The following is a 122,955-nucleotide window of genomic DNA, read 5'->3' on the forward strand; positions in this document are numbered from 1 at the left end:
CAAGAGTCGTGTAACCACTCTTCTGCCAAATTCATTTTGTAGGTTCTTCTGGCCCATCTGTCTCACAACTTTGGGTATCTGATAGCTATCATGTCTTGATTCTCTATGGGAAGTTTCAGACTAACACTGTTACAATTCATTTATGTATTTGATGAGCAATTATTGAAGGTCTACCCTTGTGTGGCTCTTTCTTGTTCCCTACTTCCTTTCTGTTCCTCATTTATTATTCCACTCTTCACCTTCCTGCTATGAAATATTACGATGAAGAATGAATCATTCCCTCTCTTTCTCCCTTCCTCCCTCTCCACAAATCCCCAGCTGTTATTGTGGATGTATGTGAGAAAACATTTTCACTTTCTGTACCAGAATGAATAACAAACAAACTGAGAAAATTAAAATTTTAAAATTACAATAAATAATGAAAATAGTGGATGTCGAATTATCTTATAAGCATAGTAATTTCTTTTAACCCAAAGCATGTTTTCTATTTGGACTTGGGTTCTTCAAAGTTCAAATCTGCAAAGTTCTTGTGAAGCTATTTGCAAACAGAGGCTCTTTAGAATGTTATAGTACAGAAGGTGCATTTTCATGTGTTCCTAGTACACAGGGTCTGGTGTAGTATGAAACAGGAGCCAGTAAGGGACTGAACTATTACTAAAGAGGCAATGTAACTGGGCCACACTTTCTGTAGCCTATAAATACAGACATATGAATGGAACAAAATTTAAAAAAAAAAAGAGTTTTAAAGGAATACCAAGTGCTCTAAAACTGCTCCCCCAGATGACTGGAACATCTAACAGGATTTCTGAATCTCATATAACAGCTATCTACTTTGTTGAGCTCTCAAATCCTTTCCCCAAATTAAAACAAATAATAATCATGGTGATTGATAGCTAACATTTACTTAGGACTTTATGCTGGACTCTGGACACAGTTTTTTATGGCACGAGTTATTCAATTCTCACAACAGTCTTATGAAGAAGACAGTGTTTATTCCCATTTTCTGGATGAGGAAAATGAGCCTCTGACTAAGGCACTTGTCTTAAGTGGTGTGCCTTGTAAGTGGCCAAACAGCTCCTCACACCTGGCTCCCCGGAAGGCTCCCTCCACTCCACTGCGGATGAAAGTGAGTAGTCCGCTCCTAATTTTGTCTACTTGTGTAGAAGGAAGGGTAAAGAACTTTCAGTCTCATCTGGAAGCCTTTGATTTCTTTTTTTTAAGCTACCTTAACTTTAAGTGGTCATTCAACTGGTCTTTGTGTTAGTGAAATCTCCAGCAATCACAATGACACTCTATCACGGACTAGTGCATTGCCAAGCACCTCCTCCTTATCTTCTGTTCAGGAATGTATCACTGCACCAATTCCCGAATGTGGGGGAAAGAGGAAGACAAAGGGATCTAGGAATACAGGGTGGTTGTTTTTCTTATTTACTCAGTGTTAACACCTACAAAAAACAGTGCAGACCGAGTGAGCACCTTCGTCATATCAAGCTAATCCACCAAGAAAGACAATATGGCAGGGTCCTCACCTGTGACACTGCCTCTTTGGATGCAGGTTCTCTGTAGCCATCACTATTTCTCATCTCTATATGAATAAGCCTTCCTTCCCTTCCCCACCCTTTTTTTTTTCTCCTCCCATAAAAATTTGTTAAGCACTCACTATGTGCCAAGTAGGTACAAGATTATAATAGGGATTAAGGCTTGGTCCCTGCCCTCCAGGATCTTCTAGTCTAGTAGATAAATCAGACATACAAGTATATAACTACAGTACTGGGTTGTGAATACCACCATGGGGGCGAGGGGGTTGGAACAGGAGGAACACATGCTGCCAAGGAGAAGAAATCAGGGAATGTTTACATGAAAAAAAAAGAGAAACCTTTCCAAGCCCTTCCTGTATTGAATATATTCAGCCCCAGTCCAAGCTGAATTCTATTCCACTGGCATTTTAGTTTGTATTAGTCATTTTGGGCGAGGTTTATCTCCTCCACTCCATTCAATATAATCACTCTGCGTGAAGACTATACTAACTATGCTGTGGGAGAGGGAAATAACAAACCAATCCCAGGACCGTTCCCCAGGGGAACTCGCAGGAGGAAAACTGTGACACAAGAGAAGATGAACCAAGTGCAATGGAGGAGAACATGGGGATCAATAATATTCCATTAAAGGAGGCCGACATCGTGGAATGCTTCAGGGAAGAAGTGGCATTGGACATGAGCCTTGAAAGCTGATCAAGATCTCTGTAATCAGAGGTGGATAGTGAAAGCATGCTATGCCTTCTCACAGATCTGGAGAAGCAGGAAGATAGGGAGAGAATGGAGGAAGCGTTGTGTGACGGAACTGCAGTACACCAATGAGGCTGGCAGGTAGGGAACACGGTAGAGAAGAGGAGAGTAACTAAAGAAAAACCTGGAAAGGCCTGACCAGGAGGTGGTGCTGTGGATAGAGCATTGGACTGGGATGTGGAGGACCCAAGTTCGAGACCCCGAGGTTGCCAGCTTGAGCGCGGGCTTATCTGGCTTAAGCAGAAAGCTCACCAGCTTGGACCCAAGGTCGCTGGCTTGAGCAAGGGGTTACTCCGTCTGTTGAAGGTCCATGGTCAAGGCACATATGAGAAAGAAATCAATGAACAACTAAGGTGTTGCAAGGAAAAACTGATGATTGATGCTTCTCATCTCTCTCCATTCCTGTCTATCTGTCCCTATCTATCCCTCTCTCTGACTCTCTCTCTCTCTGTCCCTGTAAAAAATAAAAAAGAAAAGAAAAAGAAAAACCTGGAAAGGTTCATTTGAACCAAGCCATGGGATCTTTAAATATTGGTAAGATATTTGCACTCAATACATAGGCAATGAAAAGCCATTCTGAATGAAGAATTCTGTGACCAAAGTTGTTTTGTATAGCTTGGGGCAGAGGAAAGATAAGAGAAAGGGAGAGCAGTTAGGAAGTGATTGCAACAGTCAGGTGAGAGGAACATAGGTGTTGGTGAAAAGTGGCAGCGGAGATGAAAAACACGCTTGATTCAGGGACTGGGTGTCACTCAATTGTGTCCCCATAATGTCTAGTACTTTTCCCTGCTCTGATTCCTTGAACTATATTAAATAGTTTCATAACTATTCCTTGAACTATATTAAAGATTCAATTTGAAAGATGAATTTGTCTTGCAGGTGTTTTGTCCTTTTTGTTTTAATCCTGTCACCTAAGTCATCTAATTTTAAATCTTAGAAAGTTCCTTTCCCACGGTGGTATTTATCTGGAATTTTATGTGACATCTTAGAGCAGCGGTTCTCAAACTTTTTGAAGTCGGGCGCATTTAAAATCCTACAAATAGCCTGACCAGGCGGTGGCACAGTGGATAGAACGTCGGACTGGGATGCAGAGGACCCAGGTTCGAGACCCCGAGGTTGCCAGCTTGAGCGTGGGCTCATCTGGTTTGAGCAAAGCTCACCAGCTTGGACCCAAGGTCGCTGGCTCGAGCAAGGGGTTACTCAGTCTGCTGAAGGCCCACTGTCAGGCACATATGAGAAAGCAATCAATGAACAACTAAGGTGTCTCAAGGAAAAACTGATGATTGATGCTTCTCATCTCTCTCTGTTCCTGTCTGTCTATCCCTCTCTCTGACTCTCTCCTGTAAAAAAAAAAAGTTTCTAAAATCCTACAAAAAATTGTAGGTACACTATATACAAATTTCTGAGAAATATGTTATAATAATTAAGTCAAATATTAAAGAAAAAATATAAAGTCCAAGCGTGCTTTTATGGTAATTAAATGAAATAAATATGACAAAATTAAATTTATTCTGATATTAAAAAACATTTTATGTTACATTTTTTGAGTTATGCTTTTTAAAATTTGTATAAAAGAGGGGTTAAAAAATTTTAAAAAATTTATCTTTATATATTAGATAGATAGATATATAGATAGATACATTCTTAGTAAGATTTAGTAAATTTGGCAGGTCCCAGTGCAAATTTGTTAAGTTTTTTTATTCTTGTGTTTATGAGAAACATGAGCCTGATGTGTCCTAGCCATTTCTTCAGTGTTTGGGCATATATTTGAAAGGCAAAATCTCATTTCCACGTCAATACATTGAAGAATTCCTCTCTTTTTACTCTTAATTGTGTTGAGTGCAGAAAATCCCTACCATACATATCATCTTATCTTTACACCAAACAAAGGATAGAAGAAACTTACCTCCAGTCTTTCTGGGGAACATGGGGTGTAGTGTAAACAATCCAGCACCACAGTTTAACAGCCTTTTGCAACCTAATCAGGCAAGTGAGTTGGGGAGTTGGGGAGTTGGGCAGACTGTCAGCTTACAGCCAATTCCCCACACCTCTGTCCCCCAAAAATCTAAACTCCAAAAACCCTGTTGGTTTTTTGGTCCCCAACAGGCACGTATTTCTCTGGAATACCTTAGGGCACACACTTTGAGAACCACTGCCTTAGAGCAATGGCACTTCATTCACAGCTCCTAACTAGCTCGTGCACCATTTTAAATGCTGAGCAGTTGTCCATATGAACAGACTTGGTTTCCTTTCTGAAATCAACTGAAGCTGGCCCACCCTTTTCTGCCAGTTCAGGCATCAGGGAGCCTGTTGAGCTCTGAAGCATGTAAAGAATGGGCTCTCTGAGAAGTCCTAAAGACCAGAGGGCTGCTGGGACTCACAATAAGGCAACACTCTAGTAAATCTGTAGTCACTTTAGGCTGGTGTTTCTAGGGGGAGGGGGAGGAGGGAACGGTAGCAAGAAAGTATAAGGCCCACCCATGGTATGACTCTAAAATTCTAGATGAGGTCTAATATTGGCATCAGTAGGGATCTGTTAAAATGGTTAAGATGATTCATTAAAATAGTTAATATGACCAATCAAGAAAGCAACCCACCTCAAGAGATGGCTTAGAATTATGGAATTAATGAGGGTACAGTGTCTCTCAAATCCAATGAAGGGATCAAACTTGACTAAGGTCAATGCCTCGATTTAATCAAAGGATAATAATGGGTAAGCTTATTGAGCATTTACTATGTGCCAGATACTTTTCTAATAAATATAATTATGTTAACATATTTAATACTCACAACAATCTTATCAGGATCCTCATTTTAAAAGAGAAAAAAGAGGCACAGAGAGGGTAAGACTTGCTCTATGTCACACAGCTGACAGGTGGTAGAGCCTGAATTTGAACCCAAGCAGTTTGGTTCTAGCATGTACTGAATATAACAGTCCTGCCTTTCTCTCATCTCTTGTTCTCATTATTCTGACCAGCAAGATGGGAAGACCAAAGAGGCTGAATTGTAGCATCTCCTTCTGAGACACAAATGTGTCAAGGGTCAGCATGGCACAATGGGAAAAGCTTGAGACCCATATGCAAACAGATGCACTTTAAAACCTCATTTCTATCATATTATTATCCAGTGGCCTTGGGCAAGTTATTTTATTTGAAGGGTTACAGTTTCTTGGGTATAGGATGGAGGCAATATAATCTTTAAGCTTATTATAAGCAAAATAATATACCTAAACCCAAGCTAGCATGGTGTGGGTGCTCAGTAATGGTCATTCTCCTAAGGGCTGCAGTCTATGTGAAGTCTGAGCAAGGAAGATGGGGTAAGAATGTGTCTTCATGCATCCAGCAGTGCTTAGAGGAAAGTGTTTTGATTCTTGAGGTAGCAATGGGATTTGGCATATCTATTGCTAACCAAACTCTGGTTCTGATAGTAGAATTCTCAATTCTGGATTTCCCTCTAAGCCTCAGCACCTGACTTCCGCGCTTGACCTTCAAGTGGATAAATTAAACAATAGTGTTGATTTTTCTTTTCAGTGTAGGTGGAATTTAAAAGAAAACTCTTCTCTTTTATGGTGTACAGCAGGATGTACTAGAAAGTGGCCTAGGGTCTGAGTGTTGTCTCTGCTTCTTTGTAACTGTGACCATGAGCAACTTCAACCCCCGCCCTCTTTACTTCACGATTTCTAAGAAAGATGGGATAAAATAGCAGAAGTAAATGTGTGCTTTAACTGCAAAGAAGCACACAAATGGAATGGAAAGCCTTCTCAGAGTGAGGTTTTATCTGGTTTGTGAAATTCTGACAACGTTGAATAAGATTGTTCTAAGCCACGTGGGACTTGGAGTGCACTAGAACCTGAGGCTGGAAAGTGCTGTTAGTGAGCGATCCTGAAAGAAATAGAAACAAAGTTGTTCTTTGAGAGTTAAACTAGGATGGCAACACATCATTGATTACAGCAGAGATTTGCTGTCACCTTAAAGAAAAAGAATGGTTCTCAGACTAGGAGAATTTGATGAAATCTGATTGAAAGAATTCATACAGCAAAAGAAGGAAAGCATCAGACAGAACAAGATTGACTAGCCAGGAAAATGCAAGGAAATCAGGTCAGACAAGCAAAACCTTGGCATTGCCCATCTAATACCAGCCAGGGCAGAGGGGCTCTGGTTAAAAAGGTGACCTAGGTAATTCTGGTGACAAGTATCTTCCTATTATAGAGGTCAGATGTTGCTAAACATCTTTTTAATGTTTTCCCCTTGTCCTAACTCTAAGCTTATCAAGCAATCTGATTTTAGTTTGGTTTTCCATGTAGATCTACCCACAGAAAATCAATACACAAGGCATTGGACTTGGGCATCCTTAGGCAATTGCGTAACTTATTGTAATTTACTAAACTGACTAAGCCTAATTAAAATATGGCTTCTTATGCAATCTGTTTACAGAATTAGAATGCTGTAGTCATAGGACTTGAGCATTCCATACCTTTAGCAATTCTAGTTTTCCTTGTAAATTACTAAATTAGCATCCTGGTTATATATAGTAAGTAGCCTTGTGAGCTTAGATGTACTTGTGAGTGCTGACAAGTCAGATTTCTGAGCCTGTTAGGCAACGGCCAGAACCTGAACCCCCTCTGAGATCACTGTTGTAATACCTCATTGTGAAGGCCTTTAGAGAGATAGCCGACTGGCCTTTTCCTGGAGACATTCAGTCTTTGTCACTGTCCACACCATTTCTCTTGGAACACTACAGAAGTAACTGACCCCCACGCCCTCCTGATTCAGTGGATGGATCCTCTCTATGGCAAAGCCTGCCTACAGAGAAATCAGTCCAAATTCTTTATGCTGCCTGTCTCATTTGGTATCCCGTATGGCCTTCCTTGTGTTGTCACATTACTACCCTACACACACTCTGAATTTCCAAATTTGATATCTTTGCTCATACCGTTTATTTCTAGCTAGAATAATCTTTCTTCCTCCACCTCTCAGCTGAACATGTCAAATCCAAATTCCATCTTTGATCTTTGATTCAAGACTCAGGTCAGGTGCCCTCTCTTCTATAACTATTTTCATAATTGTTATTCCATCTCTGAAGTTCCATAGCTCATTTCTTATTCATTCACATCTTCTGTCTTAAGTTAGGATTCTGCCATAAGAGTGAGGCCTCCAAGAATTCCAGAAATGACAGTCTTCTCTCTACTCAGAGAATTCTTCCTTCATAGGAAAAATTTCCTGGAACATCACATTCATTCAGCTTTTCACCTATTTATTCAGTCATTTTAAAAATTGATTTTGATAGAGAGAGGAGAAAGAGTGAGAAGCATCAAGTCATAGTTGCTTCACTTTAGTTGTTCATTGATTGCTTCTCATATGTGCCTTGACTGGGACACTCAAACTGACCCAGTGACCCGTTGCTCAAGCCAGCAACCTTGAGCTCAAGCCATGAAGAAGTACCTAGTAATGTGAGAATACAGATAAGGCTTTTTCAGGAAAGTTACATTTAAGTTAAAACCCAGAGGTAAGTAAGAGTTAGCCAGGAGAAGACACAATGCCCTGCACAGGGTAGGTAATAAATCAATAAATTATTTGAAAATAAAAGTCATCTAGCTTTGCTTGATTGAACTTGTCCACAACTCGAGAGAACTCCCTGCTTTTTCAGGCAGTTGGTTCTATAGCTGAACTGCTCTAGCTGCTAACATTCTTCCCACTTTTGGCTAACATTAGCCTCCCACTGGCGCTAGTTCTGCCCTTTGGGCCCATGACAAACAAGACTGCATCCTCTGTCCCATGACAGTCCTTCTGATCTTATGGACAGTGACCAGGTTCCCTGAGTCACTTACAAACAGGACACCTCTCCAGTGTAGACGCAGGTACTTTAAAATACTTTGAAGTGCTCCTAACATACTTCAAAGGAGAACACATCCCTCATAGGTTTGTGGTGTGTCTGAACTCCCAGAGAGCCACTGTGTGAGCAGATTCTCTCCCAGGTCAGGAACTCGAACTGGAGCTTGACAGTGATAACAATAATTAATGTTGAGTTTGCAATCAATTATGATTCACTAGTTAATTCACATAATAGCCTTGGGATATAGGTCAGGGTTTCTAGGCCTATTAATGGTCCAGGGGTAGAAGACAAGGACCAAGGCATAGTTTACACACATGCTGGGAATGTAGGAGAGAATGTAGTGCTGGGGTCTCATTGACTTGAAAACCCACCTCTGGGCTAATCCACCTGCAGGCACTCCTGTTCTCTCTCCTTGGACTCCAGAATCACTTTGGGCCCAATATCATTAAAACTGTGCCTGCGGGCCCTGGCTGGTTGGCTCAGTGGTAGAGCATCAGCCTAGAGTGCAGGAGTCCCGGGTTCGATTCCCGGCCAGGGCACACAGGAAAAGCGCCCATCTACTTCTCCACCCCTCCCCCTCTCCTTCCTCTCTGTCTCTCTCTTCCCCTCCCGCAGCAGAGGCTCCATTGGAGCAAAGTTTGCCTGGGCACTGAGGATGGCTCTGTGGCCTCTGCCTCAGGCGCTAGAATGGCTCTGATTGTGGCAGAGCGACAACCAAAATGGGCAGAGCATCGCCCCCTGGTGGGTATGCCGGGTGGTTCCCGGTCTGGCGCATGCAGGAGTCCTGTCTGACTGCCTCCCCGTTTCCAACTTAAGAAAAATACAAAAAAAAAAAAAAAAAACCCAAGGAAAAAAAACTGTGCCTGTGAAATGCTGTAAATTCTAGAATGAAGAGAAAAGGGCAAAGCATACAAAGACAGGCATTGAGGGCTTTATTTAGTGTGTCCCAAGCTCTGCATTAGGCTATGTGTCAAAAATGTCTCCAAATACAGCACCTCTCACACAACAAGCCCAAAGCTATAAACAAAAGTTTGTTATTATTTGAAATAAGAGAACCTTTAGTTATAGGCTCAAACATCTTTTTGTTACACATAGATTTTATTGTAATAGGATTTACTCTGAATCCCCTGAGAACTGATACACTTTGGTCACAAAGATCCAGTAAAAGAAGGGCATGCATTTAATGTCACTCATTTCACTATATTGGAAAGGCAGAAGACATTTTAAGTGATTCCTTTTGTCAAATAAAGAATCCTCTCCAAATTATGTTATAATTTGAATAAGTCCCTTTTTAAAACCGGATTTTCAAGTGTGACTCTTCCTCTGAGCAGTAGTTCTTAAGGTTTTCGGAGAATCTGAGTCCTTCGAGAATCTGGTGACAGCTGCTTTGGCTCTCCCCGGAAGAGGGGACAGATTCACATATGCACGGAGACCGCATAAAATTCACGGTCTACGAACTAAAGGTAAAGATCAGGAAAGAAACTGGCCCTTGATAAGGCTTGGTAGCCATTTAAGGGCTTTGATTTCCACTCTGAGTCAGCTGTAAAGCCACAGAAGGTTTTGAACTTGCATTTTAATGGGAGCACTCTGGCTACGGTGATGACAATAGACATAAAGGTGGCAAGGGCTGAAGGAGGTCACTGCAATCATCCAGGTGAAGGAGGATCTGGTGGTTTGAACCAGGGTAAGAGCAGCGGAGTGAAGAATGGTCAGATTCTGAGAAGTGGTCAGATTCTGACACAGTTTGAAGGTGCAGCAACAGAATTTGCTGTCCAGACCAAAGGTGGTATGGGAGGGAAAGAAGTGAGTCAAGCTGACGCCAGGGGTTTGGCCTGACCACTTGAAGGCTGGAGTTGTCACTACTCAAGATGAAGAACAATAAAGGGGTACAAATTCGCTAGATGCAGGGGAATGAGAAGGGAAATATTAAGAGACAGGTTTGGGACATTTTAAACTTGAGATGCCTATTAAATATCCGAATAGAGATGATGAGTAGACAGTTGACTGTCTGGTTAGGAATTCTGGAGAGAGTTTGGGCTTTAATAATATTTATCTGTAAAACTGAAGTAATAAGATAATAATGTCTACATAATAATACTTATTATTGGGGGGATTAAGCAAGACAATGCATGTAAAGTTCTCAGTGTAGGATTTGGCACACAAAATGCCCTCAATACCTTTTAGCTATTATTTTTTATTAACATTCAAATGTTCTCAGTCAGTATTTCTATCATTACTATAAAGTTATAAGTGTGGTTGCTTTTAAGATTGATACATTGTTTCTGGTGTCAGTTTCTAGGCATGATTAGTAGAAAAGAACAAAGTCTTGAGCAATGGCAGTGCCTTAGGAATTGGTTCCTTGAAAATGTCTAAAGCTTTTGCATGCATTTAATAGTCTTTATAAGTAGGTTATGTCACATTTCTTTTTTTCCTTTTTTTTTTTTTTTTGACAGAGACGGAGAGTCAGAGAGAGGAACAGATAGGAAAAGGCAGACAGGAAGGGAGAGAGATGAGAAGCATCAATTCTTAGTTGCAGAACCTTAGTTGTTCAGTGATTGCTTTCTCACATGTGCCTTGATGGGGGGGGGGGTACAGCAGAGTGAGTGAACCCTTGCTCAAGCCAGCGACCTTGGGCTCAAGCCAGTGACCATGGGGTCATGTTTATGATCCCACACTCAAGCCAGCGACCCCATGCTTAAGCTGATGAGCCCGTGCTCAAGCTGGCGACCTCGAGGTTTGGAACCTGGGAACTCCACGTCCTAGTCTGACGCTCTATCCACTGCGCCACCGCCTAGTCAAGCTATGTCACATCTCTTAAATAATCAGTATGCTATTTTATCAATCCAGAATTTATTTCAACTTTCAGAGAGGGTTTGACATGGAGACTGGCAGTTTGTCAGAAGAAATCAAATACCAGCAAGGACCCTGCAGGGAGGGTATTCCCAGACTATTCACGTGGCCTGTGTGACACAGGAGGTTTGAATGGAAGGAAGCATGAGAACTAATTGACTACCCAGTCTCAATTTCAATAGCTCCAGATGTTATTGCTGGCCACCAGTTTACCTGGCTCCTTCTAAAACTGATTCACAAAAGCCATCACCCATGTCTTCCTGAAATAGCAAAGTTCTTAGAGGAACCCTCCTTGAAGAAGCACACCCTTGCACTCTGTTATTAATTTATTCAGTGACCTTTAGCTATTTACTGGGGAAATAGAAACAAGAGCTGGCGTGGTTTTATTACACGCTTCTAGATCTTTGAAGCAATGAGTTTCCGACATCAAAACCTAAACAATGTTTGAGGTTTGTCTTTTTTTTTTTTTTACATCTCTTTAAATTTTGACTATAAATCCCTGACCCTGTAATTCTCTTCAATGTCTATGACAGGCCTAATGCTCAATAATTGCCTATTAATAATCCTCCTTATCTCCATCTGTACCCAAAGGGAAGAGGCAATGAATCAGTTTAAACAGTCCAAAATGTATCTGTGACAAACAGATGACTAAGGTCACACACAATCACAGATCCTGTCTGATGGACTTAGCAATGGAAGCACAACAACACAGACACGGATGGAGGAGCCTGTGGGGGTGGGGAGGAAACAAAAGTAGGCTCTATCCTCACATCCTCACTTTCTTTCATCTATGAACAGGCCACACAAGCGAAGCTGATTGCCGCAAATGGTCAAGGCAATGCTCAATTAAACTTCACCAAACACCAGTTTCTTTCCTTCTCCTTGACTCCTTTGCAAATTTCTAATAATTGCTACATTCACTGTGAGTGTGCTTCAAGCAGATCTCCAGGGGTAACTCCCACAGAAGAAAATAACTCATCTCCCTCCCTTCCCCCAGGAGTCAGGAGGGTATACCTCCAGCACAAACACATCACGGTCCCGTAGTCTAGCAGTACATGTGAGGGGTTGAGCCCCCCACCTATGGTTCTTACCTGCACCCCACCCTAGCCTCTCTCTGGATGAAGGAAAGCTAAAACCCTAAGTGAAAAAAGCTAGAAGATCCAAGAACTGCTTATTCTCAATGGAGCCAGTCAAGTTGATCAGTGACAACAACTTAATAAATTTGTACCCTGTGTCTGTTTTTCTACTTCAAAAGAGATCTTTTTTTTGTTTTTGTTTTCTATTAATTTTGCAAGTAAGTTTTAGTTTTCTGTTTTTCAAGCCAAGCTAAGGGGGAAAAGGAGAGACTTCTCTCCATGCTCAGGCTTAGTGGCAACAGGAATCAGCTATCCAGCAAGTGGTGTTTATACCCCAATATCTCTTGACCTTAAAATTCATAACTCAGGCCCACCAGAAAGATACACTTGTTTTTCATCCATGGGTAGCCTGATGGTAATATTATCATCCAAACCAGGATAGCTTTTAGAGTGGAATAAGGCAATATAAATAACATAAACTGAGACTGTGCAGACAAACCAGACATCACCTTCATACCAAACGAGTCCCTAGCCTACCAAGATTTCCTCATCACTCAAGAGACCTGACCCAAAAGAAGGCTCCATGGCCAACACAGAATAAACGCCCTCTTCTCCCCACTGGGATAACTGGGTCCTAGTGTTTTGTGAATGGAAGAACAGGTATCTTTCTTTCACTCCTCCTTTCTCTTTTCCAACAATCCCTCTTGCCATTTTAATTGCAGGGCCTTTTTGCAAATTCTGACTACTCAGCCTTGCCGTCATCTTAGCCCCCACCATCCTTGATCCAGAAAGGTCATCCAGGGGTCTGAAGGTTTACAACCCATCTCCTGAATCCACTTAGTGGGCAGTTAGCTGAATATGAAAAACTCCACCAAGAAAAACAAAAGGGTTTAGAATTAAGCTTGTCTGCCTTTACAAAGCGGGACAGGGGTCCTAAGGCAATTTCTGGAGTCCCATTGGATAGGCATCTCTTCCCAATACTAGATGGGGGCTCCTCTGGGGCAAGGAATATGCACAATCCAACCCTGTATTGGCAGTGGCCAGTGCCAAGCACAGGGTTAAGTTTCCAGGGTGTGCAACGGAATGAGCAGGCTGCTTTCTCACATCCCTCAGCTCTGGGCTCCTAAAAACCCAAGGTCCCCCCACCCCGCCTTTCTGTGCAGTGGGGAGAAACCCTCCCCATGACCCCACGTCAGCTGGCTGGCCTAGCCTTCTGCAGCCCAGGCTCAGGGACTTCCTAGCATTCCATTTCTCAAGTACTGCGCTGAGCAAACAGAGCCTCCCACACACTCCAGGGACCCGCCTTGGGCACAGGCTGAGTCTGCTTGTTTCTATTCAGTTCTTGAATACTGAACAAAGCCCCAGGCTGGATGCTGGAGATAATAGAATAAGCATCGTGTGCAACCTTGAAAAATATTTATGCACTAGGGCATGGGTGGTTAACAGCACATACTCTACAGCCCAACTGTTTGGCTTTGTGTCCTGGCTCTACAACTTGAATATTTAATCTCTGTGTACCTGAGTTTTCCGTTTAGAAAATGGAAAGAGCGTGCCTCAGAGAGCTGGTGTGAGTTATTAATATAATTCTGATTATGATTTAGAATGTTGCTTGGTATAGAGTAAATACTCAATAAATTTAACTATTACTATTTTTGTGCTTTGGCTTTAATATCTAGGGCCTAAAGCTTGTCCCATTTCTCTGAACTCTCTCTGAATTTGGCTGGTTCTCTCGTCTCTCAGGAGGGGCTTTCTTTGCTCCTTGCTCTCTTCAGTGCTAACGGCCAAAAATGACACTTCTGCATATTAACGTTTGGCTAAGTGTGTCCACGAGGATTCATATCCAAAACTTTCAAGAGGTGAAGCAATCGTCTACAGTCTCTGAACCCTAGTGAATTATTGCATAAGTATTCTAAGAAGGTGAGGAAACTCTTGGTCAACACAGAGGAAGGACCAGATATGAAAGGAGTCGCCCTGAGCCAGTTCCTAAGCATACCCTGTGCCCACATACTTCCTGATCTTCAAGGACAAAGTCAGTGGTTTCCACACACCTTTTGGAAATTCTGATAGCAGTGAATGATAAGCAAAAAAACATTACCAGGATTTAAAAAAATCATAATGTATATTCTTCTCTACTCAGTAGCTCTACTCAGAATTAGTAAGTTCTCTAACTAGTAACAGTTGGTTATAATGTATTTATTCAATTAGGCAAATACATACTTTTCTTCCTGCTTCCCAAGTTGTCTTTAATATAATCATCAAAGCCACAGCTGCCCATTTGAGACAGGTAAACTTCAAAATAAACAGAATTTTGTTCCACTTGGCTAAGGCAATTCTGAATTTTCATGACTTGATAGTTCATAGCCTCAAACTCCAAGTAATTTCAATTCACCCACTTAAAAGTTCCATTAAAAAACACTGCATCGCAGCCTGACCCGTGGTGGCACAGTGGACAGAGCATCAACCTAGGATGTTATAGTCCCAGGTTCAAAACCCCAAGGTTGCTGGCTTGAGCATGGGTTCTTCTGGTTTGAGTGCAGGCTCACAAGCTTGAATGAGCGGGCTTGAGCGTGGGATCATTAACATGACCCCATGGTCACTGACTTGGAGCCCAAGGTCCCTGGCTTGAGTCCAAGCTCACTGGCTTGAGCAAGGGGTCACTGGCTCAGCTGAAGCCCCCTCAGGCACATATGAGAAGCAATCAACAAACAACTAAAGTGCTGCAACTACGAAGTTGATGCTTCTCATCTCTCTCCCTTTCTGCCTGTCTGTCTATGTCTCTCTCATTCTCTCTAAAAACAAAAAAACAAAACAAAACAAATTTATTGCATTGCTCTAGCCAAATATGCAGAGGTTGCTGGTTTGATACCCGGTCAGGGCACCTACAAAACAGATTGATGTTTCTCTCTCTCTCTGCCATCCTCTCTCTAAAATCAATAAAAAAAGAAAACCAAACAAACAGAAAAAACACTGCATTGCTATCACTCCTGTCCCAGTTGGTACTCTTTACATCGTTTCTGATACTTAAATGTTGGATAATTTCAGTGCGAAGAAAATAATCACAGCTACTAGCCAATTAACATCAAACTTTTCCCCAAATGTGATCATTTTATTATTAAGTAAAAATTAATAACAAATTGCTCTTCCACCCACCTAACTCTACTCTAATCCTTGAAAATGCTTCTTTTCACAGACCTTAAGATAAAATGGTGAGCTATTGTGCCCCAGAGGTCTCTGCCCCCCCCCCCCCCATGACTTAAACAAATCTGTGTCTTGCTTTCTTTATGCTGAAGACTGCTGCTGACCTGGAACTGATGGTTTAGTTGCCACATGTTCCTAATATACACTTACCTGTTCCTTCTGCTGGTGTTCACTGTCTTCACACTGATCACGGAATCCCAGAGCATCAATCCTGAACGGGACTTTAGAGACCAGCCAATCCAAGCCCTTGTTTTACAAATACAGATACTGGAGCTTACAAAGAGGAAGACACTTGTCCAAGGTCACATAGCTCATTAACGAAAGAGCTGGGACTAGAATTGCTGAACTGGAGATTCATCTCCTTGTGGTGTCATTCTTCTTCCAACAGGTTCTTGTGCTCTCTGCCCTAGTTGGCTTTCGTGCTCTTGACACACAGTCCACACCCTCCCAGGATGTGCCCAGTAACCTGCAAGGCTCACCTGGAGTGAGCCAACCCAGCTGGGCTGGCCCAGGACTCTTTACCTGCAGAGGAAGAAGTGACTCTCTTGGAAACACACACAGAGCGTGTAGGGACACATGTGATATTCGGGTGTATCCATCGTTTCATATCTGTCAAGTCCATCATGCTGTGAAACAAGCTGAGCCTACAAGTCATTTAAGTCTGAGACTTTAAAGTTCCTTTCTTCTAGGCCTGTAATTTCATATTGCTCTACAAGAAAAGCTTTGGTACTATTGCCCCAAATCAACTTATTGAACAACAAACATTTACTTAGGAGATACTTATTCAACAATTCCCATTTGCTAGGCACTATGCTAGTAGCAGGGATACAAAAATGAGTAAGAAATGATTTCTATCCTTTTTCAGTGGAAGAGACAGGCACATGGACAATGGCAAGATACTGCGCTCAGTGCTCTGACAGAAGCGGCACAGGTCTTATAGATACATAGAAGCAGTGGCTAAGCAGACACAGAAGGGTTCATGGAAACTTTATTTTTTTTATTGATCTTTTTATTTTGGAATAGTTTAAGCAAAGTTGGAAAAATAGTGCAGAGCATTTCCCATAAACCCCTCACCCCAGTTCCCCATGGTGTTAACATCTTATATTACTGTGCTATATACTTGTGACAGCAAAGGGAGCAGCACTGGCACATTATTTTAACTAAACTAGTAGATACGTTTTTATTTTTTTATTTTTATTTTTTAAATTATTTTTATTTATTCATTTTAGAGAGGAGAGACAGAGAGACAGAGAGGAGAGAGAGACAGGGGGGAGGAGCTGGAAGCATCAAATCCCATATGTGCCTTGACCAGGCAAGCCCAGGGTTTCAAACCAGCGACCTCAGCATTTCCAGGTCGACGCTTTATCCACTGTGCCACCACAGGTCAGGTGTAGGTACGTTTTTAGAAAGGGAAGCATGTGCAAAGACACTGAGCTAACAGTTTGGTGAGTTCAGGAGATAGCCAGTTAGTTGAGTATGTGGGTATGGAGGTGGGAGACTTGGACGGAAAAGAGAAAAATAGAGAAAGAACGAAGAAGAGGCACTAGATAGGGGCCGAGGAGTGGAAAGGGATGAGCTTAGTGAGAAAAGCAGGAGCCAGATTAATAAAAAGGTCCTCTAAACAGGGTCAAGTCATTTGTAGTTTTTCCTGAGGACACCAGAAAATAAAGTATTTTATATAGGAGGCTAAGATTATAAAAATTATAGTTGGAAAGAGAATTTAGACCACAGGGTAGAAAATTCAGTAGCAGTGATAAGACCAAAGAAAAAAGACCAGTTGTTGATGTCCTGAGCAAAAATGGTGGCAGAGGGGATAGACAGAATATGATGAATTTTAGAGAGATTAAAGACCAACAATTGATAGAACTTGGTGGTTAATTAGATTAGAGAGTCTAAGGGAGAGAGAAGAATGAAGGTTGACTTTCAGATTTCTGGCTTTCGCAAATGGAGGGACTGGATGGTGGTGTTGGTCATTCAGCTACAGAGCACAGGAGTTCAGACTGATTAGAAGAAGAAGATAATCGGTTCCACTTTGAACAAGTGGAGTGTGACGTACCCAAGGGACATTCCAGAAAACACCAAATCAAGAATGAGCTGGATATATAGGTCTGTGTTTCTGGAGAGAAATATAAGCTGGAGACACACAGGTTGGGGCAAAAAGTAGGTTTACAATTGTGAGTATGCAAAACAGTTTATTCTTGTATTATTATTTATTCATTATTGTATTACTTTCCATACGAACAACTGTACACCTATTTTTTGCCTAAGGCTGGTAGTTGAAGTCAGATTAGATTGCCCATGAGTATAGGAGGAGAAGGGTGCCCAAGAAGAAATCTAAAAGAACATTACCATTTAAGAGTCGACCCTAGGAAGAGGTATGGGAGGAAGCTTTGGGGCATCCAGAGAGGAAAACCAGAAGAATGTGATATCTCTTAAGAGGGGAGAACTTTCCTGAAAGGGTCTTGTGGCCAATAATGTTGCTTGGATTTGGCAATGGAGACTTCCCTTAGAAGAGGCATTTCAGAGACTATGGGAGGTCAGAAGCCCCATCTGTCCTTGGGCTACAGAATAAATAGAAGATAAGAACAAGAGAACTGTGGATATGGGTCATTCTTTAAAAAGATCTACTGTGAATTGGAAGCCAGAGAGCACTTAAGCAGGACTAACAAATGACAAGGGATGCTGTGGTAGTAAAAAAGTACCCATTCCATTCAGAGTATGACTGAGCTATAAGTTTTCTAGTGAAAAATTATTTCTTCTGATTAGTAATAGTTACCATTTATAGCAGGTCCATCATAAGCCAGGGCTTTAAGTATACTATTCTATTTAGCTCTTGAAGCAACACTTTAACATAGATATATCTTTCTGTTATAGAGGAAGAAATAAAAACCCAGAAAAGTTAATCATCTTGCACAGAGGCTCAGAACAATTTCAAAGAGGAGCTGGAATTTAAAACAACAGCTTCCCTCCAAAGCCCATGCTTTTTTCCACAGTAACCACACTCCTTTTCCTGAATGCTTCCTACAGCTGGCCTTTATTTCCTGGTGCAAAAGCCAGGAACTAAAATAGTCATAGCATTCTATCTACCATTGTGAGAGACTTGAGGAAAGAAATAGATAACTCAGGCACATACTTCTTGTTCAGGGACAATTTCTGAGAAAGGAATCAGGAGTCGCTGGCTTTGATTCCTGGAGGAATTATTACTAACTAATCGGTCCACCATTACTAACCAGAAGTTTTGGGTAAGGGAAACTGGAAAATTTTAAGAGAATTTTGCAAAATTATTTGTAGCCTGGAGAAAACAAGAATTAAGGAAACCCAAGCTGCATTTACACATTCATGAGGAATAATGATCAGACTTGGTTTCGACATTCTGACTGGGACCTGTGGGGATATGATATAGAGGCAGATTTTGGCCCTAACAACAAGGATTGCCTATTCAAAGATAGATGGAAAAATGGTAAGCTTCCCGTCACTGAAGATACTCAAACAGAAGCAGGAATGTTGGTGGTGGAGGCCAAGCATCAGAGAAAAGCTTGAATGGGCTTTCAGGCCATTTCAGACCTGAGATATTGAGAGACCCACTGGAGAAAATGGTTAGAATAAGGTTTCACACATTAATGCCTAAGTGAATTCTATTTTTTCTTCTTCTTTTTTTTGTATTTTTCTGAAGCTGGAAACGGAGAGAGACAGCCAGACAGACTCCCGCATGCGCCCGACTGGGATCCACCCGGCACGCCCACCAGGGGCAACACTCTGCCCACCAGGGGGCGATGCTCTGCCCCTCCGAGGCGTTGCTCTGCTGCGACCAGAGCCACTCTAGTGCCTGGGGTAGAGGCCAAGGAGCCATCCCCAGCGCCCGGGCCATCTTTGCTCCAATGGAGCCTTGGCTGTGGGAGGGGAAGAGAGAGACAGAGAGGAAGGAGGGGGTGGGGGTGGAGAAGCAAATGGGCGCTTCTCCTATGTGCCCTGGCCGGGAATCGAACCCGGGTCCCCCACGCGCCAGGCCGAGGCTCTACCGCTGAGCCAACCGGCCAGGGCCAGAATTCTAAATTTTATGTAGTGCGAAGATCGGCATGTTCCTTCTTCATCCACAATTTGTACAAACAATGTATAGCAATTCAACTTTGATATGCAAGAACAAAATGTGTTCCTACCTTTAGGAAGCTTTGGTTTGTTTTAAGATGAGAAAATATGCTTGTGACTATCTACTTGTTGGCTTTGATCAGGCAGGTCTGTCATCCTGAAAATGTCGGGGACAGGGTGTGGGCAATGGATCCTGGTAGCCTCACCTTTGTTTCCTGTGGAGGTTGGAAATAAGATACTCACTTTCTGCTTTCTCAAAGAACTCCTGACCTTGGGTGAGAGAGTGTGTTGATCAATATAGAGGTAGACTTGTGATAATTGAATCAATAAAAAATTTTTCTTTCTTTCACTTGATAAATATTAATTGAGCACCTATTATACTCTGACACTGCAGTTTGATTAAAAAGCAAGAAACTTCACCCAGCTATATAAACACATTTCCATAACACATGCATGTGTTTCTGTGTAATAGGGGTGGGAGGGAAGTGGTGGCTAAACCAACTCTCTAACCTCTGCAGGCAGATGGCTGGTAAATGTTTTGTGCTCTGAATAATGTCAATGCAAATTAAGCCTTTGAGCACATTTTAATTTTCTTGCTTTTTATTTCTTTTTTCAAAATAATAAGAACTTATAGCACAAGGAAGCAAATCTCTTCTAAAAACAAAGTTTCCCATCCTTTGTTTGTAGTTCCCAAAGGTCTGGAGATCTGACACCTCCACTCTTGGCCAGACAGTACCTTTTTCCTCAGAAAAGAAGAGGGTCATTGGGGAAAATTGAAAACCCTGCGTTTAAGTTAATAATTAGTATAATTGGAAACATTTTACATGTGCATAAAGATAGTATTACAAGGATGTTGCCTGGAGTATTATTTATAGGGAAAATATGGAAACAAACTAAATGCCAGAAGGTAAAGAGGCTTATTTAAGTAAATTATGGTATATCCATATAATGGAATACCATACAGTTATCATTAATGATGTTTATTTTTTAAAAGATTTTATTTATTGATTTTAGAGAGAAGAGAGAGAGAGTAAGGTGGGGGAGCAGGAAGCATCAACTCATAGTAGTTGCTTCTTGTATGTGCCTTGACTAGGCAAGCCCGGGGTTTTGAACTCAGCATTACAGGTTGACGCTCTATTCGCTGTACCACCACAGGTCAGACTCATTAATGATGTTTAGAAAAAAAATTTTTTTAAGGTTTTATTTATTGATTTTAGAGAGAGAAGAGAGAGAAAGGAGGAGGGAGAAATAAGAAGCACCAACTTTGTAGTAGTTGCTTCTCATATGTGCCTTGACCAGGCAAGCCTGGGGTTTCAAACCAGTGACCTCTGCATTTCAGGTCAACACTGTGCCACCACAGGTCAGGCTGAAAAATATTTTTAAGATATAGGAAGATAGTCAATATAACATAAATGAAAAATGCAAGGTAGAGTGGCATATATATATACTATGTGATTCATTTTTGTAAAAAAAATGCATATATACATAGGTATGTAGATATATACATACATATGCATACATCTGTGTGTGTATAAATAGACAGAAAAATAGAACTATATATATATTGTAGAAGAATAAAGGCTGAAAGAAATATCACTAATATGTCAGTAGTGGTTATAAGATTGTGGATTTTCTTTTTTTAATGTTTATTTTATTGATTTGAGAGAGAGAGAGAGAGAGAGAGAGAGAGAGAAGCATCAATCTGTTCCTGTATGTGGCCTGACCCGAGATGAAACTGGCAACCTCTGTGCCTCGGCACTGTGTTCTTACCTACTGAGCCATCTGGCCTGGGCGAGGAATTTTCTTTTTTTCCTTAATTCTCTATTTTCTAAATTTTATAAAAATAAACATGTATTTCAATAAAAAAAAGAAGTTATTAAAAGTGTAATATGGGTTCATATAATTATATTGCTATAAATAAAGCAAGTAAATTTTAAAGTTCATTCTTAAACTTTACCTAAGATACGTTAAAATTACTTAAATGATTTTTATTTAGGCAAACGAAAATAAGCTGTACAAAAACAGTGAAAAAATAAGTACCTGTATAAAAATATGTAGAATTTGAATAAATTTATTTGAGGAACAATTTACATTCAACCTGATATACAAAGCTACCAACTTTTTAATTCTAAAGTTTAGCAGACATGAAGTTCATTCATTCATTCATTCATTCACCCATACAGGGAGTACTTTCTGAGGTTTTACAATGTATGAATACTCATACTCAGTTGTTTGGAGTGTTAAAATATATGTTCCTTGCCTGACCAGGTGGTGGTGCAGTGGATAGAGCGTTGGACTGGGATGCGGAAGGACCCAGGTTCAAGACCCCGAGGTCGCCAGCTTGAGCGTGGACTCATCTGGCTTGAGCAAAAAGCTCACCAGCTTGGACCCAAGGTCTCTGGCTTGAGCAAGGGGTTACTCGGTCTGCTGAAGGCCAGCGGTCAAGGCACATATGAGAAAGCAATCAATGAACAACTAAGAAGTCGCAACGCGCAACGAAAAAGTAATGATTGATGCTTCTCATCTCTCTCCGTTCCTGTCTGTCTGTCCCTGTCTATCTCTGCCTCTGTTAAAAAAAAAAAAAAAAATATATATATATATATATATATATATATATATATATATATATATATCCTTGAACTTGAGGTGTTTACAACATTCATGAATCATTCAAAAAACAAAACCCTAAAAATTAGAACAGACAACAGGGTAATATAGACAGCAAATGCCAGTGAGGTGAAGGTTATTAAAATTCTACTCATCCTTTAAGGTTCAAAAGGTTCCTCTTTCTGAAGACGCCTCTTATTAGGCAATAGTTTCTAGAAGTAAGTTATCCCATCTGCTAGGTAAGGATTACAATTAACATCTAACACAAAGCAATTATATTGAGGGCCCAAGTGTCCTTTCCTTGCCTGACATTTGTTTCATTCATCTTGGGTCCTGAGTGGGCTTCAACTCCTGAAGGAATGAGGAAGGGGAGGGTGGAGCTGGAAAATAACAAAGCCTAGATTAACAACTAGGGATAGGTGTGGAAATATGGAATGAAGGGCTGCCCTCAGCCTATTGACAAATAGCAGCCACCTTCTATCCTGTCCCTCCCCAAATGGGGGTTGAACAACACCTCATCCTTCCAATCCTCACCTCTGAGGGGAGGGTTATCAATGAGAATATTCATAAGTATTGAAAGCCGCAAGGTATGATTGGAAAAAAATGCTGAACTAGGAGCCCTAGTGCCAGTTAGCTCTATCTCTAATTAGGTTCCCTCTGGGCCTCAGTTTCCTCATCTGTCAAACAAAGGGGTTGAAGTGTTCAATACCCAAAGTCTATAGCTCCCTATGAATTAGAAACCACAGGTTCCTGTGATTATATGTTGGAATTATGCCCCAGTCATGAGTCATCTGTCAATCTCTGACCTTGCAAATACAAATTCCTCCCCAGTGATGGAAATTAAAATACTTAATTCTCTTATGGGAAGTTTGTACACATTGAATGTTTATGTGTAGTACTGTCTGGGAAGTTGAGGCAAAGAAAATGGCTCCTAAATCTCCCCTGGGATTAAAATGGAAAACAAGACAGGCTATGACTCTTCTGCGATCAGACTAAATAATACAAATATCAATATTAAATTATGCATGCATACTTTTTATTTTTGCCTTTCATGGGAAATCACAGGGAATTCTTTGTTTTTAGCTTTTACTACAGAGTTATAGAGAACTGGAAAGATGAACATATAATTTCAGCATTTTAGAGCTGTAAGTGATTTTAAAGATTAGACCCAACCCCTCTTTATTCCAATGAAGGAAAAAGGAGTGTTCAAGCCAAGAAACAGCTCACGCCAGTGTCAACTTCCTGAAGTATGCTCTATTCACCTCACTTAAATGAACTGTAATTAGATAATACCACCATCTGCATCCCTCCACCCCCCAAAAAAAGACAAAGAAAGGAGCCTAACCTCCTTAATGAGTTTCTTCTATTACAATTGCTGGAGTTATGCAAGAGTTCATTGGGATGAACATTTCTGAGACAGGAACAGTTCACCCTCCTAGACTGTAGATCCAATTCCTCACCTCAAGACACAGCTGTTTTATATTTCCGTCCACTATCTTCCTGTCTCTCTACAGGCAATCAGGCAAGCACCAGAACTTTATCTGAGAATAATATTGCCTTTTAACAGGCCAGCTATTTATCACTATATCACCAATCAACTGAACAGGTGCTGCTTAGCATTGGATGAGTAAAATTCAAATGCCAAAAACCTGTTCTTTTCATCAAGAAATATGATTTTTTGCTAATTTCTCTCCTCTTTGGACCCCAGTGAATCCAAGGAAGGTACTTAAAAGCATCTTAGTAAAGAAGAAAATTGATAGTTCTACATGGCAACTATGTATCTAAACTTGGTCAATATTAGGGACCTAAGTTACTAAAATCACATGAACTCATTCCTTGCCAATCTATTTTGCCTCATTATTTGGATAGGTGAGCTATGCCTTATTGTTACATTCTTTCTACCATGGAAAACACACATACTGGCTGTTTTGATCTCTGACAATATTTGATAAAATTTAAATTGTCTGTACAGCCCAGACCAGAACAGCCTAGAATTCAAAATACATGCATGGTTACAACTGAAAGGGACTCTTAGAACATTTAATTATGTCTCCCTCCTTTACAACTAAAGTAACAAAGTTGCAGTCAGACTAGTCCCTCATCACGTGGCTAGATAGTAGCAATGCCAGATCTAGAGCCCATGCTTCCAGTTTTCCTGTCTCAGTTCTTCCCACCGCCCTTGCTGCTTGCTGCTTTCCAGCATTAGTGCAGGCTTTCTGAAATGAACACTCATGAAGAGCTGGATAGAGGCTATTCCTTGGGAGTCAGCCCCTCCCATTCCAGAGCTGCCTCTGCTATTCTACTGCATGAATTATAGATGCAAGGTTACTAAAGCCTGAATACGCAGATGTGTTTCCTTTCTTTTCCCCAATGTCTTACATTCTGTCAAGGAGGAAGGTAGGTGACAATTCTAATAGTTATCAGTTGCTTCCATAGTTAATTACCATCCTAATTTTTCCAAAATCCATTGTTGCTATGCAATATGCAATCAAGAAGGAACATTCTATTCTGGTTTTGAATTATGTGAGCGACTCAGTCATCTGGTTCATGTCTAAAAATTATGTATGGCTAGTTGGCATGCATAATTTGGGGCAGCACTGTTCTGGTGATTCTGTGACAGGAAGTCTCATTGCATTAAACACCTACCTTTTGACTCTAGTGATGTCCATCCAGGTAGGCACTAACTGTGAAAGACTAACAGAGGAGCAGTAGGGTACAGGGTAAAGGGATTTCAGCTTGACATTATAATTATGAACACTGCTTCTGCCCATCACTAGCAGAATGACTTTAAGCAGTGTACTTGGTTTCTAAGCCTCCATCTTTTCATCTGTAAAATGATGAACGGATGTGAACTTGCTTTATATATACTATATAACTCCAGAAATGAGGTTACAGCAACAATATGGAAAATGTTAAAAAAAATCTCTTGTCTTTGGGGTTCCACAGGCCTAACTAGGTATAAAACCCTGCCTACATATACTAGTTGTATAATCTTGGGCAAATTTCATCATCTTTGCTTTTTTCTTTTTTTTTTTTGAAGTTAGAAGCAGGAGGCAGTCAGACGACTCCCGCATGCACCTGGCCAGGATCCACTGGGCATGCCCACTAGGGGACGATGCTCTGCCCCTCTGGGGCATTGCTCTATTGCAGGGGAGGTGGGCATTCTAGCGCCTTAGGCGACGCCATGGAGCCATCCCCAGCGCCCGGGCCAACTTTGCTCCAATGGTGCCTTGGCTGTGGGAGGGGAAGAGAGAGATAAAGAGAAAGGAGAGGTGGAAGGGTGGAGATGCAGATGGGCGCTTCTCCTGTGTGCCCTGACTGGGAATCGAGCTGGGAACTTCCACACGAGGGGCTGACGCTCTACTTCTAAGCCAACCAGCCAGGACCTCTAATCTTTGCTTTTGAAAACATTTTATTCCCATTGATAGGGGAGAAAGGGGGAGAGGGGAGAGAGACAAAGAGAGAAAGAGGCATTAACCTGTTGATCCACTTAGTTGTTCCATTTAGTTGTGTATTCATTTTTAACATGAAAATTTTCAAACACTCAAAATAGAAAAAAATAATTAAAATGGTGTACACTAATCACCAGCATAAGCAATTTTCAATATTTTGCTAATATCATTTCATCTCTCCTCCTCAACCATTTTTCCCCCTGAGATATTTTAAAACACATTTGGGCAAATTGTTATTTTAAAGATTTCTGTGCTTCAATTTTCTTCACTTAGGAAATGAAGATTATAACATTTAATTCATACGGTAGAACTGTACTAAATATTCAATTGATGGTGGTACCTATGTACACACACACCCAGGCGGAAAGGCACTTCACAACCTAGTGCGCCTACTCCTGGAGGGGGTGGCTACAGAAGTACCACCATCTATAGTGATAATAGTGAAATCTAATGAACACAATAAACTAAGGGACAAAATAGAAACAGGCATGGACACAGGGAACAGGTGGGCAACTCTCAGAGGGAAGGGGGAAGAGCAGACCAGTTGAAAGAAGGTGAAGGGATTAGCCAAAAACATAAACACATAACACATAGATAAAGACAGCCGGGTGGCAATAGCCATTGGGAAAGAGGGGTAGAGATAGGGGGAGGAGGGCAAAGGAAGGAAGAATGGGGCAAAAGAGACCTTGTTGGGAGGTGGGGGACATTGATGCGGGTTGTAGATGGTGTTAAACTGAGTTGTATACTTGTAAATGAATAGCTTGGCGAACCACATCGATCTAATACATTTTTAAAAATAAAAAAAGACAAGTTATTAAATAAATAGCTTGGAAGAAGAGTCCGGCTTTGCTAAGATTGCGGTCGCCCCCTTCCGGCAACTCTCTTGAGCGCCTCTAAGTCAAGACCAGGATTGTCCTTCGCAGGCTTCGGTTGCCGCGCACACAACTGCCAGACGGGAACCGGAAATAGGGTTAATCCTACTTCCGGGCGCGAGGCTGCCGCTGAGAAGAGGGCAGTGCGGCAGGTGGAACACAGTGGGACAGTGCTGCGATGTTCCGTATTGAGGGCCTCGCGCCAAAACTGGACCCGGAGGAAATGAAACGGAAGATGCGCGAGGATGTGATCTCCTCCATACGGAACTTCCTCATCTATGTGGCCCTGCTGCGAGTCAGTGAGTGTCTTTTCTGGCTGGAGCCGTGAGACCAGCAGGGAGCTCGCGACACCGCCCACCCAGCGCTGGTCCTAAGGGCCTTCGGGGCCCTTAACTGAGCTGAGCGGTCACAGAGAGTAGGGACAGACACGTTGAGGACAGCGGGCGCATGCGCGGCGTAGAGGCTGCGGATCAGAGTCGGGGCTACTGAATCGCACGCGGTGACCGGGACTGCGTGGTTAAAGCGTCCAGCCTCATCCTGCCTTAAGAAATTGGAATCAGAGCCTCAAGGGCTATAACCCAGAGCAACTCCCTGGTCTTGCAGACAGAAATTGAGACCGACAGTAGAGCAATGGCAGGTTCAAGGTCATTCAGCAATTAAGATCGTGACCTGGAATCCAGACCGCTTAACTCAATGCCGGGATTCCTTATTTTAGTTCTGACCTTGGTAATGCAAAAAGTTGTTTATTTGTACAGTGGATAAAGTAAAAATTGCTTTTTGGGGGAAAGAGTGAGAAGAACAGGACCTGAGCCTATATGATTTAATGATATTACCTGAGAGTTTATTTGATTTTACATTTGGTGGAGCATTATTTGCATTACCTGGTCTTGTCTGGAGCCCTTTGAGGGAGGAGGGGCCTAAGATTCTGTGTATCTCCTTTGTTAATGTGAACTCGACTTTCAGAGGGGACTTATGCAAGATAAAAGAGTTGCAAGCACACCGAATATTAGAGCTGGAGATGATGTCGCTGGCTTTAAATATGAATTTCAGAAGTGACTTGCCCTGGTCTCATTCTCAGTTCAGTATTCTTTTCATTGCTCCTTGTTGTATATTGCTGGCAGGTCTGAATGGAGAGGCAAAGACGATTCAAGTAAATGACCATACCAAGGTCATGCGTGGAAGCTCCTGTTGGGGCTAGACCAGAGCTCAGAGCCCTTTCACTGGTATTACTCGGCTTCTCCAGGAGAGGGAGCCCAGGGTGAACAGAAACTCCCAAATCATCCTGCTTCTTCAGCTTTTTCAAACTTCAAGCTTATCTCCTCCACTTGACCATTTCTTGTTGACTTAGCTGCCAGTAAAATACACTGCTCACAAAAATTAGGGGATATTTTACCGCCTCATATTCACTTTGGAATATCCCTTAATTTTTGTAAGCAGCATAGTTGCTTCTCAGTGACCTTTGTATTTTATATGAGTCAGTTTCTTAAAAAATGGAGAATACTTTTCTGTATTATCCCTTTTACCCCAGTGTTCCATACAATTTTATTTTCTCCCTTCAACCATAATAATATGATATCCAAATTTTGTCTTAATTGGAGGGTCTGTAAACACAGGCTTGTCCAGCCCACTTATAGGCAGAGCAAATGTTGCCCTTTTTTTTTTTTCTTTAAAAAAAAACATCAATTCTAGAGAGAGGGGAAAGAAAGAAAGGAGGGAGGAGCAGGAATCATCAACTCGTGGTAGTTGCCTCCCATGTGTGCCTTGATGGGACAAGCCTGGGGCTTCAAACCAGTGACCTCGGCGTTCCAGGTTGGCGCTCTATCCACTGCAGGTTAGGCCGCTGCTTCTTGAAATGGTCCCACCATAGACCCTCTGGTCCTTCAACCCTTGTTGCCCCCTTGCCTGGCTTTATCTTCACTATTCTGTGTGGCCACTTCATTGAATCTCATTCAAGACTTTAACTGTATCAGGGGTTCTGTGATTTGTCCGTGTTTTTTGCACAGAATGTCTGACCTCTCCTGCATTGCCAGAGATTCCACCTTTGGGACTCTGAGACTTTTGGTCACAGCTGTCACTCCCAGATGCAGCTCCCCCCACCCTGTTCTCCGTGGTTGCCCTGGCGCTCTACCTTTCCCCCCTTTTCCAGACCACTTTTTCCTTTGGGCAGCATCTATGGAACTTGATTTTGAACTCTTTGTGTTAACACTTTTTAAGTCGAGATATAATTCACGTATAGTATTTATTACACAATAACCCATTTTAAAGTGTACAGTTCAGTGGTTTCTTAGTGAAGTCAGAGTTGTGAAACCATCACCACAATCTAAACATTTCCTTCTTTTTAAAAGAAATTCCATGCTCCTTAGCTGTCATTCCCTATATGCCCCCTTCCCCAGCCTTTGGCAACCACTACTCTACAGTGTGTGACCCTTAGTGTCTGCTATTTCACACTGCATAGTGTTTTCAAGGTTTATCCATATTGTAGGATGTATTGTTATTTCCTTCCATGTATTGTTATTTACTTCCTATTTGTTGCCAAATAATATTCCACTGTATGGACATAACACATTTGTTAATCCATTCTTTTGATGGATTTTTTTTCTTTTGATATTGGTAGAAAAGGCGGGACAGGCTGCTGACTTTGTCCATTTCTGACAGATCTCAGTATCTTCAGTTTAATATTAACAAAATGTTTTATTAATTTAGTATAAGTATTGAGAAGAGATTCTGGTAACATTTTTCATCCCAGCTCTTTTTTCCCTCAATTTTTAAAGTTATGATAAAATGAACATAAAATAAATTTTATTATCTTTTTTCTTTTTCTGAAGTGAGAAGCAGGTAGTCAGACAGACTCCTGCATGCACCTGACCAGGATCCACCCAGCATGCCCACCAGGGGGCAATGCTCTGCCCATCTGGGGTGTTGCTCCGCTGCCATTCTAGTGCCTGAGGCAGAGGCCATGGAGCGGTCCTCAGCACCAGGGCCAACTTTGCTCTAGTAGAGGCTTGGCTGCGGGAAGGGAAGAGAAGAGAGGAGAGAGATAGAAAGTATAAGAGGAAGGGTGGAGAAGCAAATGGGCGCCTCTCCTGTGTGCCCTGGCCGGGAATCGAACCAGGACTTCCACATGCTGGGCCACTGGTCTACCGCTGAGCTAGCCGGCTAGGGCTAATTAACTATTTTTTAATATACAGTGTATTGGTGTTAAATACATTTCATAATGTTCACCCAGCAGCAGTATCCATCTCCAGAACTCTTTAAGTACCTCTCTTACAAGTGGAATCATACAGTATTTGTCTTTTCGTAACTGGCTTATTTCACAGAGCACAATTTCCTAAGGTTTATCCATGTTGTAGCATATGTCAGAATTTCCTTTGTTTAAGGTTGAATGACATTCCATTGTATAGCATATTTTACTTAGCCATTCATCCATCTTTGGACACTTAGATTGCTTCTACATTTTTAGCTACAGTGAGTAATGCTGCTGTGTTCATCGACATACAAATATCTTTGTAATTTTTTGAGTGACCACAGACGTTCCAATTTCTCCACATCCTTGCCACCAGTTTTTTTGTTTGTTTGGTTTTTGGTAGTAAGCCATCTTATAGGTATGAGGTGATATCTCGTTGTAGTTTTAATTTGCATTGCCCTGATGATTAGTGATGTTGAGCATCTTTCCATGTGCTTGTTTTGGCCATAGCACTTTTACACAAAACAATAATATCACTTCTTTAGATCCTTATGACACTTACTAGTTTCCTAGACATTTCTACCTGCATCATCCCAATAGGCTTTATATAATTGAGGTAGAGCTATACCATATGTGACCTGGAGAGCATAGGTGATATATAGCTAATCAGTGGGGGAATCAAAATGTGTGACTGGCTGTTCTGGTTCCCTAGATAATTATTTTGTCCCCACCCTCTGCCTTTTTTCAAATGCATTTTTAACGTTAAAAATGCCAATTTGTTTCTTCTAGAATTTTGTGCCTTTGACAATTAACTCATAAGGATAAAGGATTATCATTTGAAAGATGTTTGGATTTAATCTTTTTTTTTTTTAATTTATTTATTTTTTCTGAAGTTGGAAATGAGGAGGCAGTCAGACAGACTCCCGCATGCGCCCAACCGGGATCCACCTGGCACGCCCACCAGGGGCGATGCTCTGTTGCAACCAGAGCCATTCTAGCACCGGAGGCAGAGGCCACAGAGCCATCCTCAGCGCCCAGGGCCAACTTTGCTCCAATGGAGCCTTGGCTGCGGGAGGGGAAGAGAGAGATAGAGAGGAAGGAGAGGGGAAGGGGTGGAGAAGCAGATGGGCGTTTCTCCTGTGTGCCCTGGCTGGGAATCGAACCCGGAACTCCTGCACACCAGGCTGACGCTCTACCACTGAGCCAACTGGCCAGGGCCTGGATTTAATCTTCATAACCCAAAGAGGTAGAACTACTTGGAGAAAAGATTTCATACAGTGTGTGAATGAATTTTTTAATAATCATAGCTGCATGACAATGGGCTGCCTTTGAAAGACAGTGATGCCTGACCTGTGGTGGCGCAGTGGCTCAAGAGTCGACCTGGAACACTGAGATCGCCGGTTCAAAATCCTGGGCTTGCCTGGTCAAGGCACATATGGGAGTTGATGTTTCCTGCTCTCTCTGTCTCTCTTCTCTAAAATGAATAATAATAAAAAAAAAGATAGTGAATCACTTTTGCTGGGTTATGCAGGCAGAGGCTTGGCCATCACTTACTGAGTTGTTTTCAAAAATGTATAAGGTTTATCCCCAGCCTTACAATTTCATAATGTCACTTGTGGGCTAATGAAAATGAATTCTCGGTTTGTTTATTTTTCTTTCAGCTCCTTTTATCCTAAAGAAATTGGACAGCATATAAAGATTGGACATCACATGGGAACACATGATATGAAGAACTTGGTTCCAGTTTCTCCTCTGCAAATGAACAGGCCCAGAAGGATGTAGGATACTCTTTGATGAATGGACATAAAACTTCTACTTGTTCAGAACAAGTTTGGTTGTGGTAACTGACCTTCATAGCTAAAACAGAAAACTACTTGGGAAGTATGAAAGACATTTTGGGGTCATAGTACACCCTTATGCCTGTGATTTCAGCCTCCATGAATGTTGATATAATTGTAAATAATGTCAAATTCAATTTTCTAGCAAGTATTAATTCTATAAGGGACTATGTCTGCACTGGCCCTGTCTTGTCAGTCATTTCTGTTGACCTTTTTACTTCTGTCTGGAGTATATTTGTCGAAGAGCTCCTTATGATTAGTAGTTATGTTTTATGGAAGCCAGCACACAACCACAAGAACATTCAAGCACAGGACCATTAGTCTGTATTTTTAATAAATGTACCAATTAAGAAAAATTGGGATTTTCTTTCTTAACATGCTTTTTGCTGCACATCAATCACTGGTAAAATTATATAATATGATTATTACAACTCATGAAATGGAGCTCCTCTTGTTTTGAACTGGAGAATTTGCTAATCTTGATGAAGTGACATTGTTTTATTGTTAAGCAACCTTTGTGAAAGGCATTGTTACTGCTTGATGCTGAAAATATGTAATACCACCAAAGGAAAAAATAGTACCTTTTTATTCAGCTAGTTCTCCACGTTTGTTGGGGGAGTGGAGAGTCTTAATCTTCTTCCCAGAGGCAGTACAACTGCATTCACCTCTTTGTAGCTAATTATATTGGTATCTACCTCATAGCTCTAAATAACATAATTGTATTATTACTCAAATGGTTTTTCTGTTTTAGACATTGCCTGCTGACTTCTCCCTGTCTGCAAGAATTTAGGAATCTTTCCTCCATTACTCGCACATTTCTCACATTTCTTCTTCCTTCCAATGTACTTATTAGTGTGATTTTCATTAGATTAATTTCATTAGAATTCCGGGTGCTGTTCCATTGTTTTTGTTTCCTGTACATCTTTTTATTTTTCCTAGGCTTAGTTTTTTATGACTTTACCACTAAATCAACTAAACTTCTTTTTTTTTTTTTTTTTTTGTATTTTTCTGAAGTTGGAAACGGGGAGGCAGACTCCCACATGCGCCCAACGGGGATCCACCTGGCATGCCCACCAGGGGGCAATGCTCTACTGCAGTCAGAGCCATTCTAGCACCTGAAGCAGAGGCCACAGAGCCATCTTCAGCGCCCGGGCAAACTTTGCTCCAATGGAGCTTTGGCTGCGGGAGGGGAAGAGAGAGACAGAGAGGAAGGAGAGGGGGAGAGGTGGAGAAGCAGATGGGCGCTTCTCCTGTGTGCCCTGGCCGGGAATCGAACCCGGGACTCCCGCACGCCAGGCCAACGCTCTACCACTGAGCTAACCGGCCAGGGCCTCAACTAAACTTCTTGTCATTTGACTATAAATTGTTCACAGTCTTGCTTCATTAGATACACAGTTTCATCTTGCTGAATAACTTTTTCTTGGAGCTTTCTGACCTACCCCAGTCTAGACTCTCAGCCTTCTGTGCCCAATTATGACTTCTGCAATCTCTCTTCACCCTCACCCTGGGAATTCCTTTTCCTCTTCTGTGTTGGATCTCTTGTTTTCTATATCTTATGTTCAGGGGGCATTTGTTCACTGAATCTTTGTACTGAGTACAGTACCCCTGCCCATAGTTTGGCAAGGAGAGCCTGCTTAGTGATGTAGAGTTACATGGTCACTGGCTTGAGCCCAAAGGTCAGTGGCTTGAACCCAGGGTCACTGCTTGAACAAGGGGTCACTGGGTCAGTTGGACTCCCTCCCTACCCCCGTCAAGGCACATATGAGAAGCAATCGGTGAACAACTAAGGTGCCGCAACTACGAGCTGATGCTTCTCATCTTTCTAAAAAAGTGAAAAATCTTTGCTGTCATTCAGTAGAATTTCAGGAGACAATAGACGCATGTGCTCAATCCATCATTTTTACCAGACTGTATATTTTTTAACCCTGTGATGCTGTTGCTTGTTGGTAATTTATATCCATTCCTGCCTTAAAGAGGTGCAGTAAGTATATGGTCATAAACTCTGGCTCTAAAGGCAGACTGGATTTTGAGTCCTGGCTTCAACATGTATGAGTTGGATGACTTGTAGCAACTGAACCTTTAAATCTCATTTTCTTCACATGTAAAATGAGCATAAATAAAAATATCTCTATTTCAAGGTGTTAGAAGGAGATAATGCAAGTAGAGCAGTGAGCACCGTACCTGACATTTGGTAAATGCTAGTTATTCCTGGTTAGTCTTTGGTACACGGTGCTTAGAAGTGATTTTTGCTGCATTCACTGCACTCGCTCATGTTCCCACATGCTGTGAGATAGCATGCTTATCTTATTGTATGCAGACTTCAAACTACTGAACACTTAAATTCCTAAAATAGCCTTAACCCATCGATGTTAATGTCATTTTACAGATGGGGAGTTGAGACTTTAGTTTTAGTGGCTAATAAATAGTAGTTGGCAAGGCTTTTGAGGGCTTTTAATATTTTATTGTACCCCATCCTAAGTGCCTTTCTCCAGTACTAATAATTTAGCACCCCCAGGTGCCATAATCTATTCACCCAACCACGTAGTCTCTGCTCACCTCCCTCAGGTCTCAGCTTCGGTTCCAGTAACTATCATCGTAATCATTCTTGCACGTACACCATCAACTCTCTTCCTCTCTCTAGCTTCATTGTATTTCCCTAGCAAAACCCAGCCTCGGTTAAATCCAGCTCTGCCTGCCCTGTGCAGTTGAAAGTGGCTAAAAACAAACATGTTGACAGAATCCACTTGGAAAATGGTGACTCTTAAACTTCAGCTGGGTCCTATTGGACCCCACTACATTTCCAGACATTATTCACCTTCTCTTGCCATATTTCATACCTTCTCTTGCCTCAGAATTCCAATCTCTCATCTTTAAGTTTAGCTGGTGATGTTGCTTCATATTTCCCTAAGAACATAGAACTATCCAGAAGAAAATTTCCGTAAACTTATCCCAAGATAACTATCCACACACCAGCATATGTACCCTTCCTCCTGTTAGAAATGTCTTATTTATCCCAGGTGCACTCAATCAATCCCTCCGCCCCATTCACTCCCTACTCAAGGGTCCTGCTCCTGAAATTCTCAGATTTTCTTCATTGGGTCATTTTCAATAGCATACAACAGGTTGTGATTTCTTCTGTCTTAAGAAAGAACTTTGTTTAAAAGCCCTGGGGGAGTTGCTGAGATTTTGTGCAGGGGGTGTTGGCAGGATTATTTGGGTGGAAAACACTTAAGAGAGTAAGTGAAAGGTTTTCGGCTGGAGAGGTTGAAATGTGATACAGCTGCAACTAAAGTGACCAACCAACCACTCCAAGGCTGTCCCAGGTTTGGCCCTGCAACTCCTGCGTTCTAGGAAACCTCCATCCTGGGCAAACCAGGATGGCTGGTCACCCTAGTTGCAACAGCAGCTTTAGGCAGACCCACAGGTATCTTTGATGGTGGGGTGGCCTTTCAGAGAAATCCTGCATCAAGGCATTGACTGGTCACTGGGTGTGGGCTGCTGGGGGTTGGTGTAGAACTTCACCAGAGGCAGCTTCCTTAAGCTAAGGGCAGTCCCTAGGAGGGATGCAACAGTGTCAGGGAATCGTGCTACTAGGACATCATTTTTAAATATTAAAGGTGCTTAGCCTTGAGAAGACCTCTAGTAAGAGTCTGAGAGCTGTTTTTAATAACTAAAAGGGTTATTGTGTCAAAGAAAGAATAATTGTCCCAGAAGGCAGATAAGTGTTTGGAAAGGTAAGGAAGGTTGCTAGAGCTCACAACTACTGTGACCAAGGCGGACTGGGTTGGGGAAGGGGGTTTTCACCGGAGAAAGTTTCACAGCAGAATCTGAAGGTGGCTACTCCTAGTAAGAGGTTGCCACTATGAAGGCTACTTGAATGTAAGTTCTATCTCACATTTTTCTGTCCCACATAATATCTACAAAGAAGGCCGAATGAACCTGAGTTGAAAGTGAAGAAATACTGACTTTCCAGATACTGTCATTTAGGCTTTGGGAAAGGATTCCTAATTTACTTGGTAGAGGTATTGACTTTCTTAAACATCTTTAAGAGGCTTACTTACAATCTAGCAGGGGAGTCAGACATACAATTTCATCACTAATTCATTATATTATGTAAACCGCCAGGAGAGTGGAGTACAGTTAACAGAACATGCCATAGGGTAGCTCTATCCTATCGGGCTGGGAGGAAGTAAGAAGGGCTCCCTGTGAAAGTCATAAAGCAAGATTTGGGTGATTTAAGAATTTGCCTGATAAAAGAGTGAGGAGCCTTTGAAAAAGTGTTAAAGCAGATGTGTTTAAGGAATAAAGGGCAGTGTGACTGGAGTATGTTGAGCATAGTAGAGAAAACCTTCAGTCCTTCCAGAAACTCCTGTTGTCTTCTGAAACGAGTCTTAAGAGATCCTGTGACATCTGCTGGCTAGTGTATATACTGCAATTCCAAATTTCATTACACAAAAACAACCTGCACTAACGTTTTTTTTTAAAGGCTAAGATGATAAACTGGAAATAAAGCACCAGGTCTTTTCCATACTCTTTATGTGTCCACACAGGGGACTGTGAACAGTTGTTACTTACATGCTATTTGTATGCACTCAATGTCACAGATACAGACCTGTGGTGTCCTTTGCCTACTTTTATACAAGTTCACAAAAGATTAGATAGAAATCACATCTATAAAAGTTGATCAGATTTGTTACTGAGATATAGAAACATTACAAAATCAGTTTATGTTTTAAATAAAACCTGTTTAATATCTGATGAAATATTTTCAGTTATGAAATGCTCTTCAATTGTTCCTTCATAAATAAAACAAAGCTGGCTTTAGTCCAATAAGCATTCTTCTAATGTTAAAGATATGTTTTAAACATGTCTGATGATTTTTCTTCCTCTGTCACATTAGTACTTTTATTTTCCACTTATGTAAATTTAATAATACATAAACAGCAATCCAGACAATGATACTGCTGCATTTGAAACAGTGTTCCATTGGCAACTGTCTCAGTTGCTTAAAATATTCATTAGCCCGCTGACATTAAAAGGCCACTTTGGGACTGACCTGTGGTGGCACAGTTGACCTGAAATGATGAGGTTGCAGGTTCAAATCGCCAGGTTTGCCCCATCAAGGCACATAGAGAAGCAACTACTATGAGTTGAAGCTTCCTGCTCCTCCCACCTCTAAAATCAATCAATACCTGTGGTGGCACAGTGGAACACTGAGGTCGCCAGTTTGAAACCCTGGGCTTGCCTGATTAAGGCACAAATGGGAGTTGATGCTTCCTGCTCCTTTCCTCTCTCTCTCCTCTCTAAAAATGAATAAATAAAACCTAAAAACAAATAGATTTTTAAAAAAGTATAAATTTGGTGAACAAAGGGTGATTAAGAAATACATGTAATGTGAAAATGTGGGTTGTTGGAGAGTAGAGATCTATATGTTAGGAAGAAGCACCAGAATTAGTGGTTCCAACTCCAGTTACACCTTCAGCTCTGCTATTATGTGAGTGTGTGTCAGATTTTTCTACTTGTAAACTCCAAAATCCAGCTTTGGTAGACTTAAGGAGAAAAGTGATTTATTAAAAGAATTATAGGTAGTTTAGCATCACCAGGAGGCCTAGAGAGACTAGGCAACTGGAACATCAACCTTTATCACATGTTCACTCCACACAACCTGGTGCAGTGAGGATGGCATCTCTGCTGAGGATTAGATGTCACCATTTCTTACCAAAGCCACAGGCACAGAACCCTGGACTATCATGGCAGCCAGTGTTGCTCTAAGGACTTCATCTTGCTGTATTTGCCATGGACATCAAAATACTATTCCATGATTCTACTTTGCTGTGTCTCTGGCTTCCAGTTCAAAGTCCAGGGAATGTTTAATCTGTAGTGTCACATGAAGCAGACAAAATGTCTGGATTTCAGCTTCTGTAGTGAAAGTCATGCTTTGATTCCCAACAAGTTTATAAGATGGGGAATTTCCATGTAGGGAGGGAGAAGTCTATTTGGGGGAGTAAGTATCAGCTCATTTTATTTTGTAGTAAAATCAGACATAGGAAGAATATGCTAACATGATATCTTTTTTTTTTTTTTTCATTTTTCTGAAGCTGGAAACAGGGAGAGACAGTCAGACAGACTCCCGCATGCACCCGACCGGGATCCACCCGGCATGCCCACCAGGGGCGATGCTCTGCCCACCAGGGGGTGATGCTCTGCCCCTCCAGGGCGTCGCTCTGCCACGACCAGAGCCACTCTAGCGCCTGAGGCAGAGGCCACAGAGCCATGCCCAGCGCCCGGGCCATCTTTGCTCCAATGGAGCCTTGGCTGCGGGAGGGGAAGAGAGAGACAGAGAGGAAAGCACAGTGGAGGGGTGGAGAAGCAAATGGGCGCTTCTCCTGTGTGCCCTGGCCAGGAATCGAACCCGGGTCCTCCGCACACTAGGCCGACGCTCTACCGCTGAGCCAACCGGCCAGGGCGATATCTTTCTTTTTTTTTTTTTTTTTTTTTAAGCATTGTTTCCCTTTTCATTTTTTTTTTTATTTTTTATTCTTTTTTTTATTTATTCATTTTAGAGAGGAGAGAGAGACAGAGAGAGAGAGGAGAGAGAGACAGGGGGGAGGAGCTGGAAGCATCAACTCCCATATGTGCCTTGACCAGGCAAGCCCAGGGTTTCGAACCAGTGACCTCAGCATTTCCAGGTCGACGCTTTATTCACTGCGCCACCACAGGTCAGGCCACATTGTTTCCCTTTTTAAAAATTTATTGGGATAACATTGTTCGCCAAATCATACAGGTTTCAAGAAGTCTATTATGTTGACCCTGGACAAATCACTTTGAGTCTCACTTTTCTATAAAGCAAAGTAAATAAAGTTCACATAGCTGTAGAGAATTATGTATGTTTGCTCATTTGTTTCTCAATAAATATCAACTGCGTGCCAGGATGCAAAGACGAGCGAGTTGGCTCTTGTTTAATGGAGGGGAAAAATCCACAGCAGGCCCTGGCCGGTTGGCTCAGCGGTAGAGCGTCGGCCTAGCTTGCGGAGGACCCGGGTTCGATTCCCGGCCAGGGCACACAGGAGAAGCGTCCATTTGCTTCTCCACCCCTCCGCCACGCTTTCCTCTCTGTCTCTCTCTTCCCTTCCTGCAGCCAAGGCTCCATTGGAGCAAAGATGGCCCGGGCGCTGGGGATGGCTCTGTGGCCTCTGCCTCAGGCGCTAGAGTGGCTCTGGTCGCAACATGGCGATGCCCAAGATGGGCAGAGCATCGCCCCCTGGTGGGCAGAGCGTCGCCCCATGGTGGGCATGCCGGGTGGATCCCGGTCGGGCGCATGTGGGAGTCTGTCTGACTGTCTCTCCCTGTTTCCAGCTTCAGAAAAATACAAAAAAAAAAAAAAATCCACAGCAAGTGGGAGGGTAGAAGCATGAACAGCAGAGGTGAGGGCAGAAAGAGAAGGCTCAACTGCAGTTTGCAAATGATATTTTTATATCCAACTACTTACATATAAAATCCCATTTTCCATTTGGCAAGTGATGGTTGTACCACTAATAAGAAAGACAGCATGGCCCTGGCCAGATAGCTCAGTTGGTTAGCATCATCCTGACATGTAAAGGTTGCTGGTTAGATCCCGTCAGAACATCTACAGGAACAGGTCGATGTTCTGTCTCTTTCTCTAAAATCAATAAATTTTAAAAAGCATGCTCTTATAGAAACGTGCTGTTGCACTCCTTTAAAAGGCTTAGCTATTTTATAGACATACCAAAATGATAAATTGGCTGGCAGAAATCCAGAAATTCAGGCTTTTGATTGATTATTGACAGATAGTCAATAATCTAGACTGCCAGTTTCACACAGTGGGTATTTTTTAAAGGATTAAATATCATTGCTTTGCCAGTCATCAGTAAAAAGGTAAATCATCAAACTCATTGTAGTATAAACCATAACCTGTTTTGATCTGACCAACCTGTCAGATCTTCCTACTATATCTGGCTACTGTGTGTACAGCCTTGTGTCTTTGTTTAAAATAAACTGTTGGTTTTGGGCTTAGGATGGTCCTTCCCCCAATTTACAAAAGAGAACAGCTGCATGGTAACCAGCAGCACTCAAGATAGTAATATATGGACTACATTTTCATAGAATACACTTCTGTAGAACCAGAGACTGACAGGTCAATGGGACCACAGGTGTCAGCTATTACAAACCTCGGTCTGGTGCAATAATTTCTTGTTCACAGCAATCTCAAGTTAGATTTCTGAGGCTGACATTCTCTCCTAAAATCTAGAAGTCTATATCCAATTGCCTTCTTCAACGCTTCATTTGAATGACACACGGGCATCTTAAATTTAGCAAGGGCAAAAGTGAGTTCTTAATCTCCCTCTACCTCCTAATACGTTCGTTCGTTCCCCTACAATAGTTAACCATTTCAGTGAACAGCACACCCTTGGGCCCAGTGAGTAGATTAAGCTAGAAGTCTGTGAATCCCCCAAATATCCCGTATCAAGCCAAATTTGACTACCTCAAAAAATTTTCTCTAATCCATTTATTTCCATCTTCACCACTGTAACTCCAGTCCGAGTCTTAACCAATCTCTCTGCCTCCTCTTAGCTTTGTCTGTTCTACTCAATAGCTGGCATACTTAAAAAAATAAAAAAAATAAATTAAAAAAAGGTATCAAATCACCAACATTCTCCACCTATTCAATGGCTTCCTTTCATATAAAAATTTAAAATCCTTATCATGGCCTGCTAAGTGCTGCATGATCTAGCTCCTAACTACCTCGCTAACTTCACTTATACTGTTCTCTCCTTAACCCAATACGTTTCTGACAAACTAGATATTTTCCATTTAACCAAAAACAGTCTTCTTTCTTCTGCCCTGCCCTACCCCACCGGAGTCTTCGAGTCTTCGCACTGGCTTTCCTCTCCTCTCTTCCATCTGGTTAAATCCTTACCTTTCTGTGAGAGGTTCCTGACCACCTTGCCCCCTAATTTTAAATCAGGGTTCCTTCAGTGCACTTACCATAATTTAAAGTACATATTTAAATGGTATCTGATTAATGACTACCTTCTCCACTTGAGAATTAACTTCAAGAGGACAAGAATTAGTTCAGCTTTGTTCACGGTTGTGCCCATAATAACAACAGCAGCAACAACTACCATTTACTACGTGGCAGGCACTGTGCTAATCGCTGTACCTATAATACTTTTATCTATACTCCCAGTGTATTGTGTGCTTCATAGCCAGTGGTCAGTCTGTCGAATGAATGAACCCAGCCCCTAAGAGCACGCCTACAAGTTGCTTACCACCAGCTGAAACAATCTAGCTATAAACAACTCCGGTGATTGGAAGAATGTTCTTTATCCTGGCCCCAGAAGCCTCCCTGCAATTTCCGCCCACCGCTTCTATTTCTGCCCCGTCTGGGGCCGCACACTACCAGCCTTGATCGTCCTCCTACAAGCTCGATTTCGGAGGATCTGAAGCCCCAAGCGTGCCCCTCCAGTCTCCGTCGTCCCTCCCAGATCCTCTGGGTTGCTTTTCCGCCGCGGTGGTCTAGGAACTGGACCCCGCCGCTGGTTCGCTGCTCCCGGCATCCCCCGCCTCGCGCGTCACGTGGCGGCGCCCGCCCCGCACCGGCATCTGTCCGCCCCCGGGCGGGGCTCGCGGCGAGTCCGCCAGCCCCGCTCCTCCGCGCTCCACTGCGGCTGCGGTGCCCGCAGCCGGGACTGCGTGGGCGAGCGCCCTCGGGAGCTCCCGACCAGGTAAGAGACGGTCGGCCCGCGGAGGCTGCGGGAGAACTTACTCCATCCGCATCCTCGGGATGCCCCCGGCCCGGAACAGGGGGTGGCCCGGGGGGAGGGGCTCGGGAGCCTGGGGCTGCTCCGGGAAACCTGAGCGCTTCCCAAGGCTCCCGGCCCGGGGCGGCCTCCGGGTCCCGACGGAGGGAGAGCATCTGGCCCTGAAGTGGGCGGCGGGGGTGCCCGCAGGCCGCACGCGGCGCGGCGCTCTTGCACTCTGCGGACACCTGGATGCTCAGCCGTGCGGAAGAAGAGTTGTGCCTTGATTTCCCCCCGTGTAAAACGACCGCGCGGGGAAGGTAAATCTCCGCGGTTGCCTTCAGCCCTGAGGTTTTGCGAGTGTGTAAATGCAGTCGAAGGGGAAGAAACAGTCTTGGGATGGGAAGAGCCATCACCTAGGAAAGCAGGAGCGAGTGTCTGGCCCAGCCACCTTATTAATTGTCTTCTGTCTTTTGTGCAAATCGCAAGCCTCTTTGAGACTCGGTTTCTCCATTTTTAAAGTAAAGGTGATGACACCTGCTCGGCCTCCCTCATAGGACTACAGTGAAGAACAAAAAGCCATTGAAGAGCCAGAATTCTCTGGAGGCAGACCTGGGTTCAAGTTCTATTCTGCCGCTTCCTAGCTGTGGCCTTGAACCATGTAGAACTCTCATTTGTTAAAAGCAGATAATAATAGTACTTAGCTCATGAAGTTGCTGTGAGAATTAAGTTTAAAAGGTTTAGCACAGTATCAGGCACAGAAGTGCTCAAAGAGAGTGCTATGAATATAAGTATTATTAAATTAGTAATTTCACGTGAGGGGTGTTTAGAACAATCACAGTTTCTGTATATTTAGTCCTTAAGGGAGTACTGTTTTGGTTTCCTAAGAAAGGGTCCAAGTGAAACCCTTTCCCCCTTTCTCTTTCTGGGTCCCTTTGGTTCTCTTTACAGTTGGCATGTGAACCTGTTGTTCCTATCAAAGGAGTCAGGCAGGATGGGAACATTAATGTACTCAAGCAGATGGGTATCAGATTCCCTCTGAGGGGGAAAAAAGTGCCAGGCCTGTGCTACCACCAAAAAAAGCACCGTACAGAGATTGCCTGTCAGAGCTGGAAGATGCCTGGGAAACCGTCTAGTCAAACTGTCAACTTTTGCAAATGAAGAGGCTGAACTCAGAAAGAAAATGGGACTTGGATTTTCTCAGGACCTGAAAGAATATAGACACAGCATGGTGGAAAGAACGTACACTGTTTACCAGACACTGTGCTTTCCCTGAATTCGAACCTAATTTTTCATTTAATCAACAAGTATTTTTGGAGCACCTACTATGTGTGCTTGTATACCTAGTAGGAGCCGGAGAATAATATAGATGTATTATATATACGAAATATATATGTGTGTGTGTATGATATGTATATGTGTGTGTGTGTATGGTGTGTGTGTGTGTATGTATATATATATATATATATATATATATCCATTCCTCTGCTGGTTCTCAGTACATTTTATAACAACATGTTTCAGCTCCCTGTGAGCTTGCCTCATAGCAGCTGGCCTCAAGGGACAGAAGCACACAGAGAGGCATGAATTGTTTCAGAATCAGTCCCAGCAGTCCCAGAGCCTTTGCTGAAGCCAGGTGAGCTTTTAAATTTAGACACTGAAGAAAATGCTGCTTTATCAGGGCTTTTAGGAAAGGATTTTCTTCTGACTTGGAGCAGTTGGATTTCTTAGTCTTTCTGGTTTCAGGTCTTCAATTGTTTTTACATTTCTGAAAAGAGCCACCCTCACCATAATGCCTTCATTCTGGTTTCCATGGTTATCTGATGAATTATATACTTTTATGATAGCACAAGTAGCTGTTAAGTAATAACTCGGTCAAGCAGTCCTCAGTCCACTGTGGGTTTCAGTTTTCTGGTGGTGGGTTGTTTTTTTTCAGTGGTAGTCAAACTTCTCCTTCCCGGCCTTCTTCCTTCTTTCCTTTAACAAACATGCATGGGTGTCAGGGCCAAGAAGAGTGGGACTAAGTAGAAATAAAGATGAAAACATATGTTGACGCTGGCTTATGGATCTTGGAGTCTATGAGGGAAATGTAAGGGGCAGACCGGTGGAGCTCTGAGAGGTGTAGACAGGGAACCAGCCAGGGCTCTCAGAGGTCGGAAGGATTTCACATCCTGAGATACTTTTCAAGGAAGATGAAAAAGAAACAAGTTCCTTTTACATGTCTCAGCTGCCTAGTAATAGATGGTAGTACAAGGAGCATTTGTTCTTTCACTTTGTCTTAATGAATGAATCTTCTCTTAAGTCATCTTTCACAGGCTTTGTTTGAAATTCCTGCTTATTTCTCTCATTACCCTCTTCCTGTTGTTAGCAGTGTATTTGTTTCCTACTTAAACATATGATATTCTTTCCATAAAGGTAGATAGACATATGATTCAGATTTTGTGTATTTCATTTTAAATGTTTAACCTGTGTGTCTCATTTCACCAATTGTGTTCTAATGCAGTCACTTATTTCTTTATTTTTACAAGTAATCTCCCAAATACTTTAATGCCCTTATTAGTAATTCCAAGCACCCTGGGGGCTTAAACAGTACAAAGAAATCAGTCTTACTTTCTTTTTTTTTTTTCTTTTTTTGCATTTTTCTGAAGCTGGAAACAGGGAGAGACAGTCAGATAGACTCCCGCATACGCCCGACCGGGATCCACCCGGCACGCCCACCATGGGGCGATGCTCTGCCCCTCCGGGGCGTCGCCATGTTGCGACCAGAGCCACTCTAGCGCCTGGGGCAGAAGCCACAGAGCCATCCCCAGCGTCTGGGCCATCTTTGCTCCAATGGAGCCTCTGCTGCGGGAGGGGAAGAGAGAGACAGAGAGGAAAGCGCGGCGGAGGGGTGGAGAAGCAAATGTGCGCTTCTCCTGTGTGCCCTGGCCGGGAATCGAACCCGGGTCCTCCGCACGCTAGGCCGACAATCTTACTTTCATTCTCCAGAGGAGTGAGAACTGTAGAGTTTGAACAATCCAACCACACTTATTTCTGACACAGGTATATGGTATCAGTCTTGAAGAGCTGTCCTTAGTGGTCCAAGGATGTGTGGTCACGGCTGCTCAATGCCCTTGCTGGACCAGGTTCCTACAAGCTTGATCCCATGCTCAGGTTCCAAGGTTAGAGCTTTTTCAGTCTAGCTCATGTGCTTAGCCATTCTCCCCAGAGCACTGCACTCTGGGCTGTGTGATGAGCCTGTTACCAAGCTGGGTTCTCCCAGGCTCCTGGTGAGTTCTCTTTGGAGGCATACATGGACTTTTCCTGCTAGCAGTCTTGGTCAGGTTCATCCCATTTTGAAACCTTTTTTGGTTGGATGCTCAATCCCTTTTCTTCTTAACCATAATCCAAGATATTTATTGGCAAGTTGATTCTACTTCCCCCAGATTCTGCCTACAAAAGATTCTCAGGAATGACAGCCTTCAACAAGATAACTTCCCTAGGACTTGGGATGCCTACTCACCTTACTTTTCAAATGTAAGAGGGGTCCTCTGATGACTCTTGGCAAAGCATGGATCTGTTTCCAGGAGGCTGTTTCTCCACCTAGACTCCTAAGAGAAGTAGGCATTATTGAAAATTTACTTGGCATGTACCCTGTTAGATATTTGGGGGACAAGGTTTTAACTTAAAAATAAAGGATTTTCACTCTTCCTTCCTGTCTGTCTGTCCCTCTCTCTGACTCTCTCTCTGTCTGTCAAAAAAAAAAAAAAAAAAAAAGGATTTTCAGTTCCCTCAACTTTTCTAAGAGTCAAACAATAATCAGTATGTTTATTTCATTGTCTTTGTTTTTACACTTTTAAAATGTGAGATATAACAAGAATGCCTGCAAGGAAAAAACCCACAAATGTACAGTTTAACAATTCTAAGGGAAATAAGCATGTAATCACTGCCCATGTCAAGAAATAGAACATTGCCAATATTCAGTAACCTCCCATTCCAAGAAGAAACAACTATCCTGACCTTTGTGATAATTATTTTTTGCTTTTCTTTGTAGTTTTGTCACCTATATTTACATCCCTAAACAATATAGTTTATTTTCACTAGTTTTTAAACTTCATACATACAGAATCATTGTGTGTGCATTTTGTGTTTGCTGCTTTTGCTCAGCTTGTTTGTGAGGTCCATCAGTGTGATGACTGCACTTAGTTTTATTGCCCACAGTGTTGCATGATACGAATATGTCACGATGTATTTATTCATCCTGTAGTTGATGTGCACCCGTGTTGCTGATAGTTTCTGACTGCCAAGAACAGTGCAGCCAACAACATCCTTAGACATTTTCTCTTGTGAATGTGAACAAGTTTCTCCAGGTTATTATGTCAAAGTGGAATTGCTTTGCCAGATAATGCCAGTTTCCTGACTGTACCAGTTTACTTTCTGGCCAGTGGAATATAAGAATTCCAGTTGCTTCACTTCCTTGCAACTAGTTGGTATTGCCAACTAGTTTAAATTTTTTAACCATTCTCATTGTATCAATATAATGGTATCTCTTGTGGTTTGAATTTTGGAGTTTTGATATATTTTGGTTAGTGGTCCCTAGTCAGTTGCATGTTTTAGAAGTATCCTTTCCTACCTGTGACTCTCTTCTCACCCTGTTAAATGGTGGTATGTTAGATCTTATTCTGTAGAAGCAGCACCTGAAATGGGTGTTCTTCTGTAAGTGGTTCACTGGGAGAAGTGCTCAGGAAAATGAGAATGCAGGAAGCAGGGTGGATGGAGAAGGGAGAGGGGTATAACCAGGCTAGGTGTTAGCAGCTGAAACTTCTTTCTGGGGCATGGATGTGCTCGCCAGGAAAGAGGAGCCAGGTGAGGTACCAATAGTGTCCTCTGCAGTCCATTTGAATTCATTCCCTTTTTATCTCAAGTTTGCTCATCCAGATACAACTTCTCTAGGATTCTGGCTGGTCACAATTTCTGGGAAAACTTATAAGAGGAGGGTTAGTGGGACAAACTACAGATTTTGCTGCTGCTTCAGATCTAACTAATACCCACTGGCTTCGTCTTCCGCCACCCATTTTAAATCCCCTTTTGTCCCTTGAATGTTTGCAAGGACTCAGTGATGAAGCCACCTGGGTCTGGAAGTTTTTTTTACATTTTTGTTTCATTACAGATTCAATGCTCTTAATGGTTCTAGGGTAGTTAAAATTTGTCTTCTTAGTTTTAGTAAATAATATCTTTCTAGGAATTTGTCCCTTTTAGGGCTTCAAATTTATTTATATAAGTTTGTTTATATTTTCTTATTATTCACTTAATGTCCAAAACATCTGTAAAGATAACCCCCATTTCACTGTAATTCATTTTTTATTCTTTCTCCCTTTTTCCTTCATCAGTTGCAGTAGAGCTTCTAGTCAAAGAATCAGCTTTTGTTCTTGTTGATGCTCTCCATCATATTAATTTTGTTTCATTCAGTTCTGTCTTTCCTTTATTTTTTTCATTCTACTTTTCTTGGGTATAGTTTATTTTTGTTTTTTCTGATTTTTTAAAAAATGTTACTACTGTTTAATTTAATTTTTTTATTTATTCATTTTTAGAGAGATGAGGGAGAGAGAGTGAGAGAAGTGGAGGGAGGAACAGGAAGCATCAACTCCCATATGTGCCTTGACCGGGCAAGCCCAGAGTTTCAAACCGGCGACCTCAGCATTCCAGGTCGATGCTTTATCCACTGTGCCACCACAGGTCAGGCTTTTTTTTTTTTTTCCTAAATTTTTTAAATAGCTCCCTAGTTCATTAATTTTGATGCTTTTTATTTTTATTTTTTTCATTTAAGGCCACACACTTTTCTCCAAATACTGGTTAGTGGGAGCTCACAAGTTTTGATATGTGGTCTTTTAGTCATTTATTTCTAAATATTTTCTAATTTCCATTGTGATTTCTCCTTTGACTCATAGGTTTCTTAGAAATGTGTTTTTTGTTGTTTTTTTTAATATTTATTTATTTATTACAGAGACAGAAAGTGAGTCAGAGAGAGGGATAGACAGGGACAGACAGACAGGAACGGAGAGAGATGAGAAGCATCAATTATTAGTTTTTCATTGCGTGTTGCAACACCTTAGTTGTTCATTGATTGCTTTCTCATATGTGCCTTGACCGCGGGCCTTCAGCAGACTGAGTAACCCCTTGCTGGAGCCAGCGACCTTGGGTCCAAGCTGGTGGGCTTTTGCTTAAACCAGATGAGCTCGTGCTCAAGCTAGCGACCTCGGGGTCTTGAACCTAGGTCCTCTGCATCCCAATCTGATGCTCTATCCACTGCGCCACCGCCTGGTCAGGCAGAAATGTGTTTTTTAAAGAGTATTTTCTTGTTATATTTTATTAATTTATTGTGTTCAATGAGCTTGCTTTGTGTAATTTTAATCCTCTAAAATTTACTGAAATTTCTGTTTGGGCTCTGTTTATGGCCAGTTTCTATAAATGACTACATATGCTTGAAAGTGTTATATATTCTATAACTAGAATTCAGTGTTCTGTGTAATGATTAAGTTTATTAAAGATATTCAAATCTTCTTTATCCTTAGTGATTTTTCTTACCTCTTCTAGGTATTATAGAGAGAAATGTGTTAAAATATCCAAGTATGACTATGAATTTGTCTATTTCATCTTTTAATTTTTTGCTTTGTATCTTTGAACCCTATTATCAAGTGCATAGTAATATAAAGCTGTTACTCTTTCCTGGTGAATTAACCTATTTATCATTCTGAAGCTGCCCTTTATCCCTAGTAAAATAACTTTTTTGCCTTAAACTCTTTTTATCTAATACAGTTACACCATCTTTTTGTTTTGTTAATCTATGCAAGGTATGTCTTTTCCTACCCCTTCAGTTTCATCTTTTCTGTATCTATATTTTAGATACAGAAACAGCATCTAGCCTGACCTGTGGTGATGCAGTGGATCAAGCATCGACCTGGAACGCTGAGGTTGCCAGTTCAAAACCCTGGGCTTGCCCGGTCAAGGCATATATCGGAGTTAATGCTTTCTGCTCTTCCCTCCATTCATTCATTCTCTCTCTCTCTCTCTCTCTCTCTCTCTCTCTGTCTCCTCTACAAAAATGAATAAATAAAAATAATTTTTAAATAAAAGAAAGAGCATCTAATTGGATTTTTTTTCTTTTTTGTATTTTTCTGAATTGAGAAGCAGGGAGGCAGAGAGATAGACTCCCGCATGCACCCAACTGAACTGGGATCCACCCGGCATGCCCTCTAAGGGGCATTGCTCTGTTGCAACGGAAACCATTCTAGTGCCTGAGGCAGAGGCCATGGAGTCATCCTCAACACCCAGGCCAGCTTTGCTCCAATGGAGCCTTGCTGCAGGAGGGGAAGAGAGAGAGAGGAAGAAGGGGGGAAGGGTGGAGAAGCAGATTGGTGCCTCTCCTGTGTGGCCTGGCCAGGAATCAAACCTGAGACATCCACACACCAGCCGACACTCTACCACTGAGCCAATTGGCCAGGGCCAGATTTTGTATTTTTATAGCCTGTTTTTGTTACCTGAAATATTTAGTCCCTGTTTAGTTAATATGGCCACTGACATATTTAAGTATAAGTGTCTTTATATTTTATGCTCCCCATGTATTTATCTTCCCAGTTCTTCATTTCATTTTAGCTCTTTCTTCCCTTCTTTTGGGTTACTTTTTTTTAAGGGTAATATAACTTTGTTTTAGATTTTATTTATTCATTTTGAGAGAGAGAGAGAGAGAGAGAGAAGGGAGGAGGAGCAGGAAGCATCAACTCCCATATGTGCCTTGACCAGGCAAGCCCAGGGTTTCTAACTGGCAACCTCAGCGTTCCAGGTCAATGTTTTATCCACCGTGCCACCACAGGTTATGCCTTTTGGATTATTTTATTTATTTATTTTTTTGTATTTTTCTGAAGTTGGAAACGGGGAGGCAGTCAGACAGACTCCCGCATGCGCCCAACCGGGATCCACCCGGCATGCCCACCAGGGGGCGATGCTCTGCCCATCTGGGGCGTCGCTTTGTTGCATCCAGAGCCATTCTAGTGCCTGAGGCAGAGGCCACAGAGCCATCCTCAGCACCCAGGCCAACTTTGCTCCAGTGGAACCTTGGCTGCGGGAGGGGAAGAGAGAGACAGAGAGGAAGGAGAGGGGGAGGGGTGGAGAAGCAGATGGGTATTTCTCCTGTGTGCCTGGCCGGGAATCAAACCTGGGACTCCTGCACGCCAGGCTGACGCTCTACCACTGAGCCAACCGGCCAGGGCCTTTTGGGTTATTTTTAATCATTCAGGTTTTTTTCCCCCTTCTACTAGTTTAGGTGTTATGCACTTTCTCTTCTTTAATGGTTACCCCTGAAATTTTAATTTAACTAAAGTTGACAAAGTTAGAGGTGATAAGTATCCCTACTCTTCTTTTGGACAGCACAGGGACCTTAGACTGTTGGAACCCGCTTATTCCTTTGTGGCAGACTGGTTGCAGTGCGCTGTAGCAGCTTTGATTAGGGTCATTTAAGGGCCTGCAGATGGAACAAATGTGATGAGGGAGTAAAAAGTCAGAGAGCAAAGAATTCACTTGAGAAAACTATGTCCATTTTTCAGGACTCTTTTGGTTGCAAGTGATGAGCTTAGACTCTTAACTTTGGAAAGAAAATCTGTTGGCTTGTAAAACTACATAACTGATCTAGGGGCTCAAAAATATTTTTGAGGGTGTGTGTGTGTCTGTCTGTCTCCATCTCTCCCAAGGATCAACCTTGCTTGTCTAAATTTACTTCATTCCTCAGATGAACTCTTCTGAGTTGTCCCCATCCTGGCATGGGGGCTGGGATGCTCTGTCGGCTACTTTGTGTCAAGTGTCCATCTCGTGTGCTGGGCCCCTGAGGCACTATGAATGACAGCCCCACCAGGACTGAATGGAATGGGAGCGGAGTTCCTCTAAAGAACCAGAAGAGGGAAGGTGTGCCAGGCAGATGAAGGTTATAGCTACCACAGTCCGTTACACTGAGTAGTGACTGGACGAGTGATGCAAAGAAGAGGGTTAGAGAGGTTGTAGTTGGAATTACTGTAACTCAGTTAATTTGTATAAGAAAAAAAAAAAAAGGAGACATCACGTATTTATGAGCCCACTGAAAGAGAAGGAAGAATCTGGTCAAACAGTTCTATTGCCCACCAACCACTGGGCACTTCGGCTTTGCTGACTGAGGACATGTTGGTGGTTCACAGTAGCAGAGGTGAGAGAGCTAGTGTACGGGTTCTCTGGCATGTGGAAGTGTATTCAACATGTCAGCTGTTGTGCTTGCTAGTCTCATAGCCCTTTTTAAGAGAAACTTCTATATCCACAACTCCTGTTCATGCAGATAAAGCCCCACACAGTTTTGATTTCTACCAGGAAATCTTGCTCTATCCTTACCCCCTAATAGCCAGAACTGACTGGACCAGAGATGCACATCAGACCCAAGAACAGCCAGTTACTAGGCTCATGAGGATCCTGTACAGGGGCTGTGAATTCAGTCCAGGTTAAGAACCTCAGCTGTGCTGCTTACTAACTAAATGAAAGATGGGAGTAACTGTTTATTCCTGGAATTGGGGCTAAGACTACTACTTCCTGGGTTGTTGTAAATGCTCATTGAGATGATATATAAAAAGTACCTGTGCCTTGGCCAGTTGGCTCAGTGGTAGAGCATCAGCCCAGTGTGTGGATGTCTCAGGTTCAATTCCTGGTCAGGGCACACAGGAGAAGCGCCCATCTGCTTTTCCACCCTTCCCCCTCTCCTTTCTCTGTCTCTCTCTTCCCCTCCCGCAGCCAAGGCTCCATTGGAGCAAAGTTGGCCCAGGCACTGAGGACAGCTTCATGGCCTCCACCTCAGGCACTAGAATGGCTCCCGTTGCAATAGAGCAATACCCCAGATGGGCAGAGCATCGTCCCCTAGTGGGCTTGCCGGGTGGATCCCAGTGGGGCGCATGCAGGAGTCTGTCTCTCTGCCTCCCCACTTATCACTTCAGAAAAATTAAAAAAAAAAGTACCTGGTATTTAGCAAGCCCGCATCACACCTTTCCCTGCCCCCTCAAGGTCACCTGCTAATTAATTAGTATTATATCAGGACTGAAATCCAGGTCTCGGGATTCCCAACCCAGTGCGCTCTCATCCTTGGTGACGCACAGTGAACGAACGGGCAGTGCACTGAAGGAGGGAGAGACCGAGGGGGCCCTGACGGCTCCCAGCCACACTCAGAAAGCACCATATGTGCATCAGAACACAGTGTTCTGGTATATATCATCAAATTTCAAAGCTGAAAATAAAAAACAGCTGGTGAGTCGTCTGGCTGAAGAGAGCTGAGGTATGAAGAAATGATGAAAAGCCCAGCTGAGATATTTGTCATCTTCAAAGTTTTAAGTTTTGTCTCATTTCTAATACTGTGTGTAGGTGTGTATGTATACAGGGCTCTTTCATGGTTCACGATATTTTACTCTGTATTTTTAAATGAAAATCCACAAAACTTTAGGGAGATTTACTTTGATTTGAGGAAAGATTGAAAATCATTATTCCATTACAGTTGCTTAATTACCAGTAATACAGGGTATAGTTATCTACACTGGAGTTTGGTATGCTTTGTAATGTGGGGAGAAAATAATCACTTATCCCTTTTTTTTTTCATTTATCCCTTTCTCAGTACTAAATAGAGTTCTTTTTTTCCCAAATATTTTATGTATTTATTGTAGAAAGGAGAGAGAGAGAAAGGGGGGAGGAGCAGGAAGCATCAACTCCATATGTGCCTTGACCAGGGTTTTGAACCAGCGTCCTCAGCATTCCAGGTCAATGTAAACAGAGTTCTGAGCTATCCTAGATACTTTTTACCCCTTACCTAATTTTTTATTAAGAACAAAGTTCCTGCCACTTTGTCATTGATATGGCCTCTCCTAGGTAGAAAGTAAGTGCATTTTCTTTCTTTCTTTATTTTTTTTGTGACAGAGACAGTGAGAGAGACAGAGAGAGGGACAGATAGGGACAGAGATGAGAAGCATCAATTCTTCATTGCTGCTCCTTAGTTGTTCATTGATTACTTTCTCATATGTGCTCTTGCTACAGCAGAGTGAGTGACCCCTTGCTCAAGCCAGTGACCTTGGGCTCAAGCCAGTGACCTTTGGGCTCAAACCAGTGACCATGGGGTCATGTCTATGATCCCATGCTCAAGCCAGCAATCTCGGGGTTTTGAACCTGGGTCCTCTGAGTCCCAGTCCGATGTTCTATCCACTGCGCCACCGCCTGGTCAGGCTGCATTTTCTTCATTATATGAACATGGGACATGAAAGCAGAATTATTAAGTCCCCTGCCCTCAAGATTGCCCAGTGAGGGAGAAGCAGAGCCCCAACAAGAAACCCGTTGGGTCTCTTTTGCCTGGGACATTTCAGCCTGGGGTAGGGCCTTTGAGCTGCTCCCCACTGCCCCCACGTTAATGAAAACTCTGTGAACTCATCCAGCTGGCCTGGCTCCCTGAGCCGTTCAGACTCCAGGAGCCAGGCTGAGCCTTCTCCTGTGTCCTAAACCTGGCTGGATGTTTCCTTCCCCGGGGCTTTGCTGCCACTCTTCCTCTGCCTGCATTCCCCTTTCCTCCATTCTCAGGCCCCATTCTTACCCATAGCTCAGAGTCCAACTCTGATGCCAACTCTTCCATGAAGAGTTGCGTAAACCTAAGTGGCTGAAAACCCAGTCTTTAGGATCGGGCCTGACTTCAGGAGGGGGCCGCTGCTCTTTAGCAGAATGAGTTGGGATAAGTCATTTGTCACATAAGTTCCCTCAGGCTGTTTCTTCATCTGTAACATGAAGACAATAATACTTTAAATAAGTGCTTCTCAACATACAGGACAATGAGTTCCCTGGTTATCTTATTGAAATGCCAATTCAGGATGGTGCCCAAGAGTTGGCATTTCTAACCAACTCTCAGGTCCTGGGAACAGCATTCTGAGTCATAAGCCTTTGCAGAGATATTGAGAGAACAAAGTGAAATAAGACAGGAGGAGTATGTAATATTTTGTGCCCTTCCAATATTGTCTTATTATCTGCTGCTGTTTTTGTTGCCTCCTATTTTTATTGGCTCATTTCCCTAGCTGGAGGTCACATTTTTATTCTTTAAACAAGGTCTTTCCCTCTTTTAAGGCACTAAGCACTTTTTCCTTTATACTGTGGTTTTGGATTTTTTTGTTTTTGTTTTGTTGGGGCGGGAACTTTTTTGATAAAGATGTCTTTGTCCCCTACCAGACTTGAGGGTGGAGTCTTTATCTGATGCCTGATTCCCTAACAGTGTTCAGCACGGCCTTGTACATAGCAAGTGTTGACTACATACTAGCATTTTATTTACTTCTTTTTTTTTTTTTATTCCATGGGGATCTGTGAGACAGTAGGGATTCTGTAGCGAATAGTTTGAATAGTCTCAGTTCTACTGATACTCCAGATAATGATGGTGATTCATTCACTCAATAAATATATATGGAGCATCTCCTGTATACCTAGAGCCAGGCATAGCTCTAGGCATAATGCAAAGCAGTGATACAGTGTTGCTCCCGTTCAGGAGCTTACCTTATACTCAGGGGAGACAGATAATAAAGTATATTATATACATATATAAAATAATAAGCTCTTTGAGGGCAGAGAATGTGTCTACTTGGTCATAGTGGGTTTCCTCATAGTAGGTATTCAGGCAGTGTCCCCTGCCCACTCTGCATCTGAATATGCTCTTTCACTTGTCACATGTAATGTGGCACTTCCTCATGTCCAGTGGTGGGATTCAAATAATTTAACAACCGGTTCTCTGCCCTAATGACCATGTTAAGTATTAAAAAAATGTATACTGAAAGGTAGTTAAGGCCCTGGTCGGTTGGCTCAGCGGTAGAGCGTCGGCCTGGCGTGCGGGGGATCCGGGTTCGATTCCCGGCCAGGGCACATAGGAGAAGCGCCCATTTGCTTCTCCACCCCTCCGCCGCACCTTCCTCTCTGTCTCTCTCTTCCCCTCCCGCAGCCAAGGCTCCATTGGAGCAAAGATGGCCCTGGCGCTGGGGATGGCTCCTTGGCCTCTGCCCCAGGCCCTAGAGTGGCTCTGGTCGTGGCAGAGCATCGCCCCCTGGTAGGCAGAGCATCGCCCCTGGTGGGCGTGCCAGGTGGATCCCGGTCGGGCGCATGTGGGAGTCTGTCTGACTGTCTCTCCCTGTTTCTAGCTTCAGAAAAATACAAAAAAAAAAAAAAAAAAGAGAGAGAGAGAAAGGTAGTTTATTATTTCATGCATTTAATACTTAAATAAAAACAATAAAGAGCCCTGGCCGGTTGGCTCAGCGGTAGAGCGTCGGCCTAGAGTGCGGAGGACCCGGGTTCGATTCCCGGCCAGGACACACAGGAGAAGCGCCCATTTGCTTCTCCACCCCTCCGCCGCGCCTTCCTCTCTGTCTCTCCCTTCCCCTCCTGCAGCCAAGGCTCCATTGGAGCAAAGATGGCCCGGGCGCTGGGGATGGCTCTGTGGCCTCTGCCCCAGGCGCTAGAGTGGCTCTGGTCGCAACATGGCGACGCCCAGGATGGGCAGGGCATGCCCCCTGGTGGGCAGAGCATCGCCCCTGGTGGGCGTGCCGGGTGGATCCCAGTCGGGCGCATGCGGGAGTCTGTCTGACTGTCTCTCCCTGTTTCCAGCTTCAGAAAAATGCAAAAAAAAAGAAACCAATAGAGGTACACAAAACTATGTTATAATAAAGAGTTTTAAAATATTAATAAAGAAATATTAAATAATACCAGACAGAAAACAATAAAACTGTTATTTAAGATATTTCCATATTGCTTCTTTTTATTTATTTTTATTTTTATTTTTTTTGTATTTTTCTGAAGTTAGAAGTGGGGAGGCAGTCAGACAGACTCCCACATGTGCCTGACTGGTATCCACCCTGCATGCCCACCAGGGGGTGATGCTTGGCCCATCTGGGGCACTGCTCCGTTGTGGCTGGAGCCATTCTAGTGCCTGAGGCAGATGCCGTGAAGCCATCCTCAGCACCCAGGCCAACTTTGCTCCAATAGAGCCTTGGCTGCAGGAGGGTAAGAGAGAGATAGAGAGGAAGGAGGAGGGGAGGGGTGGAGAAGCAGATGGGCACTTCTCCTATGTGCCCTGACCATAAATCGAACCCAGGACTTCCACACGCTGAGCCAACTGACCAGGGACCATATTGCTTCTTGATTTGCATCCTCACTTGCAATTTTTTCACCTATGGACTGAATGAACATTACTGTGGGTGCTTAGAATACGCTGTTGTGCAGATTAACTTTAAAAAAGAATAAGGAATGTAAATTTGTGATTTCTACATTGGACGACTGCCCAGGTGCCCACCTTAGAGAGAACCCTGATTACAAGTGCCATTTTAATAACCGGTTTGCCAAACTTAACAAAAATTAGGTATCTGGTGTGAACCAGCTGAATCCTGCCACTGCTCATGTCCCCTTTACTCACCTTGCACATCCACTCAAAAGCATTAGTAAGCTAGATAGTTGTCACTAGAGGTTTTATTTTTGACTTACCTACCCACCATGATGCTCGTCATGCTAAATAGCTCAGAGAACTTACCTTCTCAGAAGCAGTGGGAATCTAGACAGCAAAACAAAACAGAGCTTTACTTCCAGTGCCTTATGTTGACTAGACTGCTGCACAGTGTTCTAGGGGTATCTCTCAGTTTCTCCTTAGCGAGTCCTTTTCAGTTCATGTCCTTTAGATGTGAGGCTGGCAAGGACTTGGTCAGCACTTATCTCTCCACACTCTCCAGTGATCTCATCTTATCCTGTGGCTTTAAATGTCATTCAGGTCGGCCCTGGCCGGTTGGCTCAGCGGTAGAGCATTGGCCTGGCATGCGGGGGACCCGGGTTCGATTCCCGGCCAGGGCACATAGAAGAAGCGCCCATTTGCTTCTCCACCCCCACCCCCTCCTTCCTCTCTGTCTCTCTCTTCCCCTCCCGCAGCCAAGGCTCCATTGGAGCAAAGATGGCCCTGGCGCTGGGGATGGCTCCTTGGCCTCTGCCCCAGGCGCTAGAGTGGCTCTGGTCGCGGCAGAGCGACCCCCCCAGAGGGGCAGAGCATCGCCCCCTGGTGGGCAGAGCGTCGCCCCTGGTGGGCGTGCCGGGTGGATCCCGGTCGGGCGCATGCGGGGGTCTGTCTGACTGTCTCTCCCAGTTTCCAGCTTCAGAAAAAAAAGAAAAGAAAAAAAATAAATAAATAAAAAATAAATAAATAAATGTCATTCAGGTCTCTGTTTAAATGTCACTTCCTTAGAGACCTTCCATTAACAACCGTATCTAAGATAGCACACGTGCATGTGCACACAGGGACACAGGCACACACCCCTCCACCTGCCTTATTTCTCTTTATAGCGTTTATGTTATTTAAAAAATGTATTGTCTGTCTCTGAAGGCAGGGGCTTTCTCTTGTTTACTTCTTGTCAATACTTGGAACAATGCCTAGCATAATAGTTGACAGTCAACAAATGTTTTTTGAATAAATGACTTCTATTTCCTTTGGAAATTCTCAAAATCCTTATAAGGTGTAGTAAGACAGCCATCATTAGCCTGTTTACAGGTGAGGAAATCAGCTCGGAGAGGTTACAGGGTTTGCCTCAAGTCGCTGGGCTGGGATGCAACAGAGCCTGCTGTTGACAGTCGTGTTCTGTGGGACTCACCTCCCCAGAGGGTGGCCTCTGCCTCACCCACTAAGGCTGGGGACACCAGGCGGCCCAGAGGCATGTGGGTACCTCCAGTGGGCTGTTAGGAGGTGCTACACAGAAACCTCAAGTTCTCACACTCTTAGGAGCATGTAAATATGGGAACAGCTGCAGGCGTACCTCAGGACTGCTTTCTCCCATCCCAGATGCGTTCCCATGTTGTCTGTCCTGCCCTTCACAGGCGTCACACTCCAGGGGTGCAGGCCCTGGGGGACATTCGTTAGTTTTAACTCCATAACTCAGATGCCCCAGTGGCAAAAAGGAAGGACAAAACTTGAATACATTTTTTTTAAAGTGTTACTTAGTTATAGAAATCCCTATTGCCACGTGGATCCCCATGGACTAGTGTAAAGATAGAGTAAATAAAACCAAATGGACCAACAGGGAATGTGACATTTGAATAATAAGAAATCTTCAGCTGAGCTTAGAGGGGTCTGGACTCTATTTTTCTCATGTCAACACCGCACTATCTTGTGGCTGACGTGTTGAAGGAGTCTAGATTATTTGTCTTTTTTTTTTTAAAGAATATTAAGTTTTATTCTAGCAGGCAGTTAAGATACTGGTGGAGGCCCTGGCCAGTTGGCCCAGTGGATAGAGTGTCGGCCTGGTGTACAGACATCCTGGGTTCAATTCCCGGTCAGGGCACACAGGAGAAGTGACTGACCATCTGCTTCTCTTCCCCTCCCTCTTCGCCTTCTCTCCCTCTTCGCCTCTTGCAGCCCATGGCTTGGTTGGTTTGAGCATTGGCCCCAGGCACTGAGGATATCTTGTTGGTCTGAGTGCATCAGCCCCAGGTGCTAAAAATAGCTCAATAGATTCAAGCATCAGCCCCAGACAGGGATTGCCAGGTGGATCCCTGTGGAGATGCATGCGGGAGTCTGTGTTACTTACTATCTCCCCTTCTCTCACTTAAAAAAAATAAAAAAAGATACTGGTGGAACCCTTTGACCCCATCGACTTGCTTTTATCCTTCCAGTTTGAATTTTTCTCATGGCATATCCTTTCAGGGCCTCAGCGCAAACCATCCATATTCTGGGCTGGAACTCCATAGCCTCCCAGCTCTGCGTGATCTGTAGTATCACTGTTTGCCCCATAGCAGGCGATCTCTATCAGGCCTGGTGAAGTCCTGTCTTGTGCATGTGTTGCTTCCAGCCAGGAAGTGGCCCACCCGCTCTGTGCTGCTTGCTGCATCATGGCACTCTGCCTCAGTGGTTCCAGCTGCTTCAGCAGCACAGAGCTCAGGCCTGCCAGCTCAGTGAGACTGCCTCTGCTGGGGCTCCGTCTCCTTTCCCACAATAAGGAGGTGCCTCAGGGTGCAAGCTGGGGCAATCATGTACTCATCCCTTGTGTTTTCCATCTCTCAAAGATCACAGTTCTGTGCAGCTGGCTGGTCAGTGCCTGAATGCATATATTCAGTTGCCTTCTAGTTTGTCCAGCCTTGTAATTGTTTATGGCAGAAGAATGAAGCCAGTTCCAGTTGTTCTGTCATGGCCAGAAGTGGCAGTTGAGGTTCAGTTTTGGATATGTGGCTGAGTTTTTAGTATCTGTGGACATCTGAGTAGAATAGCCCAACAAGCAGTTCTGTGTGTTCATGTTTGGAGCCTGAAAGAGACAGTCGGGGCTGGAGGCCCAGATATTGTAGTCACAAATTTAGTAGTAGTTGAAGCCAGATAAATGTGATCATTTATCTACAGAATGGTTAGAGAAGGGGTAGAAGAACATTTTTCTCTCAAAAAGCCTGAGCATACATAGCTAAAGAAGTAGGTGAGTCACAGGAGACCTCATTGTCACAGAAACCACCATAAATAGCGTTCATCTGGGGGAGTGACAGCTGTCAGGAGCCTATTCTCACTGTATTTGTAATTCTTACCAGTCCAGAGACCAGCTCTTCTCCAGTGCCCCTGAGGACTTTGTAAAGTCTCACTGGATCATTGGAGAAAAACCCACATACGCAGGCTCCAATACTTATCTAAGCCACACCTGTCTTGAGAAAGTCCAGAATTTCTTGCAGACATGATCATACATTAGTGCTTCTAGCCTTCTTAGGGCTTAGGTAGCTGACAAGTACGATCAGCATTTTCATAATGTTGAAAGTAAAACCAAGGCCCTGGAGAGGTTAATAATGTGATTAAGGTCAGTTGTGGAGTCTTCCCTGTTAGTTTCTAGTTGTCTAGAGATTGTGTAGGGTTTCAAACTTGAAAGTTGCTCTAACACAACCCCCTTATTTTCAGGTGGAGAAACTGACACTCATGAATGAGAGGGCTTTAAATAGGTATGAACAACTGAAATTCAGTGAAGCCAGCTTAAGCAAAAAGAATTTATTGTAAGAGTACAGAGATAGCTGATGGAATTCAAACAGCAAGGATAAAGCTGGGCTTTGAGAATCGCCTGGAGCCCTAGGCTGGAGTGCTGCAGAAACTCGACACCCCTTGTCTCTCCCTTTCTCTGCTTTTTTCTATGTTTCTGATTTATTCCTCTCTCATTTTATACCAGCTTATTGTGCACCCCCATCGAGAAAATGTTTACCAGTAACTGAGTTTATAGCCTAGAAAAGAAGCAATTCATTCCACTCGAATCAAGAAAGAAGCAACCTGGTTCTAGAATGACAGCTCCTGTTTCCCTGGAGAATGTCTTAGTGGCCCGGTTGGAACTATCCAGAGTCCAGTCAGTTGCAGCCAAGGGGCTGGCGTGGCGTTGTTGTACAACACCTGGCTGTGTGGGTGGAAGTTGCTGGAGGAAGGGAGGATATTTTTCCAGAAAAAGGCAAAGGGACATGTGACTGGGCAGGCAGACCCAGACCCACAGCCTCGGACCCAGCAGGAGGCTTTCCTGAGACTGCTTTATGTGAGGAAACAGTGGTAATTATTTGATCTGGTTATGAGGAGAGCCTGGCAAATGGACAGTCACTGCCTCTGTTCTTATTCCTGTTCGTGTGAAGAAATAGCGATCCCTTCCCTGGGAGTCCAGGGCATCCAGAGCTCTGGGGCCTAACAGCCAAAGGCCGGCTCCCTCAGGGTTAGTCCAGACTGTAGTTACCAGTCCCAGAAACCCAGCTCAAACCCGCTTAAGCGCAAAGGGCAGTTGGTAGAAGGCCATTGAGGTGCCTCGCAGAATTGAGGGAAGAACGGAAGGTTTCAGGGTATCTGCAGGAATCTGGACTCCGTACCACCAGGACACATAACACATGTGCTCACTCTTTCCCTCCTCTTTTTCAGTTTGTATCTTTCATGTCTCCTTATTTCTGCTTATCTCGGGTACCGCAAAGTTTTCTCTGTAAGGTGGAGAATGTGGCTTCCAGCAGTTCCTGGGGCAGACCCATACAGTATCTGACCCAAGGGAAAAGAGAGTCTTCTCTGCTGACTCCAGGGAGAAAAGTCCTGGAGAAATACTCTGATTGCCGGGACAGAGTGCTGATTGGCTAGGCTCTGCTCACTTGCTCACGCCTAGGGTCAAGAGAAGGCGGGGGGGGGGGGGGGATAGTTTATAAGAGGGGACTGGAAGCAGGGTTAACAGAAACCTGTTTTGTTCTGTTTGTCTCCCAGGTGAGCATGGAGATGGGCGGGCTCCCCCTGGAGCTCTGGCGCATGATCTTAGCCTACCTGCATCTTCCTGACCTGGGCCGCTGCTGCCTGGTGTGCAGGGCCTGGCGCGAACTGATCCTCAGTCTCGATAGCACCCGCTGGCGGCAGCTGTGCCTGGGCTGCTCCGAGTGCCGCCACCCCAACTGGCCCAACCAGCCTGACGTGGAGCCTGAGTCTTGGAGGGAGGCCCTCAAGCAGCATTACCTTGCCTCCAAGACATGGACCAAGAATGCCCTGGACTTGGAGTCTTCTGTGTGCTTTTCTCTGTTTCGCCGGAGGAGGGAACGCCGTACCCTGAGTGTCGGGCCGGGCCTTGAGTTTGACAGCCTGGGCAGTGCCTTGGCCATGGCCAGCCTGTACGACCGAATTGTGCTGTTCCCAGGGGTGTACGAAGAGCAAGGGGAAATCATCCTGAAGGTGCCCGTGGAGATTGTAGGCCACGGGACGTTGGGCGAAGTGGCCCTGCTGGCCAGCATTGACCAGCACTGCTCAACCACACGCCTGTGCAACCTCGTCTGCATGCCAGCCTGGTTCTCGCCCTTCATGTTCAAGGTGGGTCCCCACGCCGGACGGATGGCCTCTCCAGCCCTGGGCCCAGGCCTTGTCCTCTTCTCACTGAGTTTGTAACCCCTTTTTTTGTTGGAATTGAGAGTTTGATCATTATTTCTCTAACACACCCCTGAGTTCTGTAGCAGTTGAGACATACACATAGGGATCAACAGAGATTATCATTCTGCTTTATTCCTGGCAAAGCTGTATTAAGAAATGAGCCTTGGACCTGAGGCCAAAATTGCTTTGTCCTTCTTCCCGTCCAAACTGAGTCAACTGGAGCCACAGGTGGAGCCACTGGGTAGGAAACCCAGGTTCCTGGGGCATGCCGCGTGGTGACAGAGAGCAGAGAACACTGTATGGCAGCGTGCCCAGAGAGGGAGCCAAAGAGAGGGGAGGCCAAGGATCGCAGTGCTTCCGCCTCACCCCGTGGAGGGTCGGGGAAGATCAGGGCTTACCAAGGGGGACTGGAGCTCTCTCCAGTCAGAGGGTCAGGAAATACCAGTCCAAACACATTCCTTCTAGGAACACAGCACAAGTTGTGTTCCAAGCAAGGCGTGTACTGAGGTGTTGGCGGCTCCTGGCAGAGCAGTCCACCGCTTTTACATCACCTAGAAACTGATTGCAATGCCTGGATTATGTACCTAGTCAATAAAAATCATATTGCCACCTTACTACCAATAACAACTAAATTGTCTCTCAGTATTGTAATGATATCACACCAGCAGTCATTTACGATGCAGTTACTGTGTGCCAGGCATATATTTTACAGCCACTATTAAGATGTCATCTGGTTTATAGATGAGCAAACAGATGCTCAACAACATTCAGTGACATACCCAGGTCTCAGACTTAGTAAGGGACAGACTTAGGATCCAGGGTCTCTGTTCATAATCAAGGTGACCCTCCATCTGTGGCCTCATTTGGTCCCCACAACAGACAACTGTGGTAGGAAGAGTAGATGTATCCCTGTTTGCAGGTGAGGGGAACCAAAGCTCAGAGATGCTCAGCCACTCCCTCGAGTGGATCATTAGTGAGGGGACCTCAAATGCAGGCCTTCTGATTCTGGGCACTTTGGGAATTATATTATGCTGAATTCCCTCCTTTTTAGTCCTAGAGTGTTTCCGAAGGACTGATGAACTCTTCTTGTGCTGCTCTGCAGACCACGAAGGGTTGGTTTCCACACTGTTCACATCTCATACATTTATCCTTAGAGTACTATGTTCATTTTAACCTCCACTTCCCCCTGAGAAGTGTAGCCGTGGATCAACCAGGGATGGAACCTGGCCTTAGACTTTTTTGTAGCCCGGCCCACCGTCTGGCCTGGTGCTTAGCATCTGTTAGTGCTTAGTCCCTGATTGTCTTTCCACTAAAACCGGAGCTAGGGGCCAGGATGACCTTGCCTGAAAAATGCACGGGCCAGGGTGATTTCACCGTTCTCAGTGACTTCTAAGGAGAACCCAGCAATGACTCTGCATCTCTAGAGAGCTGGTGTTTACAGAGAAGCCCAGTAAGAGGAAATGGACTTAATCACACACAGCAAGAGGAAATTATACTGCTCACAAAAATTAGGGGGTATTTCAAAATGAATATGAAGCTATAAAATATCCCCTAATTTTTTTTTTTGTGTGTGTGTGTGTGTATTTTTCTGAAGCTAGAAACGGGGAGAGTCAGACAGACTCCCGCATGCGCCCGACCGGGATCCACCCGGCACGCCCACCAGGGGGCGACACTCTGCCCCTCCAGGGCGTCACTCTGCTGCGACCAGAGCCACTCTAGCGCCTGGGGCAGAGGCCAAGGAGCCATCCCCAGCGCCCGGGCCATCTTTGCTCCAATGGAGCCTTGGCTGCGGGAGGGGAAGAGAGAGACAGAGAGGAAGGAGAGGGGGAGGGGTGGAGAGGCAGATGGGCGCCTCTCCTGTGTGCCCTGGCCGGGAATCGAACCCGGGACCTCTGCACGCCAGGCCGACGCTCTACCACTGAGCCAACCAGCCAGGGCCTCCCCTAATTTTTGTGAGCAGTATAGGTCAGGCATAGGGAAGAACTGAGAGGTTAAGGTGAATTAAATTCTGGAACAAGCTCTCAAGGGAGGTCACTGCTAGATAAGAATTGTTCAAGGGGTGGATCTCTCTGGATCACTCTATGAGATCACAAAACACTCCCTCATTTATGGTTCATGTCCGTCTGATGGAATTTGGTGCAAAATCCAGAAACGGTTCTTTTTCAGGAATTAGAGCAGCCATGCCTCTCAGTCAGGCCCAGAGCTGAGGCGCTTAGGTGGGTTGTGCTGTGGGGTCTATTTTGCACTTCCCTGTCCTACCCCAAGGGACCCTCTGCTCTTTGCAGACCTGACCCCAGATAATAATAGCTAACTTTGTGCCTGGCTCTGTGCCTTGTGCTTTGTTAACTAGTAAGCCCCGTGTTGCACACAAACTGCAGCTTAGAGAGGTGACGTCATTTGTCCAAGGTAACACACTTGAAAGAAGCAAAGCTGTCCCGTGCAGCACTTGAGTCTGTGCTCTTGCCCACAGCTCACCGTTGTCCAGCGATGGCAGCAGACCCCTCCCCCTCTGCAGGACCTGCTGTCTCTTGCTGTGTCTGACATGTTCCAGTTGCCATACAGACTGGACTCTTTCCCGGCACCTGTGGCTGACCCTCCCCACGGCTGCCTCCACCCGGGCAGGGCTCAGGCCCTCTTGGCCTGCCCTTTCCCGGTCATCCCTCAGGCTGGCTCTGACCTGAGTCTGGACACCAAGCTGGGTGCTCTGTGGTTGGTGCTGGGCAGCAGGCTCGGGGGTGGGCACACACCTGCAGGGCCGAGAGCAGGTGCGAACAAAGGGGAAGAATTTGAAAAGGTGAGACCGAGAGAAATGCCATGATTTGACATATTCTTTATAGAACCCAGACTTGGAGTTGGGATTCCCTCAGCCTTCGAGGTCTTGGTAAAGTTGGGCTCACCTCCCAGCCACTTCCTGTGTTGGTACAGATTCAGACATCTCTCATCATCCGAGCGACTCTCTCCTGGCTCACCTCCAGAGTTAACATGTGTCCATTCCGTTTCATCCGGTATCCCCCGCCCCCCGCTCCTTCAGCTTCTCCTTCCCCACTTTCTTCTCCCAGTTTTATCCTCACTAGCCATTTCTTTTTTTTTTTTTTTTTTTTTACAGAGGGAGAGATAGAGACAGACAGACAGGAACGGAGAGAAATGAGAAGCATCAATCATTAGTTTTTTGTTGCACGTTGTGACTTCTTAGTTGTTCATTGATTGCTTTCTCATATGTTCCTTGACTGCGGGCCTTCAGCAGACCGAGTAACCCCTTGCTGGAGCCAGTGACCTTGGGTCTAAGCTGGTGAGCTTTTTGCTCAAGCCAGATGAGCCCGCACTCAAGCTGGCGACCTCGGGGTCTAGAACTCGGGGTCTAGAACCTGGGTCCTTCCACATCCCAGTCTGACGCTCTATCCACTGTGCCACCACCTGGTCAGGTCTCACTAGCCATTTCTTGAGTGTTAGGAGACTTTACTTGAGATCTGTGGTTTGTAGGAAGGGCACTGCTACAGAATGGACACTTCTACCATTGTCCTTTTCCACTCTTGTTCCCATCTCTTTAGGATTGGAAGGAGGGAAGGGCAGGCAACTCTCTTGTTCCTCCAATGTGGAGCAGCTCCCAGGTTCCTCTTGCGACAGCTGACACATGCCCTAGTGGGGAAGGGGACATGATCAGGAGGACAAATGGCTCTCTGTGCTCTGCCTTCCTTAAAATCTAGGAGAGTACTGACTAGCTAAACAGCTCTATTCCTGTTGTCTTCACTTTCTCTTTTTCATTCCTCAGACCACATCAGGTCATGTCCAGTTTGACAACTGCAACTTTGAAAATGGGCACATCCAGGTCCATGGCCCAGGCACCTGCCAAGTGAAGTTTTGCACCTTCAAAAACACTCATGTCTTCTTGCACAATGTGCCCCTGTGTGTCCTGGAAAACTGTGAATTCGTGGGCAGCGAAAACAACTCTGTGACTGTTGAGGGCCACCCATCTGCAGACAAGAACTGGGCCTACAAGTACCTCCTAGGGCTTATTAAGTCCTCTCCCAGTGTGCTCCCCACAGAGGACTCTGACTCTTTAATATCCCTGGACCTGGAGAGCAGGGACCAGGCCTGGAGCCCAAGGACCTGTGACATTGTCATTGAGGGCAGCCAGAGCCCTACCAGCCCAGCCTCTAGCTCCCCAAAGCCAGGCTCCAAGGCTAGCTCACAGGAGGCAGAGGTGGGCAGTGATGGAGAAAGGGTCACCCAGACCCCAGAGAGCAGTGATGGAGGTCTGAGTCCCAGCGGTGAAGATGAGGATGAGGACCAGCTCACATATAGACTGTCATACCGGGTGCAGGGCCCGCGCCCTGTCCTGGGGGGCTCCTTTCTGGGCCCGCCTCTGCCAGGAGCATCCATTCAGCTACCTAGCTGCCTAGTGCTGAACTCACTGCAGCAGGAGCTGCAGAAGGACAAGGAGGCCATGGCATTGGCCAGCTCCGTGCAGGGCTGCCTCATCCGCAAGTGCCTCTTCCGGGACGGGAAGGGAGGTGTCTTCGTTTGCTCCTACGGCCGAGCCAAGATGGAGGGAAACGTCTTCCGGAACCTGACTTACGCAGTGCGGTGTATACATAATAGCAAGGTGCTGTCATAAGGCTTACATTCAGAGCCACGAGGCCTCACTGAGCCACCAGGAACATGACTTTTTTGTTGTTGATTTTAGAAAGAGAGGGAGGGACGGAGGAAGGGAGAAAGAGAAACATCAATCTTTTTCTGTATGTACACTGACCGGGGATTGAACCCACAACCTTTGTGTATCGGGACGATGCTCTAACCAATGAAGCTGTCTCACCAGGGCGGAAACATGATTTTTGATAGACGAGAAGCCCCGTTTGTCGTGGCTATGAAAATCCTCAGTGTACTTCAGGCTTCTTGTTCCTAGCATTCCCTTGTGCTGGCTTGCCAGTGGGCTTCTCTCCTCCAGTGGTCTTCCCGCTGCTCCTGCTCCTCAGAGTGGTCTGTCTCTCTCTCCATGCTGCCGGCCCTCCAGCAGCAGACTGCTGTCATCCGGGCTCTGTGCTGGCCAGCCTGGTGGCACGGTGGTAGGGTCTCTCCTGTGTCCTGATTCATCATTGGTCTTAGGTAGCTGTTGTGTCCGGGGGACAGGAACCTCAGGAACAGGTCCTTCTCAGTGGTCCTGCCTCACCCCAACACCAGCGGGGGTTCTAATGATCTGGGCTCAAGACCATTTCCACCCACCTCCCATAGCGGTAAAGGTTTTTTGTTTTCTCCCTGTTCCCTTCCTGGAGAATGGCAGGCTTGTTCTATGGGAAAGTTAGGAGAGAAAAACCTAGAAGGAGCTTACTGCTTTTCCCACGGTGGCTGCTGTCCTTAAACCGCAAACCACCATGAGAGCAACTGTCCCCATCTCTTGCCCTGCCTCCGGTCTTTCTCCCGGAGCTCCTAGTGAGGTCCATGGAGAGGTGAATGGTGTAGCTACACTCGGTGTCTCTACTCACACTAGTTCACACGTGGCCTTTAACAAAACATTACAGCTTCTAACTGAACTCTTCCCAGCTTATATAGCATCTGTTCAGACGAGCAGGTACACACACCTCCTCTCCTTGGAAGCTCCCGTTTCCTTAGGTTTCAGGCCAGTTGGTTGTCCTGCAACCTCAGCTCTCTGATGGGTTCAAGAAAGGTTATGGTTTTGTATATTCTCTGTTTCTTGTAAGTGTGGGAGCAATGCTTTTTCCAACTTTCTCCATCCTAAGTAGAAGCCGAAAACTTCTTGAAATTTTATACTACCATTCTACTTCACTGCTCTTGGATTTTTATCCTAATGTATACTTTTATGGTTAATACACAGTTGTTTAAAACTGTAAATATGTTCTAGATTTTTAGTTATGAAATATAAAAACAAAAGTGTAAGTGATAATACATCCCTTAATAAGCTGTGTGGCAAGTTATGTCACCTTGCTTAAAGGAGGCTTCCTGCCCTGGCCGGATAGCTCAGGTGGTTAGAGCATCATCACGATACGTTGGTTATGGGTTTGATCCCCAGTCAGATCACATACAGGAATAGATGGATGTTTCTGTCTGTCTCTCTCCCTTTCTCTCTATAATCAATCAGTAATTTTTTAAAAAAATAGAGGAGGCTTCCTTCTGCCAGTATTTCCAGTTGTCCCTTGGTTGGGAGTGTCAGTGGTTTTTCCAGCCCAGGATAATACACAAGTAAGGATTCAGAATGGGCAGGGAGAGGCCTTTGTCATACGAAGTGAAAGGGAAGGCAGGAGAGAGCCGGCCTCGAAGTACTTTCTTGGGCAGGGAGTGTCTGCGAAGGTGGGCGTGGAAGTGGTACGTCTGGAACTTGATTCCATCCAGAGTAGCTGTGCCCTTGGACCTCAGGGAGAATTTTCCTGTCACCCCAGTGCATATCGAGTTTGAAGACCACTGAACCCCATCTTCTCTAAAGGTCCTTTTCATCCGATCATCCAGTTATTCTGCTCAGAAGTTGTGAATATGGAGCAGAGGACCAAGCTTCGACCCAGGTTGTATTGAAGAACTGGTGTGAGGATGGTGAAGGAGGCAGAGCTAGGAAGGGCCCACGGCTGGCTCAGCCCCTGTGAGTGCAAGTTGGAGGGTGGCCAGCGTGCGACACCGAAGCACACCTGTGGGTCGAACTGCACAGACCAGACACTAAGGACAAGACTCAGGTGTTACTCAAGTGATTTTTTGAAAAATCTTTGTGACGGGAAAACAAATGGCTCTCTCTCCTCTGCTTAGATCATCATGCTCAGGAATGACATTCACCGCTGCAGGGCAGCCGGCATCTTTCTTCGCTTGGAGGGTGGAGGCTTGATCGCTGGCAACAACATCTACCACAACGCGGAGGCTGGCGTGGACATCCGGAAGAAGTCCAACCCGCTCATTCTGGTACTTGTCTGTGTCACGCCCTTTTCAGGATGGCTCTTTTCTGAGGATGTTTAAGTCAATGTTGCCATCTTAGATTTATATTGCTTTCTGTTTGCAAGGGGTTCCTGCCCTTTCTTCTGCAGTCTCCCTGTCAGTAAGAAAGAGGATCAATCACAGGGAAACTTCACAGGGCCCTGATATGCTTGGTTGGCAGATAGGCAGATAATGATGTCTGCCCTAAAAGACAACATGGATCAGAAACAAAACACCGAGTTAGTTCATTCTTTACTATGAAAAGGATATTTAGTTCTGAAGATCATTTGTGTCATGGATATTGTGAGTTTGATTTTACACCAGTGGGAAAGCCACTTAAAATCCTAGCCTGTGACACCAGTGACATGAGCGACCAGCCCCTTTTCTGCCTTGGCCTTCCCCAAGAGACAGGTTTTCGAGAAATTGGGAAATGTAACGAACTTTTTATGGACTTGGAAAAATAATATCCACCCTTATATGTAGTGCTTATCATATGCCAGATTATTCTAAGAACTTTGTATATATTTACTTAATTATAACTTAATCCTTACACTACCCTATGGGGTAGAATTATTATCCCATTTTATAGATGAGACATTGAGGCACAAAGAAACCAGTGACCTTGCCCCAAATTACATAACCAGCGACAGAGCTAGCATTTAAATCTGGGCAGTCTGACTCAGGGTTGATGTTCTTAACCCATTATATCTAAACTGCCCTCACAAATGCACAGAAAGGAAAGTCCTAACTATATTTAAAAAGATACGCCTACCCAATGTCCTTTTTTAGCCTCTTCCTCTCAGTGTGTTTTTGCCACGCAGCTGGTGTTTGACACATGGTCACAGCTTAGGAAATTATTGGCACTGTTGCTGGAGAGATGAGTTTGCCTTCCCAGGGGTGGAGGGGGCAGGTGGAGGTGGGACGGAGGTGTTGCATCTCAGTCCTGGCTTTGTGCAAAAGGGTGGATGGAAATGTCATTGCATATACCTCTCTCAAAGCCTTTCAGGCCTGTGAGGGACTTCTGTTAGGCCATGGTTGCCCTAGTGAGTTGGCCAAATCTGTCAAGAAAATCTTGGAAGTTAGTAAGAATAGGACAGTCTGCAGCATGGAACACTTTGCAGCAAACTAGAATTATTCTGTGAAATAGTTTTGGAAGAGGCCCTGGCCGGTTGGCTCAGCGGTAGAGCGTCAGCCCAGCATGCAGGAGTCCCGGGTTCGATTCCCGCCAGGGCACACAGGAGAGGCGCCCATTTGCTTCTCCACCCCTCCCCCTCTCCTTCCTCTCTGTCTCTCTCTTCCCCTCCCGCAGCGAGGCTCCATTGGAGCAAAGATGGCCCGGGCACTGGGGATGGCTCTGTGGCCTCTGCCTCAGGCGCTAGAATGGCTCTGGACACAACAGAGCGAACCCCAGAGGGGCAAAGCATCGCCCCCTGGTGGGCATGCTGGGTGGATCCCAGTCGGGCGCATGCGGGAGCCTGTCTGACTGCCTCCCCGTTTCCAGCTTCGGAAAAATGAAAAAAAAAAAAAAGTTTTGGAAGAGAAATAGCTAACTTCCTGGTTTAAGTATGGGATTATATGCAGGGCTATAAATGAACAATTAGAGTGAAACAATTTTATAATTTATTATAATCTAAAAATGTACAAAAGCAACTGACTGACTTGGAAACAGAAAAAATTGGGTGTCAAGTCTGGCTCATCCACAAGGCCCTGGCTGGTTACCTCAGTGGTAGAGCATTGGCCCAGTGTGTGGAAGTCCTGGGTTCGATTCCCAGCCAGGGCACACAGGAAAAGTGCCCATCTACTACTTCTCCACTCTTCTTTCTCTCCTTTCTCTCTCTCTTCCCTTCCCACAGCCAAGGCTCCATTGGAGCAAAGTTGGCCTGGGCGCTGAGGATGGCTCCACGGCCTCCGCCTCAGGCCCTAGAATGGCTCTGGTTGCAATGGAGCAACTCCCCAGAGGGGCCGAGCATCGCCCCCTTGTGGGCTTGCCGGGTGGATCCCAGTCAGGTGCATACGGGAGTCTGTGTCTCTGCCTTCTCGCCTCTCACTTCAGAAAAATACAAAAAAAAAAATTCTCGCTCTGCCACAAATGCATGACCTTGGGCCTGTTTCCCTTTTGTATGGAGGTAGAATGAGTATCTCCAAGGATCCTTATAGCTCATACACCTGTGACCTCATGGCCATGGGAGAGCTAAGCTCTCAGAGCCATACATTTCCACAGCCCTACCCCCGAATAAGAAGTGAGCACTAGAAGCCAAACAGCTCACCCTTCCCTGGATGTGGCCCTTTGGGACTACACTTAGCCAACATTCTTGTGCACTGGGGTGCTGCTTTTCCCTGAAAGGTAGGCTGCCCTGATCCTCGGTGGTGTGCCGTAGCCAGGTGATTGTGTGTTTGGGGTCTCTTTGGAGGCTCAGAAGTTTCCAGTAGCATGCCTTGCTGATGAAGAGCAGGAGCCCTCGGCAGTCAGGGCCCGCCTCACTGCATCCCACGAGGCGGGGCAGCAAGACCTACCTTCAGTTCTCCCGCAGGTCGCTGTGTGCGCACCCGTGCAGGGCAGCAGTGGGGTCCAGCACGGGGTGGTATGCTCTGGGTCTCCCAGGGACGTTGTTTTCTCCACTCTCTTCATCCTGGCACTGCTGGGGGGCAGCGGTTGAGCCCCCTTGCTTCTTACTGGCGAGTCTGATCCGTCTTCTGTGGTGTCTTCTGTTCACTTGCAGTGTAACCAGATCCACCATGGCCTTCGCTCTGGCATCGTTGTCCTTGGCAATGGGAAAGGCATCATCCGGAACAATCAGATCTTTTCAAATAAGGAGGCTGGCATTTATATCTTGTATCATGGAAATCCTATTGTGAGGTATGCACTACTGTCCCCAGATCGTCCTGCTCACTTCTGTCTTTCCTCTCTCATCTCGTTTTTTCTGCTTCCTGTCTTTCCTCCATTTGAAATCATTTTTGTTTGCTAAAACAACTAACTGTACAGACGCCAAGCAAAGAAGAGTCCATACCTGTAACCCCACAGTATCACAACCACTTTTGTGTTTCTGTGTCCTGTTCCAGTTAACTGTGTGGCCTCTCAGTTCGGCAGATATTCCTGAGCACTTCTGATAACGATAACAAAGGTAAACAAGCAACAAGCTCTGCCTCCCTAGGAGCTTGCTCTAGTCTGGAAGACATACGTGCCCAGAAAAGGTCTCAAGTCCAGTCAGTTGATAGTGGCCACCTAGGCTGCTGTGTTAAGATCCAGAGGCTACATCCGGTCTTGGCATGAAAGCACGCTGGGATCGGTCTGTGGCGGGAGCTGTAGGTGGAGGGCCAGCGGCAGCTGGGACCAAGGATCTGCTCTCCCAGCTGTCAGTGGGGCACACGTGATAAATGCTCTCAAAGTGATATCAAGGGAGGGAACCATTCTGCTATTTGTGCCATACCAACCAATGCATGATTGGCGTTATATAATATATACGGCACAGCTCTCAGACCGGGGAGGTGGGGGACGGCCTCATTCAACGCTTCTCATTGGAGCTGGACTTTGTAGTATGAGTAAAACTTGGACTTTCATGGAGATGGGGGTGGACTGTCCTAGCAAAGGCAGCACAGCACAACAGACTCAGGTTAGCAGACAGTCCACTGTGGCTTGAGGAAAGGTTTGACATAAGCATTTTTAATTGGGACTGTCCAAGAAAATCTTGGGTGCTGTGGTCACTGCAGCATGACCTTTTATATCCCTGTGGCATTCATCTCTGCCATGCAGCGCTGGAAATGGATGATAGGAGGAAAGCCGTCATCCGGATGAGGGAGGCCTTCGTACGCAGCCCAGGCTGAGGCAGGCGGGGTTTTCTCTCTCAAGGTGGTGGAGACCTGCTAGAGTGAGCAGAACACTTGCACAGTTATGTCTGTGCTTTAGGAAAATAACCACCATTTATGTGCAACAGATATATTCTGAGGTTCCCCTTACCCCTGCATTAGTCCATATGTACTTTTTGCTATTGTTGCATAGTCTTTATATTTAATCACTTTGGAAAGTTTTAGACCATTCCATTGTTTTGATATCCCATAATTTTTGAGCCAGTCCTGTGAGGCATTTATTTTTTTACTGTTACAGGCAGCTTTCTAAAAACAGTGGCCATAGTGCTCTTTTTCCACCTGTTGCATTGTTGCCTCAAGAGTATGTGTTTGTAGGTATGTGTGTTATTTCCATAACACATACTCAGGTGTCTTATCTGTGTGAGGGGACAGTAATATAAAAAGTGTATAGGAACAGTCTCTGTTCTGTGGAGTTGACCGTCTCGTGCTGGAGATAGACACCCACACCGAGAGCCATGAAGGATGACTCAGCACAACAAGCGCTTTCCTAGGTCTTCATGCAGGTGCCAAAGGAGCCCCGCGGCCCAAGTCAGGGACAGGCATGTGGGGAGCTAGTGTTTGAGTTGTGCTTAAAGAGTAAATCTGATTTGATGGCCAGGGAAAAGGCATTGTGGGCCCAGAGGTAGAGAAGTTCAGGGTAAGTCTTCGGAAAATGGTCAAAAAATAAAGAATGGCTTATCTGTGCATGAGATGCCCTAGCGTATTGAGTAGCTCAGCCCACAAAGGCTAGTTGATGCTGGAGTGCAGAGGACCTTGAATGGGTGCCAAGTATGGCAGGTAAAATAACAGCCCTCCAAAATGTCTGTGACCTGAGCCTTGGAACCTTACATGTCCAGAGAGGCTTTGCAGATGATTAAATTACAGGCTTAATCTTTACATTGGAATGGAAAGATTATCCTGGATTATCCAGGTGGGCCCACTGTCATCACATGGGACCTCAGAAGAGAGAGGCAGGAGGATCAGAATCAGAGAGCAGGCAATGTGACAACAGAAGCAGAGGGCAGAATGATGAGGCCACAGGCAATATGGTGGCCTCTAGGAGCTGGAAGGACAAGCAAGGATTCCCCCGAGAGCCTCCAGAAGGAGCACAGGTCTGCGGACACCGGGTTAGCCCTATGTGATTCTTTTGGACTTCTGACCTCCTAAACTAGAAGATAATAAATTTGTGTTTTAAGCACCACTGAGTTGCTGGTTATTTGTTATAGCAGCCTTACACCATGCTAGGAAGTTTGGACTTGGCCTTATTGGTGCTGAGACATTGTTGAAGGGTTTTGAGCAAGGAATATTATAATTAGATCAGTGTCTGAGTTTTTTTATTTTGTTTTTTGTTGTTGTTTTAATTTATTCATTTTTAGAAGGAGAGAGAAAGAGGAGAGAGAGAAAGAGAAACGAGGAAGGAGCAGGAAGCATCAACTCCCATATGTGCCTTGACCGGGCTAGCCCAGGGTGTTGAACCGGCCACCTCAGCATTCCAGGTTGAAGCTTTATCCACTGTGCCACCACAGGTCAGGCCAGTGTCTAAGGTTTTTAAAACATAGTCACTTTGAGAAAATAAGCTGTGCTTTTTTTCCTTGATGTTTCTTTGCAATGGAGGTAGAGATCCAGGGGATGGGAGGGTACAGGCTGAATTTTGAGATCCCTGCAGTGACCTGGATAAGGCAACCACAGCATTGTTATTATTATCATCATCATCATTGCCAGTGAGAGTTATATTACCTGTTGTGTTTTTCTTTTTGCCTTGGCTGCGAGGAAGCTCAGGGCTCAAACTGGCTCCTCTGCAGTAACTGTCCCACCCTTGGTTCTTGGAACAAAGATCTGTCCTCTTCTCCTAACAGTTTTTTGATACTTCTTTTATCTTTATTTCCCCCCTCCCCCCGTGTACACACACATACATGTTTCTCCAAGTGAGATTTGAATTAGAAATACACCAGCCGTGCACCTGCTGCCGTGGTACAGCTGTCAGAAATAGAGGTGAGGCAGGCCCTGAGCCAGGGACCGCCTCTGACAGAACTCAGGAAACCGACAGTAATCATCAGCTGATTAAACTGTAGCCACATCAAGGCAGACGCTTCAGATCTGTCTGAGAGGGAAAATAGGAATGTTTTTGACAGGTGATTGGAACTCGTTCAGCTCCATCATGCATGGTGGAGACACCCGACAGCTGCCTTTCCCAGCATCTATATAATTTGCTGTTTTCCCTAAGGAAGTACACCATTTGGACCCCACCATGGGAGATGGGAAAACTTCTTTGCAGTAGCAGGCCCTGTGTCAGGCTCTGAAGGGCCAGATGTGTATTTGGCTCTTCCTACATCCCTCACTACCTGGTGGGAAGTGGGTAGGTCACCTCTGAAGAGAGGGGGCAGGTGCTTCTTCCAGTAGGGAAAGAGATTGAATGTTCCTGTTAGTAAAAATAGCAAACAAGTCCTTCAGGGATGACCCAATTCTGCTAACATCTGGGTGTGACTGGCTTTGTTTTTACAGGCAGGAAACCAAGGTGCAGACTGGAGAGAAAGGCAGGCCCCCCATACGCTCAGGTGCCTGTTTTCGAGGCCGTCATTTGGGAGGGGCTTACGAGGCGGTGGGGGCAGTGTGCTTCTCTGAGCAGGAGTGTTTTCCTCCATCTTCCATCTGTGGCCCACCCAGCCCCCGCGGCTTCACATACACGTGGTCTGATGTTCTTGAAACTCCCTTTTCTAAAATCTGGGGGTTTTTTTCTTTCAAAGCATGTCCTTATCTTATGTTGTCATTTGGTGGATCTGTGAATAAAGTAATGAGTAGCTGTTGGACACAAACAGAAGGACATAGGCTGGGTACAGGCAGAGAGTCTTGAGTCAGGTGTTGGACTCAGTCACTCCCAAACAAGCTTGACACAGTGTCTTTGGGATTCTGACATGACCAAGACTTCCCCTGGGAAAGAGGCCACAGAGACCCAGAAGTCCTTGTGCTTCTGTGGCATAGCTGTTGGCTTAGATTTTGGTCAGTGGTAACTGGAGGTTGCTAAACGCCTGGCTTCTAGGACTTCGGGAAGCGCTTCATGCTGCTGTGGACTTGCGCCACCTGGGGAAGCCCACAGAGGAAGGCAGTCCCGTGAGTGGGCATTGTCTTTGACTCCTGACATTGGGCTGGTCTCACCTGTCTTGTTCTTCTTCCATTTTAGCGGGAACCACATTTTCAAGGGCCGTGCAGCCGGCATAGCGGTCAATGAGAATGGCAAAGGCCTCATCACAGGTAGGGCGGGGACACTTGGGCCTGGCCCATCATGTAGTGGGCACCCACCCCCCAGTTCTTCATCTGAACAGACTGGCCTCCTGCTGAATAGTGGCTAACACTCAGCAATGCTGGCCCCAGTGGGAGGGAGGGTCTGCTCTTTGCTAGGCCCGGTGTGCACAGGATCTCATGGGGGACATAAGACTCACCAACAGCTATGCCACACAAATGTCTGAATCCCTCTTCCTGGCTTCTGGACAGGCTCTGCCTGCTCTGGAAACCCATCCCCATTTCCCCTCTGCCTGGCCAACTCCTGCTCATCCTTCGGGTCTCGGCCTGAGTGTCATTTCCTCAGGGAAGCCTGCCCTGACCTCGCTTTGTACACATATACACTCACTGTACCTAGGAGGCCTGCTCTCTAGGACACTTTACTTAATAACTTAGGGGTCTGTTTAATGTCAGTCTCCTTAGCTATAAGGCAGTAAATTCCTTACAGTCAGGATCAAGTCTTGTCTGGCACATTGGTACAGTCTCGGCACAGAGCGCAGCTGCACCTGAGACATAAAAGGGATTCAGAAAACATTGATCCAGGAATCCCCATGATGGAATCCAGCCTTCCTTCATTCATTAGACATTTACTGAGCACACGCTGCGTGCAGGAGCCAGGGACGTGGCAGTGAACAGAGCATACACCGTCCCCATTTCAGGAACTGACAGTTTAGGAGGGGGCGCAAATAAATAAACAAAAGCATACATATACAATCAAGGAAAGTCATATCTGAGGATGGTGAGTGCTCTACAGATAGTTAGAATAAGGTGATAGAGGGACTTTTGGGTACCTAAGATCGGGTGGTCGGGGCAGGGCTTTCTGAGAAGGTGACGTGTAAGCCAGAACCTGAATGATGAGAAGGAGCCTGGGAAAACAACCAGAACGCCATGCAGGACCACCTGTGGGAATGGACCTGGCGTGCCTGAGGAGTAGGGAGATCACCTGTGTGACTAGAGTGGGGTGAGCGAGGGGTGAGGGGTTTGAGAAGGGGTCACAGGCAGGAAGGGGCCAGTCACACAGGGTCTCATGAGCCATTGCACTTGAGTCCCAGGATGCTGAGGGTCTGCCCTGCCACAGCACTGGGGGCAGATGGTCTCAGGACCACCCTTCTGACTGTGACTCTTCTGTCCATTCCTGGAGGGGGGGAGGGGAGAGGAGAGAAGGCTATGGTCAGTCCAGAGCTGAGGCTGGGAAGGTCAGGCTAGAACAGTGGTAGTCAACCTGGTCCCTACCGCCCACTAGTGGGCGTTCCAGCTTTCATGGTGGGTGGTAGCGGAGCAACCAAAGTATAAATAAAAAGTAGATTTAACTATAGTAAGTTGTTTTATAAAGATTTATTCTGCCAAACTTAGTGAAAATCCGACATAAAGTACTTGGTAAGTAATTATTATTATATGCTTTAACTTGTTGTAACTCTGCTTTATAAATTTTATAAAGTAAAGTTACTTCCCTACTTTATAAATCACCATTACTGTGGAACCGGTGGGCGGTTAGAAAATTTTACTACTAACAGAGATACAGAAGTGGGCGGTAGGTATAAAAAGGTTGACTACCCCTGGGCTAGAGTCTCCCCAGGTTGTAGGGGAATGGCTGGAACCTGCCTCAGCCCTGCTGGAAACAGCCCCCCAGGACAGGTGTCCCCTGTGTGGCCTGTCTCAGGGGCTCTAACATCTGTTTATTCTTAGACATCAGTCCCCAAGGCTACTGGGTACAGTGGGTACTGGGGATATAAGAGAACACAGGACAGTCACAGACTTTGCCCTTGGGGAAAGCAGACAAGTCCCTAAAATGCCAAACAGGGTTTGGGGTGTTGACTGCTGACAGGGTAAGGCCTGGGCATCCTGGTCCACACTGTCCTTCCTCTCAGCTGCCCAAGTCGTCATTGCCAGCACTGGAGGCGTCCCTTGGGTCTTGACTATCTTTTTTTTTTGCCTCTCTCCATAGAAAATGTCATTCGTGAGAATCAGTGGGGAGGTGTGGACATCCGCCACGGAGGGGTCCCCGTCCTCAGGGGCAACCTCATCTGCTTTGGCTATTCAGATGGTGTGGTCGTGGGAGACGAGGGCAAAGGACTGATAGAAGGAAACACCATCTATGGTGAGGAGCGCGTTCCAGAGGAGGGTTTGGGGTCCAGCCCAGCCCGGGAGGCAGGAAGCCCATACCCGAGAAAGTCATAGCCTTCCTTTCCCTGGGCCTCAGAGACCGGGCCTGACAATAACACTGCTCTCAGGTGTGGTCCCACAGCCCCTCTCAGAATCCAAGAGCCTCTCAATCACTGTGGAATCCGATTGACCCCATGAGGTCAGCAAAGCACACAGCTTTGTCCCCATTTATTTATTTATTTATTTATTTTTGTATTTTTCTGAAGCTGGAAACGGGGAGAGACAGTCAGACAGACTCCCGCATGCGCCCGACCGGGATCCACCCGGCACACCCACCAGGGGCGACGCTCTGCCCACCAGGGGCCGATGCTTTGCCCCTCCGGGGCGTCGCTCTGTTGCGACCAGAGCCACTCTAGCGCCTGGGGCAGAGGCCAAGGAGCCATCCCCAGCGCCCGGGCCATCTTTGCTCCAATGGAGCCTTGGCTGTGGGAGGGGAAGAGAGAAACAGAGAGGAAGGAGAGGGGGAGGGGTGGAGAAGCAAATGTGCGTTTCTCCTATGTGCCCTGGCCGGGAATCGAACCCGGGACTTCTGCACGCCAGGCCTACGCTCTACCGCTGAGCCAACCGGCCAGGGCCTTTTATCCCCATTTAAAACAGCAAAAGACAGAAGTTAGGTATTGTGTAAGAACAGGGCCACTAGCTCTGCAGCATGAGTATCTAACTTCTCTTATCCTTTTTCTTTAATTTTAAAATATTTATTTATTTAGTTAGTTTTTCTTTTTTAGTGAGAGGAGAGGAGGCAGAGACAGACTCCTGCATGCACCCTGACCGGGATCCACCCAGCAAACCCACAGGGGGCCGATGTTCTGCCCATCTGGGGCCCTTGCTCTGCTGCAACCAGAGCATTTTTTAGTGGCTGAGGCGGAGGCCTTGGAGCCATCCCCAGCACCAGGGGCCAACTAGCTCTAATTGAGCCATGGTTGCAGGAGGGGAGAAGAAGAGAGAAAAGTGAGGGGGGAGGGGTGGAGAAGCAAATGGACGCTTCTCCTGTGTGCCCTCACCAGGAATTGAACCCAGGACTTCCACAGGCCAGGCTGACGCTCTATCACTGAACTAACCGGCAAGGGCTCTTATCCTTTCTTTTAAACCAGAGAACTGAAAATAATATCAGTGAAAATCATAGGAAGACCATAGAAAACAGTTCGCACTCACTCTGTGACTTTGTGTAAACCCTAGATCTTTCTGGCAGTATATTTGATGATGATCTTGGTGATACTGATAATAGCAGAAAACATGTATTCTGGCCCAGCTCTGCTAGGCTCTTTATATGCATTATAGCATGTGATCCTCATGACTGCCTTTGGAAGTAGATTGTTATTAACCCTTTTTAAAGATGAGGAAACAAGCTTTGGCCAGGTAGCTCAGTTGGTTAGAATGTGGTCCTGATACATCAAGTTTGCAGGTTCAATCCCTGGTCAGGGCACATACAAGAAGCAACCAATGAATACACAAATAAGGCCTGGCCTGTGGTGAAGCCATAGATTAAGCGTCGACCTGGAATGCTGAGGTTGCCGGTTCAACTCCCTGGGCTTGCCTGGTCAAGGCACATATGGGAAGCAATTACTGCAAGTTGATGCTTCCCACTTCTCCCCCCTCTTTCTCTCTCTCTAAAAAACAACAACAACAAAACAAAAAGAATACACAAGTGCCTGACCAGGCGGTGGCACAGTGGATAGAGCGTTGGACTGGGATGCAGAGGACCCAGGTTCAAGACCCCGAGGTTGCCAGCTTGAGCGCAGGCTCATCTGGTTTGAGCAAAGCTCACCAGCTTGGACTCAAGGTCATTGGCTTGAGCAAGGGGTTACTCGGTCTGCTATAGCCCCACGGTCAAGGCACATCTGAGAAAGCAATCAATGAACAACTAAAGTGTCGCAACGAAAAACTAGTGATTGATGCTTCTCATCTCTCTCCGTTCCTGTCTGTCTGTCCCTATCTATCTCTCTCTCTGTCTCTGTAAAAAAAAAAAAAAAAGAATACACAAGTGGAACAAGTTGAGGTTTCTCTCTCCCTTGCCCCTCCTCTTTCTCTCTAAAATCAATCAGTAAATAAAGATGAGGGAACTGAAGCATAGAGAGATTCCAGTAACTGCTCAAGGTCACACACAGGAAGTGGTAGGACTGGGATTCAAATTGAGGCTGCCTCTGTCTTCTCAGGGAGGGATGGGCTGGATGAACGTGGGGGACCCTCTGGCCCTGTCAGTAAGGGCTTGTGTGCCCTCTGGAGGCGTGGCTTTGACACTTCTCAGAGCACTTTCACACCCAATGGAGGGATCCTAGTGGAAAGACTGTCCTGATTGTCATTTTCCCTCTTGTGTGAAGAGGCCTCAGCCAGAGCCACAAAGTGACTTGTCCACGGCCGTTAGCAGACCAGGGACCCTGTCTCCTGGGCCAGTGCCTGTTTTGCTCTCCCTCTCCAGAAGACGCTAGGGGCTGCCTCACCCTTTGCTCTACGCCGGTGACCAGCTCCTTTCACTGTCCCAGCTAATAAGGGCTGTGGTGTATGGATGATGTCGTCCAGCCTGCCCCACGTCACCAGCAACCATGTCAGCTACAATGGCCTATACGGAGTGGCAGTGTTCAGCCAGAAGGATGGCTCTGGTGAATTCCCTGGAGGTCACGGGGCCCAGGAGAACTTCAGCGAGGATGGAGACGCCATCCTCTGGGAGACAGAGCTGGAAAAGGACGATGACCCCCTGCGCCAGCCCATCACCATAGCTCTTATTGAGTCTAACAGCATTAATCACAATGGAGGTGAGTGTCCCCTCACCCCAGGCCCTGCTCTACAGACTTCCGTGCTCTCACTGCCTTAATAGCCCTTCACAGACTGGCCCTTCCAGCCCGCCGGCCTCACTGGCCACTTCTTTTGGCTACTTACCTGATAGCCCAGTCCTCTGGACTTGGTTCCCTGCAGCTGAATCCATTCTTTCTTGTTCCCCGAGCCCCAACTTTGCTCATGCTATTTCTCTTGCTTGAAATTCCCTTTCTCCATCCACACAGCCGGAACAACTTGAACCTCAGAGCCCACTGTGACAACACCCTGCGCACTTTCCTCCTTTGAACCGTGCCTCCCCCCCAGTCCCCAGGGGCACTTGTTAGAGGGCCTGGGGCTGTATTTGTTTCTGTAGCCGTTCCATCAACTTGGATAGGCTGTGAACTGGAGGCAAAGAACTGAATCCCACTCATGTCGGTGCCCCCTGCCCCTGCAGTGCCAAATCCACACCTGGCAGACACATTTGTAACCAATTCTGAGACACCCTTTTCGCATTTTCACATCTTTGATGAGCAGCGTCTTGCAACTGATAGCATGTCGTAATTGGCGATGATTTGTCTTAGATATACAGAAAATGAGTGTGTTTTAAATCTGTGTTATCTTACACTTGACAAAAAAAATAAATTATAGCAGTTATTTGATGTTTATTGAATTGAAAAAAAAACTTATGGTGGAGTTAACTGCAGGACTCCCAAACTGGGCTGATTATCGGAGTCACTGTTGGGGCCCTAATGGAGGAAGGCTGGTTAAAAAGAGCTCATTCCTCTGGGAGTGGCGGAGGGCAGGGAGATCTGTGGCCAGCGGCCCCAGTCCACTTACCTGGAAAATGAGTTCTGTCCCCTCCCAGTTCAGGGTTTCCTCTATGTGGCCATCTGTCCGGTAGGAGAGGCAAAGCTGCATAAATTCACAAATACTTAATTTCTATTTGCTGTTCTAAACCAAGCCAGGAGAAGCAAGAGGCTGGTCCCATCAAGAGATCAGCTCATGGGCTCACAGCTCAGCTTGCTCTGAAGGACCCCCGGCATCCCCACACCCTCCTCTCTGCACTCTTGCTCTGGTGGTAGGTGGATGTCACCACCGGGGAGTCCTCCTCTTTCTCACCCCCGGTCCACCGGCCATGCTGTCTGTTCCTGACTCAGTCCGCAGCTCTGAGCCCGCTAATTCTGTGCTTTTTTTCCCCTACGAATGTAGTGTCTCTAAGCATACACAACTCCAAACAGCACTTTCTTTCCAAAATTTCTCACGCATTTTAGACATATTCTTAGCTTAGTAAATTTTTCTATTCTCAAGTTATAGAATTTCCCTTATAAAGAAAATTTCTCCAAACAGTAGGGAGGCAGGTTCCAGGTTAGTATGGGAAGGTGAACAAAACCACCTTCCAGCAGGTAGGTCTGTCTGGAGCTGGAATGGGCAGCGGGTAGTGAGCGCCCCCTAGCGGTGAATGGGAGTCAGCGGATGACCAAACTGAGCCTAAGCAATCTTGCATCGCGTTTCCCTGGCTGTGTTGCTTGAGGACTTAGTTCAGAAGTAGAAATTTCCAGATTTCTTCCTGCTTTGTGTGTCATCTAGCTTGGAAGCTGCAGCTCCCGAGGGCTGGTTTGGAGTGTTGCTACCTCTTCTTCCCCCCTCTCCTGGGGGCACAGTTCCAGGAAGGCTTTTCCTGGCTGGTATTGTCAGGAATGACCCTGGGACCACCCTGTGCTTTCTCTGCTCCCCACCCCCTCCACCTGCAGCCTCAGGACTCTATGTCCAGAGCAGTGAGGCACTGCACATCATCACCAACGTGATCCACGCCAATGGGGACAGAGGCATCACTGTGGCGCAGAGCAGCCAGCTCACCCGTGTGGTCAACAATAGCATCTCCTGCAACTGCCAGAGTGGGGTCAAGGTCGAGGCACAGTGCAAGGTGGAGCTCCGGGGCAATGGTATCTATGACAACAGAGGCCATGGCATCATCACCAAGGGTGACAGCACTGTCGTCATCGAAAATGATATCATTGGCAACCGGGGCAGTGGGCTGCAGCTGCTGCCCAGATCTGACACTAAGGTGTGTATGTGTGCCTGTGTGTGTGTCATGTGGGGCCAACACAGGGCCCAGCCCTGGGAGAGCTCTGTCCTCTGCTGAGAAGCAGCCATCACTGGGAGGGACATCATTCCTCCTGTGAAAAATTAGCCTAGAAGGCAAAGACGGGACTTCCCTCAGGAGAGCACATGCAAACTGGGCCCTGAAGGACGGATGAGAGTTACCAGCAGGAAACCAGGGTGGTGGTGCCACCTGGGGTATTTCTGTGGTCTCCAGATCAAGGTCAGGCTATTTTCGCTCTCTTCTGCTCACATAGGAATCTCACACGGGACCGAGTGTGCAGTAGGTACTTAAATGAGAAGTCTTGCTGCAGGGCCTTTGCATACACTATCCCCTATATGCCCAGGAAACTCTTCTCCCTCTTTTTCTGCCTCACTTCTATGGCTTGACTGTCTCTTTCTTCAGGAAGCCCTCTCCCTGAGTCCCCAGAGCTGTTGAGGTAACCCTTTTCTGGATTCTAAAGTGCTTACTTATGCCCATCCCTACCTCAAAGAGCACTTCCCACGCTGCTTTGTAAATGTTCCTTTGCCTTTTTGTCCCCCTAGTGGGACAGTGAGCTCTGTGCTCTCTTATTATGCAGAGCACGGTGTTGAGTGCCAGGCTTTCAGTTGAGCCAAACTGACCCGGTCCCTGCCCATGTAGAATTACAATCCCAGAGTCTCTTTTCAGCTCTGTGGCTTCGCGATTATTGACTTCAGTAAGGAGTAAAACATTCCTTGGCTTGTGTCTGAGCCCTGTGAGAGCAGAGGCACACTGTTGCCTCAGTTAGGTTGTAGCAGCCCTGGCCTCTGGCACCAGCTTCCCTTTCTGCCAGGCCTTTACATATTCCTTCTTCTTCCTGGAACATCCCTCCCTTGCTCTGCACTTGATAAACTCCTACAGCTTACCCATTGCCTCCTCCAGAAAGCCTTCCCTGGTTCCCCCCAGCTTGTCCCAATATCCCTTCCCTGAGCTCCCATGGCTCACTGCCCACCAACATAGCATGCGCTTTTTTTTTTTTTTTTTTTTTTTGTATTTTTCTGAAGCTGGAAACAGGGAGAGACAGACTGACTCCCGCATGCGCCCGACCGGGATCCACCCGGCACGCCCACCAGGGGCAATGCTCTGCCCCTCTGGGGCATTGCTCTGCCGCGACCAGAGCCACTCTAGCACCTGGGGCAGCGGCCAAGGAGCCATCCCCAGTGCCCGGGCCATCTTTGCTCCAATGGAGCCTTGGCTGCGGGAGGGGAAGAGAGAGACAGAGGAAGGAGGGGGAGGGTGGAGAAGCAAATGGGCGCTTCTCCTATGTGCCCTGGCCAGGAATCGAACCCGGGTCCCCCGCATGCCAGGCCGATGCTCTACCGCTGAGCCAACCGGCCAGGGCCAACATAGCATGCTCTTACCCCTCAGTTTTATAACTGGCGATTCACTTACCGGGCTCCCCTGCCAGTCTGGGATTCCCTGAGGTGTGACAAACTCTGGCTGCCCATTGCAGGTAATAAAGAACCGGATCCATTCGTTTCGGGCCTACGGCATTGCCGTGCGGGGCCGCAGCAAGGCTCTGGTGCAAGAGAACATCCTCTTCCAGGGCAAAACCAACAAGACCATCTTTCAGCAGATCTCAAACAACCGAGAGTGCATCATGCAAAACAACAGGTTCTTGGTCTTCAAGAAAAAGTAAGTGCCTAAACCAGTTTTCTAGGACCACACTGAGGTTCCTGGGGAAGCCAGGCCAGTGCTGGCAGTTGCCCTTGCTCCCTGTAGTCCTGCCAGCTTTCAGCTCTGGTCGGATAAAGGCCTGTGCTTGGGCTGTCTGTCAGCCCTGGGCTGAGGATCAGCGCCTGCCTCCCTGGGAGGAAGCAAGCTTTAAGAGCAAGGGGCAGTTGGTTTCAGCTCTGTCAATTACCAGCTGTGTGACCTCAGGCAAGACACTCAACATCTCTGAGCCTTAGTAAGATCCACTTAATAACATCTGCTTTGTAGCACCAACTTAAAGTAAAATAAGATCATGGTCCTAGCAGAATATCTGCAACATTCCAGAAAATGTCAACTGCTGCTGCTACTGCTGTCGCTTGCTTAGGACCTCTGCCTCAGTGTACCACCGTCGCTTTACACTCATCTTCCCTGAACCTCTCTGTCCTTCCCTCCATCTCCCCCATTTGCTGTTTTGGCAGCAAAACCTTTGCCTCTTCCTTCTCCCTGACACCAAAGATTAGTCAGTTACCAGATCCCCTTGATTCTAAAGTGTTCTTATATCTAGCACCTCCTCTTCCCAACCGCCACCATCCTGTACAGGTCTCAGCAGCCCTCACTGTGACCCGTGGCTCCTTCCTCTCTCCCTAAAAAATCAATCAATAAATTTAAAAATATACATATGTAGACAACATTGTTGCTAGCTTAAGCAATTCAGGGTTTGTTGTGTATAAGAGATGGTTCCTTGTAACTCAAATGACAGGAAGGCCTGAACAAAGAGGCACTATCCTTTGATTTTTCCCCAATGCTTCCTGATCTCCGTCAGAAGTCGAGGGACTGGAAACCCACCAACTTCAGTCCCCTATGGATTTGCGCTTCCCAGAAGGTCACATAAAAAAATCATACAGAATATAATCTTTTGAATTTGGCTTCTTTCACTCAGCCAGATGCCCCTAAGACTCACCTGTGGTGTCGCATCTGCCGTTCCTTCTTTTTGTTGCTGAGTGGTGTTCCATTGTATGGCTGTACCCACTGTTTATGCATTCATCAGCTGTAGTTCCTAGTATGGGGGGATAGTGAATAAAGCTTCTATAGATTCTTATGGTCATACAGCTGGAATGTGGAAAAGGGTAAGTGAAAGAAATAAAAAGAAAGTCACTGATCTTATCCAGGTCCTTATAAAGAGGGGAAGACTGAGGCTCCTAAAGGGAACTTGTCCAAGATTACATGCAGAATTGAAGGCACAGCTGGAACTGAATGCAGGACTTTTGCCCCTTAGCTTCATGTGTCCCACCTCCTTGAGCTGTCACTAACTTGGGAGACAGAACCTATACCCAGATTTAAATGCCTGGATCCAATGAACTTGAGCCAAAGAACAGATTTTTCAGAGCATTCAGTAAATGCTGGACACTCTTAGAGTCTGTTGATTATCATTTTGCATCTCCAGGTCTGATACATGGCGGCTGGTAAACCCACCAGCACGCCCTCACCTCGAAAACTCTCTCCGAGGCCCCTCTGCAGCCCACAGTGGGCAGAAGGTGACATCCATGGCAACCAGGATCACAGCCCGCGTGGAAGGTGGGTACCACAGCAACCACAGTATCTTCTGCACCATCCTTTAAGGATGGAGAGCCATAGGGTGGGACAGCTGGAGCACTGTCCAAAGACTCTGGGAGCAACAACCACATACCCTGCTGTCAGTCCCAGGCCCTGACAGCGCTCAGCCGAGCCGCGGTGAGGCCTTCGGCACAGAAGCAGCGGGGCCTGCCAAGGCTCCCAGTCCTCTCCCGTGCACCTGCAAAAGTCTCCTAGGCCTCCTGGGGTCTAAGAACAGGGTACCTCCAAAACCCTCCAGCTCCACAACCCGCAGTAAGAAGTCACTTGGAAATGGCTTTTTCTCCAAGAAGAAAAAGGAACAGAAATTGGTGGGTTTCCAGTCATGCAGGCTCCTGTGGAGATTATGAAGAGTTGAGGAAAACCAATATTGAAGCTTCAGACAGGGTTTCCTGTTTGAGTTCCAGGGAACTGTGTGTGACACACACCACTCCCAGCCTCTTGTCTCAGGGAAGAGGTTTACTCCTGAGAGAGGGAAGTGATTCTAGTGAGGTGGCAAGAGACAGCTGCCCCCTGACTGTCCCTTTCCTGGAGCTCTCCTTCTCAGCCCCCAGGGACACCACCACGCCCTCCCCGCTGCCTGCAGGGGCCGGAGGAGTTGAGTTCCGTTTCCTTAAGGTCATAGTTGTCTTAGACTTAGACGTGGATCTGTGAGAGGGGAAGGGGCTTGGGAGAGGGAACCCTCTTAAAAGGCTGACCTAGGGCTGACAAGGGACATGCTGCAAACGAGAGGGGCACAGGGAGGAGGCTTCCTTGCAGGAGCTCAGGTGCCAGGCTGGGCAGCGCGGGGCACACTCAGCTCCACCGGACCCTCCCGGAGCTCCCGACTCAGGAGGCATTAGCTCGGTGCCTGCTGCACAAGAAGGGTGCCCATCCCACGGGCACAGCACATCAGCAGCCCCTCCTGAGCACCGGACTGGTGGAGACACGGGTGCCTCGGCTCCCCTCGTCTGTGTCCACGTTCTCTCATGGGCAGCCACCTGCCTTTACTGACCCTATGGCTTCCACTCTGTGCCTTGCTCATGCTCTCCCCTCGTCCTGGCTTGCCCTTCTCTGTCTGCCATGTCTAGGTCCCACCTATTTAAGTGTAGTTCACACTGCCACCTCCACAGAGCACCCCGCCCCGCCCCAGGGCTGCACCTGAGCTTTTTCTGCCCCCTCAGGGACTGAGCACTTTCTACCTTGGAGTTATACAGGGCCATCCCTGTCCCACCCACCTGTCTGGACCCCGTCTCACTGTCCGTGTCCTCAGTCCCCAGCCCAGGCCTGGGTAGGGTCTGCAGCCTGAGTGGGGAGAGGAAGGCCAGTTCCCACAAGGCTTTACTGACCCGTACTGTGTCAAGGTTGCAAGTGGGCGCAGACCCTGCCCCGACTGCTGGAGGAAGGGGCTGGATGCAGGACCCCCTCTGCCTGAGCAGTCTCTTCCCACTCGGCCCTTCACGCGGGGCTTTCTCCAGCCTGTGGGGGTCGCTGTCGTGCACCTCGCCGATGGCTACCCGGCTGGTTCTGCCAGGCCCTTGGTGCTGCTCTCCCAGGTCGGGTTAAAAGGGCTGTAGGGGGCCAAAAGCACTGGCATCTTGAGGACTTTGGAGACAAGAGTGCTGGCCCCTCCTGTCCCTACACAGGAAGTTCTTTGCACTTCTCTGGTGGCCCCAATGTGAGTCGCTGTACAAAATGCTGCCTTTATTATTTTGTAAATGATTTTTTGAGAACCAAGTGCTTATGAAAAAACAACCAAAATAAAGTTCTATATTTTAAAAGAGGCACTTCTGGGGGCTTTCCTTGTTTGGCTATGTGCTGGAGTTCGGGGTGGATGCCGGCCCCACGCTGCTCGCCTCCTGAGGCACTGCTGCTTCCTCTGAGGGAGACAGAATCCCAGGGCCACCCTGTTCCTTCAGCTTGTCCCCACCTCAGTTCCAGGTTCCAAGGTCTGTCTCCTGGTGCATTAGCCAGGGGTGGTATTGCAGCCCTGCCTGCTCTGGGGGCTTTGTGAAGATCAAGTCACAGTCCTACCTGACTAAGCAGTGGCACAGTGGATAGAGCATTGGACTGGGACATGGAGGACCCAGGTTCAAAACCCTGAGGTCACCGGCTTGAGTGTGGGCTCATATGGCTTGAGTGCAGGCTCACTAGCTTGAGCACAGGGTCGCTGGTTTGAGCGGGGGATCATAGACATGACCCCAAGGTCGCTGGCACATATGAGAAAGCAATAAATGAACTAAGGTGCAGCAACAAAGAATTGATGCTTCCCATCTCTCTGTTTGTCCCTACCTATCTATCCCTTTCTATCTGTCTGTCTGTCACACAAAAAGAAAATTAAAAAAAAAAAAGAAGTCACAGTCCCTGTTGTGGGTGACCTGACAGTCTGCAGAGGGTTTGCAGATCCATGACCACATTTGTCTCAACTTCAGGTACTCAGCATCTTAGTTCTTGCCATATTCACGTCACCAGAGGAGAAAGTTAGTACTTAATATTTTTCTTTAAATCTTTTTCATTTTTTCCATTGATTTGAGAGAGAGAAGAGGAAGGGAGGGGGGGAAGGGAGAGAGAAGCATCAACTGATTGTTCTGCTTAGTTGTTCCATTTAGTTGTGCACTCATTCATTGCTTTTCATATGTGCCCTGACCAGGGATCAAACCTGTGACCTCAGCGTGCAGGGGTGACACTTCATCCTTTGAGCCACCTAGCCAGGGCTTAAATACTCTTTTTTAAATAGACTTTTTTAGAAGTTCTAAATTGACAGAAAAAGTGAGCAGATAGGTAGTAGAGTTCTCATATCACCCTTCCCACCCCCTTCAACTTTCCTATTGCTAACATCTTACTTTAGTGTGGTACATTTGTCAAAAGTAATGAGCCAACAATGACACATTATTAAAGTCCATGGTTTATTCAGATTTCCTTTCTTGTTACCTAATGTCCTTTTTCCATTCTAGGATCCTATCCAGGACACTTTGCTGAACTAAAAAGTGTTTACATCACTACCATAAATGAAAAGCTAGTGTTTTCTAATACATACTGAAACAACACATTTACGATACTACAAGCAAATAAACCTTTGTTGAAACCAGTCGCTTGGGGGAAATTTGTTATTGCACTTTAGCCTAACCAGCACAACCTGGTGTATTTTGATACATCCCTGTGCCTGTTCCACCTACAGTATATTAAACATGGACTTGTTGAGGCCATTGCCTCATTTTTTAACAGATGGAATTAAGGCCCTGATAGTAATGCTTGTTATGGCCCAGCAGGTAGAAGTCCACTGTATTAAATGCTAGGAGTGTATAGATAGGAGGGGTGTTACCTAGGGCTTGGGCAGTGGAGAAAGGAACAGCAGAGACACAAGGCCCATCTCCAAGTCACATGGAGGCAGCAGTGGAGGCCACAGAACAGCCAGCCTCATTCTGCTGTGGTTGGGGGATGATCCGGAAGTGAGAATGCACTGCAGTAGCCTCACTGCTTTATGGGCAGGGCTTGCTCTCCCAGTTAGCCAGACCTGCCTAAGAGAACCTATTCCAATGATTTTTTTTTTTCCCTTAACTGAGCCAAAATCTATCTGCCTGGCTAAATCCTACCCTTACTTCGGGATCTTATTTCATCACTTCCATCGAATACCCCCTCTGATCTCTTCAGATCTGCTAAATGCCCCTCCGTCATGTCTCATACCCCCTTTCCCCTTTATCCCCATGCTAGCACTGAATCTATCTGCACTGGAAAGGTCTACCGATTTGTCTGATTTCTCTCCCTCCCCTTGTCCTATGAAGTTATACCCTGCTGATCGTTGCATAGCACAGAGCAAGACTCACCAAGTTCTGATGCACGAATAGATGGACAGACGGATGGAAAAAGAAACAAACCCAACCCCATGTTGGAGGTATCTCTTCCCTCTGCGATTTGCAGATAGCATCCTTATCCCCTTGCGGGCTACCCTGCTGCTCCTGGCCTCCTCTCATACATACCAGTTTGCAAACCGTCTCCACACCATCCTTGGTCATTTCTCTAGACTCACTCCAGTGGTCTGAATGGAGAGCCTAGTTTAGGAGTCCACCTTGCATCTCAGGAGGCATGTCCCAGCTCTTCCGTGTAGCAATTATGGATCTGAAGATAGGATTCTCTAGGGTACTGTTTCCTTAGTCACTTTCAGTCTGCAGTAGCTAAGGGCCCCCTTTACAGGCTAACCTGCCACAGGTGAAGGCTTAACCTGGTAGAGCTCACAGGTCTCAGCTTCTCCCTACCAAAGCAGCGTATCCTGTGGCCTCCTTGGCCTTGCCTGCTGGCCAGTCAGGCCCAAACATTGACGCCTGTTGAGAGGAGGTATAAGCATAACGAAGACCCAACACAATTTCATCATCCAGGCCAACAAGTCCTGTTGAAGCCACTGCCCCGTGTCCACAGGAGGTCCTGAGCACAGGGAATGGTGGACATGGAGAAGCCAGACCAAACAAAAGCCAGAATTGGATCTTGGTACCGGACATGAGCCGTGTCCTCAGCAGCAGCTGTGGGCCCACCTTCTTCCTGCTCCTCCCTTCCAATAGTAGAGAGAAATCTTTTGTTTTTTCAAATGGCCCCTTGTGGTGGGCTCCCATGGGGCCTGCTGGGCTTGTTCCAACTTGGAGCTGTTTCTCCCAGTATGAACATGCTCACCCCATCCGTTTTCTCCCTTCCTGTCCAGAACTTTGCAGAGTACAGTTATGGCTTTTTGACTCTGGGGCCCACCCACCATGGTTAGCATCCTTTTAAATGAAGTAAAGCCTAGTATGGCCCTCCTGGTGCAATCTGAGCTACTCACAATGGTCACTTCTGCTCAGCACCCACTTCTTGCCTAGGTGCAGCTGAAGATCCTGTCTGATTATCAGGATGGTATTTCACTTCTTGGTTTTGGCCCATCATTCATGTCATCTATCTGTGTTCCTTGGATACAAAGGTGACTCTAGGGCTAGAGCAGGGAAAGTACAAGATGGCCGGAATATCTTGTGCCAGAAAATAAGGCAACTCCCTTAAAATGATGGGGATACAGGAGCTAGTTTGAAGGAACTCAGATTGGCCAAATGTGGTTCAATCTAAGCATCAAAATAAATGATAGTAACAATGTTCATGGAATAAGAATCTATGAGCTCATACTGGTAACTAAATGAACAAAAATATTTTAATGGGAGAAAAGGCGTCCCTTATCAATGAATGCCAATAATAAATGTATAAAAATAATGGAGTCAGAAAATCACGACTTTACAACCATCTTGGTACTTGATTCAGCAGGGATCAATACAGGCTGAAACACATGGGTAAAAGTTTGACAAGGAATAGGATATTAAGTCTCAAAGTAATCCCTCCACAAAATTTGTAACTTAATTACAAGAAAACTACCAGCTTCACAGTGGAGAGAACACCACCTTAACCAAGTAATAAAAGTTAACATCAGCAAGAACGAGATAAACCAACATCATGTACCTCTACTGTGATGTACTTGGGACACAGCATATCTGTGATATTTCTGCCAAAACTGTAGCTCCTGGTCATAATGAAAAAGACCCAACTTGAGGGACATGCTACAAAAATAACTGGCTTTACTCTTCAAACCACTGTAAGGAAAGTCAAAGGCTGAGAAACTGTTTCAGATTAAACAGGACCAAAATCTGAACATGAACTATGGGCTGAGTGACAGTATTGTATCTCTGTTCTCTCTCCTGCTTTTGATAAATGTACTGTCCTTATGAAAGAGAAAGTCCTTAAGACACACACACTGAAGTCCTTGTAAATAAAAGGACGGGATGCTTTGACAAAGTCTCAAATAGTTCACAAAGAAATACATAAATGAATAAGGTCTACCGGAAAGTTCTGTCCGATTTTGGAATAAAAATACAAATTTTTCTTACCGTCAATAAACTTTATTAAATAATATAATTGCCATTATTATTTATTTCTTGCCAGCGCAAGGGCTATTTGTATATCCCATTTTTGAAAAATGTTTTATCTTTTGATGCAAAAAATTGAACCTGTGCTTGTTTGATATCTTCATTTTTGAATTTTTTTGCCCTTCAAAAAATTTTGTAAGGACAAAAACAAGTGATAGTCGGAAGGTGCTAAGTCCGGGGAATACGGTGGATGCGACAGACATGCTTCTGTAGCATTTCTTCCTTGTTGAAATTCGTAATTACAGTGGCGTAAATGAACTTTATCAGTAGCCATGGGTACACTATCGCTTAACACATAAGACTAACGTGAATCAACTTTGTTTTAATTAATTTGCTACGTCAGTATGTATACATTAAGTGATAAAAATAGAGAGGCATACATGCGCCAAATAAACGTGCTTACGTGTCGAAACTTGTAATAGAAACGGACAGAACTTTCCGGTAGACCTGATATAAAGCAAACAATAAATGAGACATCCCAGTAACAGCTGGAGAATCTTGATAAAAGACACAAGTTCTTTGTACCATTCTTGCAACTATTTCTCTAAGTATGACATATCAAAGTTTTTAAAAGAAGACGCAAGAGTTTGATCTAATTAGCCACTTCCAGATTGGGGTCCTTTGTGTGTTCCCAGAGACAGATCAGGATATTATGCCTTTTGATGCAGTCACATACTTTATTTTCACAACAGCTGAGATAAGGATAAAGAAGCATTTAGATGTCCTGCTCACACCTCCAGTGGAGACAAATAGGCCACAAACGCCCACTACCCAGGGGAGAGACGAAGGGGACAAACCAGAGCATGAAAAACAGACTCTTTAGGCATGGCTTACTCTAGAGGTGGCTCTGATGACAGCTCTCAGGGCTGCAAGGAATACAAGGACCACCTGTCCCAAAGGTGTCATCTAAGACTCATTTCCACCATATCTTCCCTGGTGAACGGCCCAGCCGCTGTGTAAACTTCCTCTTTTCTCATTTGCGGAGACCAATTTTATTTTCCTTCCTTCACTGCTCCGAGTTCCCCAGCACTGAGCACTACAAACCTCAGCTGCTCTCAAAAGAGCCTTGAAGATCTGGGTGTTAGCCATGTGCCTCAGTCTCTGCGTGCCACGCTCCCATTCCTCAGAGCTCCCGGACCGACTTCTCACCTCCCCATGGCAGGTGAGCTTTGTCGTCAGGCGGCATCCACTCCCATTTCCTTCAGGTGTGCCGCCCTTAAGGCTTGCTGGAGAGCTGCAACCTATTCCCAAGACCGCCCTGCTGCTGGATTTTACATGCAAATTAGGTTCCTACATATGCACTCACAGCAGGAAGCAGGATGGAAGCCAGCTTCTTGATCTTTTGGTTGTCTGTTCATTTAATACTCACATTTGATAGAAATGTGAGTATTAAAAGCATGGGTGGGTTGGACTCAGGGTCAAGCCACCAGATTCATGAATTCAAGCAGTCGTGCGCAGAGGTGGCTTCTTGATGGCTGCAGGGCAACCCCAGCGGTGTGTTCTTGAACCAAGCAGTCTGGTGGCAACCCTGATTCCCACTCCTGCGGCCTTTAACAATTTTACATTTTATCCATGTATTAAACTCCCTTCCTCTTAAAATATCTAGTACAATTTGTTCTTTGTGATGAACTCCAATTCATACCCCTCAGAACTGTGACTTCAGAGCTAAGCGCTTCCCTCTACATGGCCTGAGCCAGACAGAGCAACTAGGATAACCACTGTCTCCCCATCAACGCAAGGGCTCTGCCTGTCCCTGCAGCCTCAAACTCAATCCCCATCACACTGGTGACCTGAGCCGCCTCTGCCAGCCCCGCTGGGCTGTCTCCTCACCACGTACTCCACTGGCCCTCCGCGACCTAAGTAAGCATGTCCTTCATATTTCTTTATTAACCTTTATTCATTAGCTTTGGCCCAGGGTTTAGCCGTGAGACCTTTGGCTCTGGTCTCCCAGGCCCCACCTCCCACATCACAGGTGAACCAGTACGAGAACCAGTAGCCATTTATAGTCACAGCAACTCTGAAGGAGGGAGGTGAAGTCCAATAGAATCATTTTGTTTTTGAGATGCTGGCTTGTGGCTTCATACTCATACCAAAGCAAGGCTTCTTCTTCATCTCTTTGCAAAAATAAAAAATGGACATGAACAGAAGCAGTGGCTACGAGTGGCCTAACTGCTCGGTCTAGGAGCGTAGCTCTAGTTCATTTTCCTCCTCTTTGACTGGTGGGCCAAGGTCTGGGCTGGAGGCAGCGGGATGCACAGGGTACCCAGTTTGTGCTCCTCCTCCACGCTGGCTGCCAGAAAGACCTTTCTTTTAGAGATCTTCAGCCTCAAGGCTTTTGCTATCTCCATCATCCTAAAGAACAAATACACAAACAAATGGAGTCTCCTCAAAGTCACTGCTCAAGGAGGGTTGGCAGAAGGGAGCAGCATACTTATGCCACAGGCGTCGAAGACAGAATCCCCAAACTGGCCACTGAGAAAGGGCCAGACAAGATCTCCCCCCGTCTCAGCCAACAATTTCATTTTAATGTGTTGCCATTAAAAAAATCCTTATATGTGATTACAAACCAGCTTATCTATGTAGATCCTATTAGTAAACTTTACTTCCTATAACCAGAATTGAACATGCTCCAACATGTTCTTATTTTAGATTTTATTTTTAAATTTTTTATTTATTCATTTTAGACAGGAGAAAGGGAGAGAGAGAGAGAAAGGAAGAGAGGAGGGGAGAGAGAGAGAGAGAAGGTGGGGAGGAACTAGAAGCATCAACTCCCATATGTGCCTTGACTAGGAAAGCCCAGGGTTTCGAACCGGCGACCTTAGCATTTCCAGGTCAACGCTTTATCCACTGCGCTACCACAGGTCAGGCGGTCAGGCTTATTTTAGATTTTCAACGTCACTGCCTGTGAGGATGCCATCTGCGGACAGCCATCGGAACCGTCCCTCTATGGACTGCTAGAAAGTCCAGACAGGTGTTTCACAGGCTCTCTTGAACATCAGGGTCCCTGGGTGTCAGATGCCCCTAAATTACTGACAAAGGCCAAAGGAACTAACTTTCAAGATCCTGGGAAGTTCTGACTCCTACTCTGTCTGAATCTCTTCTAGCAAGGCTAGAAAAGGCCTGAAAGGTCATCTCTGCCAACCCTCCCAGTCCAGTCAGAGAAGCCCGATGTGCCATCCCTGCCACACAGCAGCCCCCATCTGACAGCCCCTTCCATCTGACTCTGAGAAAGGTCCTTTTTGCTAAGCTGAAATTGGGTTCTTACATATCTCCCCACCCCTCAGGACCACACAGAATCTCTCTCGCCAGAGAAAGGTATTTGGAGACAGAGGTGGCTTGGTTACACAGGGACAGAATGCTATGGGAAGGCTCAAGTTTGAAGCCCAACTATTCCCCTTCTCGGTTGTGTGACCTTAGGAAAGACAGTGACTCCTCTGAACTGTAGGTTTTTAAATTGTTTTTTAGGGAAATCTGAAATATTATGATAGATTTATTTCTTTTAAGTAAGAGGAGGAGAGATAGACTCCTGAATGCACCTCAACCAGGATCCACCCAGCAACTCCAAAACTGGGGCCGATACTCGAATCAACTGAGCTAATTTTAGTGCCAGAGGCTGACACCCTTAGAACTCAGATAACCTTAGCACCCGGGGATGACACTTTAACCAATCAAGTCACTGGCTGTGAGAGGGGAAGAGAGAATGGGGAAGAGGGAGGGGAAGAGAAACAGATGGTCACTTCTCATGTGTGCCCTAACCAGGGATTGAATCCAGGACATCCACATGCCAGGCCAATGCTCTATCCACTCAGCCAACCAACCAGGGCCATGACAGATTTAATACTGTGCCTGGCATAGAGAATTGGCAGTCTGCAATGTCCAGCAACTCATCTAATCATTCGCTCAGTGACAACTGTCCTCTGGTCCCCTGCTTTCCCCTATTAAACACCCCCAGTTCTCTTCCGGAGCCTCGTGCTTTCCAGCAGTACTAGAAATACAGCAAAGCACCCTACGGGAGCTTTTTATTCTGCTGCGCTCACCTTCTTTCACTGAGCTTCAGATCCCTCTGTAACACTGTCAGGTCAATCTGGAAATCGTTTATGTGCAAGGCGAGTATGATCACATATGCGATGATCTTCGCCTTCATTGAATCAGAAATGAAGTTGCGTAAACTGCAAAATCAGTGGCAATAAAGAAGACACAAAATTAAGCTCTAAGGTGACTTCTCCAATAGCAAAATGAAAACACCCAAACGTATTCCCATAGGTACTCAATGTCTTCCTATCTTTGGGAGAAGAAAAGGAATTCAAACAACTCCTTGTCCTTCAAGGTGCTGGAGTCCTCACACAGAGGACAGTGAGCCAGTCCCAGTGCTCCCACCAAGGGGACAGAGAAGGCCACACCTACTACCCTAGGCACAGTGAGGGCCATGCATTGGCAAGGACCCTCGCTTCTGGCCCCATCTGCCCACCAGGGCTGCCAAGAGAGCGGTCACCCACCCTTAGTAGCTGATGATTCTTCCCAGTACACTCAGAGCAGGAAATACATTTCCAAGCAAACAGCAGGAAGAAAACCAGGTGCTGCTCGGGGTTCCTTGCCAGAACTGCCACACAGGCCTGCCCTTTCCCGCAACGCTGCCTTTCACTGAACACCGGGTCTGTGGGACAGTAAGGGTTGCTCAAAAGTTGTGCATCAAGTGAAAGACGTCTTTCTTGCTGGTCATACCCAGGGGAAGTGACCTTCTCCAAGGTAAGAGAGCACAAACTATAGTGCTTCTTAAACTTCAGCCCAGGACACAACGGCAGTCCTGTCTTCAGCTCAGTAGCTCTGTGGACATGCGTTCTCCCCAAGCTCCTACTCCTCACTGTCACCACCTCCCCAACCTGCTTTCTCTCTTTACAGGCAGAAGCCAAAGACGTCCTGCCTCCTGACCTGCCGTTGTTGTAGGTCAGGCAGGTGAAGTGCTTCAGCAGCTTGGTGTTGATGATGTGTGGAACTCCAGGCCTCAGGGCACCTACAATACAAAGTTGCACGTGACCAATTTTTGTCAAAACCCTCAGGCTCCCCAGCATCTCCACCAAAACGAAACAAAACAAAACAAAACAAAAAACCCCCTCAGGCCACATGCCATCCATGAGCTAGGAGAACCGAACAGCTGGGTCAGTGTAATGATCAAAACCATGTGGTGGCCTGACCTGTGGTGGTGCAGTGGATAAAGCGTAGACCTGGAAATGCTGAGGTCGCCGGTTCAAAACCCTGGGCTTGCCTGGTCAAGGCACATATGGGAGTTGATGCTTCCAGCTCCTCCCCCCTTCTCTTTCTCTGTCTCTCTCTCCTTTCTGTCTCTCTCTCTCCCTCTCTCTCTAAAAAATGAATAAATAAAAAATTAAAAAACAAAAAACAAAAAAAAAAACCATGTGGTAAGAGAAGCAGGGGCCCATGAAGCAAAATGACCACTTTCAAATGAAAATATGCTAATTAAATGCAACTGCCCGTGAGATATTTGCGATGGGACAATGTGATGGTACACTCCAATGAAGCCAACGGCTCAGAATTCACAAGACAGCAGAAAAGCAAAACAGACTGTGGAGAAAGCCCTGGGAGAGGAAAAGCAAGGAAGACTGAAATGTGAAAATAAGAATTAGGCAAGTACTGAAAAACAGACTTTTGGATGCCCAATTATAGTAATAAAACTGCATACACTTGGTGCCTAAAACCCCAAGTGTCTCCCGCTGGCTTTCCAACTCTGGATGGATGGATGTGGCAGCCATGGCCCTAGCTGTAGGTGACACTGAGTTACCAGCAGAAACTGGCTCTCTCCTCTCCTAGTCAGAAATAACACAACACAGCACAAACCAGTCACATGCCTTCATGGGCATGGCCACTTTTCTTCCTCTGTGACTGATGTTTGTCTAACAGTCCCTTAAAATTTTCTTTTGACTTGGAAACTACACATTGCTGAATGCAGAATAAAAATGAAGGTTAGCTACCAACAGTCACATAATCCATCCTGTCCCCATCAATGTCCTCTTGGCATGTCAGCAGTACCAATAGGACCCTCACAGTTACACGGTTAAAAATAAAGACCTGACCACACATAGCCATTTTCTTTTCTCATTGGAGCTGGTCTAAGAATTACAAATAATGGACTTGAAATAACTACAATCAAATGTCTATCATGGACTTACTTTTACGCTTAATCACTTTCTGTGATCGAAATTTGATGAGTGTGTCCAGAAACCATATGCATCGAGCCTGATGGTCTCGGCTCTCTTCATTTGATGGCAAAGACTTCAGAGCTTCTATGACAAAGCAGCAGTGGCTAAAACAAGGGAGAGAAAGGGAAGGCTGTGTCAGTTAAGACAAGCTCTGTCAGGAGCCACTCACTGCCACAGAATTAGAGCAGCAGGCACCTCCTCACACCTGTGATAGCTAAACAAGGGCCATCCACCAATCACCTTACAACAGGAGCAGGGGTTGATGCAGGGCCAGCAAAGGGCAAGCAGAGAAGAGATTTTAGGCTTTGTGGGTCACACAAACTCTGTAGCACTGTAGTGCAAAGGCAGCCATTGACAATACAAAAACGAATGACCACGGCTGTGTTCCAATAAAACTATCCACAGGCACCAGGCCAGACTGAGCACACAGGCCATAGTTTACCAAACCCAGATACAGTGGTTTGAAGCATAGGCTGTCAAGTCGGACTGCCTGGGTTAGAATTCCCTCTCTGCTTTTTGATGGCTTGGGCAATCTTCTGTACAGCTCTTTACATCTTTATCTATAAACCGAGGCCAATGATAATACCCTCCTCTTAGGGGTTTTTGTGGATTAAAAAAGACAATGCAAGTAAAGCACTTAGAACAACACTTGGCACCTGTAAGAGCTCAACCAACGTTAGCTATTATTTTTATTTTATTCATTTATTTATTTTTGGGACACAGAGAGCAAGTCAGAAGAGAGGGACAGATAGAGACAGACAGGAAGGGAGAGAGATGAGAAACATCAATTCTTCATGGTGGCACTTTAGTTGTTCATTGATTGCTCTCATACGTGCCTTGACTAGAGGGCTATAGCAGATCAAGTGACCCCTTGCCCAAGCCAGTGACCTTGAGCTTCAAGTCAGTGACCTTTGGGCTCAAGCCAGCGACCATGGAGTCATGTCTATGATCCCACACTCAAGTCGGTGACCCCATGCTCTTGCCAATGAGCCCGAACTCTGGTCAGGCAGCTTTTGTGTGTGTGTGTGTGTGTGTGTGTGTGTGTGTGTGTGTATTTTTCTGAAGCTGAAAACAGGGAGAGACAGTCAGACAGACTCCCGCATGCGCCTGACAGGGATCCACCCGGCATGCCCACCAGGGGGTGATGCTCTGCCCATCCGGGGCGTTGCTCTGTCACGACCAGAGCCACTCTAGCGCCTGGGGCAGAGGCCATGGAGCCATCCCCAGCGCCTGGGCCATCTTTTGCTCCAATGGAGCCTCAGCTGCAGAAGGGGAAGAGAGAGACAGAGAGGAAGGAGAGGAGGAGGGGTGGAGAAGCAGATGGGCGCCTATCCTATATGCCCTGGCCAGGAATCGAACCCAGGACCTCTGCACGCCAGGCCGACGCTCTACCACTGAGCCAACCGGCCAGGGCCAGCTATTATTTTTAATGTGCTGTTCTACCACTATCAGGATCCTAGACTTGAGGAGATAAAAAGGCTCTTCGAGATCATCTTGTCGCTCCATTTCATAGATAGAAAAAATGAGGCTGAGAGGGAAGACCACACAGTATATTCCACAGAACTCCAGCTCTCAGCCCTACCTCCGCCCCTGCCCTTGCCCCTGGGCCATAATCACATTAAGACAACTAAGAACCAGTAATGAGTTTTTTTGGAAATGGCTCTTTGGAGGAAACAAAAACGTATTTTCTAAGGCCTTCAACTTCACTGACCAGTAAAATTTCCAAAGAAAAATCAAGAAACCAACTTATGGTTGATAATTTTTTACTTTTCCAAGAAAAAATTATTTAGAAAACCCTCAAAAGCAAAAAAGTCCCAAAACCACCATAAAAGCTGTTTCAGTCGATAAAAAAGGGGAGGGGGGCCTATTATTGTATATTAATTATTTGAAATGTACAACGTTTAAAACACATAAATTGGCCCTGGCCGGTTGGCTCAGTGGTAGAGCGTCGGCCTGGCATGCATAAGTCCCAGGTTCGATTCCTGGCCAGGGCACACAGGAGAAGCACCCATCTGCTTCTCCACCCCTCCCCCTCTCCTTCCTCTCTGTCTCTCTCTTCCCCTCCCACAGCCGAGGCTCCACTGGAGCAAAGATGGCCCGGGCGCTGGGGATGGCTCCTCGGCCTCTGCCCCAGGCGCTAGAGTGGCTCTGGTCGCAACAGAGCGATGCCCCGGAGGGGCAGAGCATCGCCCCCTGGTGGGCAGAGCGTGGCCCCCTGATGGGCGTGCCGGGTGGCTCCCGGTCGGGCGCATGCGGGAGTCTGTCTGTCTCTCCCCGTTTCCGGCTTCAGAAAAATACAGAAAAAAAAAAACAAACACATAAATTTCGCTTCAGAAAAGCTCACCCCGCATGTCATCATGGATAAATCACATACTCAGCTAGCACCTACTATCGGGCTAGCACCTGGGCTCCATGGTGAAAATCAGCATCAAGCCCTGGCCGGTTGGCTCAGCGGTAGAGCGTCGGCCTGGCGTGCAGGAGTCCCGGGTTTGATTCCCAGCCAGGGCACACAGGAGAAGCACCCATCTGCTTCTCCACCCCTTCCCCTCTCCTTCCTCTCTGTCTCTCTCTTCCCCTCCCGCAGCTGGGGCTCCATTGGAGCAAAGATGGCCCTAGCGCTGAGGATGGCTCTGTGGCCTCTGCCTCAGGCGCTAGAATGACTCTGGATGCAACACAGTGATGCCCTAGATGGGCAGAGCATCGCCCCCTGGTGGGCATGCTGGGTGGATCCCGGTACAGCGCATGCGGGAGTCTGACTGCCTCCCATTTCCAGCTTCGGAAAAATGAAAAAAAAAAAAAAGAAAACAAAATCAGCATCAAGCTTAACATGGGGGAGTTAGTCCATCCCTAGTTCCCAGCCCAGCTACAGGACCTCCCCACCCTCTGCCCAGCCACAGGTTCCATGCACTGAGAGGCCAACTCTCTCCCTTGAATGTCACCCACAGCCTAGGGACAACAGGTCTAGAAGCTCAAAATTTATGAAGACACTGGCTTGTCTTTATTCAACAGTGATCCTCAATGACTAGCACCCAAAGGTCTGCTTCCTGTCTGACTGCCTCTGTGGCCCAACGATATTCCCCTTCAGACACTCCATCACCCATGTGGGGGTACCTGTTCTCTTCAGTCATCTTCAGTATTTCTTCTGACGTGACATTCCTGAAAGCTTCAGATGGGCTCCAAAGAGCTTCATACTCCGCCGGAGAAAGAACTAGTTACTGGTCAAGAACACAATCTGACCAAAATGGAAACATCTGACTAGCTAGATCAGCGATTTTCAACTGGTTGCCAAGAGTTTTTAAAACATAAAATACCTAACTATACTGCTCACAAAAATTAGGGGATACTTCAAAATGAGTATGAAGTGATAAAATATCCTTTAATTTTTGTGAGCAGTATATTTAGTTGGAGGCACTGACCTCTTTTCCCTTAGATCAGCGGTTCTCAACCTGTGGGTCGCGACCCCGGCGGGGTCGCGACCCACAGGTTGAGAACCACTGCCTTAGACTGTCAAATAAAATAATGACAACAGCCAACAAGACAATAGCCGTCCGGTGTGACTGCCCAGTCTTGTCATATAATAGAGTTATATGCATCTTATTGGTCATGTTGCATAGTAAGGTTGTGTCTGATAGTTAAACTTGGTACCAGAAATCCTACAATAGGTATAGGCTATATAGGTATGACTGATTTTTTTAAGTCACTTTGGAGCAAAAGGGTAGGTAATTACTACTTTTTTTTGTAGATCAAAATTATACCTATTTTTTTGTCAGATCAGCAAAAAATATATATATTTTGGTGTACTGCAGAATTTTAGTAATTATTTGTGTGCCATGAAATGAAAAAGGCTGAGAGTTGCTGAGCTATATTATCTCCTATTGGTATCATTTTATTTGTATTGATTGCCTTTTCTTTTTTTTTTTTTTAAGACAGAGAGAAAAAGGGTGAGACAGGAAGAGAATGCTGCACCCAATGAATGCTGCACTCACTGGCTGCTTCCCAAATGTGCCCTGACCAGGGACCAAACCTGCAATGTTGGCATTCAGGACGATGCTCTACCAACTGGGATAACCAACTAGGGCCTCTCTGGTGGCCTCAGTTTAGAGATGGGAAAGCTGAGGCTCAGAGAAGGGAAGATTACACAGCACTTTGGGGCAGAGCTGAGACTCAGTTCTCTAGACTCCCAGCTCAGACTTCATTCCCCATCAAGGTGGCTTTTCTGCCTTCTCTTTATCACAAAGCCACTCCAGGCATTTTCCATTTCATTAGACCCACAAGTAGGGAAATTTTACATTCCAACCCTTCCATTTATTTATTTGTTTATCGAATTTCTTTTTTAAGTGAGAGAGAGGAATGGAGAAATGAGAAGCACAACTCAGTTGCATCACTTTGGTTGTTCACTGATTTCTTCTCATATGTGCCTTGACCAGGGGGTACAGCTGAGCCAGTGACCCCTTACTCAAGCCAGCAACCTTAGGTTTCAAACCAGCGACCTTTGGGCTCAAGCCAGCAATCCTGAGATTGTGTCAATGATCCCACACTCAAGCTGGCAACCTTGGGGTTTCACACGTGGGACCTCAGTGTCCCAAGTCGACACTCTGTCCATGGTACCACCACTGGCCAGGCTCCAACCTTTCCTTTTACAAATCAGTCTGTCCTAGACTTTGGGCATTGGCTGACTTAAAGTCATGTTTGGACTATTCATGGAAACTGACCCCCACAGGGCTGAACTGTGGACATTTGGCATTTTGCTGGAAAATGAGTTTGAATTCCAGGAGCTGGGAAGCTGGTGCTGGAGCAAGTCCCTCAGCCCAGCTGATTCCCAGCTGACTTCCCAGCAATAGCACCGGGCAAATACAAAGGTCAGGATGTAGCTTCTATGAGTGTCATAGGACCACTGACACCCTCAGAGAGTCTGGCTACGCTGCTCATGTACATAACTCCCAAAGCATTTCTACTGCAGAAAGGATACTGTCTTCAAATTTATACACATCTTCAGGTCTGGCGGCATCAGCATGGCAAGGAGGAAGGCAGAGGGAGTCGTCTTGCAAGGTATCGTGGATGGCATCACTGACCAGAGCTTTTCGATAAAGGAAGAATCTGTGGGTATCAACTCATTTGGCCTCATGTTCCCCAATACTCTTTGCAACCTGTGTACTCGGATCATAACCAGCCTAGAAACCCCTAATCTGAATGCTCCTGCCAATGAGGCCAGATTTCCCATCAGGCTGACAGCTCCAGTTCTATGATGTCCATTCATGACACAGACCGAACTGAGCCTTAGAGAAGGTACATCCAGTGTGGTCTCCCCTCAAGTAACTTGCAGTGTAGTTGGGAGAGAGGTGTGCTCATCAATATTTACAATACAACACAAGAGAAACTAAAAATGAGGAATATTCAAAATAGCCTTTAATGGTTTAACTTCCAGAAAATTTCTCCATACACTATCAGTGAAAAAAAAAAAAATCAAATTATAAAACTGTAACACACAGGCCTGGCCTGTGGTGGCGCAGTGGATAAAGCATTGACCTGGAACACTGAGGTCGCTCGTTCGAAACGCTGGGCTTGCCTGATCAAAGCACATATGGGAATTGGTGCTTCCTGCTCCTCCTCCCTTCTCTCTCCCTCTCTTCTCTAAAATGAATACAATCTTAAAAAAATAAAAACTGTAACACACAAGAATAACCATGTAAGAATTAAGCATGTATACAGGTGAAGACAGAGAGGAAAATCATAACAGTTGGTCTGGTAGAATGATGAGAAAATGGGTGAACTATATATTTCTTTTTAGATGTCCTTTAATAGCTAAGAGTAGGGAGCATTTTAGATCTTGCTTCCCAAAAATTAAAAAAAAAATAATAGCTGAGAGTAAACCAAACAAAAAAATTCAGAAATTTACTTAAATATTAAAGTATGTCTTTGAAGCAGTGGTTCTCAACCTTTCTAATGCCGTGACCCCGCAATACAGTTCCTCATGTTGCAGTGACCCCAAACCAAAAAATAATTTTGGTGGCTACTTCATAACTGTAATTTTGCTACAGTTATGATTCGGAATGTAAATACCTGATATGCATTATGTATTTTCCGATGGCTTTAGGCGACCCCGCTGGGGTCGCAACCCACAGGTTGAGAACCACTGCTTTGAAGGAACAGACAGACATTATTTCTACATTTCTGGATGGGAGAATATAGTATTGTAAAGCTGTTAATTCCCCCTCCTTTTTTTTTGCGACACAGAGAAACAGAGGGACAGATAGGGACAGACAGACAGGAAGGGAGAAAGATGAGAAGCATCAATGCTTCGTTCCAGCACCTTAGTTGTTCAATGATTGCTTCCTCATAATGTGCCTTGACTGGGGGCTACAGCAGACCAGATGACCCCTTGCTCAAGTCAGTGACCTTGGGCTCAAGCTGGTGAGCCTTGCTCAAACCAGATGAGCTCGCATTCAAGCTGGCGACCTCAGGGTCTCGAACCTGGGTCCTCCCCGTCCCAGTCCAATGGTCTATCTACTGTGCCACTGCCTGGTCAGGCTCCTCTTATTAATCGCAACTGAATTTTGAGAGAACATAACAAAATAATTTTTAAGATCACCTTTAAGATCTCCTTGTGAAAAATAAGGAGACAGGAGAAAGATGAATTTACCCCGTTAGAATTGTAAAAGGACTAAACAAAAACATAGAAAAAACTTATGTTATCATAGGGTATGGAAAGATTTTCTTTTTATATGTGTGTGTATATTTTTTTAAGACTTTATTCATTTTCAGACAGAAAACAGAGAAAAAAAGAGAGAGAGACAGAGAGAAAGAGAGAGAGAGAAGGAGGGAGGAGCAGGAAGCATCAACTCTCATATGTGCCCTGACCAGGCAAGCCCAGGGTTTTGAACCGGCGACCTCAGCATTCCAGGTGAACACTTTATCCACTGCACCACCACAGGCCAGGCTGGAAAGATTTTCTAAAAATTACTAAAATAACATTTCAATGGAAAGACTGCTCTTATATAGACTTTCTGTTATGTTCTTTAATGGATTTGAACAATAAATACATTTTAAAATAATACTCAAGCTTCTGTGGAATTTAGGAGCAGAAAGAAACCCCCTGACCCCAAAGTGAAACACTGTCTTTAGGGGCTCAGTTCACCATCATCAAGCACATCAGCCTTGCTGACCAAAACCTCCCTGTGACTCAGAGAACTGGAGCCTTCTCCACTCTGTATCCTGCAGGCTGTAACGCTGACACCACGGGACAGCATGCATGTGCCCGTCTCCTTGCCTAGCTCCGTGACGTGACTGTGCACCCACTGAGAGCAGGCTGTGTCAGAGGTTCCTTACTGCTTCCAGAGCCTGTTCCCACAAAGGCCCTCGGGGAGAGGCAGGAAGAAATTCAGCCCTAACTCTCATCACTTCCCTCTACGGGGCAGGTAAAAGATCTCAAGAGAAGAGAAAACTGTCCCTGTGAGCAGATTCTTACCCCAAGTTCCAACAGCTTACCAGTCACACCCTTTGTACCAATGATCCTCTCTGCGGCTTTAGCTACTGCATGATTCAAAGATTCATTGCCAACTTTGTTCATTCTCCTGGAGTTCAGAGCCCGCTTCTGTTTGGTGGTACCAAAGGCTTCAATGCAAAAGTCCATCTGTGCGGGAGACAGATTTGGTTACTAAGGTCAGGCTGGGCACCACTACTTCTAGCTGTGTGACTATGGGGAAACTGTCAGCCTCTCTGAGCCATCATCACCTCACCTATAAACTGGGCTGAATTATAGCTATCTACCTCTTAGGCTTGTTGTAAGAATCAAATGATATTAACAGATCCAAAGAAGTCTCTTTGTGAATAGTAATAGGCCATTTACAAATCAACATGCCTCCATCCATAAAATGTCAAGAATTAGGGCTGATAAATCTTTGGCACATCATTTAACATTTTCCAATCCTACTTGCATAACAGATATTGCTAATAGAGTACTCACTCCTTTCCTCTGAGCTGAAAGATAGCCTCACACCCTTTCTCACTGAAGATGCAATCAGTTCACATCTTGGGGTGAAAGAGCTTTGTATTATAGGAACATTCTACATTGAAAACCCTAAAGTTTACTTTGTTTTCTTTTTTTTTCTTTTTTCTTTGTGGTAGAGACAGAGAGAGGGACAGATAGGGAGGGACAGATAGGGACAGACAGACAGGAAGGGAGAGATGAGAAACATCATCAATTCTTCGTTGCGGCTCCTTAGTTGTTCATTGATTGATTTCTCATATGTGCCTTGACCGGGGGGCTATAGCAGACCGAGTGACCCCTTGCTCGAGCCAGTGACCTTGGGCTCAAGCTGGTGAGCCTTGCTCAAACCAGATGAGCCTGCGCTCAAGCTGGTGACCTCAAGGTCTCAAACCTGGGTCCTCCAAATCCCACTCTGATGCTCTAACCACTGCACAACCACCTGGTCAAGCAAGTTTACTTTGTTTTAATATTATATAAAATTTTCAGGCTACAACCAATATTCTCTGAAACATGGATTAACTCTTCAAAACAAGTGTTATGCTACCCCAGAGAACCAGAACATTGGCACCGAGCTGTGTATAGACAGATGGACTGCTCTCTGTGAGGCTGATGTGGCTTCTGCAGGTAGAAAACTATCTAGACAACCCCAGAATGAATGAGCTAGGAGCAGCCAGGGAACCCGTGTCCAACCCTCACCCAAGGCCCAGAGGAACCTGTTCAAGGTCCGCGTCTTCATTTCCATCCCACACTCACCTTTTCTCTAAAAGTTTTGCTCTCACTCTCTAATGGCAATTCACTCTCAATTGGTTCATCTATCAAAAAAAAAAAAAAAAAAAAGCAAAATGTAAGGCTTACAGATAGAAATAGAGTTTGGTATTTATTTAATAGTTAATCTAAAAAATAAAACAGATTTATTTACTCCAGGACTTCTAAGAGCTTAACATGAGAGAATAGTGAACACTGAGTATGTACCTTAGCATGACTTAGAGAATATGGAGAATTAAGAAGTCAAACGAGCTTGACTGGTGGTGGTACGGTGGACAGAGCATTGACCTGCAACACCGAGGACCCAGGTCTGAAACTCCGAGGTCACCAGCTTACCCATGGGATCATCAAAATGATCCTGCGGTCTCTGGCTTGAGCCCAAAGGTTGCTTGTTAGCGTGAGCAAAGGGGTCACTGGCTCAGTCTGAACGTCTCCACCCCCCAGGTCAAGGCATGTATGAAAAGCAATCAATGAACAACTAAAGTGACGCAACTATGAGTTGATGCTTCTCATCTCCCTTTCTCTCTCTCTCTATTAAATTTTTTTAAAAAGAAGTCAAATGAAAGGGCCATCTAGTCCAACCTCTTTATTTTACCAATAAGGAGAAATGAGGCCTCCAAATGAAATGACTTGCTCCAGGTCAATACACTGGATATAATAAACCAATATTTATACATTTCTTACTTACAAGAACAAAAATGTATTTAACCAACAAATTAATGAATAATTTTTTTTTTTTTGCTTCCTTGAAATAAGAGCATGGAGAGGATAATTTAAATGTAGTTAAATCTGTTTGCAAAGCAAGAAATTCTTAACCTAGAGATTGTGGTCCCCTAGGAAATTCACAGATAGGTTCTAAGACTCAAGGGCCCTTTAAAATTTTATGTAAAATATTACACATATTTTGTATAGTATGCACGTTTCCAGGAAGTAGGTCCAATTCCTTATCAGATTCTCAAAAAGGTGGGAGGAACTGTTGCTTTGAGAGTATAAAGTCAGAACTAATGCTTCTAAATATAGCAGGCAGATTCACCATGACTCTATATATATATATATGGTCTTCAGTATTTAAGAGTTGGGAACAGGGCCCTGGCCGGTTGGCTCAGTGGTAGAGCATCGGCCTGGCGTGCAGGGGACCTGGGTTCGATTCTCGGCCAGGGCACACAGGAGAAGCGCCCATTTGCTTCTCCCCCCCTCCTCCCCTCCTTCCTCTCTGTCTCTCTCTTGCCCTCCCACAGCCAAGGCTCCATTGGAGCAAAGATGGCCCGGGTGCTGGGGATGGCTCCTTGGCCTCTGCCCCAGGCGCTAGAGTGGCTCTGGTCGCGGCAGAGCGATGCCCGGGAGGGGCAGAGCATCGCCCCCTGGTGGGCAGAGCGTCGCCCCCTGGTGGGCAGAGCGTTGCCCCTGGTGGGCGTGCAGGATGGATCCCGGTCGGGCGCTTGCGGGAGTCTGTCTGACTGTCTCTCCCCGTTTCCAGCTTCAGAAAAATACAAAAAAAAAAAAAAAGAGTTGGAAACAGGACCCGCTTGAGTCTGACCCTCTTATCTTTCATTCTGGAAACTTTCACTCTATCCCTGGGCATTCTGTTGACAGAGCAGAGAAGCAATGCAACCTCTCCCACTGGATTAGGGGAAAAGGGGATCTTCTCCCAAATTACAAAGTGTAGAGACTTTTAACCAGTTATACATTTCTTACTTACAAGTTACTTACATGAAAGTTACTGTCCAACATATAAGCAACTTTCAGCACCTTCTGGAGATTCTAAAATCTCTACCCCAAGTAGAAGAGCAAGAATTAAGAAAAGCCTTCAATTGAAAAGGATATCAGACACACCCTCCAATATTCTGCTCTGATCACTGCTCAACACACTTTAAGATTAGTTTCTGACCCTAGACCGGTAGCTCAGTCAGAACACCATCCTGATATATCAGCGTTGTGGGTTCAATCCCGGTCAGAGTACATACAAGAATCAACCAATGAATGCATAAATAAGTGGAACAACAAGTTTCTCTCTCTCCCCCTCCCTTCTTCCCTCTCTAAAATTTTAATATATATATATTAGTTTCTGATCTCAAGTCTATAAACACTGTGGGGGCAGAATCTGTCTGTTTTGCCACATCCACAGCCCCTATTTTGTGCCTGGAGCATAGTAGGTCATCAATCAATACATGTTGAGTAAAAACTCTTAAAACCTGTTCAAATTTAAAAAAAAAAATAACAGAAAGGTACCCCTTTAAAAATAACTACAAAATGTGTTTAACAGGCCCTGTTCAGTTGGCTCAGTGGTAGAGTGTTGGCCCAGCATGTGGATGTCCCAGGTTCCATTCCTAGTCAGGGCATTCAGGAGAAGTAACTATCTGCTTCTCCATCCCCCTTTCTACCCCCCCCCTTCCCCCTCCCACAGCCATGCTAGATTGGCTCCAGTGAGTTGGCTTCTGGGGCTGAGGATAGCTTTCTGGCCTCTGCCTCAGCTGCTAAAAATAGCTTGGTTGCTGAGCAACGGAGCAATGCGCCAGATGGGCAGAACGTTGCTCCATAGGGGCCTTGCCTACATCCTCTGCTCTCACTTAATTTAAGAAACAAAAAATCTGTTTAATAAATAAAAAACTCAAACCAACGCATCCAGCAAACCTAAAATATGCGGCAATTCTGTGAGCCTTGACTGGGACCTACCTGCAAACAGTGGCTGCATGTTGAACACTTCAGCATCATATACCTCCATTTGACCAGAGGTTTTGTTCAAAATTCCCACAAAGTGCCTGAATAAAGAAGGAATAATACCAGTGACAACGGATTATTCAAATGGTATTGTATATACAACTTCCCTTTCCCTGCTAAAAACTTCTCAACCTTCCTTCTTCACTACACCTTTCTGGTAGCTGATCACATTTGGGCTCACTGCTGCAGAGGAAACCCTTTGAGGATGTAAGAATGAAGAATTATACTAGAATTTACTGCACACATAAATTTCATAAGGCAAGGACAAGTACAGCGTTGGTAATTATAGGGAGACCAGTACAAACTAAAGAATCTTTGTAAAAGGATAATGCAGTGCTAATAGTTTTAAGCATATACTCATTAATATGACTTCTATCAGGGTGGCCCCGTGGGGTTCTGAAAGGGCCTTGTTTGTGATTCCCTATTGGATACTATCACAGGGTCACTGTCTTGCATTATGCTAGCCCCAGGCAGTCATAGACTGTTCAGGCTGGGCAATCTTCATTGGGGTGGGGGATATAATTCAGCAGGAGAGACTAGGATCAGTGAAGGGCAAAGTTGCCCAAAGTCAGCCAGCCAATCAACGGCAGAAACCCCAGAGACTTTAACCCTATCAAATCCTTGTCTTGTAATTAGTCCTAAAGCAGATTTTTGGTAAGCTTTGAAATACTGATCATATATTCCATATTAGCTAAGAGAGCTGCCTTTTGGAAACAAGATTATAAATAAGCCCTGGGGAAGTAATGTACAGTATGGTGGGTATAGTTAACAATACTGTATTGTATATATATATATATATATATTTTTTTTTTTTTTTTTATTCACTTTAGAAAGGAGTGAAAGAGGGAGAGAGAGAGAGAGAGAGAGAGACATAGAGAGAGAAGGGGGGAGGAGCTGGAAGCATCAACTCCCATATGTGCCTTGACCAGGCAAGCCCAGGGTTTCGAACCGGCGACCTCAGCATTTCCAGGTCGACGCTTTATCCACTGCGCCACCACAGGTCAGGCCTGTATTGTATATTTGAAAGTTGCCAAGAGATTAAATCTTAAAAGTTCTCATCACGCCTGACCAGGCAGTGGCACAGTGGATAGACTGTTGGACTGGGATGCCGAGGACCCAGGTTCAAGACCCCGAAGTCGCCAGCTTGAGTGCGGGCTCATCTGGCTTGGGCAAAATAAAAAATGCTCACCAGCTTAGACCCAAGGTCGCTGGCTCAAGCAAGGGGTTACTAGGTCTGCTGAAGGCCTGCAGTCAAGGCACACATGAGAAAGCAATCAATGAACAACTAAGGTGTCGCAACGAAAAACTGATGATTGATGCTTCTCATCTCTCTCCATTCTTGTCTCTCCCTATCTATCCCTCTCTCTCTCTCTGTCCCTGTAAAGAAAAAAATAAAAATTAGAAAAAAAAAAGTTCTCATCACAAGGAAAAATAATCTTAACTATGTCTGGTGATGGATGTTGACTTATTTAGGTGATGATTGCATTATACATATATCTAATTATTATGTTGTACACCTAAAATTAATATGTTACATGTAAACTATATCTTAATTTAAAAAAATTAAGAATATTAAAAACCAATGAGGTTTTTAGGAAATTCAACAAATCTTAAGTCAATTTTCTTTTCAAGAATGTCTACATGCAGGTGTGAGGCCTCTGGGTATGGGAACAGAAGACTTGGTAAACCTCTCAAGATTTACCCCACTGCCCCTAAAATAAAGACCAAGAACAGCAGTGCCAGGGTCACCACCACTCCCCTCCCCTTCCAGCTGCCCCTTCCCCTCTCCCTACCTGCACATATTGTTGCATTTGAGGGCTGCACTTCCAAAATTGTTTCCCACATAAGAAAGTCTGTCTGTTTCAGCTGCCTAAAATACAGAGGGAGAAAAGCTTCATTACAACCAGTGTTGAAAGGTTCTAAACATCTTGTCTCCCTTTTCTGCAACTGTAAAAAGCTTTAGAATCCAAACCACAGAGGATTAGAACTAGAGAGCCTCTGGAAGACAATCTAGCCCCACTATCTCTAAGTGAACTTGGGGTTCCGTGAGGGGAAAGACAAGCTTTAGAAAAGGAAGCCCCAGATAGTGCTGGCTTCTAATGGGTCTGAAAAGTTCTTGGGGAAGCTATACCACAGGACTTGGGAGAGGCCCTAGACTCTCCACACTTACAGACATGCAATAAAATGATCCTGCAGGCAACCTCCTGGGTCTGAAGTCCAAGACGTTCTTAAACTTCTTTGCCCACCTCTCCTATGACTGCTCCTTACATGCTTAGGATACACGGAAATAGCTGACTCACTCCCCAACTACAGCCAAGCTTTCCTCTTTCCCCATGTTTGCCTTTGCTATTCTCTTCACTTGTAATTCTCAGCCTCAGCTGTCAAAACCTCCTGCATCCTTCAGAGCTCAGCTCCATGTGCTCCCCCCCCCCAGCATTCTGGCAAACGGAGACTTAAGACTCTGCCTTGTAATCTCCCTCCCTCAGGCCCTGAGCTTTGACTACTTGCATGAGTGTCTCTCATATCCAGTTCCACCTCTCTATGGAGTTCTTTGTACCATCACATGGAACGTTCTTTTAAGTCTGAAATTGGGTAAAATTTCAAAGAACTCTTCAGAGCAGTGGTTTTCCCCCAGGGAAACCCCTTCCAGGGGTATCTGGGACTGTCTGACATTCTGGTTGTCACAACCAGGATGGGCTACTGGTATTTAGTGGTAGAGGCCAATGCAGTTATTAAACATCCTGTGATGCACACGGCTGCCCCTACAAAGAGTTACCTGGGTCAAAACGTCAATAACACCAAGGTTGAGAAACCCCATTCTAGAGAACAAGCTCCCAGAGCGGGGACACGTAGGGAATCAATCACCCATCTAACCTTGAACCCTCTATGACTTGGATTGAGGAACTTTAGTTAAAAGCCCTGAGTGAATGTCTCTTGGATGCAAACACCAAGAAAGTGTGAGTGGGTGACCTTTGTGCAGACACAAAGGAATGCCTGTGAATGAGCTTTAGAAAATTAGCCTAGAGGTTCTGGATTGCCCCTTCCTTTGTGCTTGTTAATTAGTAAAAGAAAGGAATGTACTGACCAATTTAGCCCTTTCTCCATGTCAGCAAATCAGCCATTAATCCCTCTTCCCCCTGGTCACCTAATCTCCCTCCCTTGTAATTCCGTTACCACTGTTCTGCTTCTGATAATAAAAGCTAAGGGAGAAGAAGATTCAGGAGGTCTCTCTTTGCCTCCCTTGGCAGGTCTCCCTCTCTCTTCCTCTTGACATAAGTTTGTGTCTTGAGTAGGTTTTTTCCCACACGACACTGGTAGTTCCCAGTGGGCTGGAGTACTATAGGGCCAGGTCTGATTTAGCAGTTTCTCTAGCTGCTTACAGCACAGGGTCACAGTAGGTGCTCAATAAATACTTGCTGCATGAACTAATGAATGAAAGGCTATCACTTCACCAGAAGTACCAAACTGAATGGAGCCTGTCTTTACACCCCATGTTTGTCTGCTGGGGCTCAGAAGAGCTCTTCAAAGATTCATTTGCTATCTCCTCCCTTTCTCCTCTCACTCCCTCCTACATCCACCACAGGGGTCTACTGAGGCCTGCAGAGTGGAGGCAACTGGCCACTGCAGCACTCACCAGGATCCGATGTCTCCTCTTCCTGGGATTTGTTGAGTCGTTGCTCTTGTACAAGGTAAAGTGAATGTTACTTGGATTCTGCAACTTTCCATTGGAGAACCGAGCTGTAAGATCACAGCCCAAGGATAAGATGAGATCAGAAGGAATCACAATGTATGCTGGGGAGGAACAGGACTGTCAATGGGAATGAGAGATTGGAGGAATGAGAAGGGCAAGGAAACACAGGCCCCAACCGGAATGGGGACTGAAGGAGGTCCTGGTCCACTTGGGAAGAGAGCATGGGGAGTGAGGGGAGTCCTAGGGAGGGGCTGCGACAGGAGGGAGTAGGGGAATGGCACCGACTGAGGTGGCCTCGTATAGACCTGCAGAAACAGGAGGGTATCCCTGCCCAGTGGAGATAAAGAGATAGAACAGGTCAAAGACCTGGTGAGTGAGGGTATAAATCCTGGGCAAATCCCTTTGGGAGGGGATGATTGGGATGTCCTTATCCAGGTGGGATGGTAGGATGACGCAGAAGCTCTGGCCGAACCCCAAGTACTGGCGGGCAGTAAGGGGGTGGGGAGGTGTTGGCCCAAATAGGAAAGGGACCTGGCGGGGGCAAGAGGAATGTAAAGGTACGGAGACGGAAGGGGGAGTTATGGGGGGAACACTGCTCCAGCTCCGCAGTCTTTACCTAGTATAGCTCTCTGGCTCTCGCCGGGCTCCCCACAATACAGCCACTTCGCACTCGTCAACACCGCCCCCGCCATCCCGCCTTTCGGGCTGCGGAGTCCAGGAATTAAAAGTCTCACCACCAGCCTGTTCACCCCACACGCAGAGGTAGCGCGGCGGGACGGAAAAGGCCTGACTTCTCCGGGCACCCCCTCCGCGCAAGCGCAGCGGCTTGGCTCCGCCCCACAAGACACCGCCCCCTCCACGCCCTTGCCGGGAACGCTGAAACATGCTATTCCCGCCCACCCTCCGCCCCGCCCCTCCACGCGATGAGGCGTGGTCTGCACACAGTGCATCGCCCCATCCTTGGCCCGCGTTGCCGAAGCGCAACGCTTAGTTGGCTCAGCATTTTGCCTGCGCCGTTAGGGTTGTGGTGGGACAAGGGACCGAAGCGCCTAAAAGTCTTGCATTTTCTGCCTAACAGTCCTGTGGGGGTGTTTTGGTACTGTTGAACCACAAGAATCCGAATTGACTCTCTCTTCTCCAAATCTCCTTTAAAATTCATCCTCTCCCCACGCACACTCAGGATGCTCTGACTAACCCTTTAAACCTGAGAGCTCTTGTGCTTTTCCTGATCTCAAACAGGAACATTGCAAGTACAGTGCAAAAAACTTTTTTTTTGGCCCTGAACCTTTTAAAGTATATTTTCAATGCCTCATATTTTCTACAAACAGGGATGTTTCCTAAGTAAGTACATATAACCATCAAAATAAAATTAATATTGATAGGATACTATCATATAATCATCACACTCCATTTAAGTTCATCAGCTGTCCTAATAATATTTTTATAGCATAAAAGATCCTGTCTAGAATCACATGTTGCATTGGGCTGCCACAGCTCTTTAGTCCTCTTCAACCTGGAACAGTTCCTCACTCTTACTTTGACTTTTATAAACCTTGACAATTTAAAAGATTATAGACCAGTAATTTTGTAGAATGTCCTTCAACCTGGTTTTGTCTAATGTCTCCAACTGATTAGTTGCAGGTTATACATCTTTGGCAGGAATATCACAGATATGAAGTTGTTTTCACTGTAGCGTATCAGGTAGCACACAATTTCAGTTTGTCCCATTTCTGGTTATATTAACTGTGATCACTTAATTCAAGTGGTTTCAATCAGGTTTAAGTGGTAGCAACCAAAAAAAAAGCTATTCTTGGCCTGACCTGTGGTGGCGCAGTGGATAAAGCGTCGACCTGGAAATGTTGAGGTCGCCGGTTCGAAACCCTGGGCTTGCCTGGTCAAGGCACATGTGGGAGTTGATGCTTCCAGCTCCTACCCCCTTCTCTCTCTCTGTCTCTTTCTCCTCTCTCTCCCTCTCTGTCTCTCTCCTCTCTAAAAATGAATAAATAAAATAAAATAAATTAAAAGAGTGCTAAAAAAAAATAAATAAATAAAATAAAAATAAAAAAGCTATTCTTTCCCCTTTGCAATTAATAAGCATTTTGTGGGCAGGTACGTAGAGACTAAGTAAATATCTTGTTCATCATGCTTTCAATTTATTCATTTATATATTTATATCGGTATGGACTTGTGGATTCCTACTTTATTCAATAGATTGGAATATGCCACTATTATCACTTTTTTATCTTTTTTTTATAAATATATCTTTTTATTTATTTATTTATTTTTGCTTTTATTAATTTTTAGAGAGGAGAGAGAATGAGAGAAAGAGAGAGAGAGAGAGAGAGAGAGAGAGAGAGAGAGAAGGGGGAGGGAGGAGCAGGAAGCATCAACTTCCATATGTGGCTTGACCAGGCAAGCCCAGGGTTTTGAACCGTCGACCTCAGCATTCCAGGTCAACACTTTATCCACTGCGCCACCACAGGTCAGGCCTTTCTTTTTTTTTTTTTTTTTTTTTTTTGTATTTTTCTGAAGCTGGAAACGGGGAGAGACAGTCAGACAGACTCCCGCACGCCCACCAGGGGGCGACGCTCTGCCCACCAGGGGGCGATGCTCTGCCCCTCCGGGGCGTCGCTCTGTTGCGACCAGAGCCACTCTAGCGCCTGGGGCAGAGGCCAAGGAGCCATCTCCAGCGCCCGGGCCATCTTGCTCCAATGGAGCCTCGCTGTTGGAGGGGAAGAGAGAGACAGAGAGGAAGGAAAGGGGGAGGGGTGGAGAAGCAGATGGGCGCTTCTCCTGTGTGCCCTGGCCGGGAATCGAACCCGGGACTTCTGCACGCCAGGCCAACGTTCTACCACTGAGCCAACCGGCCTGGGCCTGTATCTTTTTTTTTATCACTTATTTTTATGTTTGTATTTTACCAGATTAGGCCAGTGGGAACCTCCTCAAGCTGGTTTCTGAATCATCACTAATCCTAAGGGACTAGCATAGGGACTGGAATTCAAGATGCTTGAGTTGGTTAAAATTAACAGACAGGTTTACACATAGTAGATTCTCTGTGTATGGTCTACGGCCATACTACCCTGAACACGCCCGATCTCGTCCGATCTTGGAAGCTAAGCAGGGTCAGGCCTGGTTAGTACCTGGATGGGAGATTCTCTGTGTATGTTGTTTGGTTGAATAAAAATATGAACAGTTAAGTCAAAGTTAAGGGATGACAAAGAAAATAGCAGTGACTACAGGATTCAATTTTAGTTCTTGAGAGAAGTGTCTTGGCCCCTTCTGATAGAGGTACATATTGTATGACCTTGCTACTCAAAATGTGGTCCTCAGGCCAGCAGCATCAACATCCTGGGGACTCGTTAGCAGTGCAGAATCTCCAGCTCTATCAAATCTTCTGAATATGCACTTTAACAAGATCCTTGGATGATTTGTGTGCACTTCAAAGTTGGGAAGCACTCTTGTACAAGACTGTTTCTCTTTAAAGGTACAACTTTACCAGCCAAAGTCTGTGAAAGACCTCAGAATTTATTGTTTTATGACTAGGTGGTAGAGTGAAGACTGCCACACATGGAATAAGAGAAAAGACTCCCAGAATTACCACAGGCAAGATCCAAGTGACAGATTCTATCTGGAGAAGGAAAGTGTTAACAACAGAATGGTTGAGAAGGGGACTGTATAATATACCCCTATATTGTTTAGTTATTTAACAGTAATTCAAAACACACACACATATATATAAATACATGTATATTTAAGTAGGGTGGTGCAAGATAGAGCCATACTCAGTCAGTGACCAAAATGCAAACACCTATCCTATAGTGACCTCGTTAAATTAGAATCAGGATAATCAAAGGCAGAATTTACATAAATGTTTTATAAATTTAGAAATTCAGAGACTTCTGGAGTTGTCACAATGTCATTTTTTAAGAAGAGGAAAACCAGATAAATATTGGGTTGGCAAGAAAGTAATTTTGGGGTTTTAGGGTTTGTTTTTTTGTTTTGTTTTGTTTTTACAGAGACAGAGAGAGAGAGTCAGAGAGAGGGATGGACAGGGACAAACAGACAAGAATGGAGAGATGAGAAGCATCAATCATTAGTTTTTCGTTCCGCACTGCGGCACCTTAGTTGTTCATTGATTGCTTTCTCATATGTGTCTTGACCGCAGGCCTTCAGTAGACCAAGTAACCCCTTGCTTGAGCCTATGACCCTGGGTCCAAGCTGGTGAGCTTTTTGCTCAAACCAGATGAGCCCGCGCTCAAGCTGGTGACCTCGGGGTCTCGAACCTGGGTCTTCGGCATCCCAGTCCAATGCTCTATCCACTGCGCTACCGCCTGGTCAGGCAATTTTGGTTTTATAGTGTGAAATAAAACTCATTTTTTATACAAAGAATAAACTTTAATCAATTATATATTTTCCATTTTGTTCAATGACCTTTTGCCATCTTTCTTGCAGCTTCATGATTCCACGCTCATAGAAATTTTGGTCCTTATCAGCAAAAAACTGAACCAAGTGCGATTTAAGGTCATCATCATTTGTAAAAGTTTTACCATTCAAAGAGTTTTGCAAACTTCGAAATAAATGGTAATCAGATGGTGCCAGGTCAGGGCTGTATGGGGGATGCGACATCACTTCCCAACCAAGCTCCAATAATTTCCCTTGAGTTACTAAAGATGTGTGAGGCTTTGCATTATCATGGTGGAACACAATTCCTTGGCGATTTGCCAATTCTGGCCGTTTTTCTTTGACTACTTCATCCAGTTTCATTAGTTGTTGACAGTAAACATCTGCATTGATCATCTGGTTTCTTGGAAGCAGCTCAAAATACACAACACCTTTGTAGTCCCACCAAATTGACAGCATGACCTTTTTTTTGATGCAACTCAGCTTTAGATGTGGTTTGTGCTGGTTCATCACGCTTGTACCATGATCGTTTTCTACTGATGTCACTGTTGTGTAGATGACCCATTTTTTCATCACCAGTGATGATTCTTTTCAAAAAAGGGTCGGTTTCATTATGCTTGAGATGTGTATCGCAAATATTGATTTGTTGTGTTAAGTGACTTTTTCAATTCATGCAGAACCCAAATATTGAGCTTCTTAGCGAGTCCAAGACATTTTAAGTAATTTTCAATTGTTGTGTGCATTTAACCTCTCTGTGATCTCTCGAACAGTTATATGACGATTCTCTTCAATTATGGCTTCGATTTGGTCATCATCAATTTCAGTAGGTTGCCCAGAACGTTGGTCATCTTTGGTTTTTTGTTTGTTTGTTTTTAAAAACCCAGCTTTTTAAAAATTATTTTTATTTATTCATTTTAGAGATGAGAGAGAGAGACAGAGAGAGAGAAAGGGGGGAGGAGCAGGAAGCATCAACTCCCATATGTGCCTTGACCAGGCAAGCCCAGGGTTTTGAACCAGTGACCTCAGCGTTCCATGTCGATGCTTGACCCACTGTGCCACCACCAGTCAGGCTCATCTTTGAATGAAAATTCTCCAGAACAGAATTTTTTAAACCAATTCTGACACATGCGTTCTGTTATGCAATCAACACCATAAACTTAACATATTTTTGTGAGCCTCAGCAGCTTTCTTTTCTTTATGGAAATAAAATAGTAAAATATGCCGAAAATGTTTGTTTCTGTACTCCATGTTAAAATTGACCCTAAACTAACAGCTACAAACAAAATTACACACAACTTGCTTCTAAGGTAACCTAAATGTGACTGATAGCTAATGTCAAAAGGAAAAAATCATAACACTGACAGAACAAATTACAACGCTATGTGTGTAACACATACATACATGGTTTGTGTGTCAAAACAATTACAACGCTATGTGTGACAACCGAAAATACTTTCTTGCCAATTCAATACAGGTACTTTGAAAGTAAGAAACGGGGGGGGGGGGGGGGGGGGGGGGGCCAGAGTCCTCCTTTCCTGGGATAATATCTCCATCTGCTGGCATTCCGAAAGCATGAACATTGCATGCTCTTGGAAAAATCTCAATATACACTGTCAAATTTCACTCCAAAAACTTTTAGATATTTTAAAATTCTCATTCTAACATTATCCAAGGCACTTTGGAAGATATAAGAATGAAAATATGATCTTTGCCCACAAGAATTAACTTATGAGGAACACAAAAATGGAAAAGAGCACACTCAAGGGTGCATATTGTTAAGTCTTTAAACTTCTCAGTTCTGACAGTTTCATTTGCCTTTATGTGAATCTTTGTTACCAGAGTTATACTCATTCAAGCTTGTTATCTCTTCTTGATAAATTGTTATATCATTAGAATTGTCCTTTATCTCTCATAACATACCTTGTCCTGAAGTCCATTTATCTGCTCTGTCTGGCTTTCTTATGATTGCTGTTTGCATAATGTCTTTTTCTATCTTTTTTACTCTTAATTTATTTGTGTCTTTATATTTAAAACAGGTTTTTATGGACAGCATGTTCCATGTTTTCTTCTTTTATAGTTTGGTTTTTAAAATATTTTAATATTTGATTAATTTGATAATACATGTTTGGTAAGAAGTCATAGATACTCAATATATATATTTTAAAACTTGCCAGTTTCACAATCTCAAAAAATTATATTTCTTCCATTGCTTTGAAATGCCAACTTTTAGATACTTTAAATTCTCATATATAAATATTTAGGTCTATTCTGGACACTCTGTTTTAATCCAGAGGTGTAATTCATATGCCAGTACCTTTTTTTTTAATTCAGTGAGAGGAGGAGAGGCAGAGACAGACGTCCCCAAGTGCCTCGATAAGGATCCACCCGGCAAGCCTCCTATGGGGCAATGCTCTGCTCATCTGAGGTGTTGCACTGTTACTCAGCAATGGAGCTTGAGGTGGAGGCCAAGGAACCATCCTCAAGCCTGGGGAGAACTTGCTCCAAATGAGCCATGGCTGCAGGAGGGGAAGAGAGAGAGAGAAAGAAGCGAGAGGGGGAGGGATGGAGAAGCAGATGAGCACCTCTCCTGTGTTCCTTGACCAGGAGTTGAACCCGGGACATTCACATGCTGAGCCAATGCTCTACCACTGAGCCAAACAGCCAGAGCAGTACCATTCTTTTTTTGTGGTAAACTACACATAACAGCCCTGGCCGGTTGGCTCAGCGGTAGAGCGTCGGCCTGGCGTGCGGGGGGGACCCGGGTTCGATTCCCGGCCAGGGCACATAGGAGAAGCGCCCATTTGCTTCTCCACCCCCCCCTCCTTCCTCTCTGTCTCTCTCTTCCCCTCCCTCAGCCAAGGCTCCACTGGAGCAAAGATGGCCCGGGCGCTGGGGATGGCTCCTTGGCCTCTGCCCCTGGCGCTAGAGTGGCTCTGGTCGCGGTAGAGCGAGACCCCGGAGGGGCAGAGCATCGCCCCCTGGTGGGCAGAGCGTCGCCCCTGGTGGGCGTGCCGGGTGGATCCCGGTCGGGCGCATGCGGGAGTCTGTCTGACTGTCTCTCCCAGTTTCCAGCTTCAGAAAAGTAAACAAACAAACAAACAAACAAAAAAAACCCTACACATAACATAAAATCTACCATCTTAACTATTTTAAGTGTACACTTCAATGATATTAAATACATTATTCATAATGTGCAACCATCATCACTATCCATCTCCATAGTTCGTTTCATATGTGAAACTGAAATTCTATACCTATTAAACAATAACTCCATTCCCATCTCACCAAAGTCTCTGGCAACCACCATTCTACTATCTCTGTAGTTTTGACTACTCTAAGTACCTCATATTAGTAACTCATTCAGTATTGTCTCTTGTAACTGGCTTATTATTATTATTTAAATCCTTGTGTCAAGGGCTGACTTTGTTTTTTTTTCAACTTTTTTTAATGTTTTTTTTTCTTACTGATTTTGGAGAAAGTGGAGAAAAGAGAGAGAGAGAGAGAGAGGAACATCTATCTGTTCCTGTATGTGCCCTACCTGGAGATGGAACCAGCAACCTCTGTTCTTCCAAATGATGCTCTACCAACTGAGCTATCCAGCAAGGGCAAAAGCTGACTTTCTTTTTTTTTAATTTTATTTTATTTTATTTATTCATTTCTAGAGAGGAGAGAGAGAGGAGAGAGAGACAGAGAGAGAGAAGGGGGGAGGAGCCGGAAGCATCAACTCCCATATGTGCCTTGACCAGGAAAGCCCAGGGTTTCGAACCGGCAACCTCAGCATTTCCAGGTCGACGTTTTATCCACTGTGCCACCACAGGTCAGGCCAAAAGCTGACTTTCAATAGATCACAACAAAGGAAGCTTCTCTGCTATGTGCAAAACCCTCACCCAGAAGCAGGTCACCTATGAATGTTTTAGCGCCAGGTGTTTCACCAACATGTGCGTGGCAGGCAAGGGAGCGGTCCCCTTTTCAGCTGTGCCTGGGTAACTGCCTTATTTCACTTAGGATAATGTCCCCAAGTTTCATCTATGTTATAGCACATGTCAGAATTTCCTTCCTTTTTAAAGCTGAATAATATTCCATTGTATGCATATACACGGCTCACAAAAATTAGGAGATCAGGGAATGTGCAGATGCTCCAGTACTTTCAGTGTTTTGTATAGTACATTTTCACCAGTGAAATAAAAGTTGGTTTTGCATCTCATTTGCATAATCAAACAATTTTCTTTGACTTGTCATTTGCTTTTCTGATATTCTTTTTTTTTTAATTTTTATTTTATTTATTCATTTTAGAGAGGAGAGAGTGAGAGAGCAAGAAAGAGAGAGAGAGAGAGAGAGAGAGGAAAGAGAGAGACAGGGAGGAGGAGCAGGAAGCATCAACTCCCATATGTGCCTTGACTGGGCAAGCCCAGGGTTTCGAACCGGCGACCTCAGCATTTCCAGGTCGACGCTTTATCCACTGCACCACCACAGGTCAGGCTATATTCTTGCATAATAATAAAAAATCAAATGCTTCTTTTTTTTATTGCCTCATATTCATTTTGAAATATCCTCTAATTTTTGTGAGCAGTATACCACATTTTGCTTATCCATTCATCCATTGATAGACATTTGGATTGCCCCCATGTTCTAGCTATTATAAATAATGCTAATATGAACATGGGTGTACAAGTATCTCTTTGAAACACTGCTTTTAATTCTTTTGGGTATATACCCAGAATTGGAATTGCTGAAGCATACAGTAGTTTTATTTTTAATTTTTTGAGGAATTGCCTTGTGGTTTTCCATTTACATTCCCACCAAAAGTGCACAGGACTCTAGTTTCTCCACATGCTTGCCAACACATCATTTTTTATGTTTTTGATAGTAGTCTTTCTGATGGGTATAAGAAGATATCTCATTGGAGTTTTGATTTGCATTCTGTTAATGATCAGAGATGGTGAGCATCTTTTCATGTGCTTATTGACCATTTGTATATTTTGTTAGAGAAATGCTTATTTAATTGCTTCTTGGCCTTTTTGTTAAGAGCAACTGTGAGAAATGCCTACTCAAGTTCTTTGTCCATTTTTTTTGTGTGTGTATTTTTCTTTAGTTGGAAACCGGGAGGCAGTCAGACAGACTCCCGCACGCGCCCGACTGGGATCCACCCAGCATGCCCACCAGGGGGCGATGCTCTGCCCATCTGGGCTGTCACTCTGCTGCAATCAGAGCCATTTTAGTGCCTGAGGCAGAGACCACAGAGCCATCCTCAGCGCCCGGGCCAACTTTGCTCTAATGGAGCCTTGGCTGAGGGAGGGGAAGAGAGAGACAGAGAGGAAGGAGAGGGGAAGGGGTGGAGAAGCGGATGGGCGCTTTTCCTGTGTGCCCTGGCCAGGAATTGAGCCTGGGACTCCTGCATGCCAGGCCAATGCTCTACCACTGAGCCAACCGGCCAGGGCCTCTTTGTCCATTTTTGAGTTACATTTTCTTTTGCCTTTTGGTTGAGTTTTAGTTCTTTAAATCTTCTGGATGTTAATTCTTTATCAGAAACATGATCTGCAAATATTTTCTCCCATTTTGTGGGTTGCCTTTTTATTCTGTTGGTATATAACATTTTTAAGTTTTCATGAAGTCCAATTTGTCTATTTTTTCTTTTTCTTAAATCTAACCTTTTAAAAAAATTATTGATTTTTCTAGAGAGAGGAGAAAGAGAGAGAAAGGGGACAAAGGGAGGAGTGGGAAGCATCAGCTTGTAGTACTTGCTTCTTGTAAGTGCACTGACTGGGTAAACCCAGGTTTCCAACCAGTGACCTCATTATTCCAGGTGGTGTGTTATCCACTATCTATGCCATCACAGGTCAGGCCTAATTTTTTTTTCGTTGTCTGTACCTTGGTGTCAAAGCCAAGCCATTCCCAAATCCAATGTCAAGAACCTTTTATCTATGTTGTCTTCTAAGAGTTTTATAATTTTAGGTCTTACATTTAGGTTTTTAGGGTTTTTTTAAAGTTAATTTTCCT

At 45.2% G+C, this 122,955-nt stretch overlaps 3 protein-coding genes, 2 non-coding genes and 1 pseudogene across 7 annotated transcripts; 4 read left to right on the forward strand and 2 right to left on the reverse strand.

Annotated features, from left to right (window-relative positions):
* The first annotated feature begins 8,580 nt into the window (after positions 1 to 8,580).
* TRNAS-AGA (transfer RNA serine (anticodon AGA)) lies at positions 8,581 to 8,656 on the forward strand. Its single transcript has one exon. It is a non-coding gene; the product is annotated as a tRNA-Ser (tRNA).
* Positions 8,657 to 26,361: 17,705 nt separating this feature from the next.
* On the forward strand, positions 26,362 to 31,636 carry TOMM5 (translocase of outer mitochondrial membrane 5). Its single transcript, XM_066254692.1, has 2 exons — positions 26,362 to 26,557; positions 31,104 to 31,636. The coding sequence occupies exons 1-2, from the start codon at positions 26,437 to 26,439 to the stop codon at positions 31,136 to 31,138; spliced, it is 156 nt and encodes a 51-aa protein (XP_066110789.1). The 5' UTR covers positions 26,362 to 26,436; the 3' UTR covers positions 31,139 to 31,636.
* Positions 27,801 to 28,428, reverse strand: LOC136322797 (peptidyl-prolyl cis-trans isomerase NIMA-interacting 4-like; annotated as a pseudogene).
* Positions 31,637 to 40,925: 9,289 nt separating the features above from the next.
* Positions 40,926 to 92,225, forward strand: FBXO10 (F-box protein 10). Of its 2 annotated transcripts, XM_066256720.1 has the most exons (12): positions 40,926 to 41,026; positions 60,297 to 60,887; positions 64,714 to 65,547; positions 67,692 to 67,841; positions 70,574 to 70,710; positions 74,875 to 74,945; positions 76,918 to 77,070; positions 79,616 to 79,885; positions 81,638 to 81,951; positions 83,462 to 83,643; positions 85,106 to 85,236; positions 88,206 to 92,225. In XM_066256720.1, the coding sequence occupies exons 2-12, from the start codon at positions 60,303 to 60,305 to the stop codon at positions 88,289 to 88,291; spliced, it is 2,913 nt and encodes a 970-aa protein (XP_066112817.1). In that variant the 5' UTR covers positions 40,926 to 41,026; positions 60,297 to 60,302; the 3' UTR covers positions 88,292 to 92,225. The 2 variants fall into 2 exon arrangements, with proteins under 2 accessions (XP_066112817.1, XP_066112818.1); XM_066256721.1 differs by lacking the exon at positions 88,206 to 92,225 and having other exon boundaries at positions 85,106 to 86,942.
* TRNAS-AGA (transfer RNA serine (anticodon AGA)) lies at positions 54,324 to 54,399 on the forward strand. Its single transcript has one exon. It is a non-coding gene; the product is annotated as a tRNA-Ser (tRNA).
* Positions 92,226 to 93,042: 817 nt separating the features above from the next.
* POLR1E (RNA polymerase I subunit E) lies at positions 93,043 to 113,370 on the reverse strand. Of its 2 annotated transcripts, none has more exons than XM_066256734.1 (12): positions 113,174 to 113,370; positions 112,501 to 112,658; positions 110,660 to 110,736; positions 108,822 to 108,907; positions 106,137 to 106,195; positions 104,882 to 105,026; positions 102,366 to 102,473; positions 100,508 to 100,604; positions 97,367 to 97,500; positions 96,111 to 96,192; positions 95,219 to 95,350; positions 93,043 to 93,533 (listed from the first exon to the last, which is right to left on the reverse strand). In XM_066256734.1, exons 1-12 carry the CDS (start codon positions 113,247 to 113,249, stop codon positions 93,374 to 93,376), a joined length of 1,314 nt encoding a protein of 437 aa, XP_066112831.1. In that variant the 5' UTR covers positions 113,250 to 113,370; the 3' UTR covers positions 93,043 to 93,373. The 2 variants fall into 2 exon arrangements, with proteins under 2 accessions (XP_066112831.1, XP_066112832.1); XM_066256735.1 differs by having other exon boundaries at positions 112,501 to 112,604; positions 113,174 to 113,367.
* Positions 113,371 to 122,955: the final 9,585 nt, after the last annotated feature.

This window comes from Saccopteryx bilineata, chromosome 2 (assembly GCF_036850765.1).
Source record: "Saccopteryx bilineata isolate mSacBil1 chromosome 2, mSacBil1_pri_phased_curated, whole genome shotgun sequence".
Classification (NCBI taxonomy): domain Eukaryota; kingdom Metazoa; phylum Chordata; class Mammalia; order Chiroptera; family Emballonuridae; genus Saccopteryx; species Saccopteryx bilineata.

Bases quoted from the DNA above. Each gene is read 5' to 3' on its own strand.
- TOMM5 (XM_066254692.1), top strand. From the start codon at position 26,437: ATGTTCCGTATTGAGGGCCTCGCGCCAAAACTGGACCCGGAGGAAATG. The intron at 26,558-31,103 runs GTGAGTGTCTTT...TTTTTCTTTCAG, and splicing joins TGTGGCCCTGCTGCGAGTCA to CTCCTTTTATCCTAAAGAAA.
- FBXO10 (XM_066256720.1), top strand. From the start codon at position 60,303: ATGGAGATGGGCGGGCTCCCCCTGGAGCTCTGGCGCATGATCTTAGCC. The intron at 60,888-64,713 runs GTGGGTCCCCAC...TTCATTCCTCAG, and splicing joins TCTCGCCCTTCATGTTCAAG to ACCACATCAGGTCATGTCCA. The intron at 81,952-83,461 runs GTGTGTATGTGT...TGCCCATTGCAG, and splicing joins TGCCCAGATCTGACACTAAG to GTAATAAAGAACCGGATCCA.
- POLR1E (XM_066256734.1), bottom strand. From the start codon at position 113,249: ATGGCGGGGGCGGTGTTGACGAGTGCGAAGTGGCTGTATTGTGGGGAG. The intron at 105,027-106,136 runs GTGAGTGTGGGA...TCTCCCGCACAG, and splicing joins GCAAAACTTTTAGAGAAAAG to ATGGACTTTTGCATTGAAGC. The intron at 95,351-96,110 runs GTCAGGAGGCAG...CTGATTTTGCAG, and splicing joins CTGACCTACAACAACGGCAG to TTTACGCAACTTCATTTCTG.